The 139,066-nt window shown below is 40.9% G+C and overlaps 2 protein-coding genes and 1 long non-coding RNA gene across 6 annotated transcripts; 2 read left to right on the top strand and 1 right to left on the bottom strand.

The window, feature by feature from the left end:
• The first annotated feature begins 14,489 nt into the window (after positions 1–14,489).
• Positions 14,490–21,438, top strand: GPHB5 (glycoprotein hormone subunit beta 5). The gene is made up of 2 exons (XM_016926192.3): positions 14,490–14,697; positions 19,259–21,438. Exons 1-2 carry the CDS (start codon positions 14,494–14,496, stop codon positions 19,445–19,447), a joined length of 393 nt encoding a protein of 130 aa, XP_016781681.1. The 5' UTR covers positions 14,490–14,493; the 3' UTR covers positions 19,448–21,438.
• Positions 21,439–35,897: 14,459 nt separating this feature from the next.
• LOC134808362 (uncharacterized) lies at positions 35,898–40,721 on the top strand. The gene is made up of 2 exons (XR_010151143.1): positions 35,898–37,186; positions 39,502–40,721. It is a non-coding gene; the product is annotated as an uncharacterized LOC134808362 (long non-coding RNA).
• Positions 37,478–128,083, bottom strand: RHOJ (ras homolog family member J). Of its 4 annotated transcripts, none has more exons than XM_009427914.5 (6): positions 127,352–128,083; positions 63,266–63,324; positions 51,282–51,446; positions 49,227–49,322; positions 48,106–48,172; positions 37,478–41,571 (listed from the first exon to the last, which is right to left on the bottom strand). In XM_009427914.5, the coding sequence occupies exons 1-5, from the start codon at positions 127,527–127,529 to the stop codon at positions 48,140–48,142; spliced, it is 531 nt and encodes a 176-aa protein (XP_009426189.1). In that variant the 5' UTR covers positions 127,530–128,083; the 3' UTR covers positions 37,478–41,571; positions 48,106–48,139. The 4 variants fall into 4 exon arrangements, 3 of the variants coding, with proteins under 3 accessions (XP_009426189.1, XP_509996.2, XP_009426188.1); XR_002939299.3 differs by having other exon boundaries at positions 41,495–41,571; positions 48,053–48,172; XM_509996.6 differs by lacking the exon at positions 48,106–48,172 and having other exon boundaries at positions 127,352–128,072.
• Positions 128,084–139,066: the final 10,983 nt, after the last annotated feature.

Raw genomic sequence — 139,066 nt, 5'->3', positions numbered from 1 at the left:
GGACCATCAGGTGGGGGCAGGGCTAGGCGTGTCTGAGCTCAAACTCTCCTTGGGTGGGTCTTGCTGAGGCTGGTGTGGTTCCCAGGTCAATGGAGTTATGTTCCCAGGAGGATTATGGCTACCTCTGCTGTGTCATGCAGGTTGTCAGGGAAGTTGGGGAAAGATGGCAGCCACAGGCCTCACCCAGCTCCCATGCAATCCAAAAGGCCGATCTCACTCCCACCATGCCCCTTGCAACAGCACGGAGTCTGTTTCCAGGCAGTGGGTGAGCAGGGCTGAGAACTTGCCCCAGGCTACCCGCCTCCCAGCGCAAAAGCAAGTAGGGCTCTCGTCCTTCCCTGCCTGTGGAGTCTGTACCCTGGATTCAAGCCCACCCCCGAGTTCTGGCCAGGAGACTTCTCGTTTGGTTGGAATTGCTACAAAGTTCAGGTGGAGGTTTCCTTCTCCCTGTGGCCTTTTCCCAGTGCCTCTGGCAGCCCTCCCCAAGTACTCCTGTGAGGCAAGGCAGAAATTGCTTCCTAGAGGATCCAGAGAGCTCACTGGGCTTTTCCCGCTGCTTCCTCTACCCATGTATTTCACTGGGCTCTCTAAATTGACTCAGCTCTAGGTAAGGTCAGAATCTTCTCCCATAATCTAGGCCTTCGGATTCCCCAGTGAGGGTGTGTGTTTGCGGGTGGACGATCCCCCTTTCCCATTTCCACAGTTTGGACACTCACAGTATTTGGGGTGTCTCTTGGGTCCTGCAGGAGCAATACACTTCCTTCAGAGGGCCTGTGGGTTCTCTCAGCTTTCCTGATATATTCCTGCAGTAGTTCTAGAGTAAAAGTTTATGACGCGAGACTCCACATGATGCTCTGTCTGAGTAGGAACTGCAATCTAGTCCTGCTTCCTGTCTGCCACAATCCTCCCTCTTCTCAAGATTATAAAAACTTCTATCTCCCGCTCTCATCTTTACTTAAAAACATGTCAAATCTTTTAGCACAAAAATATATTACATGGTTAAAAAGTCAAATACTATACCAAGAGTTACAATAAAAAATGGCATTCTCTTGCTCAACCTTCCCCTCTCCTCCAGGTACAGCTATCCTGGGGCAACCATTTTCAACTCTTTTTGGCTGTTTCTTTTGGAATTTACTTCTCCATTCCCAAGTAATATGCCTATACTGCTATTTATCAATTTATAAATTTTAGGCTTTATTTGTTGACTTCCTATTATGGAAGATGAGCGAGCAGCATAAGCTAAGACCTGGTGATAGAATAGGTCACCAGCCCATTTCCCCTTTCTCCATCCTTCAAATGCAGTTACCCTGCTGCTCCGGTTTAGATTTGCTGCTCTTTAGACCTACTATACAGCTATTATTTCTGGACTTCAACTCTTTTCTGCATTGGGTCCCTGATTCCTATGTTAGATAGTTGCTTCTTCTTTTATATACTTCCTTGTTTACATTATGTGGTAGCTTCCTGAGAAAGGGTGTGTGGAGTATACAATTTTTGAGATCTCTCATGTCTGTATTTTTTTTTATTCTACTCTCATGCTTGACTGAAGGTTTGGTTGGGTATAGAATTTGGAGATAAAAATCATTTTCATTAGAATTTGAAGGCATTGCTCCATAGAAATGTGAAGAAGCTATGGTGGGAACAATAATTGTGTGTTCACCAATTTATTTCATCTTCTTGGGTAGACAGGACAACTTTATTCCCTAGCCTTACTTGCAGTTAGGTCAGGGCCATAAGACTTAGTTATGGCCAGTGTAGTGTGGGTGAAAATGATGTACCCACTTTCAGGTTTACACAATTCTCCAGGCTCCCTTTTTCCCTTCCATCGTGGTTTTATAGGTAACATCTTGAAGATGGTGGCACTACAAGACAGGTCGTTGGTCTCTTAATGACTGCTTAATGAAATTGATGAAGGAGAGATCCATTTTAGTGCCTTGTCATTCTGCTTGCCTTATACAACTCATTCTTAAGGTAGCAGCAATTTTCCTAAAGTCTTGTAAGCCTATTACATGGCTATTTTCAATAACATGGCTGGGGCACATTCGTAAGTTCATATTTTTATTAAACTGACACTGGCTTCAAAGTTTTGATTCCCTAAGGCCAATGCGAGTCGATGTCAGTCAAATTTCTTCCTTTCATAACATTTGTTTAGGGTGCTTATGATTTGATTCACTGCATGGAGGCATTTGAATGCACAGTCATGGGATCATAAACTGTCAGGGCTGGAAAGGGCGTTAAAGATGCTTTCATCCAGCCCCCTTGCTTTTCAGATAAAGACATTGTGGCCCAAAGATGGGTGGTGGTTGCTTTTCCTACAGTCAACAATGCTCCTGGCAGTAATTGTTAGTGTTCAGAGGTAATAAGTAATTATGTTCCTTTCTTTGCTCTGAGCTTGGAACTAATAGAAAAATAAGATGCAAGAATCTGACAGGAGGAGATAAAAATATTGGCTTTCTTATTGAACGAAGTTAAATGAGAGAGTATAGCTTGATATGTAGTCAAATGACCTTTGCCCTGAATTGAAGCTACACATTTGACAGACACTGGTGGTTATCTACCCTACAGCTATTCCTTGCTTTTATCCCTTGCCAGCAGAGCTGGTCTCCAACTATAGAGGCTGAAAATGCCTGATACCGTTATTCTCAGCCTTCCTTGATATCTAGATCATGTGATTAAGGAGGAAATCTGCAGGAAACTTCTATAAGACTTTTCCTCTTTTGAAAGAGAGATGCTTGGAACAAGATACCTTCCTCTCTTGATTCCCTTCCTTTTTGCTTTAGCTGTTGCTGTTTCAGGACACTAAGGCTGGAGATGGGGAGGCATGTCAACATGCTGAGGATGGCAGAACAGAAAAAAGGAAAGCATCTGGGTCCTTTATGACATTGTAGAGCAGCAACACCAATGGCAGATCTCCCTGACTCTGGGCTTCTTGTTACTTAAACTAAAGTAAGTTTATGCCCCCTCAGTGGCTTGTACCTGTAACTTGCAGCCAAAACCATCCTAAGAGATAAATCTTCCTGAATTTTAAAATCTCCAAAATGTTGAGTCACCATGTTTATTTTCCAATCTCACCACTCAGATAAGAGACTCAGGGTGGGAGTGTGGAGTAGAGAGACAGAGGCCACATGTATCCTGCCCAGGCTTTTCCGTCTTGCCTGCCACGGAGAAGTGAGAATGGAAGATAATCACCCCGACCTCAGCCAATCCTATCATAATACTGGGGGAAAAAAAGATTACATGGGAGTCTAAAAATAAAAGGGTCTTTTAATTTTTTCAATTGAGAAATTAGATCCATAATTTTATGTGATGAGTGGAGTTGAACTGAGTGTGTGTGTGTGTTTCAATAGTATTTCTAAAACTTGATGTTCTTGGCCTAGCCTGCTGAAGGCCTTATCTATCTTCAAGGCAGTTCAGAAAATAGAGCATTAATAAGTGTTAGGCATGCCTGAAATGTGTATCTTGTTTCCAGAGCCCCGGACATGAACAATGCAAAAAGGAAGAATCTAGTTACTACATCTTTGAGGCACAGTAATTTCATTATGAAGTTTCCGTCTTTACTTTTTCCCCTGAGGGGAGAGGATTATTAAAATGAGGTTGTTGCCCACTGGGCTGTCAGAAGAGCCCAAACTCCTTTATCCAAAGAAAGCTACAGAATGGCAGAAGTGATGGAAGCAAATAGCTGGCTGTCAATCAAATCTAATTTCCATACTCTCCACATTTCTTTGATGAGATATTTCAAGCTGCAAAGAGGGAAAATGTTTTTTTCTCCCTGAAGTAATTGAAGTTAATGTCATAACACCCAGCCAAACAGAGCAAAATGCCAAGAAGCAGATGTGTACACTGACCATTCACAAGGAGGAATTGGTTCAAATTGGTGGTGGGGTGAAAGTGATCAGGTTTAATGTCCTGTGATGGGAAAGAAGATAATAGGGAAGTGGTGCTGACCCAGCTGCCTGAACCTAATGCTTCCAGGACCACTTGTTGCTTGGGTAAGCTCACACCCCCTTGTGTGGGTCCCACACTGCACCAACACAAAGCTCTTGGTGTTTCATGATGGCATCTGCACTGGCCCACTGAGTTCTCATTTAGATATGGGAAGGGAAGTCTTTTTGGATTGACTATTTGCTGTTCTGGAAATATTTGCCAAACTTTAACGGAGACTGACAAAGATATGAGTCAGGAGAAAATGAGAATAAGTGGTATTTAGTGTTCTCCACAATCATTTAGTCAGTTGTTTCCTTAAGTGTTTATTGGCTACTGTGTGCAGGCATGGAGGATGTAAGAGTGGGCAGGAGAGTCATGGCGGGCATAGGTACTTGGAGCTAATGGTCTGATAGGGGCTAGAGACAAATGAACTATCACTGATGATGCAGTGTGAAAGGAACTGCTGTAGGGGAGGTACTTGATGAGAGCACATGGCCTGGGTGCCAACCTCAGACTTGGAGGATCAGGATCAGGGCGGGCTTCCAGAAGGAAGCAGCAGCTAAGCCAAGTGCTAGACGATGAGCAGAGGCAAAGCAGAGGCAGGAGTTGGGGAGATGAAAGGGTAAGTGTGAAGGCAGAGGAGAGGCATCAGTAAGAGGTGTCTTCAAGGGCTCTGAATTAGGAAGCCTGGGTCAGTCACAAGGCATTTGGGAGATAGAACCACAGGACTGTGTGTGTGTGGTGGAGGTAGGATATCGGACAGGGAGGTATCTAGAATGAATCTCAGGTGGTATTGTTTACAGAGATGAAAAACAAGATGAATAGGATGGGAAAGAGCCTGGGGAGAAAGATAATGAACTTTGTTTGGGACATAATGAGGTTGCACTGTTTCTGTGACATCCAAATAAGATCAAGTAGATAGTGAGGAAATCAATAAATAGTGTTAGATGTTTATGTGCTTAATATCCACGCTGTTTCAGCTTTCTGTCCTGGGTCTAGTTTGTTTTCTATCCATGGCTTGTTAACCCAGAATCTTGAGTTTAAGGCTTATACATTACCCAGCTCTTAAGTCTCAAACTGTATCTCTAATCTTTGGCCAGTATTTTGCAAAGGTGGGTCACTGATTCCAAGGGACACTCAGGACCCAGGAGCCACAGGCAGAAATGGGTCTTACATTAGTTGTTAAAATGCTGCTGTTCAGTACACTCACAGTTGTGATGGCTTCGAGATCTTATGTTGTATTTTCCATCCCTCCAGCCTGGGTTGCATTTTTTTTCAATCCTATTCTTCATTATAAAAGTCCTCCATCTTCTTGATTATATTAGTTTTTCTTTTCTGGACCTGATTACCATTCTGGCTTCATTGTTCATGAAATGTCAGGGCCATCTCTGCGTAGGAGAAATTTCTGTCTATAAATCACTCCGATGCAGGCTCTTCAGTGTTGTTAAGGTAAGAAGCAGTGACTGAGTGAGGCAAACAGGCATATTTCTAAAGATTGAGACGTTCAAATCCAGTAATTTGGTTCAGCAGATCAGAAATCATGGTTCTGGGTAAATGAGCATTTTGATAAGTTCAGAAAAAACATTCTCTTTTATGGACTCACGGCTTTAAGCTTTGAAATTTCACACGCATCAGCTGCATGGGTTCAGCTGGTGAGGACTCAGATATTTCTATAAGGTTGATCTAATGATCCCCTCAGTTTAGGCCAAGGTTTCTCACTGGAGCAGTATAACAAAGTGGCTAAAGCAGCCTGATACAGTGCAAATCAGTCAGCCAGAGCCAAATTTGAATCCCAGCTCCATCACTGCTTAGCTGGAAAGCCATGTTTAATTTGTTTAACTTGTCAGAAAGGGTAGGTAATAAAACAGTTCATAGGTTTGCGGTGGTTATTGTTGTAAGAATTAATAGATATGCTACTTGAACAGGGTCTAGAAGGAGCTCAAATAATTACTTCTTGCCACTGGGAAGCATCGGCACTGTCCAATATGGTAGCCACCACATGTAGCTCTTGAAATGTGGCCTTTTGGATGAGATGTGTGGCCAATTATGTGTGCTATCATTGCCAACCGGCTTCTTTCACCAAGGCTGGAGGAGTGCAGTGGCATGATTACAGCTCACTGCATCCACGACCTCCTGGGCTCAAGGGATCCTTCCACCTCAGCCTCCCAAGTAGCGGGACTACAGGCATGAGCCACCAAGCCCAGCTCATTTTTGTATTTTTTTTTTTTTTTGTAGAGATAGGTTTTTGCCATGTCGCCCAGGCTGGTCTCAAACTCCTGAGCCCAAGCGATCCTCCCGCCTTGGCCTCCCAAAGTGCTAGGATTATAGGTGTAAGCCACTGCACCCAGCCAATGCCAACCAGGTTCCAAAGACTTAATATAAAAATGAAGGATGTCAAAAGAGTGTGAAATCACGAGGTCAGGAGATCGAGACTATCCTGGCTAACACAGTGAAACCCCGTCTCTACTAAAAATACAAAAGAATTAGCCGGGTGTGGTGGTGGGCACCTGTAGTCCCAGCTACTTGGGAGGCTGAGGCAGGAGAATGGAATGAACCCGGGAGGCAGAGCTTGCAGTGAGCCAAGTTTGCGCCACTGCACTCCAGAGCCTGGGCGACAGAGCGAGACTCCGTCTCAAAAAAAAAAAAAAAAAAAGAGTGTGAAATATTTCATCAATAACTTTTTATGTTGATTACATGTTGAAACATGGACATTTTAGGTAATGTTGGGTTAAATAAAATCTATTTTATTTCTAGCAGTTATTACCTACTGATTATTTAAATTAATTTACCTGTTTTTTTTTTTTTTACCTTTTTAAATGTGATTACTAGAAAATTTAACATTGCATATGTGACTTCTATCTTTATTGGATACCTCTCCTTTAGACATAGAACTTACCATGAAGGGCTTTCAGTATCTGAAGTTGTAGGCAAAGTACTCGCCTAGGTCACTGTAGTAACCTCCCCAGCTGGTTTGTTTGCTCTGTCTTTCTCCTTACTATACCGTGGGGACCTTTCAGAGTGCCCGATCTGCATCCGACCTGCTGCTACCATTCTTGGCCCTGGCTCTTCCTGAATATACTTTATGCTCAATCAATCATGATGAAAGAAAAACTCATCACACCCTCATTCGTGTGTTCAGTTATTCATGCAACAGTTTTTGATAATTAACTGTGAGCCAGGCAGTGTTCTAGGCATTGGAGAAATAGTGGTGAACAAGACCGACAAAGCCCTTGCTCTGTATGTGGTGTCTTCGGCCTGGAATACATTTTCTTTCACTCTCTCTCTCTCTCCCACTACCCCCTCAATAACTAACTGGAATCACCTCTCAAGGAAGTCTCTCCTGACAACACTCCTCCCCACACCTTTTTTTTTTTTTTTTTTTTGAGACAAGAGTCTTGCTCTGTCGCCCAGGCTGGAGTGTGGTGGTGTGATCTTGGCTCACTGCAACCTCCACTTCCTAGGTTCAAGCGATTCTCCTGCCTCAGCCTGCCTAGTAGCTGGGATTACAGGTGCATGCCACCACGCCTGGCTAATTTTTATATTTTTAATAGAGACGGGGTTCGCCATGTTGACCAGGCTGGTCTTGAACTACTGACCTCAGGTGATCCGCCCGCCTCAGCCTCCCAAAGTGCTGGGATTACGGGCATGAACCACCATGCCCGGCCCCCACACCTTAGTCTAAGCTCCCAGAGCCTCCTATTGTCATTTTTATCATAGGACTTATCACATTTACTGTTATGTCAATTTTCAAAAGTCAAATTTTTTATTTTGAGAAAATTGTAGATTCATATGCAGTTATAAGAATATAGAGACACCCCTTGTACCCTTTTCCCAGTCTCCCTCAATGATAACATCTTGCAAAACTATTATACGAGATCACAATGAGGGTATTGGCGTTGATGTAATGACTGATCTGGTTCAGAGTTCCCATTTTGCTTGTATTTGTGTGTTTAGTTCTATGCAATTTTATCTTTCTTTTGTGTATCCACCACTGCAGTCAAGAGACAGAACATTTCCTACTGGGTGCAGTAGCTCATGCCTGTAATCCCAGCACTTTGGGAGGCCGAAGTGGGTGGATCACCTGAGGTCAGGAGTTCAAAACCAGCCTGGCCAATGTGGTGAAACCCCATATCTACTGAAAATACAAAAAAATAGCCAGGCGTGGTGGTGTGCACCCGTAATCCTAGCTAGTTGGGAGGCTGAGGCAGGAGAATCGCTTGAACCCGGGAGGCGGAGTTTGCAGTGAGCCAAGATCCCGCCACTGCACTCCAGCCTGGGTGACAGAGTGAAACTCTGTCTCAAAAAACAAACAAACAAACAAAAAAAGAGACAGAACATTTCCATCAGTGCAAAAATTCTTCATGTTGTCTTTTTATAACCATAACACTTCCTCCCCACCCCTGAACCTTACCTGACCCTTAACCCCTGGCAACCACTGGTCTAGTTTCCATTTCTATAACTTTGTTATTTCAAGAATGTTATATAGATGGAATCATACAGTACATAGCCTTTCAGGATTAGCTTTTTTCCACTCAGCATAATTCTCTGGAGATCCATCTAAATTGTGTGTTTATTCCCTTTTATTGGTGAGTGATATTCCGTGTTGCCGATGTACTACAGTTTGTTTAACCATGCACCTGTTGAAGGGCCCTTGAGTTGTTTCCAGTTTGGGGCTATTATGAATAAAGCTGCTTTGAACATGTGTAGGTTTTTATGTGAATATAAATTTCCATTTCTCTGGGGTAAATGACCAAGGATGCAGTTTTTAGGTCCATATATGTTGATTTATTTATCATCCTCTTTAGACTATTGACACTTTGAGGACAGCTTGTTAGCTTCGTTCATATGTGCATCAAATTTTCTTTGTATGTATCTGACATATGGTAACACTCGATGATGTGCTCAATAAAATACAGAATCCCAGAAAGAAGGAGGGACGGAGGGAGTAGGAAAAGGAAAGGAAGGAGGAAAGAAATCTTTGAGAACTGTCAGTTGTTAGCTCACCCCCGCTCCCCCTGCCCACCACCTCCCAACATCATTATATTTTAATTTTTTAAAATAAACCCAGCGACCCCAGTGTGAGACAGTAGTTGCTTAATACCTGTTAGTTAAATGATATAACACTCTGGCGAGTAGAACAGCTCTCTTCTCCCCTTCTCCATCCTCCCATCACTGGAGCGTAGAGATGGACACACACAGACACACGTGTGCATAGTCAGTGGCCAGGAGCCTAGGAATCTTTTCTGGAACAAAGCCAAGCGCTAACAAATGAAGTGCTGTTGCTTCGAAGCTTAGCTAACAAAAACCTTGGCCTTGTCTGTGTGACTGCCCCGGGAATTACAAATGAAGAGTTTGGGGACCCAGCGGCTTTGTGGACTCATTCCAATGAGAATACAGGATGCACCTGAAATAAAGAATGCCTCTTTGTGACTCATTAAACTCTGCTCTGTTCCTCCCTATTAGGCATGTGTCTGCCATGCCCTGCAAAGCTATGATATTCAAAAGTGGAAGAGTCAGGCGGAAATAAAAACATTTCACTTCAGCGCCTAAACCATGTGCCCCTTAATTTGAAATAAATCTGTGACGACTGACAGATAATTCTTTCAGACAGTTACGGAGAAAGGCTTGACTTGTCCTAGTAAATCAGACACAGGAGTCATTATTTTTAGTCTTGTTAAAAAAATGTTCCCATAGCAACTGCACCATCATATCGGGCAAATGTTATCTCTTTAAGTCAATAACATGAGGAGCTGACCCACAAATACCCAGTGCTTTGAAAGGAAGAAATGACTTTTCAATAAAATTAATTTCTTCCAAGTCTTCACTATTCATCTTCATTCATATGCCCGGAATTCCCCCCCTCTCCTCTGCGGAAAATAAGCAGTATTAAAAGCAACATACTACTTTATAAAATTCAAGGCTGACCTTTCTTATGTCATTAATTCTATTAGTTCCTTGAAACTCATAGCTTCATTTGTGGCTTTTTTTCCACCCATGGGAAGCATAATGCTAATTAATTTGACCCTTGGGTAGAGCATTGTGTATTTTGAGAACACAGTGTGGAAAAACATACTAGAGCATGCGCATCTTTTCTAAACTCTTAAGAGTTGGATTTAAGTGATGCAGCAAGCAGCTTAGTTCCTGTGGGCTCTCATTTAATACCTGTGCAAGAATAGTGGGTGCTCAGTGAGCATTGGTTGGCTTAGTTGGTTTGACTCCATATTTGGTCAGAACTGAAATTGAGTGTTTATGAAGATTTATTAATATATTGAAATTTGCAACTGTGATAAAGTTTTACCCTCAAAATATGAGATTTGGACTTTAAAAATTAAGCCTAACACTTTAGATTTTTTCTTCTACTGAAAACGTGTTGTTAATTTTAGTGTCAGATTAAAGCACCCCATGTTGGCTGGGAAAGCAAGGTTGGTGCTTACCCATGTCCTGGTTTCAGAATGCTGGTGAGGTCTCATAGTCCCCAAAGACTTTGCTTCTTCTCTTCTCAGACTCACATTTTTTTTTTTCACCTCTAATATCTTCGAAATCAGGATATGCCTAACAATTGCTGGTGTGATGTAATTTTTTATTGGCAGCTTTTTATTTCTTAGTGGTACACATGATAGTGATGCATTTCCAGGGAAGGAAAGAGAAACAATAATTATTGCCTGCTCATCATGTATCAAGCCCTGTGAGAAGTAATTTATAGACATTATTTTGTAGAATCCTCACATGACCCCTATGATGGAGGCATTTTCAATTTTGAAGGAAGCTGAGACTCAGGTGGGCTACTAGACTTGTGCAAGATCATAAGTTGGCGATTGTCAGAATCACGATTTCAGCACAATGTAGCTGACTTTATGGTTGTGTAACCTTCCGCACTCTCTCTCTGACTTGTCCTCAGCTTCTTGTGCTCATAAAATAGTTTATAAATATTTAAATTCTGGAGCTGGGAAGGGCCTTAGGAGTCACAGGGTCCAACCCCACTGTGTTACAGATGAAGAAACTGAGGCTCAGAGAAGTGACTTGCTCAAGGTAGTCCCAAAGGAGATTGTGCCACTGAGAATCAACATGGCTGCGGGAGGGAAGGGAGTGTTTCCAGGCTCTGTCAGTGTCTCCATCTCCTGCACACAGTGTGCACCCCAGGATTTCACCACGTGGGACTGCCTTCCCTGGACCAGGCCTCAGTTTCTCAGTCACCCCTTTGAGGCACTAACACTTGGCTCCTTCCTCTGGAGTCACGATCCCCCTGGAATTCAAGATGATTGCTCACATACACAACTTCTCCTTTCTTTCTGCCCCTAGTGAATGTATATCTTGTGCCTCACCCTCCAAGGTGACAATAAATCCATGTGAAGATGATCATGGAACAAAAGGAGAGAAGATTCTCCAGAGTCTATCCTTGGAGTCAGTACTCATATGTTTCTTTGCTACCTCAAGAGAGGGACTTTAATGGTGGGAACTTCAATGTAGATTGAAGGGAAGGTGGCAGGCACATGCACACCATGGTGCAGAGATATTCCGTAGGTAGCAGGGCATTAATTAGCCTTTGAAGTCACGCTACAAACTCTCACTCTGTCCACAGAGAGGTGCGACACGGCCTAGATTGCAAAAGGTGGCATCCGTACACCATTCTCCTTTCCTACACCCAGGATGAAGCTGATGGGCCACTGCCCTTTGCCCTTAGAATGATTTCAGCTGCCTTCTTTAACACAACATTCCAGGTAGCCTCTTCCCATTAACTGTAGTTGGTTACAGGGATGAAATAGACCCATTTGCCTTTCCCAATGTTGTTGAAGGCTTTGGAAGTAGGCAGGTTACAAAACGATTGAGTTTCTATTTCTTCCAATGTAAAAATGAGAAAATAATAATTGACATAAAGAATTGTTGTAAGGTCTAGAGATAACATATGTAAGAGCACAGCAGATTCCATGGTACCATAGTAGATGCTTAGTGACTATAAATTGTCGTTCTTATAAAGTTAATGCTGACAGGGTGGAATGCATGATGCCACATCTCTGCATTATAAAGAAGTTGGGGATTGTGAAAGAAAGATGCTCTTGGCCTTTGTAATCTGTCTTGATTTTGTGACTCTGCAGACACAAGTGTGTATGTTTCAGGTCTTAAAGGGTTGGGCAGCCGTCTTCAGAAACAGCCCAGGATGGCAGCTCACTGCCGATTGGCTAGCTCTTGGCCAGCAAGTTAGGAAGATCAGGCCAGCTGAGCAGTCCGTCCCCAGAGTACTCCAGTTCTGGTTATGCTACTCACAGGCTGAAGGGCTGAAGAAAGTCCTTTTTCCAAGCCTAGTTCAATATTCTATAAAACATGTATAATAATTCTGCTCTAGAGAGAGGGGTGGTAAATTGATGGACTCACTGGGCATTGTTATCTGTTTTGAAAGTGGAATCTACAATGAGCAGTACATTTATTTAAAGAACACTTTTCTTTGCAGAAAGTGGAAATGGTTTAACTTCTTTACTTTGTTTCACTAGTTAGTTAGTGTGCATCTTCAATGTCTCTGCCTACGTCATTATGTACTATGATATCAAAACTCCTAAGGGCAAAGATGATGTCTGCTTCATTTACTTTTTAGAGCACCCAGAAAAATGCCATGAACAAGTATATTTTTAATCCACTCATATGCTGTTATTGTAGATTGAAATATAAACTATATCCCATACTTATAAAAATATTTTGTTCTTATTTGAATCATTTAAGACCAAAAATCTGTAAAACTTCTCTATCAGAGCAGCACTGAATGTCCTTACAGTCAGAACAAATGCATACCTATTGGTTTATTTTAATTTTAAAACATTGATATTGACTGACTCTTTATTACAAAAGTCTGCCCAATGTAGAACATGTGAAAAATGCTGAAAACCATATAAAGGAAATGAAAAGTTTTCTTTAATTCCCATGCTGGAAGATAATCACTTGGAACATCTTGGTGTTTTTTCCTAAATGATTCATTTTAAGGTGTTATTAATATCATCTAATTCTAAGCTAATTTTAAGACTTTCGACATGTTTCTTCTCACTGTGATTTCCATCTTTTCAGGTAGTGATCCTGTGTTCTTTCCAGCAAGAATTATTGTTTTGTTATTTTTCAGTGCATTGAAACATGTTGTCGGTTAAAGGAAAGGGTTTGCCATGAGCTGCTAGTCACTTACCCCTGTTTCAAAGGAAACTTGTGGTTACCATGAAGGAAAATTTAATCCATCTGCCACAATGCATTTGTTCTCCTGAGAACCAGGTGGAACTACCTCTGACTATTTCCCTAGGATTATGCCACCCACCAAGGTAACTTTCTGTTTCAGTAGGTGATGTTGAGAAACAAAACAACACCCTTTAAGTTAATCAGTTTTGGAAAATAGAGACTGGCTTTCTATTCCATGGCTTTGATGTGTTTAGTAGTTCCTGTAAGGATCTGCCTCTCTTTTGTTTTGATTGACAAGACCTTTCCTATATATTTGAGCAATCAAGCAGCCCAGTAACAGAAGGTAGAGACATTTACCCAGGGCAAACTTCTACCATTCATTGTGACTTCCTGAAATCTTAGTGCAAGTTTCAGCTCTAGAAGAAGAGTGGGCTCCTGCAAGATTAGGTAAGTGCTTCTCCGTATTTGTAACCTCATTCCAGAGGAGGGGAAGCCCAGAGAACTTGCTACAGTAAGGTCAGAAGTAGGAACTGTGAGAATAATGAATTCAGTAGGGGGTAAGGGTCCATGAATGCCATATCCTTTATACTTCAAAATCCACGTGAGTTCTGTCTAGTGGGCCAAGCATGAAGGGGGTTGATTCTGGCTCCGGAAAGAGCACGGGGAATGACCAAGACCCAGAGAGGGTGGACTTGACAGTGGATTGAGGTTATGTTTTAAATAACTCCTATGCTTTCCATCATTTGGATTTAAATTGAATCATAAGTAGGTGCTGTTGCAGTGGAAGCCTAGAGCAGAAGCAATTTACAGTGAGTAGGACACATTTATGAATGGCCACCAACTCAGGTGATAGGTTTCATGATATCTTCTGCATATCCATGTTTAGTGGTGAGTTGGTTTAGTAACGATGCATATAGGGAATACTATTATTAATATTTATCAACCCCATCCAAATCATTCCCCATCATGACACTGAAAATATAGTTTTGAGCAAAGTATGTAACATGGCACCCAAATACCCTGGACCTGAATAAAAATAATTTATATGTATTCATGTATTCTGTTGGATTATGGATTAGTTTTGGTATTACTCATATTTTATGTTTATTTTGGAAAGACCACTGGGACAAACTTCTTTAACACACAAGTCAACTGCAGCAGTTAAGTTACAATAAGGAAAAGCCTGAGAATGCACTTGGAGGATGGGCATCTAGAGAGGGCCATGGAATCCACACTGGCACCAGTTACAGGAATCTCTGGATGCCTGTGTTGGAGTTTGTGGGCATTTACAATTTCTGAGCTCATTTTCCCTGAAATGCTAGGAGCAAGGTCCCTTTGATAGTGACAAATGCATGGTTGGCTGTGCCATTGAAGGCAGGCAGATCTGTTAAACTCTGTCCTTTCCCTCTCCGGAAGAGCAGCATGAAGCTGGCATTCCTCTTCCTTGGCCCCATGGCCCTCCTCCTTCTGGCTGGCTATGGCTGTGTCCTCGGTGCCTCCAGTGGGAACCTGCGCACCTTTGTGGGCTGTGCCGTGAGGGAGTTTACTTTCCTGGCCAAGAAGCCAGGCTGCAGGGGCCTTCGGATCACCACGGATGCCTGCTGGGGTCGCTGTGAGACCTGGGAGGTGAGTTGCTAAGTTGTGCAGATGACAGTGTCTTCTAGGCCAGCAGCTTGGGTCTGATTCTTAAGAGTTCACTTTTTAAATGATATGAGGTAGAGCTGGGACATCTGCCCTTTCCTGTGGACTTAAAAAACCAAAACAAAACTATGATTGGCATCTTCCAAAAGTGATTTGAAAAACATGATGTTGCCCCTCTAACAAAGCATTGATAAGGTTAAGAATTTGGTTTACATTGTGTCTATGTATCTGGGAATCATCTCTGGGAGGTCAAGATGTACTGTTCTACCCGTTTTACAGATGACATGGAGGGATTCAAGGGAGAGTGGCTGCAAAGTCACGTAGAGCGTCAGTGTAAAGCTGGGAATCAATTTGTGGTTCAAGCTTGTGACCCAAACTCCTCCGTATGTTTCCTCATTTTGGATAAATTAGCCAGTTTCCAAGAAAGAGGCCCTGAGCTGAAGGGTGAGAGTTGGTCCCAGTGAAGGGTGAGACTCCTTCACTGCCTCTTCTGCAGCCCTTTTCCTCCTCAAGTCTCTGGGAGCCCTCTGGGGTTATCACTGACGGATCCATTAAGTTCCTTCATATTCAATTATACCTGGCCTTTTTAGAGACATTTAATTTAAAGTGGAGATAACACTCTCAAACAAAGTTAAAATCCTGTTGGGCTAAGAGGAGCTGTCTGAGTGATGAAGAGGAAGAGAGCTATTCAGCACCCCAGCAGATCACATTACGTAGTGACTGTGGGCTCTTCCCCCTGAGGCCTGCCCACTTGGTAACCAATGAAGTGCTGTCTCTGATCTTGTCACTCCCTGGCCCAAAAACCTTGAATGTCCACATACTACTACAGATTCAATAACTAACTTTCAAGGTGCTCAGCAATATGGCGTCTGCCTGCTTTCCTGGAGACAACACATTTTCTTACTCTGGCCTTGGTAAGTGACTTTCAAAGGTTTTATCAAATAGCCCTTATGGATCTCATTTTGTTCCTTCCCTCATATCCCTTCTCCTTCCCATGTGTCATTATCATATTTATTCCTGATGCCTATCTGCAGTGCCAGCTCCCTTTCTGGGCCTTTTTTGACTTGCAGGTAAGCCCTTGACTGTGCTCTACTTTTTGTCTTACTTCCTCCCCCACCACATGCGTGATTTAAATTTTTTGAGGACAGAGGTCCATTCTTATAACCTTCACAGCTTTTGTCAAGATGTCGTGTATGAACAAGGCATTCAATACACATTTGTTGGTTGACTGGGATGGACCTCCCCCTGGAGCTGTAGATCCTCCAGCCTAATGGAAGGCCGTTTAGAATCACACTTGCACTGTGAGTGGACACTGCCATTGGGAAAAATAGCCTTCTCTTTGGGGACCCAGAGGGTAACCTGCTCTTGCTTAGGTACAATTACGGCCCTGTGAATGGAATTGGGTCATAGTGATGAAATCTCCAAATTGGATGAAACTACTCTATCAAAGTAGTTTTCTTTTTGCCTCATTCAGGGGCTTGAGCCCTACTAGCCCAATGAAAATCGGGTTTTGCTAAGTAGACTTTGCCTGTCAATTGGCAGCAAATTCACCTGGGGCACTTGGCACCTCCTCCTGTTCAGGGACTGGCCTGGCAGGGCCTCTCCCTGTTCACATCTAGTGTCTGGGCTATTTGAAGCCCTCTCTGTGCCAAATCCTCAAACTCCTGCTTCCCTTCAATTCAGCCCATCTTCTCTTCTTTTTAAAAACTGATGAATGTCTTTAATGGGATCATGGTCACCCATAGGAGGTCAGGAACTGTGCTCTCACTGGAAAGATGGAAGCACCAAAACCGTTAAAGAACAAGATTCTCCCTGATGTTAGCCAGCTTTCATTCATGTCTTGACCGTGTTATGAAAAGGGAGGTTACCTATAGAAAATAAATAAAAGAATGAGATTCATTTTCCCAGCAATCTGAAAGTTTCTGCACTATAAAGCACTTGATTTTTTGGTGGGGGGGATCTTAACTGAAAGCATGTCTGAAAATAAGGATGTTCATGATGACAGGCTGGCTGGATTTACATTTGAAGGTTGTTGAAAATAGCTATTCCTCATAATCTGGGTATAGAGTTGCCAGATTTAGCAAACAAACAAACAGACAAACAAAATAAAACAAAACAACCGATCCCCTCCCCACAGAAACCCAAACTGAAATAAAACCAGAAAACCAGGAAGCCCAGGTAAATTTGAATTTAAGATAAATAATAAATAAATATTTAGCATAAGTTTGTCTGTCTCATGTAGTATTTGGGATGACTTATACTAAAAAATTATGTATCTGAAAATGAAATTTTACGGGGCATCTGGTCTGCCTAGGTTCCCCGAGTACTAATGGTAAGAGGACTTAAAGCAAATACGGGAAGGTAGGAGAAAACAGTTGAGGACAAATTCAGCTCTTCTGGTCTTTGTCAAAGGCAAGGCTGGCCGGGCGCGGTGGCTAACACCTGTAATCTCAGCACTTTGGGAGGCCGAGGTGGGTGGATAATGAGGTCAGGAGTTCGAGACCAGCCTGGCCAGTTTTTAGTAGAGGTGAGTAAAACCCTGTCTCTACTAAAAATACAAAAATTAGCCGGGTGTGGTGGTATGCACCTGTAGTCCCAGCTACATGGGAGGCTGAGGCAGAAGACTTGCTTGAACCCAGGAGGTGGAGGTTACAGTGAGCCAAGATCATGCCACTGTACTCCAGCCTGGCGACAGAGTGAGACTCCATCTCAAAAAAAAAGAAAAAAGAAAAAAAGAAAAAAGAAAAAAAAAAAAGGTAAGGCTGCTATTTTCATGACATTCATGCAAGAACTTCATCTTGAGTTACATATGTATATATATTCTTTTTTGCCTAGAACAAAGAAGAACAAAAAAGCAAAGGTACTGTCATTTGAAAGCTTGTTATTACTTTCATTACTTTCTTATAATAATTGCACTAATAAGAACAATGGATTGGCCGGGCGTGGTGGCTCACGCCTGTAATCCCAGCACTTTGGGAGGCCGAGGCAGGCAGATCACGAGGTCAGGAGATCGAGAACATCCTGGCTAACATGGTGAAACCCTGTCTCTACTAAAAATACAAAAAATGAGCCAGGCGTGGTGGTGGGTGCCTGTAGTCCCAGCTACTTGGGAGGCTGAGGCAGGAGAATGGCGTGAACCCGGGAGGCGGAGATTGCAATGAGCTGAGGTTGCGCCACTGAACTCCAGCCTGGGAGACAGCAAGACTCCGTCTCAAAAAAAAAAAAAAAAAAAAAGGATTGCATTTATTGAACATTTACTTAGTTCTAGACATTGTGCATTGCGTATATCATCTTACCTTATCTCTCAAACAATGGTGGGAGGTAGCTATTTTGTTTTACAGAGGAGGAAACTGAGTCTTCAGGAAGTTAAGTGGATTTTCCAAGGTCTCCAGCAAGTGGCAGAACAGGGACTCAAGCTCCATAGTTCTGACTGCAGGGCTTGAGATTTTAACTCCAGCTAGGTGCTGATATTTTTTCTGATCTGCGTGTTCTGTTTATCAAAATTGTCTTTGAACTTAAGATTTATAAAAGGTGAAGGAAGGAAATGAATCTTTTTGATGATCAGAACAGTGCACAGAGTATTCAGGAACCTGTCTTGTAATGTTTTCTTTCATTGATTCAATGACAAATAGTTATTGAAGCTCTCCCGGGGTCTGTTTTAGGTACTTGAGGCACAGTGGGCAAAAATCTCTGTCCTAAAAGAGCTTACTTTCTAGAGTGGGAGGAATATCACACACATGAATGAAAGGTAGACTACATCGTGTGATATTGATCAGTGCTGTGGTGGAAAATAAAGCAAGATGGGGGATGGGAAGTTTCTGGGCATGGAGATGGAATGTTGCAATTTTAAATAGGATGGTCAGGAAATGCTTCCCTGAGAGGGTGACATTCTAACAAAAACCCAAGGTTGGTGAAGGAGTGAGTCATACGGGAGAAGAATGTTCCAGGCAGAAGGAACAGTAAGTGCAAAGGCCCTGAGCTGGGGCTGTTCCTGGTGGGTCAGAGGAACAATAAGGAGACCGCTGTGAGCCTAGTGAGGAAGTCAGTGAGGTGGGAATGGTTGCAGGCATTTCAGAAGGTAGAGGTGCAGAGAAGGTGATGTAGGTCTTGAAGGTGATCATAAGGTCTTTGATTTTTGTTCTGAGTGAGATGGGAAATCACTGGGGCTTTGGGCAGAGGAGTAACATGATCTGACTTAGGTTTAAACAGGATCACTCAGGGCCGCTGTGTTGCAAATAGATTGTAGGGAGTAAAAATGGAAGAGGGGAGACCAGTTAGAAGGTATTTGCAATGGCTAAGATGATTCATTTGCTGACTATGCATGGAGCACTTGCTGTGTGCTATGGTCTCTCCTGGGAGCTTAGAATATGGTCTTGAGTGAAATCAGCTTCTTGCTTTCAGGAGTTTGTTTTCTACTAGGAGACGACAGAGCAACAAGTAAATCAACGAATAACAAGTTAATTTCTGATAGTGATAAATGATACTAAAAAACTGAAACAAGATCATATGTTCTAATGAATTCTCTGTTTTCTATCTATGGGGACAGAAACCCATTCTGGAACCCCCCTATATTGAAGCCCATCATCGAGTCTGTACCTACAACGAGACCAAACAGGTGACTGTCAAGCTGCCCAACTGTGCCCCAGGAGTCGACCCCTTCTACACCTATCCCGTGGCCATCCGCTGTGACTGCGGAGCCTGCTCCACTGCCACCACGGAGTGTGAGACCATCTGAGGCCGGCATGGTCTGCAGAGAGCAGCTAGCGGCCTCAGCCTCACAGACCCACCTGTGTGAGCAGCACATGCAGTTATACTTCCTGGATGCAAGACTGTTTAATTTCGACCACACCCATGGAGGAGGTTACCTGTCGCTCCTTAGGTCCAGCTCAGGCAAAAGGCCCAAATGCAGCCTACTTATGCTAAAAGTTCAAAACAATATTCGTGCCTTCACCAAAATAATTTCTCCAGCTCACATACCTGCAAATTAATTTTTCTTTGCCTTGAGTCTTGGAACATAATTTGTGTATCACAATCCTCCCCCAATTTGGACTTACAATATGCTAATGATTTAAACACATTGGATGTAATTAGGATATGGGGCTGGAAAGTCTTTAAATTCTCATGTTCTATTTAACCACTGATCTCCAACCGGATTTATGATTAAAGGGCTAGAAATGAACAAAACCCATGTACTAGTCTTCCTTACCCCAGAGGAATTCCAGCTGCAAGCTTCTTTAGGGAAAATGCTCCCTTCCCCTTTTAACTGAGCAATTATCTACACAAGAAATAAGACTGCTCAGATATACAAAGAGAGTAGCTTCAATGAAAGGATGTTTGGATTTGGATAATTCTTTTCCCTAGCAAAATTCGCTAGCTCCCTTAAGAGTCTTAATAAAGAGGCTACGTTGGGATTAAAAGAAAAAAAAAACAGAAATAAAATATGTAACTAATAGCTATCTCATTTAGCCTTAAAAACTTATTAAACTAAACTCATGTTTTAGAGTATGGTGTTCTCCCAAAGCTATGGCGAAATGGCCAATCACAAGTATTCTTCCCCATGTATCATATTTTCAATTTAAGTTGTAACTTACTAAACTCAGAAATTTTATATGCGTTTAGGGGTAAAACTGCATGGCTGGCTCAGAGGAAAAAGTCTGTGATTTTCTAGCTCCTGCCTCTCTAAAATCTTACAGTAGCTAATTCTGTGGCTGGAAAAAACCTCCAAAACTCTAATGTTATGCAAATGTCTTTAATTCTGGCATTTTTGGGGTTGAATTTAACCTTGTTCCTTTTTCATAATGTGCCAAGAAAACCTATATTAATGCCAATAAAGCATGTCCTCTGTCTTTCGGATTCATGACAACATTCAAGAAAGTCTTTTTAATTCTTAGTATACTTGGAATGACAGTGAGAAGCACACCTCAAATAAACTACAAGGTTATTTTTACTTAAGCATTTATGTGGCATGTCATGTTTAGTAAGGGACACAGACAGATGACTCTGGGTAGCATGAGTCCCAATGGTGGCACAAACTGCATAGACATACCCCTGGGAGCCAGGAGTCCTTCTTGAATAAGAACTCAAGGAGTCCCCCTAAAACACAGTAAAGCAAATATGGAGATTGACAGTCAAGTACTGGGTTGCGGGGTGAACATCTGGGAACAAAGGGCAGGAGCAAAATCCACCCAACCTTTAGCAGATGTGTTGGTAGGAATGGAAGTCACTCTAACATAAGAAGAAGGCAAGTACCTGGGGTCTCTGCTGGAACAGTGGGTGATGATTAGGGATGAATCCTGAGTGGTGCCACTCAAGTGTTTTCAACCCACCCCTAAAGACTTTCCTCAGAATTTTCTGAGGCACAAAGGGCTTGCCAGGATTTGAGAAAAGATGACCGTAGCATGAATAAAGGTCCTGGCAGGAAACCGGTGATCTATTGTAGTGGGATACAGAAGAGATGATTTACAAATGTGTGGGCAGAATTAAGGAAACCAACAAGTGGGGTTGAACAGATCTGGTTCAGTGGCAATGGACAACCCTAGGCTGAAGGAACAAGAGGAGGGAGTGATTGTCAGACCCCAGAGAGAACTGTAGGAGTGAGATCCTTGACAGGAGCTGCAGCCTTTGGTAGGAGGATGCAGCCCTTCCCAAACTGAGACCTGGTAGGGAGGGAGGTGGGGGAGCAGATACCCATCCTCACTCTCCTCCCATCCCCTGGTCTTCTGTTGAATGAAATGGGAATCAAGCTGGGCGTGGTGGCTTATGCCTGTAATCCCAGCACTTTGGGAAGCCGAGGTGGAAGAATTACTTGAGGCCAGGCGTGTGAGACTAGCCTGGGCAACATGGTGAGACCCTGTCTCTTCAAAAAATAAAAAAAATTAGCTGGGTGTGGTGGTGCGCAGCTGTAGTCCCAACTACTCAGGGTGCTGAGGTGGGAGGATCCCTTGAGACTGGGAGGTCAAGGCTGCAAGTGAGCTGTGATTGTGCCGCTGCACGCCAGCCTGAATGACAGAGCAAGACCCCATCTCTTAAAAAAAAAAAAAAAAAAAAAACACGTGGGAATCAAATGGGAAAGCAGAGAGTGAGAAAACCCATTGATTCAGTCCATAAATGTTGGCCTCCTAGGCAGCAAGTTGAAGAAAGGTAGAGAGTGGATTTAAGGGGCCAAATGAATAAACTCCAGCTTAGCTGTCTTTTGGGAAGCTCAGCTTTAATGCAGGATGTAGCATGCTGTAGCATCACAATTACAGTCATGGGTCGCTTAACGAAGGTACGTTATGAGAAATGCATCATTAGGTAATTTTGTCATTGTGAGAACATCCTAGTGTAATTACACAAACCTAGACAGTATAGCCTACTACATAGCTAAGCTATGTAGCATAGCTTATCGCTGCTAGGCTACAAATCTGTACAGCAGATTACTATACTGAATGCTGTAGGCAACTGTAAAACAATGGTAAGTATTTGTGTATCTAAACATAGAACAAGTACAGAAAAAATATAATCTTATGGGACCACCATCATATGTGCCGTCTGCCATTGACCAAAATGTGCAGTTCACGTACTGACTGCCTTGTAGTGAATTGATCTGGAATACACATGGGAAGGCATGCACTGGCTAATACAGTAACATTTGGGAGATATTGAAGACCATGGTAATTATAAGGACAGTGGGATTAGTTGGTTGTTAAGTGCAATAAAAGCCCTCAGGCATGATATGAAAGCTGATTTGAAGAGATTGTCTTCGAATGCAGCTGAAGGACAGACTGTGCTGAAAATTAGGCCTAATATCTAATTGAGAAAGCAGCTGAATTAATAAAAGGGCTGAATTTACCACTCTGGCAAGTCTCCTATACTTAAGTCAAGGTCCTAATAGGGAAAAAGTGAGACATAGAGACCTGGAATGGGAACAGTTAGGTGGATGATGGACTTGAGGTTTCCCTGCAGAGGAACCTCCTGGCCCCTCCTTGCTAGTGGGGAGTAGACTCCCCTTGCCTGGAGACCATGCTGAGGAGGATGCTTTACATGATGATACTTGCCTTCCTCAAATACTGCCCACAATCCCGTATTATTCTAGATGGTTCATTATAGTCAAGTCTCAGGATGATCTGGCTGGGAAAGGACTTGCTCTGTGGTGGGAGGAACAAGTGTCTCCCCTGAAGGAGCTTCAGGATTTGACAATTTCCAGGAGGAATTGGTGGAGTGTGCTTAGCAATGGATCTCGGGGGGTTCAGACAGGGATATGGGGGGTGGGGTGCCAGAATATAAGACTGGATAAGAAGATTTCATCCATATGCAGGCATTATCAGAATGTAATGTAATCAAAAGGACACCTGGATCTGGTCCCAGTGTGCTGTTGGGAAGTGTCCTTCAAGAGTGAGGAAAATGGTGGCTTGCATTAATGAAAAGAAGATACCAGAACTGTCCTGGCAGAGTACTGAGGAACAAAAGGCACAGAGAGGTGGGCCTGCCAGAATGGATTTATTACATAAGACCAGAGAACTCGCCAGTTGGCTGTGTTCATCTGGAGGGTTTAGTGGCCGTTTCTTTTACAAACCAACAAAGAATGACTAGTGAGGGGTGCATCTCAGAAAAGCTTGATCGTCACTGTCCTTTCTAGGCTGAGGTTGATGCCAGGGGAAGCTGCTGTGGCACTGGGCTTCTGGTGTCAGCGTAGGAGACAGGGATCTAGGACAACAGGGACCAGGTGGCGACATGCAGCTGTAAGAGACAAGGTGGGCAAAATTGTTCTAACAGGTAGCAAAGCTGCAATGGCCACCAGAGGGCTCTGATCTGCGGGATCTGTGTGCCAATAGTCCATGGTGTTCAAACAATTTCCTCAATAGATCTATGTTATAATCAGAGAATTTATTAGTGAAAAGGAGGAAAGCCTCTATCAGGATTTATACTGTGCTAAACTTGAATCTTTTTCAAGTCTACCTTTTCCCTTCTCCCTTCCTTCTTTCCACAAATATTTATTAACTTAAATTTTGTGCAAGGTACTGTGTTTGGAAAACAAAAAAATATGTATTGTTACTATTTATGGATCTCTTACTATAAGCAGAATCCTTTATATTAATACTTCTTAGTTATTGTATTAACTATGCTAGTAAGCATTGTCATTGTCATTTTACCATTAGCATTTTACAGATGATGAAATAGAAGCTCAGAGAGGTCAAATAACTTGCCCAAGTTCACAGAGCTAATAAGTAGCACATGCTAGGTTTCTCTGAATCAGAACCAAACGTTTTCCACTAGAGCACAGTGCCTTTTTGGAATGCTTCTTACAAGTTATTCCTGCTTGGAGAAGTCTTTAAGTTTATCGTCAGACTATCTCTTACCATTGATTAGCATTTCTGCCATCTTTCCTGGAGGTGGCTCCGTGCAAGGTTGGGCTGTTTTATGGAGAGTGGAAGTTTTCTCTGGTTTCCTGTATAACCTCTAGGAAGATAATGTTTTGCTGTAGCTTAAATGAAAGCTTACCATGGAGGAGACTGAGGGAGAAAAAGCAGAGCCTTGAAGGGAAATTCAAAGAGACTGTTGCGGAACTGAGGGATGTATGTTCTAAACTTGTTTCCTAGGCATGTGAGGAGTGGTGCAGGGGAATTGACTCTGGTGCATCAACTAACTCTCAGCAACTCCTTACTCTTGGAAATGTGTTTATTTTTTATTTTTACATACGTTGTTGGGGTACAGGTGGTATTTGGTTACATGAGTGAGTTCTTTAGTGGTGATTTGTGAGATTTTGGTGCACCTATCACCTGAGCAGTATACACTGCACCCTATTGGTAGTCTTCTATCCCTCACTCCCCTCCCACTCTTCCCCCAAAGCCCCCAAAGTCTATTGCATCATTCTTATGCTTTTGCATCCTCATAGCTTAGCTCCCACATTTCAGTGAGAACATACAATGTTTGGTTTTCCATTCGTGAGTTACTTCACTTAGAATAATAGTCTCCAATCTCATCTAGGTCACTGCAAATGCTGTTAATTCATTTCTTTTTATGGCTGTGTAATATTCCATTGTGTATATATATGTATATATACATATACATATACATACGTATGTGGTATATACATATATATATATATATATATATATATATATATATATATATATATACCACAGCTTCTTTATCCACTCTTTGGTTGATGAGCATTTGGGTTAGTTCCACGATTTTGCAATGGTGAATTGGGCCAACATAAAAATGCGTGTGCAAGTATCTTTTTTGAATAATGACTTCTTTTCCTCTGGGTAAATAGCCAGAAGTAGGATTGCTGGATCCAATGGTAGTTGTACTTTTAGATCTTTAAATAATCTCCACACTGTTTTCCATAGAGGCTGTACTAGTTTACATTCCCACCAGCAGTGTAGAAGTGTTCCCTGTTCACTGTATCCACACCAATATCTACTGTTTTTTTGATTTTTTGATTATGGCCATTCTTGCAGGAGTGAGATGGTATCACATTGTGGTTTTGATTTGCATTTCCCTGATCATTAGTCATGTTGTACATTTTTTCATATGTTTGTTGGCCATTTGTATATTGTATATCTTCTTTTGAGAATTGTCTATTCATGTCCTTAGTCCACTTTTTGATGGGATTGTTTGTTTTTTTCTTACTAATTTGTTTGAGTTCGCTGTAGATTCTGGATTAGTCCTTTGTCAGATGTATAGATTGTGAAGATTTTCTCCTGTTCTGTGGGTTGTCTGTTTAATCTGCTGACTGTTCCTTTTGCTGTGGAAAAGCGCTTTAGTTTAATTAGGTCCCAGCTATTTATCTTTGTTTTTATTGCGTTTGCTTTTGGGTTCTTGGTCATGAAATCCTTGCGTAAACCAATGTCTAGATGGGATTTTCCAGTGTTATCTTGTAGAATTTTTATAGTTTCAGGTCTTAGGTTTAAGTCCTTAATCCATCTTGAGTTGATTTTTGTGTGAGATGAGGATCCAGTCTCATTCTACTACATTTGACTAGCCAATTATCCCAGCACCATTTGTTGAAAAGGATGTCCTTTCTCCACTTTGTGTTTTTGTTTGCTTTGTCGAAGGTCAGTTGGCTGTAAGTATTTGGGTTTATTTCTGGGTTCTCTATTCTGTCCTCTTGGTCTTTGTGCCTATTTTTGCACCAGTACCATGCTGTTTTGGTGACTATGGCCTTACAGTAGAGTTTGAGATCAGATAGTTGCTTCTGTCTCACAGCTCTTAAGATTTTTTTCCTTCGTCTTAACTTTGGATAACCTGATGACAATGTATCTAGGTGAGATAGTTGAGATCAGACACCTCCAGATTTGTTCTTTTTGCTTAGTCTTGCTTTGGCTACGCGGGCTCTGTTTTGGTTCCATATGAATTTTAGAATGGTTTTTTCTAATTCCGTGAAGAGTGATGGTGGTATTTTGATGGGGATTGCACTGAATTTGTAGATTGCTTTTGGCAGTATGGTCATTTTCACACTATTGATTCTACCCATCCATGAGCATGGGATGTGTTTCCATTTTTTTGTGTCATCTATGATTTCTTTCAGCAGTGTTTTGTAGTTTTCCTTGTAGAGGTCTTTCGAATCCTTTGTTAGGTATATTCCTAAGTTTCCTTTTTTTTTTCTTTCTTTTGCAGCTATTGTAAAAGGGGTTGAGTTTTTTATTTGATTCTCCACTTGGTCGCTGTTGGTGTATAGAAGAGCTACTGACTAGTGTACATTAATGTTGTATCTGGAAACTTTGTTGAATTTTTTTTATCAGTTCTAGGAACTTTCTGGAGGAGGACTTAGGGTTTTCAAGGTAAACAATCATATCGTCAGCAAACAGTGACAGTTTGACTTCCTCTTTACCGATTTAGATGCCCTTTATTTTTTTCTCTTGTCTGATTGCTCTGGCTAGGACTTCCAGTGCTGTGTTGAAGAGGAGTGGTGAGAGTGGGTGTCCTTGTCTTTTTCCAGTTCTCAGAGGGAATGCTTTCAACTTTTCCCCATTCAGTATTATGTTGGCTGTGAGTTTGTCATAGATGGCTTTTATTACATTAAGGTATGTCCCTTTTATGCCAATTTTGCTGAGAGTTTTAATCGTAAAGTGATTCTGAATTTTGCTGAATGCTTTTTCTGCATCTATTGAGATGATCATGTGATTTTTGTTTTTAATTCTGTTTATGTGGTGTATCACATTTATTGACTTGTGTATATTAAACCATCCCTCGTATGAAACCCACTTGATCATTGTGGATTATCTTTTTGATAATATTTTTGTTGGATTCAGTTAGCAAGTATTTTGTTAAGGATCTTAGCATCTGCGTTCATCAAGGATATCGGTCTGTAGTTTTGTTTTTTGGTTAGGTCCTTTCTTGTTTTTGGTATTAGGGTGATGTTGGCTTCATTGAATGAATTATGGAGGGTTCCTTCTTTCTCTATCTTGTGGAATACCGTCAAAAGGATTGGTACCAATTTTTTGAATGTCTGGTAGAATTCTGCTTTGAATCCATTTGGTCCTGTACTTTTTTTGTTGGTAATTTTTAAATGACCATTTATTTCAGTCTTGCTGCTTGTTGTTGGTCTGTTCAGGGTATCTAATTCTTTGGTGATTTACCTAGGAGGGTTGTATTTTTCCAGGAATTTATCCATCTCTTCTAGGTTTTCTAGTTTATGTGAGTAAAGGTGTTCATAGTAGCCTTGAATGATCTTTTGTATTTCAGTGGTGTCAGTTGTAATATCTCCTGTTTCATTTCTTAGTGAGGTTATTTGGATTTTTTCTCTTCCTTCTTGGTTAATCTTGCTAATGGTCTATCAATTTTATTTATCTTTTCAAAGAACCTGCTTTTTGTTTCATTTATCTTTTGTATTTATTTTTGTTTCAATTTCATTTAGCTCTGCTCTGGCCTTGGTTATTTCCTTTCTTCTGCTGGGTTTGAGTTTGGTTTGTTCTTGTTTCTCTAGTTCCTTGAGGTGTGACCTTAGAATGTCAGTTTGTGCTGTTTCAGTCTTTGTGATGTAGGCATTTAGGGCTATGAACTTTCCTCTTAGCACCACCTTTGCTGTATCCCAGAGGTTTTGATAGGTTGTGTCATTATTGTCGTTCAGTTTGAAGAATTTTTAAATTTCAATGTTGATTTCGTTTTTGACCCAATGCTCATTCAGGAGAAGGTTATTTAATTTCCATGGATTTTCATGGTTTTGAAGCTTCCTTTTGGAGTTGATTTCCAGTTTTATTCCACTGTGGTCTGGGAGAGTGCTTGATATAATTTCAATTTTCTTAAATTTATTGAGGCTTGTTTTATGGCCTATCATATGGTCGATCTTGGAGAAAGTTCCATGCACTGTTGAATAGAATGTGTATTCTGTGGTTATTGGATGGTAATGTTCTGTATATATCTGTGAAGTCCATTTGTTCCAAGGTATAGTTTAAATCTATTGTTTCTTTGTTAACTTTCTGTCTTGATGACCTGTCTAGTGCTGTTAGTAGAGTACTGATGTCCCCACTATTATTGTGTTGCTGTCTATCTCATTTCTTAAGTTCATTAGTAATTGTCTTATAAATTTGGGAACTCCAGTGTTAGGTGCATATATGTTTAGAATTGTGATATTTTCCTGTTGGACAAGGCCTTTTACCATTATATAATGTCCCTCTTTGTCTCTTTTAACTGCTGTGGCTTTAAAGTTTGTTTTTCTGATATAAGAATCGCTACCCCTGCTCACTTTTGGTGTCCATTTTCATGAAATGCCTTTTTCCTCCCCTTTACTTTAAGTTTATGTGAGTCCTTATGTGCTAGGTGAGTCTCCTGAAGGCAGAAGATGGTTGGTGAGTTCTTATCCATTCTGTGGTTCCATATCTTTTAAATGGAGCATTTAGGCCATTTATATTCAATGTTAGTATTGAAATGTGAGGTACTGTTGCATTCATCATGCTCTTTGTTGCCTGTCTACTTTGTTTTTTTTTGTTTTGTTTTGTTTTTGCTTTTTAACTTGTATTTTTGCTTTACAGGTCTTGTGTGATTTATGCTTTAAAGAGGTTCTGCTTTGATGTGTTTCCAGGATTTGTTTCAAGATTTAGAGCTCCTTTTAGCACAGCAGTTCTTGTAGTGGTGGCTTGGTAATGGCGAATTCTCTCAGCATTTATTTGTCTGAAAATGACTGTATCTTTCCTTCATATATGATGCTTAGTTTCGCTGGATACAAAATCCTTGGCTGATAATTGTTTTGTTTGAGGATGCTGAAGATAGGGCCCCAATCTCTTCTAGCTTGTAGGGTTTCTGCTGAGAAATCTGCTGTTAATCTGATAGGTGCTTCTGTCTCACAGCTCTTAAGATTTTTTTCCTTCGTCTTAACTTTGGATAACCTGATGGCAATGTACCTAGGTGAAGATTTTTTTTTTTTTTTTTTTTGAGATGGAGTCTTGCTCTGTCGCCCAGGCTGCAGTGCAGTGGCACAATCTCAGCTCACTGCAAGCTCCGCCTCCCGGGTTCACACCATTCTCCTCTCTCAGCCTCCCGAGTAGCTGGGACTACAGGTGCCCGCCACCACACCTGGCTAATTTTCTTTTGTATTTTTATTAGAGATGGAGTTTCACTATGTTAGCCAGGATGGTCTCGATCTCCTGACCTCATGATCTGCCTGCCTCGGCCTCCCAAAATGCTGGGATTACAGGTGAAGATCTTTTTGTTATGAATTTCCTGGATGTTCTTTGTGCTTCTTGTATTTGAATGTCTAGGTCTCTAGCATGACCAGGGAAGTTTGCATCGATTATTCCCCCAAGTATGTTTTCCAAGCTTTTAGAATTACCTTTTTCTTCAGGAATACCAATTATTCTTAGGTTTGGTTGTTTAACATAATCCCAGCCATCTTGGAGGCTTTGTTCATATTTTCTTATTCTTTTTTCTTTGTCTTTGTTGGATTGGGTTAATTCGAACACCTTGTCTTTGAGTTCTGAATTTCTTTCTTCTACTTGTCTATATGTGGTGTTTTCTGCCAGAAATAAATTTTCTCTCTCTCTCTCTCTCCCCACCACCCCTAATAGTCAACTAGAATCACCTCTCAAGGAAATCTCGCCTCTATGAAGGTTCTTAGCTTTGGTGGTTTAATGTTCTATTTTTGTGCTGGTCAGCCTCCTGCCAGGAGGTGGTGCTTTCCAGAGAGCATCAGCTGTAGTATTATGGGGATGACTGGTGGGGGGCAGGGCCCTAGAACTCCCAAGATTATATGCCCTTTATCGTCTGCTACCAGGGTGGGTAGGGAAGGACCATCAGGTGGGGGCAGGGCTAGGCATGTCTGAGCTCAGACTCTTGGTCAGGTCTTGCTGCTGCTGCTGCTGTGGGGGATGGGGGTGAGATTCCCAGGCCACTGGAGTTGTGTACCCAGGAGGATTATGGCTGCCTCTGCTGTGTCTTGCCGGTTGTCAGGGAAGTGGGGGAAAGTCAGCAGTCATAGGCCTCATGCAGCTCCCACGCAAACCAAACAATCTGTCTCACTCCCACCGTGCCCTCCCACCCAAGAGCCCCCCAGACCGTTTCCAGGCAGGGGGGAATCTGGGCTTGAAAACCTGCCCCAGGCTATCTGCCTCCCAGCTTCCAAAGAAAAGGGCTTGGTTCTTCCCCGGCCTGTGGAGTCTGGACACCGGATTTGCGCCTTCCCCTGAGTTCTGGCCAGGAGGCTTCTCACAGAGTCCAAACTGTTACAAAGTTCAGCTAGACAATTCCTTCTTCCTGTGGAGTTTTACCCCCTGCTCCTCTGGCCGCCCTCCTGATGGATCCCTGTGGTGCCATGCAGGAATGGGCTGCTTGGGGACCCAGCGAGCTCCCAGGGCCTTTCTGCTGCTTCCTGTACCCCTGTATTTCCCTTGGCTTTCCAAATTGACTCAGCTTCTGGTAAAGTTGGAAACTTTTCCAGCAAACAGACCTTCATCTTCTCCAGTGCAGGTGTGTGTTCAGGAGAGGAGGGTTTCCCTTTCCCCCTTCCACAGTTGGGGCACTCACAGTTTTGGGGGGGTCTCCTGGGTCCTGCAGGAGCAGTCCGCTTCATTCAGAGGGTCTGTTAGAATCAGAAGTGTGTTACTTTGTAGCTAATAAATGGTAAAAAGGGGGAATTTCCTGGAATTTTATTTTTCAGTGGGAGCTTTTTTATTTTGAAACAGTGTTTCTCTCTGTCACCAAGGCTGGGGTGCAGTAGCACGATCTTGGCTCACTGCAGCCTTGACTTCCCAGGCTCAAGGCTCAAGCAATCCGTTGGTTTAATGAATGGGATTGTCTGGAATTGTATACAGGGAAGTCTAGTAGGCTTAGAGGCTTGTGGTTGTGATCCTAGAGTGTCTGAAGAGGGTACTGAAGCTTTCTGAGCAGGTGATATCTGGGACAAGAACTAGGGAAGGATGAGAAAATAAGGGGAGCAGGAGTAAAGCACTGTAATTGGCAATGTAAGGCAGGGATTTGTCTCCAATGTTAAGAAATGTAGAGGGATTATTCTATTCTCTTTTCCAGGTCCTCATTATCAGAAATAAAGTAAACCTTTCCAAGCTCTTTGGCTTTATATTTGACCCTAAGTTCCTCTGGCTGTACAATTTCTTTAGCATACTAAATAATTGAGTTTTTTTAATAAAGGCTTCCTGATACACAAGAACAGTTAGTTATATGCTTTGACCTTGATTGTGAGCCATTGGGGCTTTGGAAAGCCATGCAAAGCCAAAAATACAAACACCTCCTTATCCACGCCCCTGACAACACCAAACAAACAGACATTCGCTAAAAGACAAAAAACATTTTATTTTAATAAAGAATATCAATAATACTAAGAATAGTAGTTTTCTTTTGGTAATTTCAAAGAATTACAAGCAAGGAATAAATGTGACTATCTCCAAGTTGCAAATGTGAGTTAAAATCGTTTGAAAGAGCATTTATTCACTGAAAATAAACTGTACACATACACAATAAGGGATATTGATGAACTATTAATAGTTATTATCTCGAGGAAGTATATACATACAGAATTATGCACTTAAAATAAAAATTTTATCCTGTTAGTTTGCAAGTTCTTTCTACATGAAATGCATGAACAGATCATGCTTTCTTGGTTTTACTGTGTTGCTCACGTAAAGATTATTCAGGTGATGGCTTGGCGTGGTGGCTCATGCTTGTAATCTCAGCACTTTGGGAGGCCGAGGCAGGCAGATCACTTGAGATCAGGAGTTCAAGATCAGCCTGGCCAACATGGTGAAACCCTGTCTCTACCAAAAATACAAAAATTAGCCGGCTGTGGTGGCACATGCCTGTAGTCCCAGCTACTTGGGAGGCTGAGGCAGGAGAATCGCTTGAACGTCGGAGGCAGAGGTTGCAGTGAACTGAGATCACACCATTGCACTCCAGCCTGGGCAACAGGGTGAGACTCTGTTTAAAAAAAAAAAAAATTTCTTCAGGTGACCCAACATGGAGGAGTGAGCCATCAACGTCAGACGATCTAAGCTTCCAGACTGTTTTGAACCTCCCATCTTCCATTTCTTCTTGGAATCTGCATATCAAAATTAAAATATTTTGGGGGACCAGTTTTACTGAGTGGAATTAAACTATCCAGCATTTTAAAATATGTTGGACATGTTTTTAAGAGGAAGATCTTGTTCAGCTTTTGGCTCCTGCTTGAGCAAGCTCAAGGAGCAAATGCTGAAACATCTCCCCACTGCAATGTCAACTCATTAATGAGAAGCAAAGTCCAACTGAATTCAGCTGCAAATTTCAGCATTAACAAAATCTGAGCCAACTTCAGGACAAAGCCGAAAGGAACTAATGTATCATAAATTTACCCATGCCAACCTCTACGCTGCAGACAAGGCAAGGAGAATGTGTGGGTTCTGAGCAAGGGCAGGGCAGGGAGGGTTCTCTCCTTCAGCATGTGATCATTTCAATGTGCCTAATTCAGTAGAAATGTTTTTATTCAAATGAAGAGAGACCTTTAGTTATCCTGGATGGGGAATTTATTTTACCACTACAGAAAAGGCACTGGGAATTAAACATTTTTAAGATTACAAGTAAATGGATTCTTGAAGGCAAATGGATTGTTGATACCAGTTTTCTCCCATTCATTTTTTTTTGAAGAGGATAAAATAGACTTTCCTTTGTGGCCTAGGAAAAGAAGTAGCTGGGGCAGGGTGCCATGCTGTGGCAGGCTGTAGGAAGATAGGCAGGCCCTTGTGGTAGAAGCCCTTTTGGCTGCTTGCATCAGTGGTTACAAGGAAGAAATCAGGGATACATTTGCAATAAAGAGAAATAATCGGCTGGGCACGGTGGCTTACACCTGTAATCCCAGTACTTTGGGAGGCCGAGGCAGGCAGATCACCTGAGGTCAGGAGTTCGAGACCAGCCTGACCAACATGGAGAAACCTCATCTCTACTAAAAAAAGACAAAATTAGCTGGGCGTGGTGATACATGCCTGTAATCCTAGCTACTTGGGAGGCTGAGACAGGAGAATCGCTTGAGCCCAGGAGATGGAGGTTGCCGTGAGCCGAGATAAACACCATTGCACTCCAGCCTGGGCAATAAGAGTGAAACTCCATCCAAAAAAAAAAAAAAAGAAATAATCTTTGGTAAGATTCTGTTTTGGGATTTGCTGAAACCCAAGAATGTTAGCTGCTTTGGCTAGCTGAGTGGCTCCCAGAGGTGACAGCTGTCCCAGTTTAAAAGCGTGTTTTTTTTTTTTTTGAGATGGAGTCTCACTCTGTCGTCCAGGCTGGAGTGCAGTGGTGTGATCTCGGCTCACTGCAACCCTTGCCTCCTGGGTTCAAGCATTCTCCTGTCTCAGCCTCCCAAGTAGCTGGGACTACAGGCACATGCCACCATGCCCAGCTAATTTTTGTATTTTAGTAGAGATGGGGTTTCGCTGTGTTGGCCAGGCTGGTCTGGAACTCCTCACCTCAGGTGATCTACCCACTTTGGCCTCTCAAAGTGCTGGGATTACAGGCGTGAGCCACTGTGCCTGGCTTTTAAAAGCTTTTCAGTTGAAAGGTAATCTTGGAACACAGGTGGGTTCCAGTTGCTTGGAGCATGAGGAACACCTGATTGAATGTCCTAACGTCAGACCTGTGTCTGCAAATGGAAAGTGAAGCCTGCTGCAGGAAGAGGGAGGTGGTTGGTGCTTCCTAGAAGAGGTGGGCCTTTAATGACTACACCTGCACAGTGCTATCAGGTCCTTATTGTGGGACCGAATCACTGACATCCTAATGAAAATATTAGCTAGGCCATTTGCAGGTACAAGAGCACAGGTGGTCCTTGTGCTCTTTTTTGATTTGTTTGAAGGTAGGTGTGATTTGCCTTCAGGACTTCATCAGCAACAATAGGATTTGAATAAGAGGATAGGCTGCTGTACGTGGTTGTGTACAATTTTTAAAGGGCTCTTGTACACAGGGTGGGGTGTGGGCAGGGAGAACAAAGCATGGTCCCCAGTGATGTTTAGTAAAAATATGTCTAGAAAGTTAATAAAACTCTGGTCTGTGCTTAAGGCAATAACAACATGAGTCTCTGGCATGAGTCTGTGTCCTGATTAGAGGACAGGTTGTTTGTAATCAACCCTTATTCTGTCATCTAGATTTCCGTGTTTTAAGCAATGAAGACAGAAACTCTACCAAAAGTTTCATGCCTCAGAAATTTGTTTTATCTTTACTTTGTGAGTTTATAAAACTTCATGTACCCTGAATCTTTCTTATGTCTTCATGGAAAAGAATTTTGGGGGAGCACTTTTTTCTCACCCTAATAAACATGAAAAAGACTTTCAGAACAGAAGTACTTTAGATCTAGCAGATCTAGCAAACCAGATGCTGCTTTTCTGCTTTTGATTCTAAAATATGCATATTCCTTTCCTGCAGCTGGGCAGCACATGACAAGAAAAAGAAAAGACTTCTGACAGCCCTTTTATTCATCCAGTAAATGTGAGCAACTCAAATATTAGCCTAAGGAACACTCAAAAGGTAGCATCTGAGAGACAGGCTAAGTTGTTGGTTCTTCGTTAGGCAGCTATGTGTTTGGATATAAAGACTGATGATGAACTTGGTTGTCTCCGAGACCAGTACTTCCCCTATTTCACTGTGTATACAAATCACTTGGGAGTCCTGTTAAAAATGCAGATTCTGATTCAGTAGGTCTGGGCTGGGCCTGAAATTCCACAGTCCTTGGTAGCTCCCAGGTAATGCTGACGCTGCTGGTTCCCAGGCCACATCTTGAGTCACAAGGGGCTGGACAATTTCTTGTTCTAACAGAGGCCTGGAGAAGGCAATTTTCTGGAATGGCAGATGGAGACACCCTCAGATTTCCCAGAAATATGAACAGAAAAAAGACGATTTAATGACGTAAAAGTCAGAATATGGCACAAAATAAATTGTAATGTTAAAAAATGCATAGAATAGGCTGGGTACAGTGGCTCACGCCTGTAATCCCAGCATTTTGGGAGGCCGAGGCGGGCAGATCACAAGGTCAGGAAGATTGAGAACATCCTGGCTAATACGGTGAAACTCCGTCTCTACTAAAAATACAAAAAAAATTAGCTGGGCGTGGTGGCGGGAACCTGTAGTCCCAGCTACTTGGGAGACTGAGGCAGAATGGTGTGAACCTGGGAGGGGAGCTTGCAGTGAGCCGAGATCGTGCCACTGCACTCCAGCCTGGGCGACAGAGCGAGACTCCGTCTCAAAAAAAAAAAAAAAAAAAGCATAAAATAATATTCCAATAATTATGACACAGGCACACAGAATCACCATTACATAAGATGCAGATTGTAAGAACGCCATCCCGTGAGCAGGTCAGTCTACTTCCCTTGACGATCATTTCCTCTGCAGAGATTACATTAGGAGGAACATGAACTGTTGCAATTGGGATAAAATTCTGCTGAGATGTACTTAAACAGTAATTACTGTTTACTTAGAGCAGAAAACAATTTAAACCAGGTGATGAGAAGGATGTAGAATTCATTAGCTTTCTTGCCCACAGCTCCTCTAGGAGAAAAGAATCTGATTGCTTGAAAAAAATTGATTTAAAAAATGGCAAATGGAGGTAATTTTAGATATGTATTCACAAAGCTGCCCCAAACATACTGCCCTATTCAGAAGTTGTTTCTATTTTTTTCCCCCAAAGAACTAACATAAGCTCAAAAGATTGAGACAGACTTGCACAGAATCACTGGGAGGCTAAGTGTGCTGAGGTTGCTTCAAGGCATGACTCAGGTGTGGGCCCTGGAGACCCTCTCCTTGTAGAGCCTCACACATCATTTCCCCTGTAACAATGATCAGATTCTGTTTGGCAAAGATCACAGCATATACTGGGAGGCTTGGAGGACATGGCTAAAAATACAGCAAAATTACTCCAGTTATAGTATCATGGAACTTCTGAGTCACTGCAGAACTCATAGAACAAAATGAAATGATCAAAGTAGAACATATTTAAAACACACGCACACACTGAAGCAACCCTAGTTTTTTGACATAATATCCTCTAAGGACAAAAACATAGATTGTGACCAAGATTAATGGTGCAGATTTTACTCTAATTTCCGGTAGTGGAATTTCAAAGCCAAGAACTATTGTTGAACTTGAATCTCACCATTTCACAGAGCAGCCAAGCCCTCTTTGACTCATTCGTCCCCTAACAGAAAGAGATCTTCAAAATAGCACGGCGGAGCTTCTGATGGCTGAAGTGCTGCTGAGTAGAACTTGTGCTTTAATTTCCTTTCTGGTCTTAGTTGACCGTTGTGGCACTGTGAACTGTTGCTTTATCTCGTATTTTTTTTTCTGTTATTGTAGTTGTACATTTTAAATACAATCTTTCTATTGAGAAATATCTCACTGACGGTGAATAAATATTATTCATACAAGTAACTCTCCTTCCAGCTATCCCCAAATCATCCTTTTCATGTTCCTGCTCAATGAAACTTTCAAAATCATTTATTCACTCATATTTCTTGGCAAGTTTTCCTTGACTGCCTGCTGTGTAGAAGCAGAGAAAGTGACAGGGTGATGTCCTCCATTGCTATTAAAGCCCCAAAGGGCTTTGCCCAGGGTTCCGCTTGTTTTTTAGTGAACTGTGAGGTGGAACTACCCAGGATTATCACATGGTTAGCCCTGTTGACTGACTCTGCCTAGATACCCAGAACCATGGAGTGTTCTTCACGCTAACAGTCCTTTCTTCCTGTGCTTCTAGAGACCAGGCAGAAGTTACCAACTTCCCGGAATAATTGTCAGCTGTGCGTTTTGGCTGTTTGGGTTTAGCTTCCTCTCCGTTCTCTAAATATTTTCTTTTTCAAAGTGCCTCACTTCCTTTGTTAGAAACTAAGTTTCCCTGACCTTCTCTTTTCCTTTCTGTTTCTAATGGTCCTTGAAATGAAAATAGTTCGTTGAGTTTCCTTACGTGTACTTGGGCAGCCTACTCAATGACTCGTGGGAGAATAATAGCTGGTGACCTGTGGCGCTCTCCGTTGAGAGAGAATGCGCAGTTTGCATTTTGGCAGCTAAACATAGGGATGGATTTAAAAACGAATGGGTAAGTAGCTGGATAATAATTTCCAGTATGATGTCAACATTTCCTTAAAACAAAGCCTTAATTTCTAATCTTCTATCACTTTGGTCTCAAGGATGAGTTTGCCTTTATGAATGTAATATGGCAATCTTGAAAGCCTTACCTCAAGTCAAATATTTCTTCTTGAAGATGTTCTACTTTGCAAGGTACTGCCCACAGGAATGTATACCCTAAATAATGACTTTTTTTGTTGTTGTTGGCTTCAACTTCTGGATTTAGTTTTATTTTCTCCTAAAATTGTGAGTGTAGTCGTGATTGCTTTTTTACTACCATGTCATACTATTTCCTCCTTGGGGGTCCTATGCAAATTGCGTATGGTCCCATCCACTTCATTTGGTACTTCCCTTATGAACTAGAAATCTTCCAAATGGTTCTTTGCATATCCTGATCGGACATATTCTCACTGAAGTCTCAGGACCAACCCCTGCACCTTGTCATATGTGTATGACTTAGTTTTTGACTTCCTGGCTTAGTGCTTTCTGGGTTAGGGTTGCTATAATTATTGTCTTCAGCAATTGTTCATTTTTCTTTCGTTTTATCCATTACTTCTTTTATGTTGAAATTTCCCCACGTGATCAAGTAATTATTCTTTGTAACTTTTCTTGGCAGAGATCAGCCTGGATTTCTTACTGTGGATGTGGCTTTGATTTGTGTCCTAGTCCTTTTTTGTTCCCAAAATAGCCCAAGGAGTCCATTCATTCTACCAAACAACCAACCATCTGAGTGAAATAAATATGTTTAGCTACTTGATTGAGCCATTATTAGATGGGGGTTAAATTGCCATATACTGTGGATTTCAGGTATCTTAGTATGTAGGTCAAATTCTCTAGTGTATTACTAGTTTGATGGATTACTTTACTTTATTTTTAGTGGCCTAACTACATGAAGTTATGTGTTTAAAATGTGGCTGGAATCTATAGGATAAACAGTTGCAACTCTAATGACATGGCTACAAATCTCCAGCTTAATATGTGATAATGAATACATTGTAGTATTGGGTTGAAGAGGATTGTATGGGAAGCAGAAAAACTGAGATCTGTCCCAGCACTGCTACAACACACCTCTTTTTACCCATCTAGGCCTGAGTTTCTCATTGGTACAATGAGGAATTCGGCTATAGTTTCTGAGGCCTTGTCTAGCTCTGAAAAGCTAGGATTCTACTTTCAAATGGATATCAGCTGCCACTTCTTGACTTTGGAAGATGGTGTAGACCATTAAAGGATCCTTCTTCAAATTTCTATGTCTCTTCTTTTTTTTGGTGATAGAGTCTCGCTCTTTCGCCCAGGCGGGAGTGCAGTGGTGCGGTCTCGGCTCACTGAAAGCTCCGCCTCCTGGGTTCACGCCATTCTCCTGCCTCAGCCTCTGGAGTAGCTGGGAGTACAGGTGCCCGCCACCATGCCCAGCTATTTTTTCTGTATTTTTAGTAGAGATGGGGTTTCACTGTGTTAGCCAGGATGGTCTTGATCTCCTGACCTCGTGATCTGCCAGCCTTGGCTTCCCAAAGCGCTGGGATTACAGGCGTGAGCCACTGCGCCGGGCCTCTATGTCTCTTCCTATCTTTGGTTTCAGAAGACAGTTTAATCTTATAGCAGAAAACACTTTTTAGTGAAACAAACTGGATCTTGCCGTGAAACAAGGAATAACTGATTAATCTGGCAGAATGACATCAACTTATTTAGGTTGCTTTGTTCTAGATTGTTTTATTCAGTAATTAGCTCTTAAGACCCTTGGGAGCCTGTGCTCTACCCAGACACTAACAACAGTCTCTATCCAGTTGCTGGTTCTGGGTGACATGATCTCCCCATCATGATCAACTTACTTCCTGTGGCCCATTAGGGAAGTGGTGACCTCGGGAGCTATTTGCCTGTTGAGTGCACACACCTGGAAACATACTGCTCTCATTTTTTCATCCACATCAATGAGAAATGAGTGGCCCGTTAGCAAGATATAACTATGCAATCATGCAACAAAGTTGCCTAATAACATTTCATTTATTACAGGACTAAAAGTTCATTATTGTTTGTAAAGGATGAATTCATAACCTCTGCAGAGTTATAGTTCATACACAGTTGATTTCCATTTATAAAGGCAGAAAGTCCTTGTTTTCTCTAAATGTCAAGCTTTGACTTAAAACTCCCGTTTTTCCAGTCACTGGAGTGTGTGCGTATGAAAGAAAATCTTTAGCAATTAGATGGGAGAGAAGGGAAATAGTACTTGAAATGTAGGTTGTTTTTTTATTTTATTTTATTTTATTTTATTTTATTTTATTTTTTTGACAGGTTCTTTCTCTGTCACTCAGGCTGGAGTGTAGTGGCACAGTCACAGCTCACTGCAGCCTTACCTTCTGGGCTCAAGTGATCCTTCCGCCTCAGCCTCCTGAGTAGCTGGGACTACAGGTATGTGTCACTACAACTGACTAATTTTTAATTTTTTTATAGAGACACAGGATCTCACTATATTACCCAGGCTGGTCTTGAACTCCTGAGCTCAAGCGGCCCACCCGCCTCAGCCTCCCTAAGTGTTGGGATTAGAGGCATGAGCCACGGTGCCTGGCTATCACGCAATTCTTAAGTGCTTATTCCAGTAGCAGAAGAGATTAGAAAGGCTGGCTTTTTCCAACAGTGGGAGCTTGAATCTGGAAAATCTTAAACTAAAGTTGTTGTAATTTCACACTACTAAGAAGCACTTTGCTCATGCAACTGAAAAAAAAATTAAGTGCCTACCTGGGTGATTCCAGGGCACTTATAAGCAACTAAGACTAATTAGAAGCCCTCATAGCCTCTAATGAAAAGGTAGGAAGTAATTCGCTCTATGATACAAAAATTCCTGGATGTTTGGAATTGTTTTACATCATTGGGCACAGGATTCCTTACTGGGAGCTTTTGCTTTCCCAGGGCCAAAGTCCCTGTTCTATGTCACACATTGTGGAGGGCAGGGGACAAATGGATACAGAGCTTGGTATCCACTGATATGGCTCCCACAAAGACATTTGGGAGGATGAGTAAGGAAAGAGAGAGGCAATATCTCAGTACCAGTTGTAACTGGAAAATGTCATTTACATGGAATGAGAACTTACATGGGGCGAGCTGAGAAGCACTTTCAGTTGAAGCAAATAGAAAAATTAAGGCACTTTCCTTTACTTTTAGTTATTTTTAAACACGTATCTTTATGCTCAGATCTTTCTTTTATAACTGGGTTATAACTGGGGAGAATAAAAGGATCCGGGCATGAGAGAAAGTGAAATCAAGGGAGGAAGAGGGCATGCAATGGGGGAAGGGAGGAGCAGGAATGTCCACTTTACTGAATACACAATACTGTAAAAGATGGATCCTGCCACATTCTTCCCCCAATCAACTTGGATGAAAAACAGAAATACTACATTCTTAAACACAGTTCATTTTTAGTTTGTCGTGGCAATACATGGAAAAAAATCAGGCCACTGCTAAGCATCTATAGAGTGCATCTTTGGCAAAAATGTGGACCTGCAACAATTCGGATGGTTTTCTTTCAATCAGGTTCAAAAATCATGGCTCTGTAAATTTCCAAAACTTTTAAAGTCTTCTCGTGTCTTCTTATAATCAGGCATTCAGAGGTACGTGTTGGTTCTAATAGCTTTGGTAGAAACATGCTGAAAATAGAAACGAATATAAAATGCCTTGTCTTTAGGCTAATTTGGTATGGATTTTTAAGGCCTGAGTGAACTGGAAATTAGTACATTTCTTGAAATAATACAAATGAATGTGAGACACATGGGTAGAACAGCAGATTCAGAAAAAAAGGTTAGTATTGTAGTCCCAAGTTTTGTAAAAGACATCAAGTAAGGCCACCAATAGAGGAACCAAGTTTCTTTTTCAGGTTCCCTGGGGTGATTTCCTATCAGCTTCACGTTCATGAGCTGGGGATTTGTAAAATGTGAGATGGCCTTTGACTTTGTTTTTGATGCGATCAGCAGCGGCACTGTCTGCAATCCAGGCCCAGCATTCTCAGAGAGCGTGCAGTATGGATGTTTCTGGCTGGCAGGGAGGTCGTGGCAGTGGGCTGACTAGTGTGCTGTGTTGGGAGGGCTCAGAGGGTGATGGGGCAAGCCTCCGTGCAAAGGGAGTTCCTTTCTGGTCGTGCCCTCCTTTTTGGCTGGAGCTTGGCCACAGAGATTGGCTGCCATTCTCATCCCTGGATGGGGTGGAGGCAGGTCCCAGACAACCTCAGATAATTGAACAGCAGCTGTGACCCTCAGAACAGCGTTTCTTCTTTTTCTTGGGGTGGAAAATGGTGAGGATTGCTTCATCAAAAACCGCTTTGAGACCTTTCTGAGTCAGAGCTGAACATTCCAAGTAGCACTGTGCTCCGATCTTAAACACAAAAGAGAGAAAGGCATGAGAGATAAAAAAGAGAGAAAAGCACAGTGGTATCAACTCACTGCCCAGACAAGCACTTACTTCTGCCTGTCCTACAAACAGCCTGTGGGGTGGTTTGGATTATGTTTGTCTTTTTTTTTTTTTTTCCATTTCAATTTGTATCTGTTATCCTATTTTTTTTTGTATTTTTGTATTTTTTACTTTCCTTTATTAGCAATAAATGGTTGTGGATCACGTCTGGAAAGCAGTAAATCCTAAAATTGACCCATAGCCATTTATTCCTAAGAACATAAAAAATGCAAAGATCTAAAAAATTAGGAGACAATTCAAAACCAATGATATAATTTAAATATGTTTTGTGAAGAACAGGGGCGCATGATCTTGTTTTTCATATCCTCTCATTTGTAGGCAGAATGTGTAAATCATGTACAAGTGAAATGTATCTTCTTTGGTATGATAAAAGGCGAAGTGTCAGCTTGGTTGATAAAGCAGATAGAAAGAGAGTGAGTGATATGGTTTTATAGGTCATTCTTGATTAAAATGTACCTCTTTTAAGGTATCCCTCAACAAGGTAATATCCAATTGGCATTATTATTTAGTTTTAACATACTTTATTTATTTATTTTTGAGATGGATTTCGCTCTTGTTGCCCAGGCTGGAGTGCAGTGGCACCATCTTGACTCTCTGCAACCTCTGCCTCCTGGGTTCAAGTGATTCTCCTGCCTCAGCGTCTCAAGTAGCTGGGATTACAGGCGCGTGCCACCAAGCCGGGTTAGTTTTTGTATTTTTAGTAGAGACGGGGTTTTCCCATGCTGGCCAGTGTGGTCTCGAACTCCTGACCTCATGTGATCCGCCTGCCTCAGCCTCCAAAAATGCTGGGATTACAGGCGTGAGCCACTGCATCCAGCCTTAACATACTTTAAAAGGCATATTTTTTAAAAAGTTAAAAAAAAACCCCACTAAAACATGTAACAATAACAATAAAACGTAACGATAATCATAAAAGACATTTAATGCCAGAGACATCCTCCTTGTCAGTGTACAGTCTATATATTTAAATGATAAGGTATTTCATACTTGCATAGGGCTTCATTTTAAATATTCTGATGATTTCATACTATGGTGTGTTTGATAATCACAAACCTCTCATGAGAAATATAGAAATTCAGGCCAGAACTATAGATTCTCGTTTAAAAATCACAGACCAGGGCAGACTGTATTTAGCAGTCAGCTTCTTGTGAAGGAGACCTGCGGTTTTATTTGTTCATAAGCTCAGGAAGAGTCAATGATGTGATGTTGGCCTTTTACTATTAAGGACATCTGGAGAAATGACTTTAGTTTTTGATTCGCATTTTAAGAATCACTTTGAAAAATTAAAGCAGATTCAGAAGAGGTTGGCTAAATGGTGAGTTCCTGGAAACTACAGCAGACAAATGGCTAAAACAAGGTAGCAAAATCATAGGCCTATTATGCCCAATAGCTTATGTAAATGATAAAGTGGGGCTGGCGCAAGACAATAGGGAGTGGAGGGGACTATGGTGGGCCGTAAAGCACATGCCCCCTCTAGGGTGTGCAGTCTTATCAGCTTCCAAGTGGTAATGTTGGTTTACTGTTGCCCATTTTTGTATTTTTCAAGAGGAGTTGGAAATTTGGATTTTTTATTTAATATTTACCAGTTTATGAAGTATTTACCATGGGCCAAGCAAGACACTGATGTGGGATATATTTGGCAGCAGCCAGCCAGTTTGCAATGTGTGGACTAAATGAACTTGTGGTTTAGCTTAGAACAGAGCGGGAATAACCCCAGAGAGGTAAAATGAATTGCTTATGGGCACTCACCTAGAAAGTCAAAGAAATAGACCCAGAATCTGGGTCTCTTGATACATGTTCATTTCCTTGCTCTGTGACAGTAACTGTGACCCCTATCACTCAGCTCTGCAAGAAGCTGGTTAAGTTGACAGTTAATGAAATGAGATTGTCCACTTATTTCAAAGGCCACAAATATGAAAACTAACCATCAAATAAAGTGGTTTTGGTTGGGCCCAGACACTATTTCCTAAACTCTCTGACAGAGATTATGCATTTTTAATTTTTTTCCTGACAAGAATGGTTACTGTATGAGCCAAAGGAAAATACCAAAAGAAAAAGATGTTGGATGTTGAAAATCTATTTTATGGCTTTCATTTTGACCATGGTTTGGTTTTCAGATTAGAAAATAACTTTTTTAAATAATTAAAAACAGTTAGATACAAGAGAGGAATAAAGCACAGAGAAAATTTTCCTAATAACATGATGAAATGCCTTCTGTTGCATTTTGGGACTGTGTTCAATGCTTGATTCAAACACATGTGAAAAGCACATTAATCTAATGGCAACGGCGTTGCCAACTGAATGATTCTGAATGACTTGACTGTAACGTGGTGGCACTTGTCTGGAAAAATACCTAGAAACTGCTGTAGCACCTTTCTATCTGGAATACCTCTCCACTAAGGATCCCAAGCCTAGGATTGATTCTGCCTGGAATTCCAGGACAGCTGGGCTGAGCTCGCTCACACCTGGAGTCCTGCAGGAGGGGCAGGGCACTCCCCATCCTCCTGCCCCCAGTGTGCAGCTGACAGCATGTCAGGCTTTGCCTTTCGATGGAGCGGGAGGAGCCCAAGCTTGTCTCTTCCAATTCAGACATTTCTGAAGATAATGAGATAGCAGATAAAGGCATTATTGTGTAACTGAGTTAATATGACATTATGTTGTACTGATAGAAAAAGTAGTCATCAGATTATTGGTGTCATTTGGGAAACACGTGTGAGAAACAGAACCCAGTTATGAGGTAGGTATTGTTACCATGTGTCAAGTGCTATGAGGGTTGGAGAAGAATTCATCCCGGTTCAAGGAAAAAGCACAGCCAGATTGCTAAAAAAATGATCTGTGTCCTCAAAGATGTGAAATGAAAAATTGTCTCAAGGAAATGTGGCCCTTATTACAGCAGCAACTTCATCTGCTCCTTGGAGCAAAATGACCTACACAGGCAAGTATTTAGAAGCCATCTGGGAGGGTTCAGGATTCAAGCCTCCTTGTTTAGATACACATGCAAGCAATCTGGAATGTGTTCTACCCAAATGACTTATTTTCAAGAAAAAAGTAGAGATTGAGGGTGTAAACTGAAAAAACACTTTTCTGATTGTTTTATAATAGCTAAAACTTATCTCAAAAGCAGGGACATTTATCAGCGATGTACAGAAGATACAAGAGTGATAAGAAATAAAAAAAAAAAAACATAATGACTAATCAAGTAAAAGAAAACCTAGTACTTCTTCCGTGTTGTTCTAGTTGGGGCAGGACAAGTTATAGAATAAGATAGAAAGTAACTGGAAGGGATAAAGGCAAAGAGATCTTCCCAGCTGTAGACATGTCTGAGAGGGCTCATGGATTCAACAGCAACTATAGTTTGCTGAGCTGGACCTTGTGGTACATGAGCTAATTTCATTGTCACAAGAACTTTACAAGGAAAAGTCTGTCACCATCCTCATTTCACAGCTCAGGAAACTGATACCCAGAGAGGCTAAGTAACCTCCCTTATGGCCACACAACTAAGAAAATGGCAGAGATTCGAATTTGTCTGCCTCCTGAGCCAAAGTCTTAACTACTCTTTTGGGCTGTCTCTAGCAAATGTAATGAAATTGTGGCTGAAAGAGCAAAATTAATGAATAAATGGGCAAAGCTGTTACGGATATAGTAAAGGTGATGAGAGAAGGGAAGAAGGAAGGCATGTCCTGTAAATGGAGAGAAAAGAAGAGAAGATGTTAGTGGAATAAACAGAGTAAGCTCGTATCTAAAGAAATGGCTAGTAGCAGAGTAGTTCTGTATTCCTCATTTGAGAATTAGCAAAGGCACACAGAGAAGGCAAATAGAGAGCCAAGAAAAAGAAAAAGAACCAAACAGGTTGTAAGAGAAAAGCCGCCATCTCAACAAGTCAGCATTATGATCAAATTGGTGAAAGAGGAAAAACATTTCTAGGCCAGACAGATTTGCTGCTGATCTTTGAAGACTATAATGCAGAGATGCCAATTCAAGGGTGGCTAATGTAAAGTGTGTTACTTGAGTATAGGATAATATGGAGTGGTGGGGATTGTGGCAGACTGAAGAATACATGCTTAATCTAAGAGACTGTTTAACAGTTTCTGTTGATGAGGAAATGCTGGGCTAGAGTTGCTCGACCTTCCGAATTTCTTTAAGAAGCTAGAAATATGTTTCCAAACTGTTAAATGTTGGCCACTAAATTGCATTAAAAATACGTGTTTGGAGTGATGAAAACATTTGTGGGTGAACTTTGGCCCGTCAGTTGCCAATCTGCTCCCTATGCTTTAAAGGATGCCTTTGCATGTCATGGTCTCCCTGTCTAGAATTTTGTGCCCTCCCCAGACCCCTTTGCCCACCTGAAAAACTTTTCCTCATCCTTCAAACCTGGATAAGATGTTAACTGGTTAAAGAAATCTCTGAAAGCTCCTTCCGTGAATGTATTAGTCTCTCTCTCTTCTGTGCTACCTGGTACATTGCCCAGATGTGTGTTACTGTGTTTATCCAGGTGGCATGCTTTTGTTTGCCTGTCTCCCTCCTCTTCTGGCCTTTGTAACCCAGACACCAGCGGTGAAGTGACTTTCAATGACCAAGGGAGAAAGGGAAAATGGCCAGCACAAGGCAGGTGGCAGTGACTCTTCCAGTCAGGAAGAGGGCATTAAAGACTCCAGTTGATTAACGTGACTGAACATTGATGACAGGATGTTTGCAGCAATTTTGCTGCTTTAAATCCCACCTGCGCATGTTAAAAACCCAGCAGGAAACTTAGCAGGTGCCAAGTTAAAGAGTGACAACAACAAAAGGCACAGTGTGAAGAAGATGGCCGGAGAGGGCAAAGAGAACCCAGAGATTAAAAAAAAAAAAATGGCAAATTCCTGTATCAAAAAATACCTTAGAAAGTCTGAACTTAGAAGATCATGTTTGGACTGTATTAGATGGAACTGGGAAAGAGAACGCACAAAGAATTACAATCTTAGAACTAAACAGTGTAGCATCCAGCATAGCACCTGGCACATATTAGGTGCTTAATCAATTGTTGTTTAATAATTCTAGCAGCAATAGGGACAGTTACAAATGTGTAAAAGAATGGGAAAAGTAGGCTGAGGATTAAAAACTACAGTAATAAAAAGAGGGAGGATAAAAGAAGTCAAAGAATAATGAATATTTATAATAAATTAGTGCAAAATATGTAAATGTGGTTGACTTTGGAGTATAAAGAATTGTAAATATGTATGATATAAAAATGTCCTTTGAAAATAAAACACCCTTTGAGACCAAAAAGAGATGTTAGGTGGAGAATGCTTTGGAAATGGAAAAGTATTGAACAGAAAGAATCAGATATGAAAAATCTGAACTTGCAAAGCCTTTAAGTTGTGGGGGAACTTTGCACATGAAAATAAGGGACTCCAGTATATAAAAAAGAAGCCCCAAACCTAAAGGTTTCTTTTCAGATTATAGGAGGGAGGCAGAAGAGCGGGTGGTTAAAGCACAGTTTTCTATCCTCACTCTGCCACTTGCTAGCTGGGCGATCTTAACCTCTCTGAGCCTCAGTTTCTTGTAGGAAAGTGGAGATAATAATATACACACCTCAGGGGGTTGCTGTGAGGATTAATTAAGACAAAGGCTGTAAGGCGCCTGGCACCAAGCCTAGCACATTATAAACACTCCATAAATGCTAGCTGAGATTATAAACTACTTGACAGAAAAGTCAGAGAGTAGAGAAACTTAAAGCATCTCTATAATTACACGAATTGTGATAAAACAAGTTAAAATCTTGCTAGGTTTTCTTCTAAATTGGATTTTGTAAGCTAAACATGATTCCGTCTGTATCTGAGAGCAGTTGCTAGGAGAAACTAGCAAAAGGCAATATAAATGGTGAACTCAGCCATTGTTCCAAAAATAAGTATGAAATGAGATGGGAGGCTTTGAAACGACTTCTTTTCAGACAGAAAAAAAACAACTTCCCCAATGAGAAGTGAGGCTAGGAAGCTGACGGCATGAAGGAACACAGAACGTGAGTTCCTGCAAGAAGCTGATGGCGGCCAATGGGGACAGCCTGGCTGTGAAAAATGTGTAGAAAGGAACAACCTACAATTATTTATGGAGCTACATATTTAGGTATCTTAATGAGAGCATTTGAGGCTGAATGTTTGAGGAGAAGGTAGAAGCACCTACAGGCATAAACCCATTTCACCCAAGGAAAGATACACAGTTGGAGGTCATTTACGTGACGGTCAGGTACATGGGTGGTGATGTCCACAGAGCTGGATTGGAAGTTTTTGACTTTGTTATTAGCTATGTGCTTGTCTTCTAAGACTGTTTCCACATCTGTAAGCTGAGACCAACGCTATCTGCTTAAGAGGGTTATTATGAGGCTGAAGTGAGAGATATTATTAAGTACTTAGGATCCTAAGGACTCCATGGACGTCTGGCGCTAGTTAGTATTGACATTACTGTGCATAGAAGTAGGAAGAGTTCAGTATCTCGATCAGGTGTTGTGAGAGGTTCTCATGCAGGATACCTGTAAAAACATGATTGTATTTAATTCATTTCTAGTTGAGTGTATCATGCTTAGTTTTAGTGCCTGCAAGCAAGATTTAATAAGATAAATGCATACAATTTTGTAAGTGAAGAATTTGTAGTTAATATTCTTGACTGGCTTGAAGAGAGTGACTTCTAACTCTGCCTGCGGTATGCGTTTTACTAGGTTAGTCACTTAGAAAGTAAGATTGAACATTTCCAAACCTCTGACCTGGGTCAATAGATTTATGACTTGATGAGGAGTCCGATTTAAGCTCTGGAGGTGTGATTTATCGGCCTCCTCTTGCATAAAGCACGTCCACCCTCTCGAATCTTTTTCAGTGGCTGCTTTGCTCACATCTCGGGGTAATGGGGGAGGCAAAGACTTGGTGTCTGGCAAAAACTTTCTAAAGCATTTTCTTAACTCTTCATGTTAAGCTCTCAAGAAGGAAGAAAGGTCCATGAAAACAGTTCCAGCTCTGAGCTATTATCTGCCAAACAGCCACTTAGATCCCCAACTAGTCACTTTTTGGTATCTGTTATCCTTCCAGATGCTGTTTGTGACACAATCCAGGCTCTCTAAGTGGCTATTCATTATATGGTGAGAAATACTGGACAAATATAACCCTGCCAGATGCTAACCCAAGTCTCTCCCAAGAAAATCACAAAATGCCTCTTATGGGGTTATTTAAATGAGCTACATCCATAATAAGCAGTGAGATTTACAAATACATATCTAACGACTCCCTATATTCATACTAAATATGGCAAGTAGATGTCCTAGAGGTTGCTAAATCAAATGATAAGTGCTTCAGCTGTTTAAATTCACCAAATTGCTTTCTGAATGAAAAACAGACAATGCTGGCTGACAAGAAGGCTAACCAAATGGCTCCTTCCAGCCCGACTAGAACAGAGGGGGAGAATAGAAAGCTTAGAGAAGATTCTAAACACATTGCACTTTAAAGCAAAACCCAATGTTGCACACCCATTTCCAAAGCATACAACACACTCTTCTCTCAGCATACATTTAAAATGAAATTCAAATCCGACTGTACCGCTTTTGCGAGCTTCACACCATGCTCGTAAGTGAGAGGTTTCTCTTTCATATACAGCAAACGGGCCAAGGTTTTTGGGTCATCACGGAGATCAATCTGGCAAGAAAACACACGTGAAAACTTATTTGTTTTCTCAGGCCTTGCCAGATATTTTAAACTGTGACATCATAGAGTCTTTTTCCCTGTTAACATCTTTGAAGTTGCTAAATTTTCTTGAAGGAAGCAGATTCACATGCCCATGTTATGTCTAAAAAAGTAAAGCCATTTCTTCGTAAATGTACACAACAGACTTTCCTCACGTTTTCCCCTTCAAACAGTTACCCTGCAAGCTGAAGACTACTCGGATGATTCTGTTGCTATCTCAGATGTTTTTTCAAAATTTTCTATTTATTTCTAGATTCTACTTACAGGGCATGCAAGATAACCAATCAGTCTCATTACCTTTCAGTGAGGCCTTATTTGATCCCAAATTATATTACTCATTATTTACTAGTTTATTTCCTGGCTTTGAACCCATCTTTTTTTTTCACTTTTCCAAATAAAATCTTCATCCTCAAAGGAGGTATGAAGATTTGCTACCTGTGAGGATATTCTAACAAATGTTCTGCAAGCTCTGGAAGGCAAGTCCCTAAGAGAAATTTTCAAAGGGTTTGCTCAAGATAAGCATTCATCTTTTCAAAGGTAGAACTTTGAATATAGCATTTATATATCTGGATTAGATTTGATAATTTAATTACATATTTTGGTTGCTTTAAAGCCTCACTGTGTATGCGAATCCATGTGTTCATGAATGGGTGTGAATGTGGGAAAGCAAGGGCTTGTGGCTTAAAGAAAGACCAATATATTAGGGTCCCTTTTATAAGCACATTACTCAGCTCTACTAATTTGTGTGTGTGTGTGTGTGCATGTGTGTGTGTGTGTGATAATTGTTCAATTTAGTGCCTATCTCTAATAAAATCAGCTTGAATCACAGCAAGGTGATTGAATGTTCTGTCACATATTTGGCAGCAGGGATTCAGGCTCCATCAATATGGGCAAACATTATTATCTGGAATTCAAGGCAAAAGACTTCATTTAAACAAACAATTATCTTTCAGAGCAGAAGCGTTAACTATGATTACTCTGATTTATGGAGATGTGTATTCCTCTACTTTCTCTAAGTAAATACATCTACTGTGTACCTGTCCGTATCTTCTTTAGGAAATATTTTTCTTTTCTCTCCTTTGTGTTAAAAAATTCTCTTGTTCAAAAAGAACATAAATGAATAATAGAAAGAAATAGCGTATGAAACAGATAACGATGAAGCCCTTCAATATTCGTATATTCCTATGTCTTTGGGATAGTCATTTGGATTTTAAAATGCCAAAGAACAAAATCCATTTAAAACTATAAACAGTAACAATCCTTAATACATTTGATGTGATTGGCTTACTACTGGAAACTCAAACTATGGAAATTGATTAGCTTTCAGAACACTGTAAAGGCTTTCACAGTCGTAGGTTTGTTTAGCTGGTATATGTGTTTTAACTTCTTCTCTAAGATCTGGAAGACCAAGAGGTTTAAAAGGAATAGACAATGGTGAATTTTTATCTTCCTTCTCCAGAAGTGTAATTAAAGAGTTCCTGTCACAGAATGCCTATTCTGATTGCTGTGGTCACCTTGACACTCCTACCTATTTTGTGATTTTAAAACAACTGTGGGTTTCAGATATAAAAAATACTAGATAATATGTTCAATTGACACCCTCACCTCATTGCTCTGATTCAAGCCTGGCAAAGGGTGTCTATTTTAAAAATTACTTTGTTATTTAAAAAAAATCATAGAGATTAATTTTTGAAGGCCATATCAAAACTTTCTGCTCCATATTAAATAGCTCTATTATCTTTTCCACTATGGGCTAAATCATCATGCACACCTTAAGAACTTCTGCTCATAGGATTGACATGTCTGAGACACTCTTCCGTAGCGTTTGGCAGAATAGGATGTTCACGAGGTACCTAAAGGGTCTTCCCATTTTTGCAGCCCGCTCCACCCTGCCATCGCCCACATTTTAACCTGGGTCCCTATGAGGACATAAGGCACGTGAGGCATGCAGTCCTTGAGCTCGGGGACCCATTCCTCCTGGACATTGTGGTAAGAGGCAGGGTTTACGACAGAGAAGCAGATCAAAAACACATCCGTGTTGGGGTAGGAGAGCGGCCTCAGCTGGTTGTAGTCCTCCTGTGGGAAGAGCAGACAAGGGTTTGTGCAGCCTGTGTAAGGTGTGTCCCATGTGGTTCCAAGGTCAGATTGCAGGTAAGAGTCCACTACGGCGCACTGGGATCCCGTTTCTTCCTCAACCCTGGAATCTGGTAGTTCTTTCTCTACTAGAACTAAAGGAGCCATCAGTCAGAAAAATACCTTTTTGTTACGTACAGAGATTATGTATTGCCCCTTCTTAAGATGAACTTAAAATATTTTTAGCAGTTTTATTGAGATATAACTTATATACCTACCTATATATACCATAAAGTTCTTATATACCATAAAGTTCACCCATTTATTTTTTATTTTTAAATTGTATACATTTAAGGTGTACAACATGGTGTTTGATATACATATATATGCTACAGTGAAACAAATTAACATATTCATCTCCTTACAGCTTACCTTTAAAAATATATTTTACGGTGAGAGGACCAGAGACCTACTCTCTTAGCATATTTCCAGTATGCAATATAGTATTATTAACTATAGTTATCATGCTGTATATTACCGCTGTAGACTTATTCACCCTAGCTAACTGCAGCTTTGTACCCTTGATCAAAACCTCCCCGTTTCCTTTCCTTACTTGCCTCTGGTAACAACAGTTCTACTCTCTGTTTCTATGTATTCAAAAGTTCACCTGACCAGGCACAGGGGCTCACGCCTGTAATCCCAGCACTTTGGAAGCCAAGGCGGGAGGATCACCTGATTCCTTGAGCTTGAGATCAGCCTGGGCAATATAGCGAGACCCTATCTCTACAAAAAAATACTAAAATTAGCTGGGCATGGTGGCACACGCCTGTAGTCCCAGCTACTCAGGAGGCTGAAGTGGGAGGATGGCTTGAGCCTGGGAGTTTGAAGCTGCAGTGAGCCGTGATCATGCCACTGTACTCCAGCCTGGGCAACACAGCAAGACTCTGTCTCGAAAAACAAACAAAATAAAACAAAAAACCAAAAGTTCACCCATTTAAAGTGTAACATTCAGTAAAGATTATTGCAATTCTTCCATCATGTTGGAATTGTGTTATATTGAATATACTATATTTAAATTAGTGAGCTATTTGCCAAGGCAACAGGAATCCTCTCCTCACACGATTAAAAAAATTATATCCAAATTTAATTTAGAATAAATGAACTAACATGCAAAACAAGAGTTATTGCCAAATTTGACACCACAATATTTGAAGAAATATGTTGAGTGAGGGTTTAGAGCTAAGAATTTTGGATTTGTTTCAAGTATTACTTAAAGGCCAAATAAAATGCCAGCTTAATTATTTTCTTTCTAAAGATTTTTCAGAGCAGAATATGCTCATGGAAGAGTTTCTGGTTACATAAGGTATTTATGTATTTGCTATTTTAGTGGGAGTTGATAAATACAAAGTAAAACTGCGCATTATTTCGACTTTGGGAAAATGTTGGCAAGGGCCTTTTACTGTATGTAAAATGTTTTAGGAGGTTCCACCGCAAAACCTGATATTTCAATAGAAAGTTTTATATGTTTTTATAGAATTTAGTAACACATAAACAGACAGTAACTTTGTGTGTAAGCGTGCATACACATACCATATTTATATATACATCACATATCGCAACATGACGTGTCCATACACACCATACATAATTTGTATGTGTATACACACTATATATGATGTGTGTGCACTATATATGTGTGTATACTATATGTGCAACTAAACTTATATGTTCACACCTATGATATACATGTATTCATAGAGATGGGTTAATAAATAATTAACTCATTTATTAGGGGCATGACTACTCTTCATGAAACATTTCAGAAACTTACAAAACATGTATGTGCTCATTGCAAAAATGCAAACATTGAAGAAGTACACAGAGTTGAAGTGAAAGCTTGTTTTCATCCCTGATATGATGTCTAATAGTATTTCCTCTCCCCAGAGGGAGCTACTGCTTAAACATTGTCCTTCCAAACACTTTATTTTACTTTATTTTATTATTTGAGATGGAGTCTCAATTTATTGCCCAGGCTGGAGTGCAATGGCGTGATCATGGCTCACTGCAGCTTCAGACTGCCGGGCTCAAGCGATACTCCCACTTCAGCCTCCCAAGTAGCTTGGACTACAGGCACATGCCACCACACCCAGCCAATTTTAATTTTTTTTGTAGAGATGGGGGTCTCACTGTGTTGCCCAGGCTGGTCTTGAACTCCTGGGCTCAAGCAATCCTCCTGCCTCAGCCCCCACAAAGTGCTAGGATGATAGGCGTGAGTCACCACACCTGGCCCATTTTATATTTATGTATGTATACCACATACACATGTTTAGTTTAAAAACAAATTGATTAAATTGTTCATATTGTTGTGCCACTTGTGTTTTTTAAAACATAATATATCATGGATATATTTTTAATATCAACCTTTCTATTGACTCTAATAATATATTTATTAGATAACGGGTTGATGGGTGCAGCAAACCACCATGGCACGTGTATACCTATGTAACAAACCTGCACGTTCTGCACACGTATCCCAGAACTTAAAGTATAATAAAAAAATTTTTTAAAAAGACCAGAAAAGGAAGTACACACATGTGCACACTACATACACATGAGACTGAAAGGAAGTACCTTAGAATGTTAAGTATGGTCCACTCCTGTTGGTGGGCATGCATTGATCTATTGTTTAGCTACTCAGAGTATGCAGAACACGGGACTCAGTATATGTGGCCACTACTGCTACTACTATTAAAACTTAGGCACAGGTTTTAGGTACCTAATGCAAAATGCAAAGCAAGATGGCAATGATGCTGAAAAGTAAAATCCTAAAAAATAAACCCAAAACAAAAAAACCCCCACTATTGTGGCTAATTTACCACATTTCTAGTCAATAATTGGGAGTTGGGTGCACAGCTGAATAATCACTGGTCATACTGGGAAGTTGGGCCAGGTCTACTGGGTTGCATCTCAGCCAAGTTGTGCCTATGTCTGTGTGTGTGTGTGTGTGTGTGTGTGTTTGTGTAGCTGGCGAGGCAGTGGAGAAAGGGATAGCTAAATTCTTGGCACTACCCTCTCCTCTTTACACAACTAGCTCTGAAAAACAAACCTCCTCTTCCATGGTCTCCCCACTTCTCTCTTTTCTCTCTGGAGTGTTCCCTTAAAGAGCAGCTGTAAGGCCCGTGAGCCAAGAAGTCTCCTTCCCAGGCTATAATCTACAGCTGTTCACCATACCACCTGCCCTCTGCCACTGCATGCTCCCATCTGGATTGTCATAAATGGAGTAGGGACCATGTTGATTTTGTTCTCATCCCTACATGTACTCTTTCCGCAGTAAATATTCAATAAATGCTATTGACAGACTGGAAGAAATGACCTCTACAGTGACCTGCAAATGAACACGTGGCATTTCTGTGGGCCATTTATTGCAGTGACTTTTATTAGAATCACCTGGGGAGCTTTTAAACCATCCTGAAGCTCTGCTAATCAACTCCTTGCCCCACCCCCTTTTCTACTCTGGAACCAGCTAAATTAGAATCTCTGGAGAGTGGGCCTGGGTATCTGGGAGTTCTGACTTAATTGGTTTGGGGTGGGCCTGGAGTTGAGAACACGGCTGTACTTCACTATCATCTCCAACATTAATGGAGGATGCACCCAAGGGCATATTGCTAAAGGTCAGCCATTGTTTCAAACTCTTATGTATGTTCTCATTGCATCCTCCTGATGGAACTGGAAGGATGGTACCATCAACATTCACATTTCATAGAAGAGGAAGTTAAGGTTTAGAGAAGTTCCACGATGGGCCAATGTTACAGAGTTCATAAATACCAGGATGGGGTATTTAGCCTAAATCCAGCTCTGGCTCTCAATTGTGACCACACTGTTTTCTGCAGCTCAGAATTTAAAGTGACAGATTAAGCATTTTCTTAACTCACATTATCTAGGAATCTTGACTCATATGTTACCCAGCAATCAAAATGTTTGACCACAGGATGTATCATCTATTTGATGGCCTGCATCTGCTTCAGATTACCACTGGATGGCAGCAACACTGTATATTTAAAACTTCAAAGCCAAAAACCAAAGCAAAACATCATCAGGAGAAATGTCACAACTAGATTAGGTAGGAACAAATAACTGTTGTTAATAGTCGGAAAGGAGTATGCTTGTCTGATTTTTTAACCCAGTGGCTATCAAAGGATTTCTATTTACATTATGGAAAAGTTGGAAGACCATGGGTTGCTGGGTTGACTGTAGGTGGGGCAGGTGAGAGAAGTCTGTTTCTGATCATTTACCCTCCTGGCCCTCCAGCTGAGTCGTTTTTGATAGTGTCAGTCACTGGGCTCACCGTGCTCTGTATTCTGGATCTCTCTTCTGTGGAAACCTTAGTCCTGCTGTATCATTCCATTTAAAAAGATTTCGTGCCTACTGAATGCATAGCACTGTTAAGGATGCTGTATGAACTATATAAGGTGAATAAGAATTGGCAATTCAATTGGGGAAAGAAAATGAAAATACATGAAATAATTCGATTTATGTGGAAGTAAGACAGGTTAAGTTTCTCTTACTCTTTGCTGGCTAATCTCAAAATGGAATGATGTAGAATATTTTTCTGACTGAATTGGGAAAATACAATTCCAACACTAGAAAAGGCCTTAAAGATTAGCTAATGCAGTGGTTTCCAAACTACGCTCTTCAGTCCAGCAGCATTGGCATCACCTGGGAGCTTGTTAGAAATACACATTCCCAGGTGCCACGCAGCCCCCGCCCCCCCCACCGAAGCTGAGGCACTGGGGGAGAGGCTGCACCATCAGTGCTGTAACAAGCCCTCCAGGTGATTCTGATGCAGCTCAAGTTTCAGAACCACAGGTGACTGTTCTTACCTCTCCCCTGAGCCAGTTTTATGGTTTAAGAAACAAAGGTCTAGACAGATGGAGTAATTTAACCAGGACAACAGAGCAAAAATACTTTTAAAGAAGGCTCACACCTGGGCTATTGGGAGCTAACCCTGGGCTACAGCTATAAAATATGGCAAGGGGGTCAGGATTAATAAAAGAAAGTGTCCCCTTGGGACTGGGGGGTTGGGGGGAGTTGAATTTGTGCCAGCTGGTAACTTAATGTTTTTTCACAAGGGAGCATGCTTTGGCCCTAGGTTGGATGGTAACAGGTGGAGATGATGTCAAGCGGCTACGAGAAGTGGATAAGTGGTTTAGTTGGTATTTGAGGCCCTTTCTAATGCTGAAATTCAGAATGGAAAACAGGTGCTTATTTGTTTCTTGAAGAGACAGCGTTTTAATCTAAAAGAGAGGCTCCAATGGGGCTTTGGAGGTAAAGTAGACAAAGAGGCTAGGATTGGGGAGTGCAGGGAAGGATTTGGGGCAAAGTAGGCCTTTGAGTGCCTTTAGCCCAACTTCACCCTGAAGGCAAGAACATGTTCAGTTTGAAGGCAGATCTGGTGCTCTGGGGTGACTGTGGGTGATTATTAAACACGAAAAGTTCAGAGAAAGTGTTAGCATCAGATGCGCCAAACACCTGGGCCCTAAATATTATAGGCTGCATCATGACGCAGGTAAGTGAAATTATTTTCTAGATAGCACTTCTTAGACGCTACATATATTTGCATCACCTGTGGACCTTGTTAAAAATGTAATTTTGTTTTTGTTTGTTAGTTTGTTTTGAGATTGGGTCTCGCTTTCTGCTCACACTGTAGTGCACTGATCATATTCACTGGAGTCTTGAACTCCTGGGCTCAAGTGATCCTTTCTCCAGCCTCCCAAGTAGCTGGGACTACAGGTATGCACACCACGCCTGGGTAATTAAAAAAATGTTGTAGAGATAGGGTCTCGCTATGTTGCCCAGGCTAAAGTGCAAATTCTTATTCAGTAGCAGGACTGGAATGGAGCCCAAGAATGTGCATTTCTAGCAAGTGTCCAGGTGATGCTAGTGCTACTGGGTCCAGGGGCCACTCTTTGAGCAGCAAAGAGAGTTGCGCTGAGCTCCTCCCACCCCGCCATACCCGCATTAATTTGGAAATAGAATTCTGCTTCCAAGTCTTGGGTTTAGTGACATTTATCTCAGATTTTTTGGTACAAGTCTCATTTTCATATTCACCCATAAATCAGGCTTAATTTGAAAAACGTGGGCACCATGTATAGTGTGCGTGCATAGCATGGTGCTTAAGAGCATGGGCGGTGGGTAGAAATTCTCTGGGTTTGTGACTATGGTGTGATCCTGGGTAAGTTCTCCGTGCCTCCCTTTCCTTATCCATAAAATGAGGCTAATAGTGCTGGCCTTATGAGTTGTTATGAGAATAAAATACGTTAATATTTGCAGGCCACTTAGAACATTGTCTTGAACATAGTAAGTACTTTAATGATCCCGTAAAAGAGTCCGTCCTCCAGCCCATATCAACAACAGCTGCTGGTCCTGGAAGCATTTCCCTACCCTTATTGGATGCCAGGGCTGATTGAGAAATTAACTTTTTCTGAACTGAGTAGTAATAAGACCCAAATGTTTGCAAACTCCAACTGCAACTCTCAGTGTTCCTACAGCTCTCTTTTTCATAATTTGGGGAGAAGTAAGATTGTGTCCTAAGGTTGCTTTTACTAAGCAGCTGTCATGTGGGCAAACTTCTCCCTAATCTCCCAAATTGCCTACTCCTGAAAATCCCACATGAAGATACACGTGAGCAAGAAATTTGGAGTTGCTCATTGAGGGAAAACATTTGTTCTGAGGTTTTAGGCAAACTTTCCATAGAGGGTTGCTGCCAGATGCTGTGCTCCAGATGGCCCCATTGGATCAGCCAATAGCAAAGGGGAAAGCTTATGTGTGTCCTTCCAAGTGGAGCCTGGGTTGCCATTCATAAACCCTAGCTGTGCTTGCTTCCTTGCTTGGTTGCATGCTTCCTCAGCCACTGGGGGAAAGCGGGACTTCAGAAATCAGGGCCTGGGGGAGATGTGCAACATGCAGCCCTGGGCGAGTGAGGGGCTCGGCTGATGGCCTTCCTTGCTTCTCTACTCCCACAGTCACTGGTGACAGCTGAGCTGCTGTGGGCTGTGGTTTCTCAGTGACAGACACCATTCTGTGCTTGCCCACATGCAGTGGTTCACCCTTCCACAGAACCAGGTGCCTGGCCAGGCTGCACCTGGCTCCTGACACCAGGAGACGGTCATTCCTCCCTGGCAGTGCTGCTAACTGCCATTTTCACAGGTGTTGTGTCTGAGATATGCCCATCCTAGAGTCTTGCCCAAGAGGCCACAATCTGAGTAGGGCTTTGCCCACATCATCCTTCTAGGTGAGGCCACATCAAGAGAAGGAGGCAAGACCTTGTCTTAGTACTATGGCTGGTTCCACTGTAATGACCTGCAGTGAGGTAGGAGGACATCTGGCTGCAAGCCATAACCTGGGAAAGAGCCCTCTCCCAGTCTGAAGTTCCTCAGCTGGTGAATGCCCAGGGTTGGCTGTGGCATCCCCAACCCAACCAACACCCTGCTGTCCACTTGGTCTCTCCTGAAGCATTGTAAACAAACTGGCCTGCAAGGACATCATGGGAAAGTCAGCTCTGGGACTCTTTCATAGCTGAGCCAAAGATCTGAGCTCTAGATATCCCTTTAACATTCAGTAACACACTACTAGGGATATGTCTCGTACAGGATGAGTTGGCACAACCTAAACGGATTTGGCTTACAGGGCTGGTTGGCCTTATTTCCTCCCTAGTGTGATCTGAGAAGTAACATGCACTCACCCTGAGAAAAATTCCTCAATTCATTGCCTAATCTAATGTTTGGAATTCTACCTAACAGAGAATTAAACAGAGTTGTGAAGAATCTATCTTCAAAGGGCTCTACTCCAAGTCCAAATGTTAGTTTGTTTCAGGGTTTGGGGAAGGGAGCTAATGTTTAACAGCAGCCACCACATGTTGACAGTGTATGCAAGTGACTTCATTATAAACTCTCTTTCTTTTTTGAGATGGAGTTTTGCTCTTGTTGCCTAGGCTGGAGTGCAGTGGTGCGATCTCAGCTTACTGCTACCTCCGCCTCCCGGGTTCAAGGGATTCTCCTGCCTCAGCCTCCCAAGTAGATGGGATTACAGGTGCCCGCCACCATGCTCGGCTAATTTTGTATTTTTAGTAGAGACGGGGTTTCACCCTGTTGGCCAGGCTGGTCTTGAACTCCTGACCTTGTGATCTGTCTGCCTTGGCCTCCCAAAGTGCTGGGATTACAGGCATGAGCCACCGCACCCAGCCCTTTATAAACTATCTTTAGCACATGCTTGCCTGAATTGTGGAGGGGCAGGAGTATCTCAGGCCATGGCTCATGGGGCTGTAGCCAGGTCTGAGGCAGACTAGGTGCCTCAAAGTCAAGGGAAAGCAGGTCAAATGATTTTGTTTAGCGCTGACATTGAGGGTTGAGACAATGAGTTCCTATCACTTTACCTCTCAGAACACATTTGCTTCAGTTAGTTCAAGACAAAGATGTGGAGGATTGCTTCTTGGTTTATTCATGCACAAAAATCTAATTATTCAAGCAAGATGGACTCTATAGCTGGATTCAGAGACATTTTCTTTTTGTGGTTCAGGGATTAATCAATTGCTTTTGAAATCATCTCTCTTCCATTGTAATTGACCAAATGAGTATTTTTGAATTATACATGTTCTTTAGCTATCCAGCACATTTACTAGAATACAACTGAGAAGAGGCAGATTATTCTACCTAGGACTAGGAATGGAAATTTTGGGACACTATTTCCAAATTAAATTTGTTACAAAGTCTTAATAGCTGAATTGTAGAACTACGGGGATACATTTCAGTAATGGTTATTTTCCATTGCATCCTCCTAACTTTCAGAACAATGCCTCAGCCACCAGAAACGTTTAGAGTAGTGCTTCTCAAAATTTAGTGTGCATTCTAATGATTTGGAGATCTCTTAAAATGGATTTGCAAATTCAGTAGGCTGGGGATAGGCCTTGAGATTCTGCAGTTCTAACATGCTTCCTGGTGATGTTGATGCCACTGGTTGGTGGACCACACTTTGAGTGGCTCTCAAAGTATGGTGTAGGGACCAGCAGCAGCATTGCCAGAAAACCTGTTAGAAATGCAAACTCTTGGGCTCACATCTGGAATCCCAGCACTTTGGGAGGCTGAGGTGGGTGGATCACCTGAGGTTGGGAGTTTGAGACTAGCCTGGGCAACATGGTGAAACCTCCGTCTCTAGAAAAAAACCACAAAAATTAGCTGGGTGTGGTGGCAGGTGCCTGTAATCCCAGTTACCTGGGAGGATGAGGCAGAAGAATTGCTTGAACTCGGGAAGCGGAGGTTGCAGTGATCCGAGATTGTGCCACTGCGCTCCAGCCTGGGTGATGGGAGTGAAACCCTGTCTCAAAAAAATAAAAAAAAAAATAAAATAAAAGAAATGCAAATTCTTGGGTCCCACCCTAGACCTGTAGAAGCAGAAGTTCTTGGAGTGGGGCACAGTAGCTGAGTTTTGACAAGCCCTACAGGTGATTCTGACACATACTCCAGTTTGAGAATCACTGTTCTAGAAAATGAATTACCAGTTATCCTGTAGTGTAACACATTCCCATTATTTAGTAAGCTTTTACAGCTGAAAGGTCTCCCATGGGTCTAGCCTCAAATCCTTTTGCCTAATTACTCCAGTTCTATCAGGATTTCTTGAGATTATATGTGAAAAGTCCTCATCATAGAATTTTAGGCCTAGAAGGAACCTTAAGATATGTTCTAATTCCTTTTCCCCATGCTTTATGGTTCCTTTGGAGCCTTGTCTACCTCTGAATATAAAGCATTCAAGTGAGAGTTAGTTGAAAAAATATCTTATAATCTATTTGTTATATTTTATCAGTCTTCATCGCTTTTGTGTCAGAGGTTTGGGCCATTCTGTTTGCTTTGATGTGGAGTTTAAAGATATTTTTACAATGTCTTACAGCTTCAACTCTTATACCAGTATTATTTAAATTTTTTCTTAAAAGGACAGAACAGTGGGAAAAATAATTAAATTCCACAAGAGCTTTTAAAGAGTTTTATTGGATTCAAAATTAAACAGAAGCCTGTGGAGGTTTTTCTTGGGGCAGTTAACACACAGGAGGCAATACTTGTTGGATTGCTGCAGAAGAGGGGACAACTGACTGGGCAGCAGGGGACAGAGAGACTTTTTCGGAAGCCAGAGGGACCAGAGAGAGGTTTCCGAATCATGACATAATCATTGCCATATTGAACTTTTCAAACCGGATTATATTAGTAAAATTTGACTATGAGGGAAGAGGGTATAAACTCCTCTCTCTTTCAGTCTATGAGTTCCTGATGAATGGGGACACCCCGGTGATTATGTGAGTGAATTGGAGCAGGCAACTTTGGCCTCCAAAGTGGTGTACCCTTGTTGCTGGAATGCTTTCTGTTTGGGGTATGAGTTATCCTGAGGCTCTTGTATCTTAGATCAGAGGGGCAAATGATTTTTTTCATTTGAGCACATGGGGGGGGGCCTCCTTTCTTAGTCGTATGTCTTGCTATTGGCGTGAGAGGTTGCTACTACTCCCAGTTCCTGGCGGTAGCTTACCAAAACAGGCATCTGCCAATGAGGGGACGCTGGATGCTCTTAGAAGCTTTGAGTCTGGTGCTAGATTTTCCAGGTTCCACACCCTAGCCTGGCCAACACCAGCCTTTGATGTTCCACACACATTTACACAGTGGTCCTTACAAATTTTCACAGAAATCCCCAAAGAGAATTCCATTTATTTATATTCTTGTGAAGAACTTTCAAGTTGAGCAAGACGATGTATATCCAAACAATTGTGAAAAAAAAAAAAAAAGGCCTAGACGAATGCATCGCTACAAATAACAATTCCCAGGAAACTCACACTGAGAAATAGCAGGGTAAAATGTTCACTCCAAAGAATTTAAGATGTATGAATTTGGACAGACTGAACAACCCGCTGATTTTGACCTAAATAGATGACCCAAGACATATGGTAACAAAAGCTCTATCCAAGAAATTGGGCTACGGCCATCAGTTGCTTAACCACTTCCCCTCCACCAATCCGTGAACTGGATTAGAACATTAGAACATGAGAAACTTCGTAGCGATGTGTGGGATGCTGGGAAAGACAGATTAAGTGCCATTTTCACCCAAAAAGAGCATGTGCCAGCTGATTAATTGTTGAGGGTTTTAGCCCGTTGTCTTGTGTTATTGGTGGGCCAGTTTCTCCAACTTGAAGAAACAGTCCTGACAAAGTGAGAATATTTCAAGAATCTTAGGGAATTTAGAGTCAACCCCCAGTTATTCAGGGTTGACTCTCACTTTTGGAAAACATCTAGGATCCTGGCTTTTCTTCCTTCCAACACTTAATCCATCTTCTCCCTCTCTCCTCCCCTCACCCCCACCAATCTCTTTTTGGGCCTTTTCACAGTTCATTAGGTAATTCAAATAAAGTGTGGGCAAAGAAATAACCTGAAAAAAAATGGGTGGAACTAAAATTTATGAAATTGACCTATGAATCCTGAATCTGGAATAGGTTTCCACAGAAAGAAATTGAAACTCGTGGTCACAAATCTGTTATTCTGGTTTTTGATGGTCATCAGTCAAAAGAATCATTATTTACCTATCAATGCCTTGAATGATGTAACAATTTAGATTTTTGTAGTTTTTAAAATATTGAGAATGTGCTTTTGGTTGTCATTTAGGCAGACAATAAATTGGCCACAAATGATCAGAATGGGTAATATCTGTGCTATGAGTCCCATCTGCCTAAGCAAATGGATCTTTTTCTCCCCTACACCACCGCTCTCCAATGAATCAAGATAATAAAAATGTACCTGTCCCGCGGTGTCATACAGTCCGAGCAAGTGTTGCTTGCCTCCCACAGTCACAGTAACTAGGGGAGAAGAGAAAAGAAGAGGAGAGTCCATAAACACAAGCTTCAATCAGGAGCCTTCACATTGTTTCCATGCCAGCATCTCCTTGGGCAGCAAGAAGAAGCATATGCCTCGCTCGTGTACATTCCAAACCAAGTTGACAGCATAATTTCCAAATGAAAGGTAACCTTGGGCTGCAGTGATGGCAGATGGTCTGAGCCAAGTCCAAATTTCTCAACAGAGATGAATATTATTGGTGCCACCAGGACACTCTGTGGGCTACCCACTGATCCTTATTCGGCTCTAGAACACCAAGCTTCTGATGAAAAAGAATGCTGGGCCCCTTTTTCATTAGATTATTGCCTTCTTTTCTTTGGTTTGAGACACCTTTCAGGGCACAGAATTGTGTAAGTAGCTTGTCTATTAGAAATCTCTCTGCTTGTATTTGTCTTTGAAATATTTATAAAACCCTAAAAACAAAGAATATTATCACACCTATTAATATATACTTTTATAGCCTATAAAGCAAGGCAAATAGTTAAATGAGAAGGGCTTAGCGTTCATTTTGAAAAGTTTTTTAAAATTAGATATTCCAGTGCTTTTGCACAATTGATTCATTATGATTTTGAACTTTAGTTGCAGAAGACGTTGTATGGGTTCAGTCTCACATACATGAAGGGCGCTTAGAGGGTGAAAAGTAGTGAGTTTGACTTAACTCAGTAGCTTACTACTTTGCCAAGGAATTGTGCCCTGAAAATGAGAAGGAAAACAGGGACAGCAAACACTCTGTACATGTCTGGAAATGAAAGTCTCAACTTGAAACTAAACTGAGATTGAACAGATTGAATGCAGGAGTAATAGAATTCTTTTCGTGAAAGGAAAGAGCAAATTTAAATTTCCAAAAAAAAATTGAATCGCTTTTTGGAAAAAGGAAATAAAATATGAAGAAAAGTGTGAGTTTTTTCTCTTGTCAAAATGTGCAAATTCAGTGTGAAGATGATTTTTGATTCCTCCTATCATTAGCTGTGCAGGAAATGAAAGATAAACTGAATAGCAATCTTTTGTAACCATATCTCTAACAGCCAAATTCTCTAGCCTGCTGCTTAGAGTTGCTGATTCGGTATTGATTTTACTTTTATTTCTTTTCAGGTTCATGGGCTACATGTATACAAGGAACTTCTTAATGGCTCATTCTTTGAAAAGCAAAGCACTTGTTTAAAAGCTCTACGTCCCCAGACACTGGGAACTATTTTTCTAATCTACTCAGATCAACATGTGTTCAGCTTGATAACATGGCTGCAGCCACTCAGATGAGCTGTTAAATGTGTATTTTAAAATGGTAAACCCAGCTCCATCCACCCCAGTTACCATGCTGACAGAAGAAGGGCATTTAAATGTTTTCACTTCCTTTCACAAGTCAGGCTAGCAATAGGAATGGAGGTGAGGCTGTGTGGCCCAGAGCTCTTGTCCTGTTTAATTTTTCCTCTTCATGCACAATGGTAGAAGAGAGCCCAGTCAGAGGTTTCTAAAATCTGCCTAAATGGTTTCTTCAGTGACCAGTTCACTAACTTGTCATGGATTAGGCATGAAGGGAGACATCCAGCTATCACAGCATGGAACCTCAAGTGAGCCCGGTACATGCAGGTCAGGGGCAGCTGTTCCAGAGACCCCTTAGATTGTCTCATGACATGCAGGCCCGGGGCCATCTGTGGAGTGATTCCTAGAAGTCGAGTCATCCTCACTGCCCCACTGGGCACTGCAAATATTCCTAAGCAATGGCTCTGACCTATGTTATGGGAGCCCTGGAGTGCCTGTTCAGATAGTCCTTGCTTTCTCAGTCATTCTCTCCAGTCTGTTTTCCCTCGGGCCTCACCCTTTTCTCCTATGGCAGCTTTGATCCCTGGGAATTTCACCAGGCCTGAAGTGAGCACAGGAAGGTGAGGTGGTGGGCAGAGCGTCTGGACAAAGCTTTCTGTTTCCTCTGTTCTTTCCTTCTTCAAGAGTCTACCGGGTTCGTGGACTGAACTCAATGGTAGGAGCAGAAAGACCAGATTCAATTCTTCCTGCCATGGAGCATGGAGACAAGCGGTTTCCTGGCAAAGCATGGGCACTGTGCAGTGTGGCATGAGCTGTGTCAGGGGAAGTGTGAGGGGTGTGGGGGCCTGCGGCAGGGGCACTGCTGGCTGTGCATATGTCTGCACACACACACTGTGGAGCTGGATCAGAAAAGGCTTTCTGAGCAAAATATGAAAAGAGGAAGTCAAACTATCCTTCTTTGCTGACAATATGATTCTATACCTAGAAAACCATAAAGACTCTGCCAAAAGGCTCATAGAATTGATAAATGACTTCAGTAAAGGTTCAGGATACAAAAATCAATGTGCAAAAATCAGTAGTATTTCTATACACCAGTAACATTCAGGCTGAGAGACAAATCAAGAACACAATCCCATTTACAATAGCCACACAAAAATAAAATACCTACGTCTCGACAAGGAGAACTATAAAACACTGCTGGAAGAAATTATAGATAATACAAACAAATGGAAAAACATTCCATGCTCATGGATTGGAAGAATCAACACTGTTAGAATGGCCATACTGCCCAAAGCAATACAGATTCAACAGCCTTCCTATCAAACTACTGTAAACCAAAAACAAAATTCTAAGCACCCCAACTGACTGAATGGAACCCTCCTCTTGGTTAAGGGCATTCCAAAGTAAACCTGAAAAACTAGTTCAGGCTATGATGGGAAGGGGGGCTGGGTGGGACATGCCTCATCATACTCTCCTCCCTTTGGAATTTAGGCACAGCTGACCAGCATTAACATGAAAACAGAGGTCTTGTGACTGACAAAACAGACTCTGTAGTAATAAGATACCAAATTGCAACCTGACTCTAGTATAGCATCACATGAAAGAGGACAAGCCTTGAAAGAAACCAAAGTATTTTCCCCTAAAATATCTTTGAGATATTTTGAAATGGCCTTGAAAAACTGTCTCTTGTCTACAATCCATAGAAAATTCCTTTTCCTTTCCATGTCTTTTCCTGATCCAGGAGAGATTTAACTAAGAGTCTGGCACTTTTAGGGTCTGATAAGAGACGCTTACCGTTTGTTCTCTCTGAAGCCTGCTACCCAGAGGCTTCATCTATATAACTATCTACCTATATATTATATAGATAGGTTGCAGAACCTTGGTTTCTGCAACTCCCCTTATCTTAACTAGAAACATTTATTTCTGTTGACTTCAACTTTTCAGACAGAGCTTAACCCTTCCAACCAATTGCCAATCAGGAAATGTTTAAATCCACCTATGACTTGGAAGCCCTTGGCCTTTCCAGGCCTAACCAACGTACACCTTACATGTACTGATTTATGTCTCTGTAACTTCTGTCCCCCCCTAAAATGCATAAAATCAAGCTGTAACCAACCATCTTGGGGACATGTTCTCAGGACCTCCTGGGGCTGTGTCATGGGTCATGGTTTTTACATTTGGCTCAGAATAAATCTCTTCAAATATTTTACAAAGTTTGACTTTTTATCATTGATACTACCAATGTCATTTTTACAGAATTAGAAAATACTATTCTAAATTTCATGTGGAATCAAAAAAGAACCTGAATAGCTAAAGCAATTCTAAGCAAAAAGAACAAAGCCAAAGGTATTACATTACCCTACTTCAAACTACACTACATGGCTACAGTAAACAAAACAGTGTGGTACTGGTACAAAAACAGACACATAGACCAGTGGAACAAAATAGAGAACCCAGAAATAAAACTGCACATCCACAGCCATCTGATGTTTGATAAAGTTTACAAAAATAAGAGATAGAGAAAAGACACTCTACTCAATAAATGGTGCTGGGATAGCTGGCTAGCCATATGCAGAAGAATGAAACTGGACCCTTACCTTTCACCATATACTAAAGTTAAGATGAATTAAAGATTTAAATATAAGACCTCAAACTATCAGAATTCTAGAATAAAACCTAGGAAACACCATTTTGAACATTGGCCTTGAGAAAGATATTATGACTAGGTCCTCAAAAGCAATTGCAACCAAAACAAAAATGGACAAGTGGAACCTAATTAAACTCCAGATCTTCTGCACAGCAAAACAAAAACAAAACAAAACAAAACAAACTATCAACAGAGTAATCAGACAACCTATAGAATGGGAGCAAATATTCACAAACCACACATCCGACAGAGGTATAATATTCAGAATCTATAAGGAACTTAATTCAAGAAGCAAAAACCAAAAAACTTTTTAATAAAGACATGAACAGATACTTCTCAAAAGAAGACATACAAGTGGCCAACATGTTTATGAAAAAATGTTCCACATCACTAATCACCAGAGAAATGCAAATCAAAACTATAGTAAAATACCATCTCACACCAGTCAGAATGGCTATTATTGAAAAGTCAAAAAACAACTGATGCTGGTCAGACTGTGGAGAAAAGGGAAACCTTATACACTATTAGTGGAAATGTAAATTAGTTCAGCCATCATGGAAAGCAGTTTGGATATTTCTCAAAGAACTTAAAACTACCATTTGACCTAGCAATCCCATTACTGGGTATATATCCAAAAAAACCAAAGACCAAAAAACTGTTCTCCCAAAAAGACATATGCACTTGTATGTCCATTGTAGCACTATTCACAATAGCAAATACATGAAATCAATCCAGGTGTCCATCCAGGATGGATTGGATAAAGAAAGCCTTGTGCATATACCTCATGGAATACTATGTAGCCATAAAAAGATAAAATCATGTTCTTTGTAGCAACATGGATGCAGCTGGAGGCCATTATCATAAGCTAATTAATGCAGAAACAGAAAACCAAATACTGCATGTTCTCATAAGTGGGAACTGAACATTGGGTACTCATGGACACAAAGATGGCAACAATAGACAGTGGGGACTACTAGAGTGGGGAGGGAGAAAGGGAAGGATGGGTTGAAAAACTAACTATTGGGTACTATGCTTACTACCTGGGTATGTAGTAAGCATAGTACTCAGGTGATCAGTACTATCACACCCCAAACCTCAGTGTCATTCACGATACCCATGGAACAAACCTACAGATGTACTCCCTGAATCTAAAATAAAAGTTGAAATTAAAAAAAAAAAGAAAAGGCTTTCTGGAGGAGGAGGTGTCTGAGCTGAGTTCCTGAGGATGGCCAAGAGCTACCCAGGGTGCACTGGGGGAGGAACAGCTGTCCTGAGCTGCCCAGGGTGCACTGGGGAAGATGATGCCAAGAAGGTAGGCACACAGGGTGGAGCTGCCCTGGCTCACTAACTGAGGCTTCATTCTGATGGCTTTGTTAAGCTTTGAAGTCCTGAATTATTCTTTTCCTCAAAATGAGTAAAAGAGAAGGACTTAAAATAATTTCCTTGAGTTAAGGCAAAATGTTGGGGGAAGGGAGGATGCCATTATGGGTGTGGAAGCCATGTTGGATGTTCAGCTTTGCTGTGTAGTGGCTGTCTAGTCTGTCTGTGTGTGGGGCCAGTACTGCTGGAGGAATCCTAAAAAGAGGGGGCAGAGCTTGTGCCCTTCACTTTTCATTTCCTCTTCTCGGCCCTTTTATTCTCTCGTTCTATCAGAAGGAAGATAAGTAGATCACACAGTTTATGCCAGAGGATGTCAAGGGACAGCCAGAGATAGATCAAATGTCAATCAAACATTGAGGGTTATACGGGTCATGGCTTCGTGAGTCCTTATCTTGGACTAGCAGTGGATGCCTTATTGCTTGCCAACCTGTGTCCTATGAGGCTTCTCAATTTGGAAATCAGTCAGTCACACCTGCACAGAAGGAAGCTATTGTCATAAAATGCTAATGGTAAACATAGTGAGGTTCAAAGAGCAGGATCTTTCAAGTCAGATAGTTCTGTATTTGAATCCTATCATTGCTATTCATCACTGTAATGACCTTGAGAAAGTCACCTACCATCTCTGAGCCCCTCTTTCCTTATCTATTAAAAATGGGGGATAACATCACCTACCAAAGAAAGTACTTGTGAGAAGGAAATTAAATGAGAAAATGCCTGGAACATAGTCTGACCTATGGTGGGTACTAAACGACTGTTATTTTTACTCTTTCAGCAAATGCTTATTGAACCCATTCTAAGGACAAGGACTAGCCTGTCTTGCTCTCCACTGAATACTCAGTGCACATTAACTGGCACATGGTGTGATCTTAATATTTGTGAATTACTAGTCATTTTCTACCCTATAATAGGTATTTAGATCTGTCTGATATTCCCCACTGGACAGGAAGATCCTTGAGGGCAGAGTCTCCATGCCCAGTATACCCCAGAGTACACAGCCAGTTCCTGGCATACATAATAGATGCTGAGTACACAGTGCAGATATACAGCCCCAGGGGCAGAATAAAGTTCTCCAAAATGTACGGAGGGGCAGCTTGAAGCTCCTGGCAAGATTGGAACTGCTGGGAAGTGCCTCTAGCCAGCAAAGCTGCCTGGCAGACAGTGGTCAGACTAAAATCTCAGATCACCTTCTATTGCTGGAGCTATTAGTGTTGCTTTCTGAGCTTAGAGAGGTTTTAAAGAGAGTAGGTCAAATGACCTGCTAATGGCTCAGAGGGTTCTCTCAATAAAGTGTGAAAAGTTGTCAGTGACCTGTTAAGTATGTAAAATGAAGGTCCTTTCCCCCAAATCCATTAAACTCTTTACTCTCTTGTCTTTCTTCTTTGAGTGAATTGGAGTGGTTAATTTTGTGACTTGGTATGAGATGCTAATGAAGTCTAAGTCCTGGTCTTGCTGTCTTGAGTTCCACCCAGAGAGAAAATAGCTCAGGTAGAACTTACGTCTACTTCCCTCAGCATTTCAGTTATCTCACAAAACAGTGTGTGTTCTGCAAATCTGGATGAGGAAGTGTCGTTCATGCCCTGTAAACCATCAAAGCCCCTTCCTCATTGGGTTGGCTGTCTCAGCTGCCAAGAGTGGTCTTTTGAAGTCAATATGATGACTATAAGATGGCTTTCAAGAGAAATGTTGGAAATGTCAGGTCAGTTATAGGGACGCCTCCAAGTGCCGTTCAGTTGCTAGCACATAACCAGCTATCTGCATTATTATGTCTAGTGTACTGTGTTTGCTAGTTAGAATGAGGCACACCTGACTGTGGTGTATGTAGTACCACAAAGCTGCTTTGTTGGAGGAAGAAACACTAGATTCTGGATATAGCAAGAAATATAATTTTAGGAAAGTTAAAAACACAGCTTTCATGCGAATATAGGATGAGCACGTCAAAGATTTATTAACTCATTGGTGAGTGAACCGGTAAGATGGTAAATCTTGTTCAAAGAGCATTTTGAAGAACTAGGCATTTATAATATTTAAAAAGCAATGTTAGGCTAAGTGCGGTGGCTCATGCCTGTGATTGCAGCACTTTGGGAGGCTGAGGCAGGAGGATTGCTTAAGCTCAGGAGTTTGAGACCAGCCTGGGAAACAAAGTGAGACCCCATCTCTACAAAACATAAAAAAAAAAAAAAAAATTAGCTGGGCATGGTGGTGTGCATCAAGTAGCCCCAGCTACTTGGGAGGCTGAGGTGGGAGGATGGCTTGATCCCAGGAGATCAAGGTTGCAGTGAGCCATGTTTTTGGCACTTCACTCCAGAGCTTGGGTAACAGAGTAAGACTCTGTCTCAAAAAAAAGGAAAAAAAAGGAAAAAGGCAATGTTAGCATAGGTGGTTAGGTTCAATAGAAAACTGATTACTGTCCTATAGAAAAGATAACTTTTGATGTTATCAAAAAGAAAGGTAAATATACTGGGAAAAATGGTTACAATATATGAGGGTCAAAGAAGATTATATCTTTGATACATAAACAGGTTTTCTAATCAATAAGGATTAACCCAAAAGAAAAAAAGAAAGAATATAGACAATTTACAAAGAAATAAATATAAAGGGCAAATTAACATTGGAGTGAAAACAATTTAAATTAAAGAGAGATACAACCTTGGGTCATTCAAATTGGCAATGACGAAGAGAAGAAATACCCAGTGCTGGTGAATGTGGACACTTCACACTGCTGGAGAAAATGCAAATTTATGGATTAATTTTTTTGGAAAGCCATTTGGCAATATAGATCAAAGCCTAAACAGGAAACATCTTTTTCACATTTGACTCGGCAGTCTTATTTCTGCAGTGTATCCCCCATGACAGAATAAAAGCTAATGTAGTGTTGATATAAGTACTATCAGGCATTTATATCAAGAGGGCATTTGGTAATTATGGTAAAAAAAAAACCTGTACATGTGTACAACAATGTGTATATGTAAGTCTATTCGTCATCAAAGTGTTTATAGTAGCTAACAGTTGGAAACCCTTTACACACTCAACAATCAGGGATTGGTCCTCAGCAGTTACGGAGCAGCCTTAAGATGGAACCTTTTAAAAAATAATGGGGAATGTGGTAACATATTCAGGATATAATGTGCAGATAGTGGGAGATAAAGTTCTACATGTATATGTAAAATAACCACAGAAAACACTTTATTTTTTCCATTCTTTGCTATCATGAACATGTAAAACAGTTAGAAAAACTAGTATTTGGATGCTCAGCAATCATGGTTATTGTGCTGTTGTTGATGTATATACAGATTGGATTAAATGTCATTTAACTTACCTCCCATCACTTAAATTCTATCATTTCTCCTAGATGGACTCTCAGAAGCTTTCGTCTTAGGCTTATCCAGATTTATTTTAGGCTGTAGGACCAAGCTTATAATTTTACGAGTAGAACGTGTGATAAATAGGTCTGCTGCAGTGGAGGTTTATAAACTGTGTATTGCAGAGCAACTCATCTTTTTCAGAAAACTATGATGAACCACTAATGCTCTACCTATACTTGCTTTCCAAAGGTACCGAGAAAATATTGTGCATTTGAGAACGTGGGAATTTGCCAAAATGTATTAGTTGTAAACTGAAAGAAATATATGAGCTATAAAGACAACATAGTAAATTAGGTTCTAAATATAGCCCTTTACTGACAATGTCTAGGTATAGTGAGATAAACTAGCCAAGTGAATATTTAGTGTGTGTTTCTGCTCTCAATAACTTATTTTCCAGATGATTACAATGTAATTTGGAGATCATTAAGCTGTTTTTCTCTGTTTTCTACTTTGGTGCATGGTTGTCATCCTAAGATTATATTTACTTGCCTGTCTCTTTGTTATTCAGTCCTAGAATCTTATGTATTTGTGGTTTTTTCCTTTATTTATTTCGTTTATCTTTTTCTAATATCGCCAGCCAGAATATGGGTTCTTTTTAGGTGATGAAACATAGGTTCTTTTCAAATAAAAATAACGTAACCTTATTTTTTATTTCTTAATATATGTCAAGAAATATTCATGTCTGCTGATTCACATTTGATGGTTAATTATGATTGGGGAGGATTATATATATGAAAATTTGAGATAAAACAGTGGTTGGATCCTTTCTGCAATAAGTATATGCAAGACCATCTTTCACCGTTACCTTTATTATTAAGTATGTTCTCAGAATTTGTATAAGGTAAGAAGTCTACCACTTCTCTGTCCTTGTTCACATATTTTTCCTAATTGTTTTCCTTCAAAGCACCTACAAATAAAAATATAATTTTCGGGATGCTTATCAGCAACATAAAGTGCATGGCTAGCTACTCCTCTTAAGGACAGTTTCAAAGTTGGTGAAAGGATGCACTTAATGTTGACTCCTTTCAGAACCTATGTTATGCGTCGTCACTGAAAGATAGAAAGATGCCTTGTGCAGTATTTGGCTCCTGGGGTCAGTAGGTTCACTGGATTAGCAATCTGAGGATTCGAATTGTTATTCTTGGCTTTGCTGATGTGTTTCTGCCCAGTTTTAGGTAAGGTACAATTAATTCACTAGAATTTCTTGCATTTAAAAGCATTTAAGGCCGAGGAGGGTGGATCATGAGGTCAGGAGTTTGAGACCAGCCTGGCCAACATGGCAAAATCCTGTCTCTACTAGAAATACAAAAATTAGCCAGGCATGGTGGCACGCACCTGTAATTCCAGCCACTTAGGAGGCTGAGGCAAGAGAATTGCTTGAACCTGGGAGGCGGAGGTTGCTGCGAGCCAAGATCATGCCACCGCACTCCAGCCTGGGCGACAGAGTGAGACTCCATCTCAAAACAAAACAAAGCATTTAAAAAATGCAACTCAAATATAAATGGGAACCATGTGGTACATTCTCATGGTGGCTTCACATACAAGGAAACACACAGTACCTGCAGCCAAAAATACTTGTGAACCATTCTGATCTCACCTGAAAGATAAAGACACCAGAGTGGATTCAAATCCTGAACCATAGCACTGCTTCTTAAAACCACCTTCTTCTCAGTACTTTTCATGGCCTGCCACAGCCTTGAAGCTTTGCTTCTACCCTCTTTAGCAGCATGCCTGTGTAAAGGGTTTAGTCTCCTTTCTGGCAGCTCAGGAAAGCCCAAGGCATGGCTGGTACCCTCATACTCTCCTTTGGGCTGTTGGGGAGAGGGAAGCTGGGTGGCCAAGGGTGCTTTCTCTCCTCAGTCAAAGGAGGGGAAAATAGGAGGGGAATGATGATAAACTTTTATAATTTAATACTTTTTCTTGTAGTCCCAACATAGAACATTTATAATACTATATATATATATATATTTTAAACAGTTCAAGGGGTTATTTGCTAAACTCTCTTATTATACTAACCTCATATCTTTCTCTTAGAACCTGTAGATGCTCAGCTGTGTAAAGTATGACACTGTCAAGGCTAGCATGGGTGGCTGAAACTGCAATCTCTATTAGACCAGAAGGTTAAAGGCTCCAGGATAGGAAAGGGAATTAGAAATAAGATGATAGCCCTTTTTTTTTTGGGACAGAGTTTCACTCTTGTCGCCCAGGCTGGAGCGCAATGGCGTGATCTTGGCTCACTGCAACCTCCACCTCCCGGGTTCAAGCGATTCTCCTGTCTCAGACTCCTGAGTAGCTGGGATGACAGGCGCCCGCCACTGAGCCTGGCTTATTTTTGGTATTTTTAGTAGAGATGGAGTTTCACCATGTTGGCTAGGCTGGTCTCGAACTCCTGACCTCAGGTGATCCACCCGCCTCGACCTCGCAAAGTGCTGGGATTACAGGTGTGAGCCAGATGATAGCCCTCTTGGAGTCAGTCACTAATGGGTTAGAGGCAAAATGAGGTTGTGCCAGGGAGCCCTGTGGATGAGGGGTTGAGACTACCCCTGGATGGAGGGATGTGAAATCACCTCCCCTCCTCTGTCCTCGTGGAGCAAGGTATTCAGGACCTGGCACGGGAGAAAGGCTGGGGAGGGGTGATATTCAGTGGCTTTGCCAGTAACTGCAGAGAAATGACAGCCTTGTGAAAAAAAAAAATCAGAGGAGGGGAAAAAAGTCATATTTGCAGGGGAGAAGGATGGGGTGGGTGGGGAAGGAATATGGTGAGGAAGGAAGGAGGATGTAGGGAGCCGTGGGCTACTGTAACCTGAATCCATCTTTGAAAGCACCTCCTGAGAAGAAGGGGCTGGTTCAGTCTGGTTTCCTAGGCTGTTCGGGCCTGGCTCACAGCTTCCACGGTATCTTCATTGTTGCCCTAACCTGACCTCGTTGCTCAGATAACTTTCTGACCTGTGGCCTCTCTCTGCTTCCATCAGTCTTGACCTACGACCCTTCATCTGGGAAAACCCAAATGAATTCTGGAGGATTGTTAAACTTCTTGTCTAAGCTGGCTCTGCCTGGAAGGGCAACTCAGCCTGAGCTGGGCTTGGCTCTTGAGTGGATAGGGGTCAGGGATGCTGGGGACTGGGTCGGGGTGAGCTGGTAAAGAGACTCTTTTTTTTTTTTTTTTTTTTTTTTTTGGAGACAGTCTCACTGTGTCACCCAGGCTGGAGTACAGTGGTGCGATTTCGTCTCACTGCAACCTCCAGCTCCTGGTTTTAAACAATTCTCCTGCCTCAGCCCCCTTAGTAGCTGGGACTACAGGCATGTGCCACCATGCCTGGCTAATTTTTTCTTTTTTTTTGGGACAGAGTCACGCTCTATCACCCAGGCTGGAGTGCAGTGGTGCAATCTTGGCTCACTGCAACTTCCACCTCCCGGGTTCAAGTGATTCTCCTGCCTCAGACTCCTGAGTAGCTGGGACTACAGGTGCATGCCACCATGCCTGGCTAATTTTTGTATTGTTAGTAGAGACAGAGTTTCACCATGTTGGTCAGGCTGGCCTCAAACTTCTGACCTCATGACCCGCCTGCCTCGACCTCCCAAAGTTTTGGGACTACAGGCGTGAGCCACCGCGCCTGGCCATTTTTTGGTATTTTTAGTAGAGACAGGGTTTCACCATGTTGGCCAGGCTAGTCTTAAACTCCCGACCTCGTGATCTGCCTGCCTCGGCCTGCCAAAGTGTTAGGATTACAGGCATGAGCTACTGCACCCAGCCGAGACTCTTGTCACTTCGGTCCAGCCTATTCTTTCCTGGGGGGACTGGTACATTACTGAGCCCTGCCCTCCAAGAAGGGACTGGCCAAGAGACAAAGGATGTTACAGAAGAGCCACGTGTGAGTATGATTGGGGTGAGCTGCAGTAGCATACTGACTACCTTTGCTGTTGCTCTGGCATCCCTATCTTGTGAAGCTTGCGCCTCTCCCTCCCCTCCAATCACAAATTTCTAATGAGAGCTACACAGTGGGACTGTGCACTCTGATCCACAAGCTCTTGCTTAAAGGACAAATGTCTAGCAGAGTATTTGGCCCACTATAGGGATTCAACAGATGGATAATAAATAAAAGAATATTTTTAGTCACAGAGATCTGATGCCGGCCCCCAGTTGGCATATAGTGCAGGGAGTAAGTGACACAGGGATGAGCTATGGAAGCATGTGGTTGAGGAATAAAGGATAAACACATGGCCAGGCATGGTAGCTCACACCTGTAATCCTGGTGCTTCAGAAGGCCAAAGCAGGAGGATCGCTTCTTGAGCCCAGGAATTCAAGAAGAGCCTGGGCAACTAGCAAGACCTCGTCTCTATCAAAAAAAAAAACACCAAAAAAAAAAACCAAAAAAAAAACACAAAACAGTTAGCCAGGTGGCACGCACCTGTACTCTTAGCGACTTGGGAGGCTAAGGCAGGAGTATTGCTTGAGCCCAGGAGTTGGAGACTGCAGTGAGCTACTACTGGGCCACTGCACTCCATGCACTCCAGCCTGGGCAACAGAGTGAGACCCTGTCTCTTAAAAAAGGTAAAAAAAATAGGATAAAGTTGCCATAATGATTTGCAAATGCCGCAGTGACACAGAATATCCTTCTGTTCATGGTAGAGTTGGCATTCTTGGTGAAGTCAAGGCCAGAGCCTCTTCTTAAGGCTGCAAGAAATGTGTGGCTCCAAAACAGAGATAGGAAAGCTCACACCTGGATTGGTGGCCCTTCAGTTGAGTGTGAGACAGGGCAGCAAGCAGGGCTGGAGCTGTTTTCTCCTCCTGCTGCCATCACAAGTGCATTTGAATCAGGAGCATGGAGTGGGGGAGGGTAAGGCTGGGGGGAGGTGGGGCTGGGTGGTGGTGGTGGTTTTTGTTAATGTGAAGGTTCTATTTCGGATGGTCTGGTGGGTCCTGAGAATCTATTTTTCTAATAAGCTTCTAGGTAGTGCCCTTGCTACTGGTCCGCAGACCCCACTTCAAGAGACAAGGCTCTCATCCTTCCCTTAAATGTAGCTTCTCTGAGCCCCTAAAGTGGTTGACAGTTACATATAAAGGGAGCAGTGTATTCCACAAGGGAAATGCAGAGAGGCAACTGGGTCAGGACAGCAGCTGGAGTGCTCATCCTTGCCCCATCACTAGTCACCAGACCTTAAGAGGGTGGGGGCATGGTCCCAGATGAATTCCTGCAGAGAGCTGCAGGACCTGCTGTGGGAAGAACCTCCCAAGAGGGCTGATGGTTACCTCAGGTGGGTATTTGAGGCTTAGAAGGGACTGTGGCCAAAAAGAGATGAAAGAGATGAAATTATAACAAAGTAACCTTAGGTCTTGGAAAATTTTCTCTTGCTCCCCTGGGTCATTATTAAGGGGATCATGGCCTCAACATTTGAGAGCATGAGTAAAGGGAGGGAAGTGAGCGATGGGGGCCAAGGAGGCTGCGAAAAGAGCTGCTTTTCTGTTGTTCAGTCCAATATTTCAGTAGATTGTACCCAGCAGCTTGGATCGCTATAAAAACCCAACGTGCTTTCTTCTATATGGGGACTTCAAGAGTCCTTTTGAAGTTCTCTGACATAATTTTAAAGATGTGCTTCTGGACCTGTGGAAGTACCCACTGTTGCTCTCTGTCCATCTGTCCATCTGTCTACCATGGCAGCCTGTGTGGGCATGGCTTTAGGAGCAGCTGGGGAAGTTGCACACGTTTATCTTCTCTGGGTGAGCTCCGCTTTCCCTGCTTTCTCCTCCCTAGCCTTGGAAATTGGTATCCTGCTTTTCTCTTCTCCTTGACTAAAATCTATCCAATTTTCTTTTTTCCCCCACACAATGAGCTATTACAAATGCTTAATAGCTGACTGGACTGTGAACTCCTTACAGGCAAAGAGAAGCCTCTAAGGCCCAGCACAGTGCCTTGCAAGTAATGAGTATTCAATCAACGAGGTTTGCTGAATGAATGGATGGCTTAAATGCCCCCCTCCCCCAGGAGCGTATACATTTCTCAGGGGATCACATCAAACGGATAAAGCTCTGCTAGGGATCTCAGGAGCATCTGGTGGACTGGAAGGGAGTTGTGGAGTCTTGTAGCTTTCCCAGCACCCAGGAAATCATAGCAGAAGGCCATGGTGATACTTTCTGGTGTGCATGTCAGGAGATGCAGTTGTTGAATTGAAACTGATCAATTCTAGAAAATAAGGAAGGCTATTGAGCCCATGGCTTGGGCTCACTCCAAGATAGACAGTGATGGAGTGTTTGGCCAGTTCCCAGCACTGACAGCCGAGACAATGCTGATCCAGTCCTGTGTGACATAAGGCAGCCATTGCAGTTGTCAATTTCAGGTCCTGGGGGATCAGCTCAAGACCTTGACCCCCACCTCTGCAAGCGGCTGGCTCTACCATCACTCCAACCACTGTGCTGCCTGGGAACACTGTCGGGGACAGTTCTAGAGCTGCAGTGACTCTGCTTCCAAATCTGACTCCCAGCGAAGAGACAGAGAAAAAAACAGAACATACCTGCTAGTTACGTTCCAGACTTAAGAATTAGTGAAAATAAATGGATATTAGCCATACCTCCTGAGACAAACTCAAGCAGTGTGTGTGTGTTTTTAACTATCACATTGGTTGACCCTCTACCAGTCAGCAAAAAATGTTCTCTGTTAGACTGTGCTGCAAGGATCAGATCTTCTGCTCTTTGACCATGGCATTTGTAACTAGTTGTTTTTGTCATATGATCTTAGAAACAGTAAGAAGGGAGTAGCCTTACAAATCAATAAGTGCTAATCTGCCTAAAAATAGAAATGGCTGGAGGAAAGCAGAGGTAGGTAAGGAGGGGGAAGTGGCCTAGATGAATACAAGAAAATAACTAAGCAAATGATTTCAAATTTTATCTAGGGGCCAGGCACAGTATCTCATGCCTGCAATCCCAGCACTTTGGGAGGCCAAGGCAGGAGGATCACTTGAGGCCAGGAGTTTGAGACAGCCTGGGCAACATAGTGAAACCCCATCTCTAAAAAAAAAAAAAATTAGCTACTTGGGAAGCTGAGGCAGGTGATTCTTTAACCCAGGAGTTTGACGTTATAGTGAGCTATGATTGCACCATTGCACTGCAGTCTGGGTGACAGAGTAAGACCCTGCCTCTAAAAAAAATTATCTAAAGCCTATATGCTTTCAGAGCATTCAGGGAAGTGTACTTTTAGCAGATGGAGGAACTAGGAGTTGGCATGTGCAAATGACAGCCTTAGGCTCAGGACCGATAACAGACATGTATCTATTGAATGACCCCTTGCATGACCTTGAGAATGATAGAGGCCTTCATCTTTAAGAGTTTATAAGAAAAGAAAGAATAGGCAAGTGATATAAACAATTTCTATACAGATTCAGGGCTAGAAGGAAAGCTAGAAAAATTGTCTAAAAATCCAGCCAAATCCCAACCTAAATAGTTACAGAGAATTTTGTAATTTGTCTGTTAGAAATGATCTCATCTTCATGTTCCTATTCTTAAGAGATGCTTCTATCAGGTGTGGAGGCTCATGCCTGTAGTCCTAGTTACTGGGAAGGCCGAAGTGGGAGGATTGCTTGAGGCTAGGAGTTTGTGAATAGCCTGGGCAACATAATGATACCCCATCTCTTAAAGAAAAAAGAGATATTTCTTATTCCATTTTCATGTCCCTTTCCTGATGCTGTTGCCTTTTTGGGAAGGCATGGAGGAGTGAGGGAGAAGATTAGGAGATGGCTAGGAGTGAGAGTCGAGGGTATGGGGGATTGGGGGACAACAAAGATAGTAGTAAATTCTAGGCAGGAGGAATAACAAGATCTTCTTTCATCACAGCTGCACACTAGAGGACTATTGATTAGGAAGGATGTTTTTCTTGGGGTTAAAACAAAATTTTGAAAATATCCCTGGGCTACTTTTTCAGGATGAAAAGTATTTTATATCATGTCTTTGGGCTGAACTGTTTGAATTCATGAACTGGTCTGAATGGATGATACCGGATACTGAATTAGTAGACAGTTCTTGGATATGGTTTTAATCACATCATAAATATATACCTTGGCTTATCCACAGACCTCTAATTATTTGACCTAACTGTTGTAGGTGGAATAATGGTCCCCCAAAGATGCCCACATCCTAATTTCCGGAACCTGTCAGAGAAGATGATGTCAGAATAGAAGCAGAGGTTGAGGTGCTGTGGAAGGGCTCGTGAGCCAGGCAGCCTCTAGACACTGGGAAAGGCAAGGAATGAATTCTCCCCTGGAGCCTGTAGGAATGCAGGTCTGCTGGCTCCTTGATTTGAGTCTAGTGAAACCCATTTTGGACTCTATTTATTTATTTATTTTTGAGACAGAGTCTCTCTCTGTTGCCCAGGCTGGAGTACAGTGGCGTGATCTCGGCTCACTGCAACCTCTGCCTCCTGGGTTCGGGTGATTCTCGTGCACCACCAAGTCCGGCTAAGTTTTGTATTTTTAGTAGAGATGGGATTTTGCCATGATGACCAGGCTGGTTTTGAACTCTTGGCCTCAAGTGATCAGCCTGCCTTGGCCTCCCAAAGTGCTGGGATTACAGGCGTGACCCACTCTGACATTTTGGACTTTTGACCTCCAAAATTATAAGATAATAAGTTGTGGTAATTTGTTACAGAAGCAGTAGAAAATGAATAGAGACTTTATCTTATAAAATACTCACTAAATAAATGTTATTAAGTCAATGATGTTTGGGAGAGAGGACCTCCTTTCCCTTGACGTAATATTTCCATGTGAAGGAAATCACTTAGGGTCAACATATTTGGCTGGAATGCCCCCAGTGGAGTGAGAGAATCATCTGATTGGTAAATCTGGGAGCAGTAACTGGGTGTGCATTGCTCAGCACCTTCCCCTTTCTCTTTGGGTTTGTCTGCAGAGAGCTTGTTGAAGCTTAGGCTTGTGTTCCTCTCTCAGGAAAAACACTATTTCTAGAATTGAGACTGTGAAAAATTCTGTTCTATGGGTTTTTGTAAAGAGAAGACTTACAATAATGTAGTGAACAAGGTTCTAAACGTGATCTTGAGTAACTATGGCTATATACTTCAGAAGCCATTTCTTACAATGTCCTTCAGTTTAAGGAAGTGGTACAATAAAACATACTTCTTTTCTTTACACTTAATAATTATGTATTGAGAATCTACTATGGACCAGGGGCAAAGCTGGGTGCTAGGGCATCCATGGGTGAAGAAAACAGAATTATCCTTGCCTTCAGGGAGCTTGTAGTTTGGAAGGGGAGCCAGATACTGTACAAATAACCCCTTGCTAGGAAAATATAAAACAGGACTCGAGGGGAATGTAAAACAGGAGGCTCAGTTGATTTTTTTAACTTTTTAATTTTTTAAATTAATTAATTAATTATTTATTTTTGAGACGGAGTTTCACTTGTTGCCCAGGCTGGAGTGCAATGGTGAAATCTTGGCTCACTGCAGCCACTCCCTCTCAGGTTCAAGCGATTCTTCTGCCTCAGCCTCCTAAGTAGCTGGGATTACAGGCACCTGCCATCACGCCCAGCTAATTTTTTGTATTTTTGGTAGAGATGGGGTTTCTCCATATTGGCGAGGCTGATCTTGAACTCCTGACCTCAAGTGATCTGCCTACCTTGGTCTCCCAAAGTGCTGGAATTACAGGTGTGAGCCACCGCGCCCAGCCTCTAGAGGCTCACTTTAGATTAGGGGTCAGGGACAACCCCTTTGAAGAAGTGACATTGAAACTGAGCCCTGAGCAGTAAGTTGAGTGTGCAAGCACAGTGTTTGTGTGCATAGTGGAAAAAAGTCCTGGTGTATTTGTGTGTGTGTGTATGGGGGGACATTCTAGGCAGAGGAAAAAACACATACAGAGGTCCTGAGATGGGAAAGATGTGAGGCCAGGCGCAGTAGCTCACGCTTGTAATCCCAGCACTTTGGGGAGGCCAAGGTGGGCAGATCGCTTGAGCCTAAGAGTTTGAGACCAGCTTGGGCAACATGGCAAAACCCTATCTCTACAAAAATTACAAAGATTAGCAGGGCGTGGTGGCATGTACCTGCAGTTCCAGCTGCTCAGGAGGTGGGAGGATCACTTGAGCCTGGGTGGTTAAGGCTGCAGTGAGCCACGATCGGGCCACTGTACTCCAGCCTGGATGACAGAGTGAGGCCCTGTCTCAAACAAAACAAAACAAACAAACAAAAAGAAAGGTCAATATGGCTGGAGTGTAGTGAATGAGGGGAGTAAGCAGATAATGGCCTGCCGAGCTTTTATATTTTATAGCTTGGGAGCATATTACAGTGGCTCAGGGAAAAGATGATGGTAGCTTAGACCAGGTGGTAGCAGTAGAGATGTGGGAGATGTGTCTAGCTGGGGCAAAAGCATGCACAAATGGGTGACTTGCTCTCCATGTGGAGAACATTTCCCCCTATTTCCAAATTTGGTTTAATCCTGGGTCAACTTTAACTGTTTCCTAACTGGCTACAGCATTTAAATTGGTTGCTTGTGCAAATTTGACATGCTTCCTAGGAGACATTATCTTTGTCTCTAACATGGTTCTACTAAGAGCAGTGGTTCTTAACCTTGGTTGCACCCTGGACCAATTACAACAGAATCTATCGATATCCAGGCATTGATGTTTTGGGGTTGAGACCTAGGTATTCATATTTCTTAAAGCTCCCCAAGCGGCCGAGGATGAGAACCACTGACTTAGAGCATTAGATTGATGAGGTATAACATATAAGCTTAGAAATAAATCCAGCATTCAAGGTGGAAAACAAGATTGAGAAGGAATATTTCTACTAACGTGAGGTTCAAATGGAGCTATTTTCAGTGTTCTCTAACTAGGTCCACTTGTTAATCAAAATTAAATTATGATTAAATGAGAAAACTAATATCCTTGCAAACACTTGAACTTTCAGCAGCTCTTGTCAAATTTATCTGAGACCCTGAACTTTATAAATAAAGGTGAATTCTTAGGCACTGCATGAGTCAAGGTGTAGACTAATTGGACACGAAAGGTTTCACCTCTAAATCACTGCCAGAGGCCAGCAGTGTTGAGCGTATGCTGGTTGCTCGGTGGTAGTTTTTAACAGAACACTCGGCCTGCATCCTGTTGCTATGGGAAGATTTCCAAGACTATGCACTTGTTAGCCCTCATCTATCAGAAATGATTCATGTGTGTGTAGGGTTGGTGAGTTCCCATTATTCTGCCAACTCTTTAGAAGCTTTTTGCTCTGTAAGGACAAGGACTTCAGTGGACATGTCTTGTTCCTTCCAGCATCAATTTCATGCCTTCTTTTCTTTCCTAAAAGTGCCCTGAGCTTCTCAGCCATATGCAGTGGGCTCTGACTGTTTGCAAGAATGGGCTCTGATGAGTTTAAACCTGTTGTATATCCCATGTCCTTGATCACATTGATTGCTTAGGCACTGGTACACGACCTGAGTCAGACCAATTGGGACCAACAATACTCAAGTCTAGGTCCTTTCTTTGAGTGAGGGTGGAGATGGAGGGGAAGTGGGGAATGGTTCCTCTTTCTGACTAGTAGTGCATAAGTAAGGAGGCAGCTCCAGGAGCTGCTGGGAGCCATCTGGGAACTGTGAAAAGAAATCTATCTGAGAATGGAAGCAACCCTGAGAAGGCAGGGCTGAAAGATGTCATATGAGTAATGTTTAAAGCTTCATCTGAAGCTAGGACTAACCCTGTAACTTGTAGTGTTAAAGGGACTGTGTCTGCCTTGTTCATTCTGTGGCTCCACCATGCCAATAAATGTTTGTTAAATAAATGAATGGTAAACAGAGGAAAGACAGCAATGTTAGGAAATATAAATCAGTATTGAGTTTATATAATTGCAGAAGAAAAGACCATTCTATTAAGGGCCAAATTCCCATCATTTTTTCTGTCTCTGAAATCTACTCGAAATAGTAAAATATATGGAATTCCCTTCTGGATACCTTAGAATGACAAAGGGAGCTAAAATGGAAAAGAGCTATAATAAATAATAAATCTGGCAGTGGAATGGATGGGAGGGAGCAAATTCTTTTTTCCATAACACTGGTATCTAGGGAAGTCTGACTCAGATTTAAGGCATGTAAGTCAAGGAGTTCCAAAACTTGAGTATTTTATTATTTCCTTAGCTCTACAAATGTTCCACTTCTTTTAGTTGCATTTGCCTTGACATAAATTATCAAAATTTTGCCCACATTTGAATTTATAGAATTACTGTATTATAAAAGAAAATACGTATATGTTTTGATACACTACTCAAGACTAACACACCTAGTCAAAGATCCATATCTTAATTTATTAATATGATACTTGATATGGTTTGGCCGTGTCCCCACCCAAATCTCATCTTGAACTGTAGCTCCCACAATTCCCACATGTTGTGAGAGGGACCCAGTGGGTGATAATCGATTTATGGGGGCAGTTTCCCCCATACTGTTTTCATGGTAGTGAATAAGTCTCATGAGATCTGATGGTTTTATAAGGCGTTTCCCTTTTCACTTGGCTCTTATTCTCTGTCTTGCCTGCCGCCATGTAAAACATGCCCTTTGCCTTCTGCCATGATTGTGAGGCCTCCCCGGTTAGTGGAACGGTGAGTCCATTAAACCTCTTTTTCTTTTTAAATTACCCAGTCTTGGGGATGTCTTTATTAGCAGCATGAAAACAGACTAATACAATACTTGATTAGGGGCTATACATTATATGAGGAATTTATCTTATTTCACACATAACCAATAGGTGAGAAGAAGGCAAAACAGATCCTACCAAAAGCCATGATGATGCCCCTATCATTATTCTACCCAAGGGCACATTCAAATATGAGAAGGAGACAATTTACTTTCATAAGTGGGAATAAGGATAGTTTGCATTTGTTAATAGAAACTTAGTAGTCTCTTCCAAGAGAATTTACAATGAAAATGTCCATCATTTCTTCTAAGATTATAGTTTCTTTATTTTTTTCTGTATATATTTTTTTCACCTACTCACTAGAACACACTAGATTGTAGGGCTACAGGAAAGAGAAAAGTAGAAATGGAAGAATGATGAAAAGAGGGTAGCCTGAAAAGAAAGGTTTTAATTTCAAATTCCATGCTTTGAAAGCTCAGATACATTTGGTGAGCAGGGAAACACCACTGGAGGTGCTGTTCTAGAAGGCTGTTCTTCCAAGTTCATTGCTTAAGGGACTTGTTGAGGGTCAAAAGAGCCCACATACTACTTACTGTTTACACTGAGAAAACTTGTGTATTATTTCAACACAATTCTACCAACTTTTGCTTAGTCTTTGCTCTGGCTACTCCATTCTTCATTCTTCACCCAAGATCAAGGCCAAGATTCCTTTCTCTCCTAGAAGCCTCCCAGCCTAGCTCCATGTCTTTCTGATTCCAGACTTGTTCTGAATCCCCTTCCAGTTCTGTCTCAAAATCTGTAAAATGGAGCTGGGTAAGAATGTGGGGAACAGTTAAAATGGATTAATGAATTAATGAATTTAAGCCCTATTTCCACTAAGGGCTGACTCTGAAGCCCCCTCTCATAAACCTGTAAACAGGTTGTGATCTAGTTTGTCAAGCTGAATTTGGAACCTGGAATATATTTATCTGCCCACCCTCCGTTCCTCGTCACTTCTACGTTTAGATTCCTAGGCTGGCTCACAATAGTGCACAGTAAAGCTGACTTCTTATAAATATATAGCAAAACAGAAGGTTTTCTTACTCTACATACTGTTACCTTGAAAAAATTGTGAAAATTTTATTTTCAATCCTAGTGGTCAAAGAAAAACAAGGTGCAAGAAATAGGAGGAGAGAGAGAATCATATGAATAATAGCTAACGTTCATGGCATGCTTACCTTGTAGGCACTGTACCAAGTGCTTTATGTGAATTATCTCATTAATTTCTTACTTTAATAGTACAGGAAAAAAAGAGTCTCAGGTTTTGTAATTTTTCCAAGAACACAGTAGTAGTAAGAGTTGGAGCTGGGAATAGAACACCGGTTTGTCTGGTTTCAAAGTCCAGGCTTTACCTACGATGTGGTTTTTATAGAGATTCCGAAGAAAACCTCTGGATGCTTATTATTATTAAGCCCAATTTCCCTGAACACTCTAGACTTTTAATTTTTATCTTTGTTTTTGTTGTAGGTTGTGCTGTTTACTTATACATGAAATGGGAGGGAAAAGAAATTGCCTGAGATTAAGAGAGAAATATTTCCAAGACTGTAGTGAAAGGTAGTGGGTTAGAAATGAGTGGTGAGTAGAGAGGATGTGAGAGAGAGGAGGGAGAAAGTGAGTAGTTAAGAAGGTGATGGGAACCAGACATGGGGTTGTGCCCTTCTCTGGAGCTTGGCCCAGCAACCTGGGTTGTTGCCAGGAGACAGCTGGGGTGGAGGAGGGGAATCAGGAGACTCCTAAGCCGGGTCTTTGAAACACCAGGAATCCTTGCACTATGGAGTCTCCTTTGGGTTTATGACAAGGTCATAAATCATCTAATAATAACATCCATTACCTGATTAATAGGTGACAGAGCCAGGATTAGAATTCAGGTCTGTGTGAATTCAAAGCTTGGGCTCTAATCACCCCCTTCTTCTGATGACTCTGATGGCCTGGGCCACTGCACCTGTGGACGTCTTCTATCGAGTAGCATCCATGGTTAGTTAAGGATTTTTGCAGTGTCCCAGACCCTTCAGTTTGTAAGCATTTACCAACAAAGAGATCATAGTTCCAGATTTATACATTGGTCTAAGATCAGATTTGTATAGTTATAACCCCTCCACTCCCCTTTTTTTCTTTTTTTGAGACAGGGTCTTGCTCTGTCATCCTGGAGTGCAGTGGCACAATCATAGCTCACTGCAGTCTCAAACTCCTGGGCTTAAGTGATCCTCCCTCCTCAGCCCCCTGCCAGGTAGCTAGGATTACAGTCATGTATCACCATGTCTGGCTAATTTTTAAATTTTTAATAGAGATGGGGTCTTGCTATGTTGCATGGTGTCCATGGTGGTCTCAAACTCCTGGCCTCAAGTCATTCTCCTGCCTCCTCAGCCTCCTAAAGTATGGGATTACAGGTGTGAGCCAGTGCACCCGGCCAAGAAAATTTTTTAAATAGTATACCCTGTGTATTGATGTAGTCAGTTGTGTTTTCTGCCTTTTTTTTTAATGAAGCAAGACAATCTTGAACATCTTTTCTATTATGAGTTTGTATGTGATAACTAAAATGTAGTAATGCTCAGAAACAACAGCACTGAAAGAGTTGAAGTTGCTTCAGTACCTTGATGCTTACAGAGTCTTTTAGAACAAGATGGAAACACTTTGGGTTTAATATTTCCAAATATATGATTGAGGATGAGGGAATGTTTGGATTTTAGTTATTCAGCAACTTCTACAGTTAAAGACAGTGATATGCAGAGAGGGTCATATAGCCAGCAAACCCTGGACACTGTGTGTAAATTCATGTTTGTTGAACTCCAAAGCTCATACAGTTTTCAATATGCTGTGCTGCTTTTGGAGTGTGTGAACACACGTGTGTACACACAAATACCCATGTGTGAGTGGACACAATCAGAGACAAGAATAATGACATCAAAGCTAAGCCTTTGCCTACCTGAGAACTCCTTTATTTATTTGTTGAAAATTAATTTTTAAGTAGTTCTATGACCTTGGGCAAATTATTTAATGTATTTCAGTCTCAGTTTTCTTGTTTTTGAAATTGGTATCTTAATACTTTTGTGTTATTCTTGCAAGGATTAGAGATAATGTGTCTAAATATCACTAATGTAATGCTTGAGATTTGATGGGTGTTTAAAAATGGTAGCCATTATTAATTTTCAAAGATGACAATTTTCAACAGAACATTACCCTTTTTGTTTTGTTTTAGACAGAGTTTTGCTCTTGTTGCCCAGGCTAGAGTGCAATGGCGTGATCTCGGCTCACCACAACCTTTGCCTCCCGGGTTCAAGCGATTCTGCTGCCTCAGCCTTCCCAAGTATCTGGGATTACAGGTATGTGCCACCACGCCCGGCTAATTTTTTTTTTGTGTGTGTATTTTTAGTAGAGATGGTGTTTCTCCATGTTGGTCAGGCTGGTCTCGAACTCTTGACCTCAGGTGATCTGCCTGCCTCAGCCTCCCAAAGTGCTGGGATTACATGCATGAGCCACCACACCCGGCCAGAACATTACCTTTTTTTGATAATGTTCTCAATAGCTTCACAAACAACAATAATAGCAACAATAGCAGCTAAAATTTATTGCCTTCTTGCAATATGCCAACTGCCAACAAATCTTTCTGAGCATGTTGTATCTTACGTCTTCCTCCCAACAAATCTATGAAGTCGAAGCTCTATCATCCCAGTGTTGGAACTAATAAGACTGAAGATGAGAAGTAAATAGAATCATCTGTTTCAGAAATGAATGTCGTACATGTTCTGAGTAGGAATATGTACTGTTAATCAATTGATGTTAGTCAGTTATAGAAGGTCATCTATAAAGTATGCTTTTCATCATGTCAATCTTTTGGCATCACATCAGAAAGAGTGCCTTTTGCACAATTATGCAAATGACTGCTGCTTGCCTTGGAAGAGAGTGTATGACCTCTCATAGCCCAATTAAAAAAAAAGTTCACCATTCCAGAGTAGTTACTGCTATTGTTGTATTACTCATAACGTGTTTAAAGGAGTCATGAGTTAAGCCTTCCTCACTCTCTGAGGAGTTGTTTCATGGCAATGCTTTTTAGGATGTCCTTGCCATTTAGACTTAAAATATGGTGTCGGTCATGGGGTTAACTCCTCTTTGGTGCATTAGAAATGTCAAGTTTTGGCCGGGCATGGTGGCTTATGCCTGTAATCCTAGCACTTCGGGAAGCCAAGGTGGGTGGATCACCTGAGGTCAGGACTTTGAGACCATCCTGGCCAACATGGGGAAACCCCGTCTCTACTAAAAATACAAAAATTAGCCAGGCATGGTGGCGGGTGCCTGTAATCCCAGCTACTCGGGAGGCTGAGGCAGGAGAATCGCTTGAGCCCAGGAGGTGGAGGTTGCAGTGAGCTGAGATCACGCCACTGTACTCCAGCCTGGGTGACAGAGCAAGAGTCTATCTCAACAACAACAACAAAAAAGAAATGTCAAGTTTTATATCCTTATGCCATTCCAAACAGCATGGGAATAGGAGCAGCTAGTTTTGGTTCTTCACTCCAACTGAAACACCAGTTAATAATGACACCAGCTGGGTTACCTCAAGACAGATGAGGAAAAATACTTGTTTTCCCTTTGGCTTTTAAAAGAGCTTGTTCAGATTGGGGCTAGAGAGAACCTGAAGGTATATTTTATCACTTTTTTCCCTTTGAAATTTTCTTCAATTTGTTTTTTATTTCAATTTAAAAAGTTATGAGAAGGTGCAAGTACCGCTTGTCCACTTTTCTATGCCTACAATATGCATTGTCATGCCCCTTGGAATCCAGTGGGTTCCTTGTATTTGGGGATGTGGATGACACAACATATTGATCTGAACTGTAAAATTCAATAGGAAATGGAACCTTTAATTTTTAATCATTTGCCAGTTTTTCATTTATATAAAAATACTGCACATAGCAAAAAATTGTGGCATTTCATTTTACATCTTTGAACTACCGTCCTTAACATAACTGGTTGTATAGGTCTGTTGACAGTGGAGTTTGGTTTGGATGAGAGCTTATGAGTTTTTTCTCACAGAATTGGAGTGCGGAATGGCTTAAAGAGAATCACGGCAAAGAAACTTATGGTGATTGTCAATGTGTGCCTTCCCATCACAGCCAGGCTTCTCCAAGTGGGTTTGAGCAGTGAGGCACAGAGAAGGAATGTGTCTTCCTGCACATCAACTCCCAACAAAACCCCCGGCCCCCTTTTTTCTTTTTTGAGACAGGATCTTGCTCTGTCGTCCTGGAGGGCAGTGGCACAATCATAGCTCACTCAGTCTCAAACTCCTGGGCTTAAGTGATCCTCCCTCCTCAACCCCCCCCAAGTAGCTAGGACTACAGTCATGTACCACCACGTCTGGCTAATTTTTAAATTTTAAAAATAGAGATGGGGTCTTGCTATGTTACATGGTGCCCAGGGTGTTCTCAAACTCCTGGTCTTAAGTCATTCTCCTGCCTCCTCAAGTATGGGATTACATTTGAACTATAAAACTCAATAGGAAATGGAACCTTTAATTTTTAATCATTTGCCAGAGTTGTCCACTTATACAAAAATACTGCATGTAGCAAAAAATTGTGGCCATTTCATTTTACATCTTTGAGCTATCATTCTTTTCTTTCTTTGAGACACAACTACACTTAGGCTATTCCAGAAAGAAAGTATATACGCTTCACTTTCACTTTAAACAAGGCAATATTATGAGGTAGAATGCCAAATTCACAAGGATATTAAAACATGGACTTTCAAAGACATTTTGTGCTCTCTGTTTCTGGATACACTCCCATACCATCTCCAAGTCACTCAACTTCCTTTGGACTTACCACCAAAGCATTTACTTTGTAGTCATTTTCTGCCAAAGTACTACATTTGGTCAAAATTTTTGAGAGGCATTGGTGATTTCACCAATGAACTTTTAATTCACTTGAGGGTAATGTAGCTTTGAAAAATAATGTCCTTATACTACTTATTCATTTTTCTTTAGTCCATGGAACCTCCTGGCCTGAATATAAATTAGTTTGACATTTTGCTACTGGATCAACCAGTGCCGATGGGGCTTTGCGCCTTCAGGTACCCTGCAGGCCTTAGGCTGACTTCCCAGTTGGCTCTGGTGCCAGCCTGTACTTTTTTTCCTCGTAACCTCTTAACAACATAACTAACTGCTCTGCAAAGTTAACTGGATATTGATGTTCCTGTCATCTGCAAAGCTGCAGAAAGCACATAAAGGTAGTTAATGCGAGTGTCTTTTGCTTGTACTTGCTTTCCTTTGTATTAATAAATCTTAAACCTTCCCTTGAAACCACCAAAAACTATTGGCAAGCCATTCTTCTGAATGTGTGCCCAGAGACAAGGGTAACAAGTATTCTTTTAAAATATAAAAATAAAACTGGCAAGTTGTTGATGGGATTAGTAATCTCTTCCTCTCTCCCTGTCTCTGTGCCTCTTGAGTATTTATGGCTCTATGGAAGACTTGGGAGGATGCAAATGATTTTTGGTCCTGCTTTCCCAGAAAACTTAGAGGACAGATGGTCAATACATTTAGGATGACACTGAATTTTTGACTCCCTGCTTAAAATCCACATTACAAAAACGTAGACTTCAATGACCATGGAATGAATGCGCGTATGGCGTGGCCTCCACTGCACTGGACTTTTCCCTGAGCAGCATTTTGCAAGCCACTCTAGAACTGATGGTAACCTCAAAGGGACTTTCCGGATGTCTTTGTTATCTGGCATTTATATATTATGTTAGTTACTGTTTCTCCTGAGCTCTCTGGGGAGAAAGCAAGGGAAATATTCGGAGAGGACTTGCCATGGGTTGAATTTGAAACCAAAAGCTTTAAATACTTAGTCCACCGTTGAACACATTCTTAGTGAGTTGCCGTTTCATGGAACCATTGTCAAAAATGGGAAAAGCAATACAGTGGAATCCTATTATAAATGTCTTAGTTACATTAAATGAATTGAATAATTTTCCTTGAGAAACCTAATTTCATGGGGAAAATCCTGACATAACTTGATTTCATTATGTTTTGTTACTTGTTCTGTAAGGATAATAGGTATTTATGAAATATCTATTGTGTGATTTAATAACAGGTTTATAAAACAAGTGACCCTATAGTTTGTGGGCTTGCTTTTTTTTGTATTTTGACAGCTTCTGCTGGGTATCAATCACCCACTCCTTCCCTTATTACTTTTATCACATATTCAATGTAAATATTCCAGTATCTATTTATTCACATTTCTCTTCTCATGCCTGGAGCCCTATACATCTTCAGCTGTATCTTTTTTTCTTTTCCCTTCTCTGAGATCAATCAACCAGCAAGCATTTGTTATACTGTGCTACAGCAGCCTCTGCAGGAATGAGGCTATAATTCCTAAAGAAATGTGGGATTTCGGTCCAAATTGCTCTGCATAGCAACTAATATAGTAGTGTCTCATGCCAAAAAACCCTTAATGGTTTTGATGACAATAATAAATGTGCATCTTTGAAAAGGATGAGATTTTTTACTCCCTTTCTTGTAGATACAACTACACTTAGGCTATTCCAGAAAGAAAGTATATTTACATACTCTTATTATTAAAACTTTTAATATTTTTGTTTCACCACGAATTACCTCTCAGCCTTTGCTTCTTCCTATTAAACAAATCCAACCTTTTAAGGGTTTTCTCAAAGGCCCTATTTTCAATGTTTTAAATTATCCATTTTCTCATTCTACCATATTTACAGAGTATTTACCATGTGAAATAAAATATAAAAATTCTATGGCACTTTATAAAGGAGATGCAAGTCAGGGCCTTTACTCCTGAGGATTAGAAATAGTGAGACTCAGACATCCACACAAGTTTTTATTTCGGTTCTTCAGAATTTCATCCCTAGTCTTTTAGCCTGGCCCTGACTTTCTTCATAAGCTTCCCTTTTCTCTGCCCTTAATTCCAGAAAATATCACACATAGATTGGTAAAGAAGCTTCTCTTTCCCTTTCTCTAATCATCTTAAGAGAAGTCTGCTTCCTTAAGTCTGTCCTGCAAGTGGATAGCAGTGGCCATCACAAAAATGGCAGCCAAGGCACACTGACATGATTGTCTTAGCCCCTGAAGCAGAGAAGAAGCTCTGGTCGGGTGCAGTAGGTCAGTCAAGTCAGCTTCTGATAACTAAGTTAGTGGTTCTAGTCAAAGCAACTTTCAGAAACAATTTGAATCCATTGTAATTTTTTCAAAGGAGTCCATGTGAGTATGTGGATTCTTGTCTTCAAATGTTCTTAGAATGACAGGAGAATTACAGAAAATCTGTGGGCTCCCCAGAGTTTCCCTGTAACATGGGCCAAATTTGTTGTCTGAACGCTCATTTCAATTCCTACTTTAAAATGAGTTGTTGGCCGGGTGCAGTGGCTCATGCCTGTAATCCTAACACTTTGGGAGGCTGAGGCGGGCGGATCACTTGAGGTCAGGAGTTCGAGACCAGCCTGGCCAACATGGCGAAACCCCGTCTCTATTAAAAATATAAAAATTAGCCAGGTGTAGTGGCTGCCATCTGTAGTTCCAGCTACTCAGGAGGCTGAAGCAGGAGAATCGCTTGAATCTGGGAGGCGGAGGTTGCAGTGAGTCGAGATTGTGCCACTGAACTCCAGCTTGGGTGACAGAGTAGACTCCATTTCAAATAAATAAATAAATAAATAAATAAATAAATAAAACATGAGTTGGTATTCACTCGAATAGGTCCCAGCAGTGTCTAATGACCTGGAGAGACCGCATGCTAAGTTGGGCCCCCACTTTCCAGCCTAGGGTGTGACATAGCAGAGTGGTTTAAGGTTATGAGCATGGGATGCAATTCCAACTCTGCTGCCCACTCAAGCATGATGCAACCATGGGCATGTTTCTTAATTAAGCTGCATCATCCTCATTTCCAGCATTGGGCAAATCACAGTTACCTTCCAGGATCCCCAGGAATATGTGCGGATATAATGAAAATCCCCTTCATAGTTCCTGAGGCATGAACACGGCTCCATAAGCTCCATGCTGACTGTGTTTACCATCTTATGCACTACTGAAAGTACATAAGCCAGGTGCAGTTTCTCATGCCTATAATCCCAGCACTTTGGGAGGCCGAGGTGGGCAGATTGCTTGAGCTCAGGAGTTCGAGACCAGCCTGGGCAACAAAGTGAGACCCTGTCTCTAAAAAGAATACAAAAATTATCCGGGCATGGTGTTGTGTGCCTATAGTCCCAGCTACTTGGGAGGTTGAGCTGAGGTGGGAGGATGACTTGAGCCTGGGAGGCAGAAGTTGCAGTGAGCTGAGATGGCACCACTGCACTCTAGCTTGGGTGATGGAACCAGACCCTGTCTAAAAAAAAAATAATAATAATAAATAAAATGCATAGCTCAAGACTTTCTTCTGACCCTGATCTTTGAAAAGCTAGTTTTATCCCATGCTGATGATAACTGTTGCTTCAACAGTTTACATGGCTTCCTAAAAGTGATCCGGTCCAAACTACATTTTTCACTTTGGCCCAGGAAAGCAAGCAAGCAAGCAAACAAATAAACAAGCAAACAAAACACAGGAGGTACCTCTAAGAGTACTTCTAAAATGAATTTGATTTCAACTTTCTAAATATACCTGAATTGTACAATTTTTTGTTCTCATCTCTCATGAATTATCAAGAAAGATTTTTTTCCGTATGTGAAAGATTTGCCATGTTAAGCCATGATCTACTGCTGGTGGAAATCAAGGCCAAGGGATGAACTCATTAGAGTGAATCTAGAGTGTGGTGAATATGGTCTGAAGCTTGCCAATGCTTGGCAGCTGAAGGACCAGCAGGACAGAGCAGGGTGGGAGAACAGCCAGGCGTAAGCGGCAAGAAAAATTTATCTCACACCTAAGTTGTACTTGTTAAAGAAAGAGAAGCATGTGAAAAATCCCTTTGTCTCACTGTGCTGTGATAACAAGACCAGGTGTGATGGAGATAGTCTGACGATCCACACCGATTAATTCAGTCTAACCTTCGAATCCAGTAGAAATTCATAAAAAATCAAACTTTAAACAAATGTATAGCTAAATTATCATCAGCATTTCTCAGCTATTTCTGTTGTTTCTGCCATATTTGGATACTATTTGGAAAACCAGAAGACGAAATTGCCCTTTGAAACTATGAAATTTTAAGTTAAACTGAAACTTAACAAGTGTGTATTGGAGTTTTTCAGTCATGGCTAACAGGATGCATGCCACATACTAGTCTCCTGCTTTGGCCTAAGAGGGAAGCTAGGAAGATTTTAGAAATGATAAAGACTTTCAAGAGCAGACACTTTTTAATGTTTAAAATTAAAAATTATCTGGGGACTGCATTTGATCTGACATTTATACTGTTTCAAGTGTTGTGCAGAGTACTTTGGAAACTAAAGAAAATTATTCTTTTTAAATTTTAAAGGTTTTTTTCTCATAAAATAAACTGAGCTGGTTAATATTTTGTCAGATCATGCTTTCTAGGTTATGTCATCTTATTTCATACGGGTCCAAGCTCCTTCTTAAAAAAATAAGAAAACTTTGTTTTTTATTCTCTTGCTCATATTTTCTCTTATTTCTCTAGGCAAACTGTGTATCATGAAACATCTTCTTTTGTCTATTCAAGTTCCTTTGAATTAAAGTTCTGCACAGTAGGTTAGCCCTCCATATCTTTGGGTTCTGCATCCGTGGATTCAACCAACCAAGGATCAAAAATATTCAGGAAAAAAACGGACAATTACATCTGTACTGAACACGTTTTTTTCTTGTCATTCCCTAAACAATACAGTATAACAACTATTTGCATAGAATTTACACTGTATAAGTATAAGTAACCTAGAGATGATTTAAAGTATACAGGAGGATGTGTTTAGGTTATATGCAAATATTACACCATTGGATATCAAAGACTTGAGCATCTGTGGATTTTGGTATCTGTGGAGGGTCCTGGAACCAATCCTCTTACAAAGATTGAGAGACAACTCTGTATGTGTGTGTGTGTGTGTGTGTGTGTGTGTGTGTGTGTGTTTCAAGCCTCTTCCCATGAAGAGAGAATTCGGGACACTTCACTACTTGCTGGTAACTAGAAAACATTTCATGCCACATACAGACTGGGTTGGTTTAACTATGTCCTCACCTAAATCTCATTTTGAATTTCCACGTGTTGTGGGAGGGACCCAGTGGGAGGTGGCTGAATCATGGGGGCAGGTTTCTCCCGTGCCGTTCTTGTGGTGTTGAATGAGTCTCACGAGATCTGATGGTTTTAAAAAGGGGATTTTTTCCCTGCACAAACACTCTCTTTACCTAACACCATCCACGTAGGATGTGACTTGCTCCTCCTCCCCTTTGGCCATGATTGCGAGGCCTCCCCAGCCATGTGGAACTGTGAGTCCATTAAACCTCTTTCTTTTGCAAATTACCTGGTCTCGAGTATGTCTTTATCAGCAGCGTGAAAACGGACTAATACACAGACCTTGAAAAAAATATTCCAGAAGGCATTCAGCTGGGTAATCTACCACCATAGCTGGCTTACACAGCAGGCTTTACTGAAGAGACCTTGTTCCAAGAAAAGGTACTATGTCAGGTGATGCATGAAACAGAGCCTGTAGCCTCTCTTGGAACTTATTGGCCGTAAAAGAGAATTCTGTAGGGTCAGAGTAAGAAGAGAGGATGTAGAAAGGAAGGTTTGTTATATGTGGAAAAATCTAAAACAATGAAACCTGTTCATGATTGCTGCTTTTAAAACAATGAAATAATTAAGAAATGTATTTAAGGACGGAGAATTTCTTCCATGTGTTTCCATGCGCACATTTTTCTCCTGGGGAATACTTGTTCAAGCAAAAAAGCATTTATTACAGAAAGCCATAAACTTACATTTTGAGATTTCTTCTCTAGGAGAAAATAATTATAACCTCAAGTCTTTTGATAAGTTCTATGGTAAGATTAGCAAATTCAATTTTCTGATTTAAACACAGTTCTGGAGTTAATAATGAATGACCAACAGACTTATCTCTAATACTAAATGACCTTATCAGTTTGAAATAGTGTGTGTTGCAGCAGAAGGGACAGTTATTATTTTAAAAAAATTTTTCTTCAAAGAGGATTTTATTCCAATTTTTTGTTTTGAAAATTTTGAAACATACCAAAAAGTTGAAAGAATTATAGGAACACCTTATGACCCCCATCTACATTCAGCAATGTTAACCATTTACCACAAATACTTTCTCTTTGTATATGTATGCACATATTTTGCCCCCTGAACCATTTGAAAGTAAATTGTAGACATGGTGACATTTTACCTATAAATACTTTAGCAGCATCTCCTAAGAATAAGAGCACTCTCTTAGATAACCACAGTAGCATTATCATAAGCAAGAAAATTAACATTAATTTCTTAATGTAATCTAAATCACTGCATATTAAAATGTCCTTAATTGCCTACAAAATGACTTTAATAGCTTTTTTTTTTTTAAAATCAGGATCCAATCAGCTTAAAACAGAGCATTTAATCTATAGCTGTCTCTTCACCTTTTTTTTCCTTCCTGTGATAGTGCCTCTTTTTTTTTTTTTGGAGTCCAGGAAAGTTTTCTTGTGGAATGTATCACATCCCGGACCAGTAATAGTTTTGATATGCCTTTTGATAATTTACAGTCCCGAAAGAAGAACCCCGAGAACTTAGTTTGGCATATTAGTAAAGAGATAGTCACCAAAGTGCTTTCACCTTAGCATAGAAACCCGAGGAGATTTAGATTAGACAGAAGAAACTTGGCAGGAAACATAACAGTATTTTGGGATCACAATGTTTCTGAGTTTACTGGTTCCTAGATATTTTAAAATTAAAAGGAAGGGAACTAATTTCTTTAACGGGGCACCATGCCTCAGTGGATATGTTTAGCAAATGATTGGAATGTTGGTTCGGGGCTTACCAAATAAATTGTGGTTAAAGAAAACAGTTATCTGCATAATAGTGCGGATGGAGCTCTATGGGGACAGAGAATTTCACCTTTCTTTTCTTAAGTACAAATTTATATATATTTTTTGGAAAAAATATATGTGAAAAGTCAAAAGTGAGAAAAATTATGTTAATGGTTTATTTTATCTGTTTTAAACTCTTTCATGTTCAAATATGAAAAACTATATAATTATATGTGTGTGTACTTGTGTGGGTTATATATTCAAAGGCTTTAGATCTGAACAACCACAAAATGGCATTACTATTACTAGTACCAATAAAACATATCTCTTTTATATCAGGTCTTTTATACTGAAGCGAAAGGATGATTTGTAGGTAATGTTGAGCATATTCAAATAATCTCTTTAGTGCCCTTTTTTCACTTCTCCAAGGCATTGTTATGTACCTATAATATATCAGGCAGTATATTAGGAGCAGGGATGCAAAGATGAAGAACAGAACATGATATCTGCCCTTGAGGGATCATAGTTTAGTCGGAGGAGCAGAGATGTACAAAGTTCTATCAGTGTGAGCCCTGCTGTAATAAAGGCACAGATAAGGTACTATATGCTTGACCCACTATATGCTTGACCCACTCAATAAATATTTGTAGAATACATGGGTGAATTAAGGAATCATAGTATGGGAATCACCCAGTAGAACATCTGGGGAAATAGAGAAGCTTGCAAGAAGGAGGTAAAGTTTGAGTTGTGTATTAAAAGATGTACAAGAGCTTTCCAGGGACAATGACAGTTGTACACACCAGGTGGCTTGCACAAATGTGGAAATGAGAGTGTGGGACTGACATGTAGTGCAGTGTGTCCCAATCTCAGGGTTCACTTGGGTGGTAGGTGGGGATATGGTTGAAAAGAGGAGTCAGAGCACAGAAAATGAAGGCATTTTAAGCCTGTCTAGAGATTCCTAACTCTCTTCTGGGAATGGTTGGGAGCTGCTGAATGATATTGGTCAGAGGATTGATGTGCTTGGATTTGTTGTTGTTGTTGTTTGGAAGACCTCTCTAGTGGTAATATGGAGAATGAGTCCCAAGCGAGAAGCCAGGCTGGTTAAAGGGCTGTTACGGTATAATAGTCCAGGGAAGAGAGGATGACTAAATCAGTGACAGTAGGAATGGAGATGACAGATTCAAGAGTTATTTGTCCTGGTAGCCAGGTGTTATTGTAGCTATTAAATAAAATCTAGTTTGTGATTTCAGGAACTAAGGACGTTGATGAATTTATCTAATAATTTGAAATAAAATTTTCCCTCCTGTTATTTCAGTTGTTAGCTACTGTCTAGTTTGAGGTTCACTTTCATAAGCAAAGGCATCGTATTACTATCTTTACTTTTCCCCCTTCCAATTATTTTTTTCAGCATTTTCATTGGGATATAATTTGCATACCACACAATTCATCCATTTAAAGTACAATTCAATAGTTTTCGGTAGAATCACAGAGTTGTGCAACCACCACCATAATAAATTTCAGAATATTTTAATCACTCTAAAAAGAAACCTTGTACCCAAGAGCAGTTACTCCCTGTTCAGCCCTTTCACAGTCCTTGAAAACTACTAATATACTTTTTGTCTGTCAGGATTTGGCAGGAAGTTACTTATTTCGTGAGCTCAAAGGCCATGCTCTTGAGCCCTGTTTCAGAATACAAAGCCCTCTCTTTTTTTTCATTCCCAAGCAACTTTTCCATTTCTTTTTACATACCACTTCCCATGATCCTCACATTCTCCTCAATTAATATTGCCTCACCTATCCTTTGGCTACTCACCTCAACTTTGAAGAATTAAGAATACTCATGAAAATATGTCTTTATTGAGTGATGGAGGCTGGGTGCGGTGGCTCATGCCTGTAATTTCAGCACTTTGGGAGGCCGAGACAGGTGGATTGCTTGAGTCCAGGAGTTTGATACCAGCCTGGACAACATGGTGAAACCCCATCTCTGCAAAAACACAAAAATTAGCCCAGCATGGTGGTGCATGCCTATGGTCCCAGCTACTCGGGAGGCTGAGTTGGGAGGATGGCTTGAGCCTGGGAGATGGAAGTTGCAGTGAGCCGAGATCGTGCCACTGCATCGCAGCCTGGGTGACAGAGTGAGACCCTGTCTCAAAAAAAAAAAAGGCAAATAAAAAAGACTTTAAATGGATGAATTGTATGGTATAATTATTATGCTTGCATAAATCATATTTATTATTGCCTCTCGATCTTACATGAGAAACATGATAATGTGACTTAATTTAAACCAACTATGGCTTATTGAGTTTTGATATAGACTGTGAGGTGAAGAGCTTCTTGCAAGGAACCAGGGTGCATTGGCTTTAGATTCTGGCAAACTTGCTAAACAGCTATTCAGGGAAGTGGCTCTGACACACAGACTGTGCTTGTTTTCCTTGTTGCCCACTTCCCAGGTACCTTAACATACCTTTCTCCCTTCTGCTACCATCTAAATCCTCTTTCAGATTATATTGGATCAGCAAAATGTAGTTTTTAGGGAAATAAGACAGCTTTCTTATTCTAAATTTAAATTTAAGAAGGACTTGTGGAAAAGTAATCTTTTGAAGTATCAGAAAAGAAAAGTATGCTTGAATTCCCAAGAATGTAAGACTTCACTTGAGGGTGGCGGCTGTGATTCTCTAGTTGTAAATGATTTGATGAAACTCATAGTGTATGGAGCTTTTCCCAAGAAAAATAAAATGTAGGCCTGGAAGAGACCCCAGGAAGTCATGTCGCATCATTCCCTGCCTCGGGCATGCCAGTGTCCTAAGCACTCAACTGTCATGACTGTCTGCTCTCCTTATGAAGAGACTGTCACACATGTGTGCACCATAACTTCCCACCTCATTTCAGTGTTTTAGGAGCCAAACCAACTGACGTTAATCCACACTGGTTTTGTTTGTGGGCATTTTGTATTATTTACTCTTCCCTGGATATAGGAAACTGAGCATAGCCAAAGAAAATATAGTCTATGAGATGAGATATTACAAAAGGACAAAGAAAGTTGTATCAAGTATCTTTCCCACATGAACAGAAACAACAATAGCAGAAGCCACTGATATTTGTTCAACACTGCTACATATATTGATGCATTGGCTTAATTAATCCTCATAAGTTTTAGGTGAAATAAGTCCTATTATTATCCTCATTTCATACATGAAGAAACAATAGCTTAGAGTTTAAGTGACTTGTCTAAAATCAAGTCACCACTGCAATACCGAGCTGAGTGTTTAATTTGTGCATATTTGGTTTAAAATCACATCTTTTGACCACTGTACATGTGTGTGCGTCCATTCCTAACATGGCTATACACCGTTATTGTAACGTGAAGTTTTGCAAAAGCATGACTAGTTCTTTGCCCATGGAACCAGGAAAAACAATGGTTGAAGCAGAGCATGTTATAAAGAAAGTGATTTTACTTTATTTGAGTAGTTGTTAACATCACCCAGCAAGGTAGTTGTGTTCACTAGTGAATTATGGAACTGGTAAATGTTTCTGTGCTTATTCATAAGTACTCTCTTATAACCACTATAAAGGGCTTATAACATCAGAGGAAAAAGGTAGGGATGGATACAAATCATTGTTGGAATTGCGGAAGAACTAACATAAAAATAATTAAAAGTGAAAGTCTCGGCCAGGCGCGGTGGCTCACACATGTAATCCTAGCACTTTGGGAGGCCGAGGCGGGCAGATCACCTGAGGTCAGGAGTTTGAGACCAGCCTGGCCAGCATGGTGAAACCTCATCTCTATTAAAAGTACAAAAATTAGCTGGGCATGGTGGTGGGCGCCTGTAGTCCCAGCTAGCTGGGAGGCTAAGGCAGGAGAATTGCTTGAACCCAGGAGGCGGAGGTTGCAGTGAGCCGAGATCACAGATTTGCTTGAACCCAGGAGGCGGAGGTTGCAGTGAGCTGAGATCATGCCACTGCACTCCAGCCTGGGTGACAGAGTGAGACTCCATCTAAAAAAAAAAAAAAAAAAAAAAGCCTTGTACCCTTGTAAACTTCCATTCATTCACTCAAAAATATTTATTGAGTGCAGGAATTCTTCTAAATGCCAGAGATATGGCCCCCTTTTCTTAATAGAGAGATAATAAAGAAGTGTGTGTGTGTGTGTGTGTGTATGTACATATGTGTGTGCAATGTATTAGATAGTGATAAATTCTACTGAAAAATAAGGCAAGATGAGTGGAGAGTAGCTCGTTTTTATACAGCATGATTAGGGAAGACCTTGCTGCTAACCTGACATTTGAGCAGGGTTCTGAAGAAGGTGTGAAAGACAGTCATGTGAGTACTGGGGTCATAAATGCTGGGCAGTGGGAACTACTGCTAGTTTTGATGGTACTGTTATATAGAAGAGCAATGTCAAATCAAAGGGAAATAGAGAATAGACACGCCAAATAATACTATATAATAAGAAAGGAAGGAAAGAACTTAAACATAGTTATAGGGAGAAAAACTAGAAAACACCAAAGTCAGTTGAGTTGATGGCAACTTCAAAGTCTTTATGTGAGGGACAACATTTCTATTTTCAGCAGGACTCCACTACTGAAGTAGGTCTGGGGAATTTCCTTCTATATCTTGGTCAGTCTTAGATACCTATAGAAATTGGACTTACTAGTTTTTTTTTTTTTTTAACGTTTTTTGTTGTTCAGTCTCCTGTGACAATTTTTAGGACTGTCCATGCACATACCTTTGCTTGCATCACCACCGCCACCCCACTCTGCCCTCCCACACACTGTTTTTCTGTAAGGGTGGTTGAGGCAATCTTTAGACACACCAGCTGGTGTTCTCAGGTCATTAAATCCCAGAAATTGAAAGGAGAGAGAAATATGTGGAGAAGGGAGAAAATTCTTTGCTGCCTAAACTTGGGTTACTATTCCTTAGGGATAATTAGTGTTGACATGTTAAGAGCCAACACGGTATGGTGGAAATAGTTCTAAAATAACCCCAGTGATCTTTGACCCGTGGTATTCCATGTTTATGTTACTGTTACCCGGCAAAGGAGATTTTGCAGATGCAATGAAGTTACCAATCAGCTGCCCTTAAGATAAGGAGATTATCTGGATGAACCTGACTTAGTCACATGTTCCCTTTAAAAGCAGAGAGTCTTCTCTAGCTGGTAGCAGAAGGGAAAATTAGATATTTAAAACAGGAGAAGAATCTGTTGTGAAGGCAGTGCTTCACTGAGAGCTTTGCAGATGGAGGGGGCCATGTGTCAAAGACTGCGAGTGACCTCTAGAAACTGAGAACAGTGCTTGGCTGATGGCCAGCAAGGAAACAGGAACCTCAGTTCTACAATCCCAAGGAAATGAATTCTGCAAAAAAAAAAAAAAGAATAAGCTTAGAAGCAGATTCTTCTCCAGAGACTCCTGATAAGACCAGCCTGGCCACCAATTTGATTTTGACCTTATGATACCTTAAGCAGAGAGTCTATTCATGCCTGCTGGACTTCTGACCTACAGAACTGTGAGCTAATAAATGAGCATTGTTTCAAGTCACTAAGATTGTGGTAGTTTGCCATACAGCAATAGAAAATGAATACATAATACTAACATAGTTAAATTCAAACTAACGTTCCTCCTTCTTTTTTTTTGCTTTAAAGCAGTTATTTGGACCCAAATTATTTGGACTCATTTTGTAGCTATACTATCTAAGCTAACAGTGTTGAGCATTTTACTTCTAAAAGGAAACAACTTATTTCCTATTGACTTTTTCTTGACGAGCATTTTGTACACCTTGTATGAAGCAGGCACCGTGCCAGATGCTTAGAGATTTGGTTCCTCTTATGAAACTTCTATTTTAGTGGAAGAGACACCTCAGTAAATAGGCCATTATAATACAGTGTGATAGGTGCTATGACAGGTCAGAAGAAGGAGCTATGAGAGCATGTAGGAAAAGCAGGAAATCCTCACTGAGGGCTCTGGAAGGCTTCTGGAAGAAACTCGGAAGGTAATGCTGCCATGAGGTCCTTCAAAAATTACTTAATTGTGAATGCATAATAACATTCATGAGTTAAAACATAAAAATGTATAAATGCATGCAGTGAATAGTCTAATTCCCACTCATGTTTCTCATTTATCCAGTTTACAACCTCCAATAGATGATTGGTGTCTCAGAGTTTTGTTTATTCTTCGGATTTTTAAAGTGTGTGTGCATTGCAATTGTGTTTCTATTCTGTTTTAGTCTTTTTTTTTTTTACCACATATGGAAGCATACTATACACATTTTTCTGTAGTTTGACTGTTTTTCACATACAACTTTATCAGAAGATATTTATAGATCAATTCTTTAAGCGCTTCCTCATTATTCTTAACAATTGCATGGTATTCCATTTTATGAGTGTGTCATCCTTTATGGAATCAGTCCCCTGTTCTTAGATAGTTGGATTATTTCCAGTTGTTTGCTATTACAAACAACGCTGCCAAGAACGAGCCTGTAAGTCATTCTGCACATGTATGAGAACAGCTGTAAGATAAAATTTCAGAAGGAAGGATTGTTGGGTCAAAAGAGTATGTGTTTGAAATTCTGATAAATTTGCTCTCCAGTTTACATTCCCACCATCAATCAATGGATGAGTTTTCTTTAAGAAAGATAATCCAACAATAGAAATACAAAGTTAGTGTAAAAGTGTACATATATTTTATTTAGAATGAGAAACATATCAAGCCTTGTATCACCTCCGCAAGTTATTCTTCCAGTGCTGGGTGCTTGGACATGCTCATAGGACAATAGAATCTATGGCCTTTCACCTCTGTCCTACAGCCCTAGGGGAGTTGGTAGGTGGGTCACAGGAATATTCTTGGAAGCCGTTCTTATCCTAGGAAGGCTAGCAATAACTTAACTGGGCATAAAAGCAGCAAAACCCTACACCGATGTGACTAAATTCAAATTAATAAATCTATGACCATGTGAGCACATTTTTAGAGCCATTCCAGAACCTTGGAAGGTGCTCCTGCAAATGAGGGGCTCTGAAACGTAATCTTCATTAGCTTCATGTAAATCTGTCTTTGATGTTTATTTTTCTACATCCTTGCCAGTCAAGTGTGTTATTAAGCTAGAATCATTGTCAGATCCAGCAGTCTCAAAGTATTTGTTGAATAGTTTGTTTTTCTTCTGCGAAAGTCCCCTTTGTATTTTCTATGTTTTGACTTTCTATAAAGTACTGTTTTGGATGGTCGGTACATTTATTTGTCAGTCCCACACTGTTGTAATTAGAGATTTTATAATCTGTTTTAATGACTCATAGGGTATTGTTCCTTTTTGTGTTCTTTAGATTTTTCTTGGCTATTCCAGTTTGTTTTGTTTTTCTATATAAACTTTAACTAGACTTTTTATTAAGATTGTGCTAAATATATAAATTACATAGGGAAGAGTGGATCTTTGTTATATTCGTATGTATTACCATTTGTTCACATTGTTTTGGTGTCCTTAAGAAACATTTAAAAATATATTAGTTTATTTCCCCAAGAAAGCCTCATGAGACCAATATTCCTAGAGTGCTTGCATATTCAAAACAGTTTATTTGTAGCCATTACTTGAAGTATTATTTGCTGAATATAAGAATACTTAGCTCGGCTGGGCGCGGTGGCTCACACCTGTAATCCCAGCACTTTGGGAGGCTGAGGCGGGTGGATCACCTGAGGCCAGGAGTTCGAGACCAGCCTGGCCAACATGGTGAAACCCCGTCCCTACTAAAAATACAAAAATCAGCTCGGCATGGTGGCAGGCGCCTGTAATCCCAGCTACTTGGCAGGTTGAGGTGGGAGAATCGCTTGAACCCAGGAGGCAGTGGTTGCAGCGAGCCGAGATTGCACCATTGCACTCCAACCTGGGCAACAAGGATGAAACTCTGTCTTAAAAAAAAAATACTTAGCTCATACTTCCTTTTTTGGATTATCTTTAGGTATTGCCCCATCATCTTCTAGTATTAGGAACAGGTCTTAGTAATATATAACATGCTCCCTTCATCTCATTAAGTGACCTGATCTTTTTGCCGGTCTCTTTAAAGCTAGTATTCTTTAACTTTTCTAGGAGTTGTATTGGCATTGACTGTGCCAGTTTAATTATCCTAGCAAAATTTTTCCAAGGTGTAGATTCATGTCTTTCACTCCAGGATATTTTTTTTTTCTTGAGCAATATTCAAATCTGGTCTATGACATTACTATGCTTTTATTCTTTCGCCCTTTGGGAACTCCAGTTATACATATGCTGAGTTTCCCTTGTTTATTCCTTTATATATAATTTTATTTATGTATTATATTCATATTTTATTTTATTTATATATTGTTTTATATATAATTTTCTCTCTAATTCTTTTAAACTATTTATGTTACATGTGGCTTACTTTTCATATCTCTGTTCTCATACCCCTTAATGTGTTTTCTACAGGGTCTGTTTCTGTGATGTTTCCAATTTTACCTACATTTCTCTGATGGCTTTATTTTTCCTTCTAATTCTTTCCTGAGTTTTGCTAGCCCACATTCCCCTTTCTCCAGGTGTCTTGCCATCTCTCCTTGATTTCTTGCATTTTTGCCTTGTGTTCTTTCTTCATAGAGGTAATTGTTTCATTATGTTTTTCTCAGTCATAGCAAAATACTTGTTCACAATATTTACCTATCATATGGCATTATTTTTCCTGAGAGCAAGTCTCAGCTGCTAATAAATGTTGCTGATTTTTTCCTCCTTTATTTCTTCTGGCACCTTTAAGTGCAATACTAGCTTCTTTCAAAAATTGATTATTATATAAAGAGGTGAATTTTTCTGTATAAGCTATTGTGAATGGTCACGAGAAGGGGTCAAAGGGGTATTCCAGGTTGGGCAGTTTTTTTACATGAAAAGGCTGATACTTTCAATTGTTACAGAGACTATGTCTTCAGAAAAATAGGGCTCCATCTGCATTATTCTTCCTGAAGCCCTTAGCTTCTGTGATGTGAACCGGGTCTATTGAAAGCTTCTGATACCTGCAAGATTAATCTTTTTTCTGAACCTCTTTTATATACATGGGTTGTAGTCCTTTTCCCCTCTAGGCCTGTCCCTTGCCTTCAAAAAAAAGTATATTTTTATGGGACATTTCTGAGACCTGACAACACTGGTCTTTCTTTCTACTTCCCACTGTTGTCTCTTCTGTGAATTCTGTTGTTTTTTTGGCATCCTTTTCAAAATACGTTAGAGTCTGTGTCCTAGTTTTACTGAAAATACAATTTGTGTTTTTGTTTCCCATTTTTCTTTTTGGGTAGTTTTCAGGAACAGAAGAGAAGAACACTGGATTTATACAATCATGGTCATATCAGAAGTCTCAATGAGATATTATTTTACAGAAGTAAAAATGAAAACATCAAATGGGTTTTCAGAAACTCTCAGTACGCATTTGAGAGTTGAAATTGCTTGAAAAATGGAAGATTTTCAATGTTTATGGGAATAGGGATGAGATTGCTTATAAATGGCTTTGTTTTCTTTTTTCTTCAATAGCAAATATAACCCTCTCCTGGAAAGCTGGAGGCAATTCATGTTGCTCCAAGGGAAAATTTTTCTCCCGCATCAATTTCTAACCTTTATTGTTTAAAAATGTATGAATGAGGCCGGGCGTGGTGGCTTGCGCCTGTAATCTCAGCACTTTGGGAGGCCGAGGCGGACAGATCACGAGGTCAGGAGATCGAGACCATCCTGGCTAACACAGTGAAACCCAGTCTCTACTAAAAATACAAAAAATTAGACGGGTGTAGTGGCGGGCGCCTGTAGTCCCAGCTACTCGGGAGGCTGAGGCAGGAGAATGGTGTGAACCGGAAGGCGGAGCTTGCAGTGAGCTGAGATCGTGCCACTGCACTCCGGCCTGGGCCACAAGGCGAGACCCCATCTCAAAAAAAAAAAAAAAAAGTATAAATGATAGTTTATTTAAGTGATAGTTGGATACATCTGAGAAAAGTGGCTTTCCTTGAAGATTGACCTCAAACACTTCCAAAACTGAGATGGGGTCGAGGGGCTGGGGGTTAGCTCAGGGCTCCCAAACTGGGAGTGTGGGATAAGAGTGGGCATTAACTTCCAAAGTCAGAATGCTAGGGGAATCAGGAAAGAAACAAACAAAATCTTCCAAATAACTAAATTCTGGATCTATCCTAGTAGGAACTCATTGTGCTTATTAATTATTCTGTATAAAGCAGGCCTGGATTTTTCACTAGACAATACATTGTTTTAGGTATAGTACCAACAGTAAACAGTACAATTACAATGATGTCTTTTAGAATAGAGTGTTTTAATATCCAAATGTTCTTATTGGGAGTCTTTCTAAGGTCATACAAATGGATTTACATGCTTGATTAGGAACGATTCTTCTGGTACTGCAGCTGAGGGATGTGGGCTGTGCCGATCCCCCTCCCCCCAACTGCTGCTGAGATAATGCAAACAGCTTGGAGGCATTTCTACCCGTAAAAGGAACAAGACCGTGCGCATGAGTTACAGTACATGAAGCAGAGACCTCCAGTTCTGAGCCCTATTTCTGGCACTCATGTATTCACATTGCTTATGCATGTGTGAAGGAACAAGTAAAGATTAACTACATTCTTAGAGATGCAGTGTTGGGGAAAGAGGATGTCTTTGGTTTTATGATTTTGCTGTGCCTTGTGGCTAATTACACCTTATGTCATTCTACACTCCTGGCACATTTAATAAATTAAGTGATTTATTACTAATAAGAAACAATAACATTTCTTAGGTGCTTTCCAGCACACAAACACTTTCATGTGCATTATATAATTTGTGATTTCTTGGGAGTGTTTGGCTAGCAAAGGATTAGTTGCCTGGGGACCCCTGGAGCGCTATGTTATCAAGAAGACAGGTTATTTCCTAAATACCTGGTTTCAATGTAAAATTAAATATTGGAGAGAGATTGCAAGCTGTGGTAATAAATTTGCTCAACAAGCTATTTTTAGAGGCTCTCAGGATTGAGTGAAATTGGACTATGAAATGAGACTATAAAAACTTTTAAAGAGCTTTCATGGAAAAAAATTAAAACATGTTGACGTCATCTTTTAATGATGAGGTTGAACCCTAATCTGAAAAAGCAGAGTTTGTGTAGGGGTATTGGAGGACAATACTCGAGGAATATATTAATATATCTCCCTCCTTCTTGTACCACCAAGACAGATGAAGTCTTTGTATCTCTGTCTCTGGCTTTCTCTGTCTTTTCTTCCAGGGGTGTCCTTGAAATTCAAAGTTGGGATATTCACATTTAAAACATCCTTCCCAGCTCTGAACTAATGAGATAGGTATGAAAGTTAGCCTCTATGAATATTTCATAACTTTCCCATGAAACTCTGCAGATAATAATTACCTCCCGGTAAGAGAAACACTGATACAGGGGGATGAGAGAATGGAGTTTTGGGCAATACTCAACTTGTAGATCCTGAGATGATGGGAGAGTAGGGTAATTGTTAAACATGTCATGTGTAAATGTAAACTTGGATGAAGAGGAGAGAAAAGTGATCTGTAACACTAAGGAAGAGTCATCTGTCAAGGATGGGGGTTCAACACAGAGAAGCTGGGTGGGGCCTTGGAGACAGAGGATAATAGGACCTCTTGCCTAGACCAGTAGGTCCCACCAGAACCAATAGTCCAGATGGCTGACCACTGCTTCTCAACTCTACCCAGCAGTGTGGATAAAACTTGGAGAAAGTGCCTCCAAGATGGAGCATCTTCACACGCGACTTGCATCTCTGAATTCTGTGAAAAACAAACTCAAGGTCCACTGATTTGGTCATGAGCCCAAACTCTGCTCTGACTCCTTCTTGTCCCTTGTCATTCATCAATGATAGGTGAGTTGAGAGCAGGAGGAGCTGTGTCCTTCCTTCCCTAGCTCCTTTGTGTTCTCCAGAAACACAGAGGTGAGGAGGGCAATAAATAAAATGCTTTTTAAAAAGTTGCATTCTTATGGGCAAGGACTTCATGTCTAAAACACCAAAAACAATGGCAACAAAAGCCAAAATTAACAAATGGGATCTAATTAAACTAAAGAGCTTCTGCACAGCAAAAGAAACTACCATCAGAGTGAACAGGCAACCTACAGAATGGGAGAAAATTTTTGCAATCTACTCATCTGACAAAGGGCTAATATCCAGAATCTACAAAGAACTCCAACAAATTTACAAGAAAAAAACAAACAACCCCATCAAAAAGTAGGTGAAGGATATGAACAGACACTTCTCAAAAGAAGACATTTACACAGCCAACAGACACATGAAAAAATGCTCATCATCACTGGCCATCAGAGAAATGCAAATCAAAATCACAATGAGATACCATCTCACACCAGTTAGAATGGCGATCATTAAAAAGTCAGGAAACAACAGGTGCTGGAGAGGATGTGGAGAAATAGGAACACTTTTACACTGTTGGTGGGACTGTAAACTAGTTCAACCATTGTGGAAGACAGTGTGGTGATTCCTCAGGGATCTAGGACTAGAAATACCATTTGACCCAGCCATCCCATTACTGGGTATATACCCAAAGGATTGTAAATCATGCTGCTATAAAGACACATGCACACGTATGTTTATTGTGGCACTATTCACAATAGCAAAGACTTGGAACCAAGCCAAATGTCCATCCATGATAGACTAGATTAAGAAAATGTGGCACATATACACCATGGAATACTATGCAGCCATAAATAAGGATGAGTTCATGTCCTTTGTAGGGACATGGATGAAGCTGGAAACCATCGTTCTCAGCAAACTATCGCAAGGACAAAAAAACCCAACACCACATGTTCTCACTCATAGGTGGGAATTGAACAATGAGAACACTTGGACACAGGAAGGGGAACATCACACACCTGGGCCTGTTTTTGGGTAGGGGGACGGGGGAGGGATAGCATTAGGAGATATACCTAATGTAAATGACAAGTTAATGGGTGCAGCACCCCATCATGGCACATGTATACATATGTAACAAACCTGCATGTTGTGCGCATGTACCCTAGAACTTAAAGTATTAAAAAAAAAAAGTTGCATTCTTCTGCCTTTGTTCTCTTGACATTCAGATCCACCACAACACCAGGCTGCGCCCATTATGTAGTGAATCCACTCACACCGAAATCTTCTCAGAGCCTCTGAAGGGGGATGCCATGACTACTTTGGAAATTGCATGACAATGTCATATTCAAACTGTCTAGTTTAAATTTCTCATTTTGGAGTTTAAAATGAACTCCTTGGGCACATCCATGGGAGATGCGTAACACAGTTCTCATCACTGGGGAATCCGTTTTGTTTCTGACACTGGAAAAAGTGCTGTATCCTTTCATATATAATGCTGATTTTATTTCTAATGTCAGAGAATGCTATCACCATTCTCCAGTAATAGAATCATTCTCTAGAAATAGAATCAGCATTTACTACCAAGTACCTACTCTAAGCCCATGTGTGACAGGAAGAAAGAGGCTTGCCTTGTTAGAAGGAAGAGCCTGGCAGAGGTATTAGAAGCAGTTATATATATATACGTATTTTGAGACAGAGTCTCACTCTTTTGCCCAAGCTCAGTTCAGTGGCTCGATCATGGCTCATTGCAGCCTCGATCTCCTGGGGTCAAGCAATCCTCCCACCTCAGCCTCCTAAGTAGCTAGGACCACAACCATGCACCACCACGTCCGGTTCATTTAAAAATTTTTTTGTAGAGACGGGGTCTCCTCATGTTGCCCAGGCTGGTCTCGAACTCCTGGACTCACGCAATCTCCCTGCCTTCGACTCCCAAAGTGCTGGGATTACAGGTGTGAGCCACGGTGCCCAGCCCGAGCAGCTGTTTTAGAGGGCGTCTCTGTAGCTGAGAGACCATAGAGGAGAAGTAGGAAAGTTTGTGGGGTCTTACTGCCTCAAGAGATCAAACACAGTATAGATATTTAGAAATAGAACACAGTGTCAGATTCTTTAGTAAAAAATTCCGTTTTGCTTTTTGAATTTCTGTATCATTAGCCATTGAAGGATAGTGTGTATGAGGGAGGAAGGAGTTTGGGAAGTCAAGTTAAAAGTGCGGTCTTTTGTATTCCAGGGAACACTTTGATCTTTTCTAAGAATATCCAGCTCCCTTAAGTTAGACATCAGTTAGAGTCTTGGAAATTACTTGAGGAACCGCATATAAAAACTTTTATGATGCCTACTCTGATGTAACGGAACAGGATTCCAGGCAGATCTTTCTTTCGAAAGCACATCTCCTGGCCAATGAGATGGAGCTGCCCAGCCAGGATTTCTGGGCACTGGGTAGTTCCTCGGCTTGTCTTCCTCCCTAGATTACATGGAATCTTCTTGTTTCTGAGACCTGAATTTTGTTTGGTTGGTTGGTTGGTGTTTTTTTTCTATTTAACGTAACCAACTAGATTTTTTTTTTTTTTTAACTTTTAAGTTCAGGGATACATGTGCAGGTTTGTTACATAGGTAAATTTGTGTCATGGGGGTTTATTGTACAGATTTTAAAAAATTACTCAGGTATTAAGAGACTTGATATTATAATGAGAAAAGAGCAGAAGTTTGGGGAATAATAGAGGAGGATCACTGTCTGCACCAAAGAGAGGATACTAATGAATCCTAGCAGAACAAAGAATGGGGATTGAAAAAACCTTGTCCTTGAAGAATCACAGAGAAAAATATTACTTAATTTTATCTTTCTGTAGATTTGATAGACATTGCTTGGGGATAGACTGGCATTATTTCTTCAGAATCTCTGATTAATTCACCAAAGAAGAAATATGCAGTCCTCCTTCATTCCCCTTGCATCGCAGCATAATTTCCATAACTGAATTTCTATGATTCTCATATATACCATTAAAATATTTTAAGTGTTTTTATTTCTTAATAAAAGATGAAATTTAAATAGTACTATGGTGAAATTTGGCTTATCAGGAGCTGCTTGTTAAGTTAATGTACTGCTGCCTTTCTCTTAGAGAGATGTGCATTCCCCTTCATGTAGAAATTCACCAGACAGAGATACTACAGAGGGGGAGGAAAAGAGAACTTTTTTTTTTTTTTTTGAGATGCAGTCTCGCTCTGTCACCAGGCTGGAGTGCAGTGGTGCGATCTTGGCTCACTGCAACCTCCGCCTCCTGGGTTCAAGTGATTCTCGTGCCTCAGCCTCCCAAGTAGCTGGGACTACAGGCATGCGCCAGCACACACAGCTAAGTTTTGTATTTTTAGTAGAGACAGGGTTTCACCACGTTAACCAGGATGGTCTTGATCTCCTGACCTTGTGATCCTCCCGCCTTGGCCTCCCAAAATGCTGGGATTATAGGTGTGAGCCACCACGCCCGGCCAGAAAAGAGAACTCTTAATGCACATACCAAAGAAAGTTTAGAAGCCTTTAAAAAAGAAGTAGAAAGCAAAAAGACTAAATAAGAAAAAACAATTTTTCTTGATTAGTAGATTCTTGATTTTAACAACCATGAAATGAAAAAACAAAGTGCATTAAATCATCTGAAGTCACCATTATCAGATACTTTGTTTAAAGGTTGCTGGTCCCCATTTTCAAAGAAGTCGAAAGATGCTAACTTTTTTTTACTGAACAAATGGATCCTTCTGTGGGCTGACCCTTTTCACCCTCAAAATGCTCTGTGTGGTGCTCTTTTCTGGGCTCTGAGTTAATTGCAGGGTTTATGGGAATAACTAGATACTGGCTGTAAAAGTGGAGCTAAGTGTCTGCCAATAAAATATAATTCTCTTCCTCGTTTCACAGGGAACAGGCTTCTACATTGCTCAAGAGATGGTGAAAGATAGGAAAGCTGAGGCAGTAAGGATATCACAAAGGAAAACTATGGTAAGTTTACTAGCTCCTTGTGACATTGAAGCTATATATCTATTTATCTATATCCCAACCCTCTTCTACTCTTCCTCTCCTACCATAAGTGCAGCATTCGGACATCAGTTAGAGTCTTGGAAATTACTCGAGGAACTACATATAAAAACTTTTATGATGACACAAAGCCATTTCTTCTGCTGTGTATATGACTATACTTAAGGCTAGTTGATGAAGTAGTAGGCTCCAAGATAACTTGTGGTCAATTGTAGTTGTCTCAGGGATTGTTTACAGCTTAGAGCCTAAGATTTCTTCCTGTGTCCAGAAAATCTGCTGAGTTCTAGATTACCCTGGTATAGAGTATCTTTTGTGAAACCGGAATTGGATCTGTAGCAGTTGGTGAGGTTGCTAAATAGGATGTTTGGCTGATGTGCACTACCCTTAAGAAGCTTTTAATGTGTTAACTGATAGGACGTGAATGAAGCAAAAGAATAACTCAAGATGAGGTGTAATATACTGCATACTAAATCTTAGTAAAACTAGACTATCTATTAAAATGATACCATATTCATTACTATAAAACACAGTGATCTATGGTAATCACAGGGACGAAAATGTGTCCTTTAATACCAAAAACTGTTGAGCCAAGATTAAGTATGCTCTTCAAGTGCCATGACATACCTATATTTCCCAAACTTGCCTGGTCATAAGAAAAGCTTACTTGTTAAAAATGCAGATTTTTGGGTCCATAAAAGGGCTTCTACACCAGACCCATTTAGAGACAGACCTGTGAATATGAATGTCAATAAGCTTCATAGGCATTTCTATTTAGGTGCCATGTGGTCTCTTGCACTTATATGAAGATCCCACAATGATATTAATTCTTAGATCTAAAGAAATCCTGTCTTTTGAAAGCCTTAACATGATATTATAATGTAGATAAACCTGGGATAATTAAATGGAGATTTATTAAAATGCCAGAAGAGAAATGTAGTACTCTCATATTGGTGACTTCAGTTGTCTACATTTAATTAGTTTGACCTAAATTAATTTGCATACCCAGGGGAAAAAAGAAAAAGGTAATCTAAAAGACTATTTAGAGTTTACATCCTATTAGGACTGCAAGTAATCATGTCGACAAGATACCTATTCCCACCAAAAAGTGCAAGAGTGACTGTGTGCTTGCTGTAGATTTGAAATGCAAGTCGTTTGTGATTGACTTGCAGTGAATACATGAAAAGCTGTCCATTAAAAAAGCGGGAAAGTTTTCTCCCATTTTGTAGGTTGCCTGTTCACTCTGATGGTAGTTTCTTTTGCTGTGCAGAAGCTCTTTAGTTTAATTAGATCCCATTTGTCAATTTTGTCTTTTGTTGCCATTGCTTTTGGTGTTTTAGACATGAAGTCCTTGCCCATGCCTATGTCCTGAATGGTAATGCCTAGGTTTTCTTCTAGGGTTTTTATGGTTTTAGGTCTAACGTTTAAGTCTTTAATCCATCTTGAATTGATTTTTGTATAAGGTGTAAGGAAGGGATCCAGTTTCAGCTTTCTACATATGGCTAGCCAGTTTTCCCAGCACCATTTATTAAATAGGGAATCCTTTCCCCATTGCTTATTTTTCTCAGGTTTATGTCCTTTGTAGGGACATGGATGAAATTGGAAATCATCATTCTCAGTAAACTATCGCAAGAACAAAAAACCAAACACCACATATTCTCACTCATATGTGGGAATTGAACAATGAGATCACATGGACACAGGAAGGGGAACATCACACTCTGGGGACTGTTGTGGGGTGGGGGGAGGGGGGAGGGATAGCATTGGGAGATATACCTAATGCTAGATGATGAGTTAGTGGGTGCAGCGCACCAGCATGGCACATGTATACGTATGTAACTAACCTGCACAATGTGCACATGTACCCTAAAACTTAAAGTATAATAATAAAAAAAAGAAAAAAAGAAAAAAAAAGCGGGAAAGAATAGGTCAAGTAGCTATGGGGGAGTAGAAGGATCTGGGTGTATCATCTGAGGATGACAGAGATGAGAATTTTCTAGGTCTTGAAATACATGAAGAGTAATTATTCTGAGGATAATAATGAGGTGTTCTTCATCTTTGCTCAGCTTGAGGGAAAGAAAATGGCTCTAACCAGCCTGACAGATTTAGTTTATCCAAAAGAAAGAACATGATATGGAGACTTATTAAGAGGCTAAATGAATGAAATGAATAGAGTAGAATCTTTACAGCAAAGTTTATGCCTAATATTGACACTTAAGATGTAGCATCAACTCTTTGTCTCTTTTGAAAAGTTTGGTTAAAAGTGTGTTTACTATGGAAAACTCTTAAGGCTCTTATTTACCAGCTTGAATTATTGCAAATGTCATTTGAAATTCATTTTAGTTTAGAAAAAAAAGCATTTAGTGCTTCCAGTGCAAGCTAATTCAATATGAGCAGAGAGGAGGACTCCTGAGGAGAGAGAGCATAGCCTTGTTTTCCTCCTAATAATTCTTACTTTGACAAGTATAAAGGGCCCCATTATTAATGAAAGTGAACATAGTCATTGCATCTCTTGCAAGCATACCAGTTGAAAATTGGTGTACTTTCTAAGAGATGAACAGTTACATTTTATGAACATTCTTCATAATTCTTAGGAGGTTTGTACCTGGCATATATTAAGGAGACTACTTGCTCATTATTTTTCCTCTTAATTAATCTCATTATTTGAAAAAATGTATGCAGCACATACTTCAAGTAATTAAGTTTTTCCCTTTGCCTCTAGGATATAGCATCAGAATATAACAGAGGTAGAACAGAAATCCTCAATATAATTAGGAAAACAACTTTATGCCTAGCTAAATCACTCAGAACTCATAAGCTTAAAATTTGACTGGAAGCAAAACCTTTTGGTGTTTTCTTTTCCAGAGAAAACAATTTTTTTACAAGTTTTAAATAAGGTCAATATAATCTATTTTAATGTATGCTCGTGGTGCTTACGATATATCCTTTCAGCATGTGGGAGGATAAAATAATGTCAACATAGAAAATTATCCTGAGCGTCCACATAGGACGCTAACTTCAGTGTAGTGCACTGGTTAAGACTGAGACTCTTGGATGTCATTCGTTCATTCATTCAACAAACAGTTCCGGGTGGCTATTATGTTGTAGGCTCATTCCCAGGTATGGAGGACATAAAAGTAAACAAGACAGAAAGGGCCCTGCCTTCAGGAATTATATATTCTAGGGGGAGACAAGCCATGGAAAATTAAATGAACAAAGAAAATTATAATGACAGAGAAGGTAAATAAGTTTTGAAAGGGGGACCAACTTAATCAGAGTGGGCCCCCTTTGTGATAGATTTGAATCCCAATTCTGCCATTTCTTTGCTGAGTGATGTTGGACATGTCACTTCTCCCAGCTTCGGTTTTCTTGTCTGTGGAATGAGGATACTTACTACCTAGAGAAAACGTGAAGCTCAAGCAAGATAACAAAGGCAACACAGGGCTGGACACACAGTAAATACTCAGCTACTTAATGTTAGCTAATTAAGTAACTTGCTGCAAAAAGATCAGGAATCATTTTGTTCACTGTGGTGCATTCTGCTCAGGCCATGCAGAGTGTTGTTTTTCTCTTGTTGGCAATCTGGATTCAGTTGATTTACCAGTTTGTATTAAAACAGCTGGAGAGACTAAAGGATGGCTTGGTACCCGTTTAGTAAGAGTGATTGTAAACTGGCTGTGCAGATAAGGGTGGCTGAGTTCTGGTTACAAAAGATCTGCCTCTCCCCAGATTTATGCATCTTTCTTTCAGGAAGACCTAAGTAGAGGTCTTTTTGGACTCAGAGAACTTGTACTGTAAGAGGTTTTCTGTTTTTGTTTTCTTTCCTTTTCCGCAAATGTTAGGTCAAAGCATGAAGAAGAACAGAAGGATTTGCAGAGGGGAAACAGATGTTTACTGTTCATTTCATAATCACAAGGCTGGATGAATGTGGAACAACAAATCATAGCTTCCAAAACACAACTGCATCAAAACCACCCCAAAGATCCCAGGCTCTTTCCTGTTTTTTTAAGATTCCTTTGTTTCTTCCCATGAGGGCAGGTGCTCTCTAATTTCCCTCCGTGACCCCTCTGAAGGTCTTACAGTCATGTTGATTATTTTTTTCATTTGCAGAGTGATTCACCCATATGTAGCTTTGCAGATTATGCCCAAGCTCAAGGCTTTTCCCCCAGCAGCTGGTACTTGGCTACCCATGGCTGCCCTTGGGTAAGTAAGGTTAGTCTCCTTACTGCTACGCATCAGAATTCCCACTTGCCTCTAGTCTGACTCCCTGAGGCTTCTCCTCCCACCCTGCACCAACCCTCTCCCAATACTTTCTGTTCTTAGCCTTCTGTATTCTTCTTCTTCCAGGAGCTCTCTATGTCCCCACTGCAGGTACAGATCTTTTTTGAGAACACTCTGTTTCCTCACTTAGGAGTTTGCTAGCCGTTTCCCAGAGGCACTAAAGGCCTTTTCTGTTTGACACAATCTGCTGGAAACTCCCAAGTCAAGAGATTTTACATGCATATCTGTTTTTAAATTGCTTTTTACTGATGGATGGTTGACTATAGAATTGTTCCTTTTGGCTTGATTCATAGGCACCATTACAGCATAAGGAAGGGTTTTCTGAACCTACTAAGTCACATTAGCTGAAATTATATACATTTGTGATATCTAAATGGGTTTGAACTCTAAAACAGCAGTGCCACAAGTTCTACCTAATTAGAAATTTCTATGAAGCTTATTGACATTCATATTCACAGGTCTGTCTCTAAATGGGTCTGGTGTAGAAGCCCTTATATGGACCCAAGAATCTGCATTTTTAACAAGTAAGCTTTTCTTATGACCAGGCAAGTTTGGGAAATATAGGTATGTCATATGTAGTGGAATAAATAGGGAGTTACACATGGTGCTAAGGCCGTTGATATGTTTATCTGTGCGTATTGTATTTGGTATAAGCAATTTCAACTTAATGACTGTGGTGAAGATGACTAAGTGTCTATTAAAGTCTGTTTGTCCCTTCTTTGGGCACATCGCTGGCCTTCCTTGTGATAATGTGTGGCCTACAGTTTAACTTCTCTCCAGTGAAATGTGAACAGAAGTGATGCATGCCACCTGTCAGCCTGGCCCATACCACCACTCCCTACCCTTACTCCTCCATAGTCTTTCATCTTCTAGTGTCTAGATACAGAGCACCACAAAGCCCTAGATGATGGCAGGGTAACAAGATGGAAAAAAGTAGATCCCTGAATGACTACATGGAACAGAACTATCTCACCAACCTGAAGATGTGCCAAGGTCTCTTATATGACCAAAAGCAGGATTCTACCCAGCAATCCTATTACTGGGTATATATCCAAAAGAAAATATATCATCATGCCAAAAAGACACATGAACTTACATGTTCATTGCAGTATTATTCACAATGGCAAAGACATGGAATCAACATAGGTGCCCATCAATGGTGGATTGGATAAAGAAAATGTGGTACATATACAACACAGAATCCTATGTAGCCATTAAAAAGAATGAAATCATGTCTTTTGCAGCAACATGGATGCAGCTGGAGGCCATTATCCTAAGCAAAGTAACATAGAAACAGAAAACCAAATACTACGTTAGTTCTCACTTATAAGTGGGAGGTAGACACTGGGTACACATGGACAGGAAGATGGCAACAATAGATACTGGGGACCACTAGTTGGGAAGGGAAGGAAGAGGGCAAGGGTCGAAAAACTAACTATTGGGTATTGTACTCACCACCTGGGTGACAAGATCATTCATATCCTAAATGTCAGCATCATGCAATATACCCAGATAACAAAACTGCACATGTACCCTCTAAATCTAAAATACATGTTGCAATTATGTAAGAAAATAGGATTCTAACAGTTTGAACCCTTATATATTTTGGCCTATTTGTTACAGCATCTTAGCTTACCTAGTAGTATGGTGCCATCATTACAAAAACCTAAAAATACATGTGCTGTTGGCTTAACTGTTAGGTGGCAGATGGTGACAAAACAGAGCAGTTTGGAAAGATGATCTGTGTTATACTGTGGCAAAACATTTTGTAAAACTATTGTCTGTGAAACCTGGAAGGTAAAGCTACTTCCCACTGAGTCCATAGCACTCTATGAAGAGACCAGAAAATGACAGAATGTTAGTATGTATTAATTGTTATTTTACGTATTTAGCAAGGTGTTATAAGAAAGGGAAGAGATGAATTGGTTGTTTTTAAAGCTGAGATTGATAGAACACAGATTTTCATGGGTTCAAAGAGTTAGAAAATGATTGTTTCTGGATTCCATTAATAGATGATACTATCAGGATTGTCATCAGAATTCTATTATTGCAATGTGTCTCCCATTCTTCCCTTTCTGAAAGGGAGTTTGAATGTTTTGATTATCCCATTCCTGTCCCACCACCCCACGGGGCAAATTGTGTATATGGGTAGATAATTTGTCTTTTATTGGATCGCAAGGAATCACATTTAGATCAAATGAACAGAATCATGCATCACTTAACAGATGCTGGTCTTTGACACAGTTGCAGTGCCAGAATGCAACTCTAGGTGGTCCTTCTGGGGAAAAGAGTGAGTTTTTTTTACATGTGGGAAAAAATGTGCAAGGATATTTGGTGGCCACAGAGTCTGATGCAGGCAGAGATTGCTAGCTTCCATCAAAATCCATTCTTCCCTCTTTTGGGCACATAGGGGGGCTTTCCCTCCAGCCTCCTTTACAGTGAGGCATGGCCTTGTGACTAAATAAACTCCTATGCAGTGTGATTGAAAACGATGTTTGTCACTTCCAGGCCTGGCCCATAAAACTTTCCTTTCAAGTTTCTCCATGCTCTTTCTCATTCAGCTGTGTGGATGCAGATAACTGAAATCCTAGGGGATGTCAGAGTTACCAGATGTGAGAAGCCTGAGACCTTAAATGACCACATGGAAGAAAGCAGCCCTACTGACCTGAATACCTGCTCAGGAGCATCACATGAGCAAGGAATACCTTGCCATTGAATTAATCCCTTACATGTTTGGTTTACTTGTTAATAGCAGGTCCTAACTAACAGTGGCTCTTTTATTGTTATTAGCTATACACTGCTTATATTGTTTACTATTCCATGGCCTCCACTTACCCCATTACAAGCAGTTTAGCCTTGAGGGAAATAGAGTAGTATCTTTGTGCCGGGAATTATTCATCAGGAAAGTAGAGAAAATGATAGCACCTTATGATAAAGAAGGGTTGGCTTTTTGGTACAAGGTACAAAAATACAGTTAGATGGAATAAAATCTAGTATTCAGTAGCACAACAGAGTGACTATAGTTAACAATAATTTATTGTATATTTCAAAAGAACTAGAAGAGTAGATTTAGAATGTTCCCAACACAAAGTGATGATGGATGTTTGAGGTTATGGATATACCATTTACCCAGATTTAATCATTACCCATTATATGCCTATATCAAAACATCACATATACTCTATAAGTAAATAAGAACAACCATTAATGTATCCATAATTTTTTTTTAGAGATGAAGTCTTGCTCTGTTGCCCAGGTTGGAGTACAGTGGCATGATCATGGCTCATTATAACTTTGAACTTCTAGGCTCAAGGGATCCTTGTGCATTGGCTTCCCAAAGCACTGGGATTACAGATATGAGAGACTCTTGGGTGTCTTCAGAAAGAGCAAAAGAGAAACTTATGAATAAATTTTCCCAAATGAGCAGAACTATGTCACAACCTTTTATAAACCTGGGACTTTATTTTTATTCACTATTTATTATAATTATGTTATTTTTTCCCCCTGTGGGTTGGACCTGTTTCCCACCCCCTGCTCTGGCCATTAAGGTTATGACTGTCTACCTTGGGCTGATCACCATTTAACTAAGTGGAAAAAGTTAGAACTGACTTTCAGCTTTCTATAAAAACAACTTCCTTTTACATCTCAATCAGCTTATAGAGTAACTGGATTTCTCTTCTTTCCATGAATTGTGTTAATTTCCTGCATAGGCAGCCTGGGTTTGCAAATAGTGGCTTCATATGGTTTTCCAAATTTGATGGCTTTCAACAAAGAAGCTCTAGGAGGGTGGGTGATAGAGGAAAGATTCACAGACAAAATAATACAGAGGATGGTGGAAATGGTGAACATCACAAAGAGGTTTCAGCTGGAATGAGCTTATTTTACACACCTATGTACCCCGACATATAAACCATGTACACAATCTAACTCAACATACAATCTAAATTCAAAATGGAGCTCTTATCCTTATGCTATATGTCAAGTGAAACATTAATCAGTAAGAATATTTTACCAGTGAGGGGTCTGCTACAAAACTCAAAACTAAAGATAGGATGGGGGAAGAAATGCAATTCTTCCATGGTAAGCTGTGAAAGCTCTAAAGGTTGTTGGGACGCGTTGAGTCATCCCTGGAAGGGAGTAAGGAGCAGAGCCCAGGGTTGTTAGGCACACTTGTAATAAACAAGAGTGACTTTTCCCACCTTCATCCCACTGCTCCTACCCTTTAGACCTAGCCGTCAGCCGAACTTAGGGTTACTCTGAAATATGCTCTGTATATTAGAACTAGAGGAGTTTGAGTGAGGCACCCAAAATGTATGTCAGCTTTTGAATATAATGTAGATGAAGGAATCCCAAGTGATATTTACACATTATATAGTTAAGCTATTCAGTAGATGTGACACTGGCCACTTAGGTCAAGAAAATTCAATGCTGGCTGGGCGTGGTGGCTCACGCCTGTAATCCTAGCACTTTGGGAGGCTGAGGTGGGCAGATCACGAGGTCAAGAGATCAAGACCATCCTGGCCAACATGGTGAAACCCCGTCTTTACTAAAAATAGAAAAAAATTAGCTGGGCGTGGTGGCACGTGCCTATAGTCCCAGCTACTTGGGAGGCTAAGGCAGGAGAATCGCTTGAACCTGGGAGGCAGAGGTTACAGTGAGCTGAGATTGTGCCACTGCACTCTAGCCTGGTGACAGAGTGAGACTCTCTCTCAAGAAAAAAAAAAAAAGAAAAAAAAAGGAAAAAAAAAGAAAATTCAATGCTATATTACAGTTACAGTGGGGATAAAATGATTATTTAAAATATGAATAAAATAGTTCAGAAATATAATAAATATAATAAACATTTTTGTGTGTTCATTCCTAAAGAGATATCTATTGAACAAGCAATTTGTTCATTTATTCATCAAAGTTTTAATGGACCAGAAACTATCTAAGTGTTGGAAGGACTAAGATTGCAAAGACATAGTAATTCATTTATTCAGTTGAGAATAATCTGAGTTGAGAGTCTGTTGAGAGTCTGTAATATGCAGGACTTTGTTTTTTGAAGCTGGAGATAGCAAATACATATATAATATCAGGTAGTGTTAACTATTATAATGAAAGATGTGGCAAGATAGGTTAAAGAGAGAAAGAGAGTGTGTGTGTGTGCAAGTACACATGCATTAAATAATGTGGTCAATTGAAGCTAGGGGGTATCTAGCGGAATAGTATGAGACTGGGGAAAAAGCAAGTACAAACTCTTCAAGGGAAGGAGTTGGGTGTGCTTGAGGAATAACAAGATGGTGTGTGTGGCTAAAGCAAAAACACTGATGAGGAGAGTGTTAAGAGATGAGATTGGAGAGATAACAGGGACTGAGTCATGGAGTGCATCATATACAACATAACATAGGGTTGGGTCTGAGTGTTAAGGGAAGTGATTGGAGAAGTTGGGGTTTGGGACAGTCCCTCTGCCAGCTATGTGGAGAATTGATGATAGGGGGCAAGATTGGAAGTAGGGAATTGGGAATTGATTATAGTAGTTTGGATGAGAGATGATGGTGGCTTGGACAAGAGTGAAGGCAATGAGGACGGTGATAAGTGATCAGGTTTGGGATGTATTTTGAATGTTGAGCTGATTGGTAGGAGGAAGGGATGATAACTAATGGTTTAAATGGAAAGGGAGGGGAATGTTGTCAAAGGAAGAAAGGAGTCAATACCAAAGTTTTTGTTTTCAGAAACTGGGTGGAAAAGAGTGGTCATGTACTTACATGGGGAAGCCTAGGGGAAGAGTAGATTGGGGAAGTTAAAAAATTCAGTTTGGACAGGTTAAGAATGAGATGCCTATTAGATATTCAAATAGTCGGATATATGAATCTGAGTCTCAGAGGGTTTTGATGATAGAGCTACAAGTTTTGGCGTTATCAGGATATGAATGATGTTTAAAGTTACAAAACTAGATACAATCAAGCATACCCTAAGTGTAAATAAAGAAGAGGACCCAGGGACTGAACACTGAGGTTTCAGTGTTTCCGAACATTTGGTGGTTGGGAAGAGAGAGGGGAGGTGGCATTGGAGTTGGAGAAAGATTTGCTGTTGAGTGGAAACAAAACCAGGAGAATGTGGCATCCCAGAAACCAAGCCAAGAAAATGTTTTAGGAAGGAGGGTAATGAACCATAAAAAAAGCTTCCAAGAGATCAAGAGGAGGACCTAGAATTGACTGTTGGATTTCACAGGACGTGAAAGACACAGCTCCTTTCCCTTAAGGGGTTCCCAGCACAGCAGAGATGGGAAAATAAGGAAGCATATAAATTGTTATACAATAGTGGAAGATCCTAGAGATGTAAACAAATTTGTGAAACTGGATTGGAGATGGAACAGGGAATTATTCTTGGGGAGTCAAGGAAAGCTACATGGAGCAGATGTGCTTTTGGATTTTGGTAGGTAGGAGGTAGGGATACATCAGAATTCGTAGAACTTTAAAAATTGTTTTTTGTAGCTGGTTGTTGATTTTTCCTGCAAAAATAAACTCATTCAAAATAATTTTGCATAGTTTTTACTCATGCAAAACTGATATTTCCCCTCCCAATTTAATATCCCATTACTATTACCTCATATAAACATATTTGTTAGTTATCAATAAACATGGTAACTATTTTATGAAGAAAATACATACACTCCATCCTACCTTACTCTTCTAAAGGATACTCTTGTAATTACATTTTTCCTTCTTGTAATTACATTTATCTTTTAATTACATTTTCATTCCTTTTCCTGGCTGTATGCAAGTATCGAGACTGTATTCTTAATAGCTACCATGTACCTAACTCTTATCACACATGAGGCACTGTTCTAAGAACTTTACATATGTTAATCACTTTGTTCTCACACACAATTCTAATACCTTAATTGTCCCTGTTTCTCATTTGTGATAACTGAGGCACAGAGAGGTTAAGTAACTTGCTCAAGGCCACAAAGTAAATGACAGAGCCAGTATTAGAACCAGGCTATCTGACTTCAGAGATCACCATCTTGCACAGTAGGTTGTATTTCCATCCTTACTATTTTATCTCTACTTTTCTGGGTTGGGCAGTTATTAGTAAAAAGTCTTCAATGGATAGGCTCTCTATGACTTAAACTATAGCTTCTAAAGTCTCAGCACTCAACTGCAGGTTGTCATTTTAAAGTAGGCCAGTAGGACCCAGGAATTAGATACTGGATCCAAATGGAGAAGAGGGCATTTAGTTTTTTACAATTGATTGTAGATTCTCACGTGACTGCCTAAGGATTTATGTTCAACCAGATCATATACCAGGAGAGTGGTGGTAAAAGGAACTCAAGTCTTTGTGGTGGAGAAGATCCCTCTGCTTATAGAAATGACCACTTCTGGTTGGGCACGGTGGCTCACGCCTGTAATCCCAGCACGTTAGGAGGCTGAGGCAGGCAGAACATGAGGTAAGTAGTTCAAGACCAGCCTGGCCAGCATGGTGAAACCCTGTCTCTACTAAAAATACAAAAATTAGCCAGGCATGGTTGCGTGTGCCTGTAGTCCCAGCTACTCAGGAGGCTGAGGCAGGAGAATCGCTTGAACCCAGGAGGTGGAAGTTGCAGTGAGCCGAGATCATGCCACTGCACTCCAGCCTGGGCGACAGAGCAAGGCTCTGTTTCAAAAAAAAAAAAAAAAAAAAAAAAGAAAAGAAATGACCACTTCATTACAGTCCTAGATGTATGTGGCTCATGTCTCCGTCTCCATTCTCTTTTTAACCTTACTGAAACCACATGAGATGATTATATACTTAAAGAGGTACAAAGTGTACATCAAAGTAACCATGTTTAGGAATGCTTACTATGTGCAAAGTATTGCTCTGAGTATAGTGGCTGTGATTTCTTGGGAGCTAAAATAATAGACTAGCCAAAATCTTTAAGATGCTTTAATGCTCAACAATAGTAAGTATGTACATTATTAAAACATAAAATTATTGGAGCCTAGTGGAATCTAGTTGTGGTTCAGCCTTTGTTTGATTTCTAGTGTAGATTTTTTATAGGCTGACTTGATTCTCTTTTTTCCTGATACCATACTGTAACTGGTTTCCTGAATACATGGGGATTTGGATACATAATTTTCATAGGCATTTGAAGCCTCTCCCTTTAGGTTTTCAGTTCCACCTTTGATTTAAAAGTTTTTGAAATAAGGTAGCCACTTTCCTTTTCTTGGCAGAAAGAAGGTGTAGAGTAAATAACTTTTGCTAAGATGGTTTCAGGAGAAGAATCTGAGGAACTTTCTCAAGGCGCAGACCCCCAAATTTTAGAATTAGTTTTTTTCTCAAGATGAAAGTCAACCTGTTCTTCTCTTTATTCTGTTCTCATTAAAATGTTCTTCTCTGGGCATAGTCATTATATTTTCAGAAAGGCTTAAGTGAGCCGGCATTAAAATTTGCTCTTAACTTCTACAAATATAGAAAAACCTGCTGGGAAATGGATACTGTATTCACTGTGGTTCTCTCCCTGTCTGCTGTGTAACATTTTCATACATCATGTAAGTATAGGGGGAAGCAGTGACTTAGGTGATGGCTTAGTTCTGGAAAAGAAGCTACTTTCTATAGAAGGAGGATTTCAAATGGCCACATTGCCAAGCAGACACTCATGCTGGTTTCCTGTGGGCCATTTCCCCTTTGTTGAACCTGACCCAAAGCCAAAATGAAGGAGGAGAAATTTTCCATTCACAAGGTCTCAGATCTCTGATAAAGATCACTATGATAAAAAAGTTATAAAATGTAGGCTACTATAAGCTTGAAGAATTTCATTAACTTGCTTTTGATAAACTTAATAAAATTTGTTTTGGAAATTAACAGAAAAAGAAAGAATCAAAATGGAAAAATTTAGATAATGCTATCACCCAGACAAGTACACCTACAAACTTTAGAACACTCACAAAACAAAAGGTCCCCTGTAAGTTGTGACTACAATGTCTTAACTGCCACGCTTTAAAATATTTTATGTGCATTTTGTCCTTTCAGGACATACTTTAAAGTGATTCAGATTTTATTTGTATTTTTCCTTTTAAAAACATGTTAATTAAATATTTTTCTTTTAAGATACAGATTGCCTAATAGATATTTAAAACCTTTAAAAAACTCTCCCCCGATCTACAACCTCAGGAAAACAAAACTATAGTATTATAGCACCAATTGTTATAGAAAAAATGAGTGTTTTATTAATCTTAGCATTTTCATTTATAAATGGCATGAGGTGAATACGCAAAGAGCGGCAAGAACAATCCTTTCACCATTTGTGTGTCTAGTGGTGATTCTTTTTTTTTTGGCAGAAAAGAATTGTGATGCAATTCCACTGCATTTAAAAATGTTCACAGTAAAACTTCAATGAATGTTGAGGCAAATGTTGAGTAAAAGCTCTGGCCCCCAAATCTAGAGGGCACGTCAGAGTATTTTCCTGGCGTTACCATTCGTTTTAAGGGGGAAAAGTGTTACCATACACATTGATGCACAAATTGTTCTACCAACAGTCAAGTCCTGGGTTGTATGCTACGCTAAGCTGCCTGGTTACTGCCAGGCCCGCACCCAATACTGACATTAGAAATGAGCCAGGCCCCTCTGAACTTAAGGTCTCGCCCCCTGCATCGTTTGTCTGGATGCAGAGAGTTTCCCACTTTTTCTTACCTGCATAGTGGTCAAACACAGTGGGCACGTATTCCTCTGGGAAGGCGTCGTTGGCGTAGCTCATCAGCAGGCAGGTTTTCCCCACGGCACCGTCCCCCACCACCACACACTTCAACATCTTCTTCTCGTCGTTGCCCCTGCAGCCGCAGCTGCTGTCAGTTCCCTCTTTGCAGTTCATTCTTGCGGCTCCAGCTGCTGGGGACTCCTGCTGCTATTGCTTCTCCTGCTTTTTCCAAAGCACATGAAGCGGCAGAAAGCCAGTGCCAGGCTTGAGTTTACTCTGTCTGACTTTGGGTACCTTGGATCATACAGACATGTCCGAGGCTGGGATATGTCCTGTTGCTTACCATGCTGGTGAAGAAAGGTAACACACACTTGAGGGAGTTATGAAAAGGGTCTGCCCCTTTCCGCTCTCAGTGTGAGTTAAGAAACCCTCATTTTCACAGAATTCGAGGGGCTTCCTAACAGCCTAGAAATTTCAGCAGCCTGAGGGTTTTACTCTTCTCTCCCTGTCTCTAGCCTGGCGAAAGACACGGTGGAATTTTGCTAAATCTTTCTCATTTTCCAAGTCACATCTAACATGGAGGAAAGCTGGGCTTTTTAATGGAGTGTTTTCCCCTTGCTTCCTCCAGCTTGCCGAGTGTCAGGAAATCATGGGTTTCCTGCTGCATTCCATATTAGGATCAGTGGGCTGAGGAAGGCTGCAACAATGGGAGCTCTGTGTGTGTGTGTTTGTACTTCTGGGGAACGATGCCAGGACATGGAGTGGGAAAACACTAGGGGTCCCACTGCAGACTCAAGCTGTCAGACTTCCTGTTTCATCCGCTGCTTGCGAGGCTGTTCGCTTGTGGCTGGCTGGAAAGAAGCTGACTAGAGGTTGGAAACCGGGGATTACTGCCTGCCACAGAAACAGGGGGAATGGTTAGAGCGAGCAGAGAGAACCACACCAGCAGTCCTGGGATAACATATGACATCACTCTTCACTGAGTCACTAGTTAAAAGCTCTGCAAACTAAAAACGAGCAGTTCTTTACTTAAATGAGAAACTTTAAGCGATTCTTCCCAGAAATAAAGAAGAAAACCTTCCAGAGTCACATCATTTCAAAGAGAAAAAGGTTTGTAAGTTGTAGGTATAATATGTATGATCAGGTTTATAAACTGCCACATGTCTGGAATATGTATTCCAGACACAAACTTTTTTTATGATGGTAGCACATAAGAAATCAATCACATGTGGGATGTTTGCATTCTCTTATTAGTAGATAAACACACATGTGCTTGGCTCATACTTAACACCCTTGGACAGGAGAGGGTATAGGATGGCTTTTTGGTTTGTTTAAGGCCCTCGATGCTGTTTTTACTTGGATGTTTTGCTTTTTGATTTAGTCTTCTCCCCTTGGGTCAGACGGGTCCTCTTCAATTACAAAGGAGCCATGGGCAGCTAATTTATTTGTCTGTTTGGTCACTCAAAATGAAGTCCCTTTGAAGCTCTGTATTTGATTAATGTGCTTGGTCTTAGAAAAGAAGTGGAACTCTGCAAATGATTTTTGACAAATGGGTCAAAATGACGGAACTCTGTTTTTTTCACTTTCATTTTTTGAACATTGATTTTGAAGAGTTCAGATTATCCAAATGTTTGAGAATTTTTTTTTTTTTGATGAGGGGTGAGATGGGAGAAAATTCTGTAATAGATATACCCACATATCATCTATATGCTGCCATATAATAGGTATAGTCTCTAGTTTCTTCTGTTTTGGATTATAGTAACATTTATCACAGTGCTTAGTGTCCAAGCCTTTCTTTCCTATAAAGGGATGGTGTTTCAGTCAAGTTATGGTGTATCAGTCAGGTTCTGTTGCAGTAAGAAACAATCCCTGAAGCTAAATGAGTATATTTATTGCTCACATTGTATCTCTATTGTATATTGTTATCATCTTTATTCAGGGATCTAGGCCGATAGAGCAGTCATATTGAGAATATTGATGATCATCATGGTAGAGGAAGAAATGAATATGACGAAGAGGTACTACCCCCGTGCCAAATTGAATATTTATGGAGAAAAAATTTTGAGACATCCTATTGACTCTTAAGGCTTCCTCCTGGAAGTGACACTTGTGCTCATATTTGTTGGTCAAAGCAAACGACATGCTGGCTTCAACAGGGGGGTCAGAAGTATAATCCTACCATGTATCAGAAAGGAGAGGACCAAATATTGGTGAACAGCCTGTGTGGCAACCACAGATCATTTAGCTGAGGTTTTATTTGCAATATGGAAGTTGAATTGTTTATGTTTAGTGCCATTCTGAAGCATTTGAAGACACCTACGACTTCATGTGATTTATATAATTTTATTCTCATTTAGCCTACCTTGAACACCTAGAATATGTGATAACAAAATTACTATGTGAAAACTTATATTTTGCTTCTAGAAAAGAGGCTTGAGTATGAAGGTGGCAGCCAAACAAATCTGTGCAGATAATAGAGTGATTGGCAGTGACAAGACTTCATCCTGAAGATGAGCACAATCACGCTGAGCCTAATGAGCACAATGATGATATGTATTTGGCAGAACGTTGAGAAGGTTCTTCCTTTGACTTTGTCCCTGAGATTGGGCAGTGAATGTGGCATGGTACTCCATTCATGGAGTTATAAAACATGCCCGCCTACGCTGGTCAACTAAAAGCTTTTATCCCAACACTACAACATGCCCCAGCCCAGTAAGTACTTGGTCTAGGAAAAAATTGAGAAATTGGATTGAGGTGAAATTTTGGTATATCTACGTATAGCCTAAATCTTATGCCATCAGACACAGACATTTAAATCCATTCTGATTTCTATGTGAACTGTGAATTAAGACATCTGGGAGACTTGAAGTATCTAGTTATAGATCCTTTACCTCTAACTGAAAAGATTGGTACATCTGCCAGATTGGGTTATATGCAAAGATGGGTTATGACCATTGAGAATGTTGGCTATATTTCTCAAAACAAACATGGTTTACCACTGTTTACTACCCCCACACCAAAATGAATATTTATGGAGAAAAGCTTTTGAGACATCCTATTAAAAGTGGCAAAAAAGTTAAAATTCTTAACATCTCAGCCTGGTGATTATGTGGATCATGTTGTCCATGTGAAACTAAATCTTTTTAAATATTAAAAATTGGATCTGAACCAGAATAACAGAATCTTGAAAAAAAATAAAGACAATTCATCATTGTTTTTATAGGTCCATGAGTCCACAGAATTCTGATTGCTTGCCCAGGTAGCATGGTCAAGAATGTCCATCAATTCCAAAGGTTGACGGGTATGCATTTAGAAGTGGCATGAAGACCATTTGCTAAAATATTCTTTACCAGATGCCTGTGCTTTTGGATCTTGGGCCATGAAAATGATTGAGTGGTGGTTGTGTAGCCATTAATTATTTGGTTTACCTCAAGCACCAAGTTTACACAAACTTACCAGAATGTGGTGAAATCTTTTTGGGTGATATTTTCTGCTTTTTCCAAGAGACCTTAATTCCTTAGCTCTTTCTTGTCCTCTGAGATTTGGCTTCACACAAATTTCCCCAAATGCCAACAGGGCATTTTTGTGTAAAATTCTGACCGTTCTTATTGCTTTCAGTTTTATTATGACCTTAGTAAGAGAGCCAAGTCTTCACTCCCCTCTTTTTTTTTTTTTTTTTTTTTTTTTTTTTGTGCTTGAAGCTAGAAGTTACATAGGGAAGTAATGCAATGAGATCAGATACTCTGATTCTGGATTAGCCTCTATGGAGGATATTGTTTTGACTTCAGTCTTAGGAACATGAGATGTGCTGTGATTCTGATAATTCCAGGATGCCCTGCCTCGTCATGAGTTTCCACTCCAGAGAAAACCCTTTCTGGGACTAATGTGAGAGTCTGGCCTTTACTGGTGATGGTTATGAATCAGGAGGGTCTATGTAGTTCTAGGGGTTCTGACCTAAATCTCCCACTGACCTAAACCTCAAGATCAGTAGGGGCACTGCTAAAACTGGACAGGCCATCCTAGGACTAGTCTGGACTGGAACCACCCCTCCCCAAGGGGAGTGAGTCATTGCTGTCAGGGATGCTCATGTATCTGCATATTTCTTCTGTGAGGCCACCTGCACCCAGCCTCTGGCTATTGTCCATGTCATATCATGCCATATATCACACATCATATCACATCACATCACATCATATCACATCAGTTACATTTTCTTGGACATGATCTTTTTATAATTCCAGAAATGGCTTTCTTTTTCTTACTTGGAAGACTTCTGTTTTTTTCCCCAAATCTCTTAATTCTGAGAGATGTAGGTGACTTGCAAGCCACAGGCAGATGGGACATCTTTTTCCTTCCTAGGAAAGAAGAAGCTGATTTGGCCACTAATAATAAAGCTGTGTGTGTTTTTTTTTCTGCATTTCATTATTGCATCCCTTAACTCTGAATACAAAGCCCTGTCTCTGAGGAAGAGAGTCCTGTGGTTTATCTGACCTTTTTTGTCTCTTTCTATGGGAACCAGGAAATTAGAGACTTTTAAGTTCCATTAATGCAGAAAATCTGAAGTGAGGTAACAGGTTAGAAAGAACTTTCCTATTGATTCCTGTTCTTCCGATTGGAGGGGTGTGCTTTAGAAGGGAGAAGAGTTTAGTGTTGAGGTAGTCTGGGTTGTTCCTCCACCAAGGCCACAGAGCAGGGAATAGCTTGCAGAAATAGCCATCTTATAGTCAGACAAAGATCTTTGGTGATGACTTCCTCTAGTTAGTGATATGGGTCCAAAAAGGCTAAAGTCATAGGGTTGGTCATCGTCTGGGTGGGCAAGCATCATGTCTGTGCTACAGGCTGAACTTCCGTGGATTGGGGCCAAGTCACAACCTCTTTTCCTTTTTTGTATGAAGGATCTCTTGGGAGAGTAAGACAGATTGGTGGAAATTTTCCACTTCTGCTAAGAAAACAACTAAAAATGTGCCTTCTACTTATGATGCTCTGGTAGCATCAATGTCATAAAAAATTAATATATAGATGGAGGACTTGAAGGCCCCTCAACAGTAGCTGGGGACATTGTGCTCTGTTGTATTCAAGGAGGCATTTTGGTTACTGGACTGGATTACACAAATACAAGTTTCCCTGAGAGCCTGCTGGTTGCTGACCAACCCCTTGTTGGTGAAGCACTAAATGTGGAAAGAAATGTAATTCTACTCTGTGGACTGAATGTGTCTGCTCAGATTTCATTAACAGTTCATTTGCTAATTACTTTGTATCTAGAAATCATCTGTATCAGAAAAAAGAGAGTCATGAAAGCTACTAGGGCTTGAATGAGACCACAGCTCAAATCTCAGATTTGATAGAGGCTTGGAGGAAAGATTTAGGGACCAACCCTCAATGGGATAAGTGGAAGAAACAGTCTTTGGCCGGGGAGGAGGGGGGTGGTGAAAAACACCTTCAAACAAATCTGTGAAAACCCCCAGGACAAAAGAAAAAAGGGAATTAAGTTCTTCCATGTTTATAACCCCAGTAGCCATGGACAGAAGGTGGATGGAGCCACACATGGCCTTCAGGTTAAGTGCCCCAGAAAAGACTCCTACCTTATTATTAACATGCAAAATTCTTGCAAAGGGTTTATTTTCCAGGCACACATTTTATGAAATCTCCTTTTATTGTTTTCCACTTCATGACTGTACTGATTTACAAAAAGCACTGTGGCACTTCAACAAGGTTAAATAGTGACTTTTAATTTGCTTCTATTGGTTTTGACCATATTATATATGGAGATTATTTTGTATCTTTCCTCACTTTTCAGAAAATTTGAAAAATTATAACTGATTTCATGAAATGTGTATCTCTTTTTTCTACTCTGGAAGTGGAAAGGTAACTTCTTTTCACTTTAATTTTATATGATAAAATATCATTTTTACTGACTTTAATGGGAAAATAGGCAATATGGTTAAAATGATTTGGCCTTTGTAAATTTCACATATGCCCTCTGATCCAGTCTTTAGGTCACCCTTCCATATCAAGGGGAAGATGATCCTTCCTTCAAAGCTATCCATATCCATAAAGCATTCATGGCTAATTCCAGTGACAGCAAAGATCGAGTACTGCCGTTTGTTTGTTATCTTGAATGAGGAGCCGTCACAGTAATACCTGCCCACTCTGTAGGTACCCAAAGGCTTATTTCTGTTGTATTTTCTTTTTTTTTTTATTATGTCTCAAGATCTTTCTAAACCTTAATTTCATTGAATCTGGAGAGGACTTCTACAATTATCAAATCTAACTTCCCAAATAATAAAGAAAATTTTCTTAAAACATGGCTTACAGGCTGTGTCCTTCTCATGAATACTATTGTTCACTGTGTAAAACAGCAACAACTATTATTTACCATTTTACTAATCAGGGTGTAGTTGGCTCTGTAGTGAACATAGTTGTTTGTGCCTATGATCTCTTTCCTTTTTTGGTGATAGCACTCCAATTTCCCTTTGAGGAACCCCTCTCTTCTACCTTTAGTCCAAATTGCTCAGCGGGGGCTGACCCCACTCTCTGATCCAGGGGTGGACATGTAATTCAGGTATGGCAAATGCGAATTGTTGCCAGAGCTCTTCCTGAAGCTCTCTGGAAAGAGGTGCTCTTGCCCCCTGGAATTCCTCTCACTAAGGATCACACAAGCTGTTGTCGGGGCCATCTTTGCCACCAGGTAGAAAGAGATTGCCTGATGCTGATAATGATGATAATAAAAGAGTTTATATTTTTGAACTATTTTCTCCAAAACGTAGGTTGTAAACATTATTATTATTCTCATTTTTATAATTAAAAAAACTGAAAGCAAAGTGAAGTCAATTGATAAGGTTAGTGTAAAACAGCTAACAAGTTCTGGACCCAGGATTCGAAATCTGGCAGCCTACTGCTAGAGCTCATGCTTTTTACTGCTACACCACAGAAAAACAGCTGAAAGACAGAGAAAAAAGATACCTGATCACACAATTTGAGCCCTGGGACTTGGATTTCCCTTTTGAATGAGGCAATTCATTCCTTTTTTGGTTTAAATTCATTTAGGTTAGATATTCATTATGTGCACTTGAAAGAGTCCTGACTGATACATGAAAGAAGAATGGAGAAGTCCTGGGAACTGTGTTTGGTCATGTGCTATTTGACACAATGCATATAGAGATGATTTGCTTAACAACTCGATGTTTGCTTATCAAAACTATGAAAGGCTGGAGGAATGTTCTGGGCACATGTGATTATAATTTGAATGGATTTTCTCTTCAAATCTACTATTTTATATTTACATGATTAAGACCTAGATCCAAGTCACTTAAGCCCTCACTTGTGTAGACTTTTGAGAGATCTGTATCAAATAATGACTTTTTGTCTTTTAAATTAAAAATATAATAATCCCACATCTCATAAAACATAGTTATGAATACATAATAGATTTAAGGAACAAAATGGGACCCCAAATAGCTTAAGCTAAAAGAGATTGATATAGTACACTTGGGCTGCTATAACAAAATGCCTTAGATGGAGCGATTTACAAACAATAGAAATTTATTGCTCACCTGGATGCTGGGAAATCCAAGAACATGATGCCAGCAGATTCAGAGTGAGGTGAACTGGGAGACACTGGGAGGAAAGATCTGGGGACCAACCCTCAATGGGATAAGTGGAAGAAACAGTCGGGGCTGGGGGTGGGTATGAAAAACACCTTCAAACAAATCTATGAAAACCCCTAGGACAAAAGAAAGAAAGGAATTAAATTCTTCCATGTTTATAACCCCAGTAGCCATGGACAGAAGTAGGTGAGGGCCTGTTTTTTTTTTTTTTTTTTTTTTTTTTTTGAGATGGAGTCTTGCTCTGTCACCCAGGCTGGAGTGCAATGGCGCCATCTTGGCTCACTGCAACCTCTACCTCCTGGGTTCAAGTGATTCTTCGGCCTCAGCCTCCCTAGTAGCTGGGACTACAGGCGTGTGCCACTACACCCAGCTAATTTTTGTATTCTTTTAGTAGAGATGGGGTTTCGCCATCCTGACCAGGCTGGTCTCGAAATCCTGACCTCAGGTGATTCACCTGCCTTGGCCTCCCAAAGTGTTGGGATTACAGGTGTGAGCCACCATGCCTGGCTGAGTGCCTGTTTTTATTAGACGATGCCTTCACACAGCAGAAGGAATGAACAAGCTCCCTTAGACATCTTTATAAGGGCACTTAACCCATTCATAAGGATATGACTTCACAGGGATGCTCTCATGACTTAATCACCTTCAAACGTCCCCACCACTTAATACAGTTGCACTGGTGATAAGGTTACAACATATGAATTTTGTGGAGACATAACATTCAGACCATAGCAGTGATTTACAGTCCTGTAAATGAACATTCCAGGGAAGCTGGCTTTTGGATTTGGCTGATCTGGGATTCAGTTTTGCCACTAGGATTTTTTCTTGGCTCTCACTTCTGGGTTGGCTCCATCCTCAAGCTCTACAAGTGGGCCTTTGGCATACCAGTCACTCCTCACACAATGGTGGTAAGCTTCCCATCTTCAGCAACCCAGCCCTGTAAGGAGGAGAATGAGCATCTCTGCATTTCCTGCACAAGTGCTAGGTTTCTCTCTGCCTTGCTTGGGTTAGGGGAGATGTGTTGATGGGTTTCAGTCAATCAGGCCCCACCTGTAGTGCCCACTGAACCACAGAAAGGGCACCCAAGGTGGGGCCTGATTGACTGAAACCCATCAGCATATCTCCCCTATGCTAAAAATGAGGGATGTGGGTGAGAGAGGAGACTCCAGATATTGACGTTAGGAGGAGAGTGAAAAATAATAATAGTAGTAGTAGTCATAATGATGATCATGATAATAATGGCTAACATTCTAGTACTACGTGTTAGCGTATATTAACATATTTAATCCTTACCAAAACTCTATGAGATAGGTATAATTAACGTGTCATTTTACAGATGAGGTAACCAAGACACAGAGATATTAAATTCATACAGCTAGGAAGTGGCAGAGCCAGGATTCACACAGGCCCTCTGGCTATAGAATCTATATTATTTACTTGGTGTATTGGTCCCTTCTTATGCTGTTAATAAAGACATACCTGAAACTGGATCATTTATAGAGGAAAGAGATTTAATTGACTCACAGTTCAGCCTGGCTGGGGAGGCCTCAGGATACTTACAATCATGGTGGAAGGGGAAGCAAACACATCCTTCTTCACATGGCAGCAGAAAGGAGAATTGCTGAGCAAAGGGGGAAAAGCCTGTTTAAAAACCATAAGTTCTTGTAAGAACTCACTATCATAAGAACAGCATGGGGGTAACCACCCCCATGATTTAATTACCTCCCACTGGGTCCTTCCCATGACACGTGGGGATTATGGGAACTACAATTCGAGATAAGGTTTGGATGGGGTCACAAGCAAACCATATCATTCTGCCCCTGGCCCCTCCCAAATCTCATATCCTCACATTTCAAAACACAATCATGCCTTCCCAACAGTCCCCCAAAATCTTAACTCATTCCAGCATTAACCCAAAAGTCCAAGTCCAGAGTCTCATCTGAGACAAGGCAAGTCCCTTCCACCTATGAGCCTATAAAATCAAAAGCAAGTCAGTTACTTCCTAGATACAATGGGGGTACAGGCATTGGGTAAATATACCCATTCCAAATGGCAGAAATTGGCCAAAACAGAGGGGCTACCGGCCCCATGCAAGTCTGAAATCCAGCAGGGCAGTCAAATCATAAAGCACAAAAATGATGTCCTTTGATTCCATGTCTCACATCCAGGTCACGCTGATGCAGGATGTCGGCTCCCACCAGCCTTGGGCAGCTCCATCCCTGTGACTTTGCAGGGTATAACCTCACTCCTGGCTGCTTTCATGGACTGGCATTGAGTGTCTGCGGCTTCTCTAAGCTCATGATGCAAGCTGTCAGTGGGTCTAGCATTTGGGGGTCTGAAGGACAGTGGGCCTCTTCTCAAAGCTCCACTAGGCAGTGCCCCAGTGGGGACTCTGTGTGGGCGCTCTGACCCCACATTTCCTGTCTGCACCGCCCTAGCAGAGGTTCTCCATAAGGGCTCTGCTCCTGCAGCAAACTTATGCCTGGACATCCAGGTATTTCCATACATCTGCTGAAATCTAGGTGGAGGTTCCCAAACCTTAATTCTTGACTTCTGCACACATACAGGCCAACACCACGTGGAAGCTGCCAAGGCTTGGGGCTTGCATCCTCTGAAGCAATGGCCTGAGCTGTACATTGGCCCCTTTTAGCCACAGCTAGAGTGGCTGTGATGCAGGGCACCAAGTCCCGAGGCTGCACACAGCAAGGGGTGCCCTGGGCCCAGGCCATGAAACCATTTTCCCTCCTAGGCCTCCAGGCCTGTATTGGGAAGGGCTGCCATGAAGGTCTCTGACATGCCCTGGAGATATTTTCCCTGTTGTCTTGGTGTCTTGGTGTCTTTGGCTCCTCGTTACTTATGCAAATTTCTGCAGCTGGCTTGAATTTCTCCCAGAAAATGGGTTTTTCTTTTCTACGGCATTGTCAGCCTGCAAATTTTCCAAACTTTTATGCTCTGTCACCTCTTGAATGCTTTGCTGCTTAGACATTTCTTTTACCAGATACCCTAAATCATTCTCTCAAGTTTAAAGTTTCACGGATCTCTAGGGCAGGGGCAAAATGCTGAAAGTTACTTTGCATAGCAAGAGTGACCTTTACTCCAGTTCCCAACAAGTTTCTCATCTCCATCCGAGACCACCTCAGCCTGGACTTCATTGTTCATATCACTATCAGCATTTTGGTCAAAGCCATTCAACAAATCTCTAGGAAGTTCCAAACTTTCCCACATTTTCCTGTCTTCTTCTGAGGCCTCCAAACTGTTCCAAACTCTGCCTGTTACCCAGTTCCAAAGTCACTTCCACATTTTCAGATATCTTTACAGCAGCACCCCACTACCTGGTACCAATTTACTGTGTTAGTCCATTCTCATGCTGCTAATAAAGTCATAGCCAAGACTGGGTAATTTATAAAGAGGTTTAATTGACTCACAGTTCAGCATGGCTGGGGAGGCTTCAGGAAACTTACAATCATGGTGGAAAGGAAAGCAAATACATCTTTCTTCACATGGTGGCAGCAAGAAGTACCCTGAAAAAAGGGGGAAAGACCCTTATAAAACCATCAAATTTTGTGAGAGCTCACTTACTATCATGGGTATAGCATGACAGTAACCACCCCAATGATTCAACTACCTTCCACCTGGCCCCTCCCATGACACGTGGGGATTATGGGAACTATAATTCAGGGTGAGACTTGGGTTGGGAGACAGCCAAACCATATCACTTGGCTATATTAAGAATAGATGGTGGGTCGCAAACAATGGGTGGTTCTGTGCTGAATTTTCACCCTCTGGTTTTAATCTTTGGCTGTTTATTTAGGAACCATAACATGTAGCGGTGTTTAGTGATATGTTCTACAATCCATGTCTCCTGCAGTTTTTTTGCTGTATCAGTTTCCACTTTGTACTTTAGGTTACTATTGACATGCCTTAGTTCTTACTGAAGGTGTTGACAACACAATGTACTTCTTACTGTGTCATCTCTGCAGCTGATTGCAACTATTTCTTAATCAAGGATGACTGCTTAATATCTTCTTCCCCATTTTCATGGCTACCTTTTGCGTAATCAAAACAGTATTGGGACTGTGAGTAAGTGTGAAACTTCATTGCTTG

Source organism: Pan troglodytes, chromosome 15 (genome assembly GCF_028858775.2).
Source record: "Pan troglodytes isolate AG18354 chromosome 15, NHGRI_mPanTro3-v2.0_pri, whole genome shotgun sequence".
NCBI lineage: Eukaryota > Metazoa > Chordata > Mammalia > Primates > Hominidae > Pan > Pan troglodytes.
This window is presented reverse-complemented; position numbering and strand designations above follow the sequence as displayed.

Coding starts and splice junctions, on each gene's coding strand:
- GPHB5 (XM_016926192.3), top strand. CDS start 14,494: ATGAAGCTGGCATTCCTCTTCCTTGGCCCCATGGCCCTCCTCCTTCTG. Junction 14,698..19,258: donor GTCGCTGTGAGACCTGGGAG/GTGAGTTGCTAA, acceptor CTATGGGGACAG/AAACCCATTCTGGAACCCCC.
- RHOJ (XM_009427913.4), bottom strand. CDS start 127,529: ATGAACTGCAAAGAGGGAACTGACAGCAGCTGCGGCTGCAGGGGCAAC. Junction 63,325..127,351: donor TGTGTTTGACCACTATGCAG/GTAAGAAAAAGT, acceptor CTTCTCCCCTAG/TTACTGTGACTGTGGGAGGC. Junction 49,323..51,281: donor ATGTCCTCATAGGGACCCAG/GTTAAAATGTGG, acceptor TTTTCTTGCCAG/ATTGATCTCCGTGATGACCC.